Source organism: Camellia sinensis, chromosome 8 (assembly GCF_055761805.1).
Source record: "Camellia sinensis isolate YWXY chromosome 8, ASM5576180v1, whole genome shotgun sequence".
Classification (NCBI taxonomy): Eukaryota; Viridiplantae; Streptophyta; class Magnoliopsida; order Ericales; family Theaceae; genus Camellia; species Camellia sinensis.
Genome location: NC_138968.1, coordinates 12,187,191 through 12,331,369, shown reverse-complemented (window position 1 = coordinate 12,331,369; position 144,179 = coordinate 12,187,191). Strand labels below are relative to the sequence as shown.

General features: G+C 38.8%; 4 protein-coding genes, 4 long non-coding RNA genes and 2 pseudogenes across 12 annotated transcripts; 3 read left to right on the top strand and 7 right to left on the bottom strand.

Moving 5' to 3' along the window:
• Positions 1–29,160: 29,160 nt before the first annotated feature.
• On the bottom strand, positions 29,161–56,433 carry LOC114286268 (uncharacterized). 2 transcript variants are annotated; one of them, XR_003637456.2, is made up of 3 exons: positions 55,289–56,433; positions 42,996–43,098; positions 29,161–30,520 (listed from the first exon to the last, which is right to left on the bottom strand). It is a non-coding gene; the product is annotated as an uncharacterized LOC114286268 (long non-coding RNA). The 2 variants fall into 2 exon arrangements; XR_003637454.2 differs by lacking the exon at positions 55,289–56,433 and having other exon boundaries at positions 42,996–43,762.
• Positions 30,668–33,845, top strand: LOC145796820 (uncharacterized). The gene is made up of 3 exons (XR_014337371.1): positions 30,668–33,042; positions 33,123–33,208; positions 33,306–33,845. It is a non-coding gene; the product is annotated as an uncharacterized LOC145796820 (long non-coding RNA).
• A 1,132-nt stretch (positions 56,434–57,565) lies between the features above and the next one.
• LOC114286077 (protein SENSITIVE TO PROTON RHIZOTOXICITY 2-like) lies at positions 57,566–58,078 on the bottom strand. The gene has a single exon (XM_028229159.1). The coding sequence runs from the start codon at positions 58,076–58,078 to the stop codon at positions 57,566–57,568; it is 513 nt and encodes a 170-aa protein (XP_028084960.1).
• A 4,076-nt stretch (positions 58,079–62,154) lies between these two features.
• Positions 62,155–94,460, bottom strand: LOC114286275 (uncharacterized). Of its 2 annotated transcripts, XR_014337370.1 has the most exons (3): positions 92,795–94,454; positions 70,990–76,403; positions 62,155–62,580 (listed from the first exon to the last, which is right to left on the bottom strand). It is a non-coding gene; the product is annotated as an uncharacterized LOC114286275 (long non-coding RNA). The 2 variants fall into 2 exon arrangements; XR_014337369.1 differs by lacking the exon at positions 70,990–76,403 and having other exon boundaries at positions 92,795–94,460.
• On the top strand, positions 76,395–79,208 carry LOC114286269 (uncharacterized). The gene is made up of 3 exons (XM_082882077.1): positions 76,395–77,452; positions 77,550–78,359; positions 78,653–79,208. Exons 1-3 carry the CDS (start codon positions 76,999–77,001, stop codon positions 78,673–78,675), a joined length of 1,287 nt encoding a protein of 428 aa, XP_082738203.1. The 5' UTR covers positions 76,395–76,998; the 3' UTR covers positions 78,676–79,208.
• Positions 86,787–89,681, bottom strand: LOC145796819 (uncharacterized). 2 transcript variants are annotated; one of them, XR_014337368.1, is made up of 3 exons: positions 88,542–89,681; positions 87,636–88,444; positions 86,787–87,342 (listed from the first exon to the last, which is right to left on the bottom strand). XR_014337368.1 is itself a non-coding variant. In XM_082882076.1 (2 exons), the coding sequence occupies exons 1-2, from the start codon at positions 89,521–89,523 to the stop codon at positions 87,834–87,836; spliced, it is 1,593 nt and encodes a 530-aa protein (XP_082738202.1). In that variant the 5' UTR covers positions 89,524–89,681; the 3' UTR covers positions 86,787–87,833. The 2 variants fall into 2 exon arrangements, 1 of the variants encoding a protein (XP_082738202.1); XM_082882076.1 differs by having other exon boundaries at positions 86,787–88,444.
• A 411-nt stretch (positions 94,461–94,871) lies between the features above and the next one.
• On the bottom strand, positions 94,872–109,019 carry LOC114286084 (exocyst complex component EXO70C1 pseudogene; annotated as a pseudogene).
• Positions 109,020–109,097: 78 nt separating this feature from the next.
• Positions 109,098–110,960, bottom strand: LOC114286091 (uncharacterized; annotated as a pseudogene). The gene is made up of 6 exons (XR_014339104.1): positions 110,887–110,960; positions 110,701–110,755; positions 110,476–110,585; positions 110,276–110,367; positions 109,944–110,082; positions 109,098–109,514 (listed from the first exon to the last, which is right to left on the bottom strand). The product of XR_014339104.1 is annotated as an uncharacterized LOC114286091 (transcript).
• A 2,930-nt stretch (positions 110,961–113,890) lies between these two features.
• On the bottom strand, positions 113,891–115,748 carry LOC145788989 (uncharacterized). Its single transcript, XR_014337367.1, has 3 exons — positions 115,667–115,748; positions 114,940–115,213; positions 113,891–114,499 (listed from the first exon to the last, which is right to left on the bottom strand). It is a non-coding gene; the product is annotated as an uncharacterized LOC145788989 (long non-coding RNA).
• A 4,094-nt stretch (positions 115,749–119,842) lies between these two features.
• Positions 119,843–120,873, top strand: LOC145797554 (uncharacterized). Its single transcript, XM_082884936.1, has 2 exons — positions 119,843–120,367; positions 120,400–120,873. Exons 1-2 carry the CDS (start codon positions 119,843–119,845, stop codon positions 120,871–120,873), a joined length of 999 nt encoding a protein of 332 aa, XP_082741062.1.
• Positions 120,874–144,179: the final 23,306 nt, after the last annotated feature.

Genomic DNA, 144,179 nt, shown 5'->3' with positions numbered 1-144,179 from the left:
AAAGATAAGTGTTTGAATTGAAACAAATGATTTATCGAATGTGTGTGTGAATGCTTGTGTAGGTGGTATGGCAGAGGAGACACTATGAGATCAAACACACTGTGAATAATAATATTGTACTTATATGTTCTTTATTGTGTACCTCGAACCATGAATGGTGAATGGTGCCAACATTATGAATTGAATGAAATGAAGAGACTTCGCTATTATTAGACAACATGTGCAATATGGGCCCGAGGCCGCTTGTTATATGATTGGGCCCGAGGTAGCTTGTTATATGCTTGGGCCTAAGGCCACTCTGTTTATGTGATTATGGATATTGTGAGAACCTTATGATCATCTATTGACACTACTTTACTGTATTATTACTCATTAAGCTTTGCTCACTGTAGACACCCCATTTTTGACCGACCTTAAGACTCAGACGTCACTGATTGAGCGCTTGGTGATGTTGCATAATGTGCTCGTTCAGAAGTTTCAGAGTCGCGGCCGTGAGCCCTGCCTTCGGACTTCCGAACCCTCTTTTGTACCTTGCCTCGGTTTGCGAACCAGGCTCGATTTTCTCGGTTTCTTTTCCTGAGGGAAGAGAGAGGTCCCGTAGACCATCTCTCAATGTCCGTAGGCTACATTTTGTGGTCGTAGGCCATTTTGCCCATTTCGGAGTCCGATTTCCAGTTTTTCGGGATCGTTGGCCGTGTGCCTCGGTTCGGGACCGCCTAACCATCTCTGTTTGCTCTGATTTTTGGCATACTTCCTTTCTACTCCCTTTTGAGGGACACTGGGGTCTGAGAAACCCACTTCGAGGTCGAATACCATTTTCGGTGTTTAACGGGCAGTTTCTGGGGCCCCGAACTGCGTGTTTTGGCCCCCGAACATTCGTTTTGCATCGGTTTTCATTCGTTTTTGGCAGGTACCTCTGTTTCATCACTAGGAAGGTCATGGAAGGGTGGGAGGCCAGCAATTGTTTCAACAACCAGTTCTTTACTCCTCCGGCGCCCTCCGACACCCGTTTTTCGCACTTCCGGGCCAATGTTGAACACCTTGGAGCCATTTTCTTCAAACCCAAACCACATATTTGTGATGTACACACATGGGAGGACCCTAAAAGTTCATGGCCAGCCAGAAAATCCATTTGACCCTTTTGAACCCCTCCTTCCGAGCCAATGTTGAACACCCTTGGGCCACTTTCTTGAACTTTGAACCACATATTTGTGTTGTACACACATGGGAGGACCCTAAAAGTTTATGGCCGGCCATTAATTCCATTTGAACCTTTTGAACCCCTCCTCAAAATGGCTTATTCTCTCTCCTGTTTTAGAGTTTCCGAATTCGAACCACAGGGTTGTGAAGAGGAAACCTGAGAGGCCACCTTTTTGTGGTGGCCGGCCACTAATTGAAGTTGACCTTTTTGACCCCTAGCCGGCCGGCTAGGGGGGGTGGCCGGCCGGCCACCTGCAGCAAAAGTAAGGGGCCGGCCATGTTCCTCATGCTTGGTACTTTACAGCTAGGCAGCTGTCACGACCCGAACCCGCCCCCATGGGTTAAGGACGTAACCGGCCAGCAATCCTCAGATTACCTACGGCCTCAAACCAAAACAGACTTAACACATCAGAGTAAAGGGGGCCAAAAGGGAAGCGAAATTTAAAACTTTGTCCATAGAGCTGTGCTTACATGGCACATCAAAACAAACCATACATATGTACGTTAATAACTCACAACAGAAACATAGTGATATAGGTTCTGTACCGACAGGATCATCCAAAACTAAGTCAACCCATAAAACTATAAGCAGACATATACAAAACTTCGCCAACCTGACAAAATGCAAATACACAACAAAAAGGCGAAGGCGGGTCTCATGCGTGAGACACAAGGGCTGACTCTCTCAAAACCTTAGTGGTTCCATACAGACTTCTCTGAGGCTGGGTCTGGACTTCTCTTGGCTCACCTACAAACACATGAATGAGCGTGAGCGAAAGCCCAGTGAATAATATCAAATCAAATACAGAAGTTACATAACAATGTAGCACAACACGTTCCAAACGGCCTTAGGCCCAATTCCTATTTCTATTTAACAGATATATATAACTATACGAAATTCAAACCAAGTGACTGTAGTTCTAAACATTCTGGCCCTTGGCCCATTTAAATTTCCATTCATGTCAAAACAGCCTTCGGCCCATTCATTTATGTCAAAACGGCCTTCGGCCCGTTCATTTATGTCAAAATGGCCTTCGGCCCATTCGTTTACGTCAAAACGGCCTTCGGCCCATACGTTCGTGTCAAAACGGCCTTCGGCCCACTCATTCATTTCAAAACGACCTTAGGTCCATTTATTTCTATCAAAACGACCTTCGGTTCATTTATTCATATCAAAACGACCTTCGGTCCATTCGTTCACGTCGAAACGACCTTAGGTCCATTCATATATGTCAAACGACCTTCGGTCCACTCATTCATTTCAAAGCGGCCTTTGGCCCACTCATTCATTTCAAAACGGCCTTTGGCCCATTTATTCATTTCAAAACGGCCTTTGGCCCACTCATTCATTTCAAAACGGCCTTTGGCCCACTTATGCTTATCGAAACGACCTTGGGTCCATTTATGCGTTCATATCAGACTTACGTCCACAATCCCACAATCCCAATTAGCAATTCATAAAGCTTCAAAGGGAGTAAACAATTGGACATTTACAAGCATTCAAATATCAATATTACTCACAGTGATCGGCTTGTGGATTTGCCCTGGAGCTTGACCCTACACGTTTCATGAACACAAAAGGGTCATTAACAGTTCAATCTGTTCTTTAATTCACATATTCCTCTTTAGGCTTTATTATCATCTCATTAACTCATTTACAATGCTTAACATATGCCTAAGAGTGCTTGCAAGTGAAAGAGAACGGAAAACAGAACACAAAATACAAAAACAGGATTTCAGAAAATAGGGTCCCCGCTCGAGCATGGACTTCCCCGCTCGAGCGGACCCTTAGGTCTGCGAAAGTACTGGTTGCCTTCAATTCCAGCTCGAGCGTGAACTCGGCCGCTCGAGCGGACTGCCTGTCTACATAGCTCCCCGCTCGAGCGTAAACTTCCCCGCTCGAGCGGGAACCATGTCTGCAGAAAATGCTGGGAGCTCGATTTCTCCGCTCGAGCGTCACTTCACCCGCTCGAGCGGACGACGAAAATCTGGGAATCCCAGGTTGAGTTCTTGAACTCCATTCCGACTTTTAACCAAAAAATCATGCATGTTGTAGCTCAAATATCACATATAAGTATACTAACAAGGTATAAACACCAAAACACCTTATTATGGAGCTCAATTTCAAGGATTAAACACTTGCATGTCTCAAATTGACACCAAACTCAATTCTATCATACATATTCGTGCATTCAAAGCTCCCATCTTCAATTATTCAGACATGCATGCCCATTTGACTTCATATTCACTTCAAATAATGTAATTAGTGCTCATTCCCATAAAATTTAACAAAGACATGCTTGCATGTGGGATTACACTACCAATCTTTCACAATTTCACAAATTACATGCTAGATTTTGTGATTCCATAGGAGTTCTTTACATGCATGCACATATAGTCTTCAAATTCATTAAAACCAACTCCTTTCATGTTCTAGATCACAAATTAATCTTCAATTCCTGAAATCACAACTCAAATTCATGAGTTAGGGGTTGGTTACTCACCTAGGAGCTTTAATCTTCCAAATTCTAGTCAATTCTTGAGTTAAATCTTCAAATCCCCAAGCTAGAGCCAAAAATTGCTCAAGTCTCTTCCTTTCTCTCTCTATAGCCGGCCTCTCTCTCACTCTCAAGTGTCTAACTCAGATTTTGAGTTTTTGAGAGAGCTAAAGGAGAGTGCAATGCAAATGTACAACAAGCCCCACTAACAAATATTTTAATATAAAATAATGGGGCACTTAATTTATCAATTTAATCAGTTTAAATTGACCAGAATCAATTTTCAATTAAATTTCACCGTAGGCTCTAAAAATTATGCTAATCACAATGGCGTAATCAATTTCGGGTTCTATGGCCGATAAGGCCCTCAATTTAATTCCAAAGCGGATTATTCAAACAGATATTCCTACGGTGAACAGGTAGAATTCCAAAGTCGCATATATTCACATAATGGCACACAAAAATCATATCAAAACATATAGTCACATACGTATTAGGGACCAATTAGCATACTACGGAACAGGGGTATTACAGCAGCTGTTTCCCCCAGAAAATATCCCAATCCGGGGGATATTTTGTGGGGGAAAGCTTGCCTCCTTTTTTCCCCCACCTTTACACCCTCTTCTTGTCCATATAACCAGCTGGTGGCATCACATATAGGGGTTAGAAATTTTGTTCTTCAAGCCTCAAGATCCATATCTCCCTCCATCCTTCTCATTTTCCTAAAAATCCTTAAGTCCTACACCTTGTGTTCTTTATCACCACCAAGCTCTACCATCACCACTTCATTTCCAGCAACAAGGAGAGCTTCTCAAAGGCTAAAGGAGCTGCAAATTGGTCCAAGAAGCAACAAAGGCTTTGGTCTTCAAGGGTGAGTGACATTTCTCCTCTTTTGACCTTTTTCTTGATCCATTTGTAAGCCCTATATGCTTTTTGTTTCAAGCTCCGGCCCTAACTGAAAGTGGCCCTCTTTTGAGCTCATCTTCACTTTTCATTAAGGGCTCAACCCTGTTTGAGCCCTCCATGATGCACTTGCTTCATTGATCCTCTTATATGTCATAATCTTGCATGCTATTTTTGGCCCATGATTAATCTGTTTTTGAGCATGATGTAATCTGTGAATGTGCTTATTTTGGGCCCTTCTTCAACATTGTTGAAGGGCCCCTCACCATTTGATGCCTCCATGTGCCACTTGTAGTTATATCCCTTATTTGGCCCCATTTTTGCATAAATTGGCAGCCCCCTTTGCTTCTGTTTTTGGCTTTTCCACAGAACTGAAAGTGGCCTTATTTTGGCCTATAATTCATGTTTCATTAACATTTTTTTTCTGTTTGGTGATTATTTTGTATACTTCATGTTACAGCACCTTTTGAGCCTCAATCTTGTGCCTTTTTTTAACATGTTTGTATATTGATTTGAGGCTTTTCATATACTGTAAACATTCATATTTTTGGTCCCTCTTCAATGTTGTAGAAGGAAATTTTTCAGTTTGGATTTTTCTTATATCACTTGCTTCATTACCCCTCTCTTGGCCCCTATTCTTGCATGCCATTTTTGCCCTACCTATGCTTGCTGTTTGGCCATGTTTATAACTGTGAAAGTGCCTTTTTTGGGACTTCCTAGCTTCTGTCTTTGCATTACATGTCCATATTGTGCACGCATTGCATAGCTATAGGCCATTTCGGGTGCCTAAATTCGCATTTCGGGACTATTTCATGCATTTGGTGTCATTTTGCCTCATTTCGGGACTGTTTTCCCCCATATTTTGGTGCTGAAATTCCATTAGAATGATTGCTTTCCATTTCTATGTCATTGCATTGCATATGTCATTGCCTCGGTTTGCGTGCCCGTGTGCACGCATTTCGAGGTACTTCGTTTTCATCCATCGGCATCCTATGTGAGTGTGGCTGAGGCTCACTCATGTTGGTATAAGCCCATATCATGTTTTCATATCATTGCATCGCATTCTGTCATCGCCTCGATTTGCGTGCCCGTGTGCACGCATTTCGAGGTACTTCGTTTTCATCCATCGGCATCCTATGTGAGTGTGGCTGAGGCTCACTCTTGTTGGTATAAGCCCATATCATGTTTTCATATCATTGCATCGCATTCTATCATCGCCTCAGTTTGCGTGCCCGTGTGCACGCATTTCGAGACACTTCGTTTTCATCCATCGGCATCCTATGTGAGTGTGGCTGAGGCTCACTCATGTTGGTATAAGCCCATATCATGTTTTCATATCATTGCATCGCATTCTGTCATCGCCTCGGTTTGCGTGCCCGTGTGCACGCATTTCGAGGCACTTCGTTTTCATCCATCGGCATCCTATGTGAGTGTGGCTGAGGCTCACTCATGTTGGTATAAGCCCATATCATGTTTTCATATCATTGCATCGCATTCTGTCATCGCCTCGGTTTGCGTGCCCGTGTGCACGCATTTCGAGGCACTTCGTTTTCATCCATCGGCATCCTATGTGAGTGTGGCTGAGGCTCACTCATGTTGGTATAAGCCCATATCATGTTTTCATATCATTGCATCGCATTCTATCATCGCCTCGGTTTGCGTGCTCGTGTGCACGCATTTCGAGGCACTTCATTTTCATCCATCGGCATCCTATGTGAGTGTGGCTGAGGCTCACTCATGTTGGTATAAGCCCATATCATGTTTCCATGTCATTTGCATTGCGTATGCCATTGCCTCGATTTGCGTGCCCGTGTGCACGTATTTCGAGGCACTCCATTTTCATCCATCGGCCTCTTATGTGAGTGTGGTTGAGGCTCTCTCATGTTAGTATAAGTCCATGTTGCATTCTATATCACATTTCCATGCATTTGCATTGCATATACCATTGCCTCGGTTTGCGTGCCCGTGTGCACGCATTTCGAGGCACTCCATTTTCATCTATCGGCCTCTTATGTGAGTGTGGCTGAGGCTCTCTCATGTTAGTATAAGTCCATGTTGCATTCTATATGCCATTTCCATGTCATTTGTATTGCATTCTGTCATTTTCTCGGTTCGCGTGCCCGTGTGCACGCATTTCGAGGCATCTCATTTTTACAGCATAGTGCATACTAGGTTGTATCTTGGATTGCATTCTGTCATTTTCTCGGTTCGCGTGCCCGTGTGCACGCATTTCGAGGCATCTCATTTTTACAGCATAGTACATGTTAGGATTGTATCTTAGTCGCATTTCATGCATGTCATGCATATTGCATCGTGTTCGGAATAGGAGTTAGCCCGGGCACGGGAAACGAGGTGCATTTCGTACTCCGAGTGACGGAACGTATCTCAATTCCCTAGTCACCGACACTCCGGATTACCCATGATGGAGTTAGGTTCTTGTTGTGTTTTCATGTGCATTCATTCTATATTGAGTTGTGCAATTCGACTCCTCGGCCATCATGCCTCGGTATGCGTGATTGGTGGCACGAGGATCGAGGCATGCATATATTTGTGAAATACATTGCTATGCCCCTTTCCTGCTCTCTGTTGCAGCAAAATGAAGAATCAGTAACTTTTCGGGGCTTGGCACGCATTTCAAGAACAGATGTAAACAGAGGCTAATTGGGGCATCCCGGTGGATTTCCGCGCAAAGCAGTCGGACATGCATCATCTATCGGAAGCAAGGCAGTCCCGGGCTTGCACGCTAGTTTTATTTGCTTTCTTAGTTAATTCATTAATTAATTAGGAATTTGTATATTATTTGGACTGTAATATTTGGACTGTACTATTGTTTCATTTGGGACTATATTATTTATTCGGACCCTCTGCGAGAGGGCAAAACTGTAATAAGTGTGCGTGAGTGTGATGTATGTCTTCCAACCCCACGTCTTTCTCCCTTTTATTTACCTGCTTATGATGGTTAGATTAGGGCATATTTCAATTAGCATACAGTATGACAGCATGTTTGCATCATTCATCTGTTTTGCACGCACCGGGCTCGGCGCATCATACTAACTGCATTGTACTTTCAATTCCAAATTGAATACATGTTAGTTGTAGCATTCCATACGCCATGTTTAGAATAACCGAGCCTGCTATAGTTGCATTTTTGCATGTGTTGCATTAGGCATTTCTGTATACTTTGGATTCATGCATGATTTCTAATGTAATTTCTATTTTGGCTTGGAGTACCCGGTAAGTTTTATGCTTTAGCATCCTTGCATGCGTGTGAGTGACTGCCATGATAGCATGCTTACCATGAGGCTATGTGCTTACATGATATATCTGCCTGAATGCCTGTGGGTGAAGGTTGGGTTACTTAAATTGGAATAAATCATCAAATGTTTTAAGCCTACCTACGAGTAGCAAACCCTCTTTCAAAAACAAACATGAAATGTTTCGTTCCAATTCAGATGACCCGGTCTATACTTGTATGCTGTGCGCATCACATAGTAACCTAGGCTAATAACCGGATTAAGGACACACAAAGTTTTCAAAAATTGATATCATGGTTAGTAGAGGCCGGTCTATGACCGGGCGAGCGGGGGTGCTCACGAAGTGACCTTCCCCAATCGTACCCAAGTTCCCGAGCTGAGGCAACTTTGGTGATGACGGACACGTGGCCTTCTGGCACCGAGTCAGGGTTTCCTAAATTTCCCAAAATAAAATATTTAGGTGGCGACTCTGTATCTGGCAAAGCAGTCCATGTTTGGCACTTCTTTCAAGAAAATCTGTTTTCTCAAAAACGATTTGCCGGATTTGGACTCTTTGGTTCAGACTTAGAACCGTGACTACAAAATCGAGTCCGAGCTGTAGCGAGGTCCCCCCGCGGGCTCGTCTACACTCACACAATATTATGTATGCACATATAGGTGATCCGCAGTATAGAGCACACCCCTAGAGTCAACTTCAGGAGCCATTTCGTGACCCAATCGAGTCATGTCTACCAAACGGAGTTTTGTCTTTGACTCACACCATACCTTGACCTTATTTTGTTTTTGCTTTTATGGTCTTGGGTTTGTAAACAATATGTACAAATTTCCTTTGGCTCTTATATTTTTGTTGGGCATGTAAACATATTAATGTGTTACGTGGTTAACTCTCTAAATTTGCTTATTATTGGCATAGCTCAATGGACTTCTCATTATTATATGCTTCCGTTTATGGCCCCCATAGTTTAAATATTCTGTATGATTGTTTGAGGCATTCAGTAATCTACGGATTACTAGCCAGTTATGACCCAAACTTTTAGGGGCGGGTTCGGGTCATGACAATTAGTTACAATTGATTCTACTATCCACAAGAAGGAGAGAATAAGCTATCAATCTATGACAGATACTAAATCAACTTAAGCGCGAATTAGGCTAAAGAGTCTTATTCAACATAATGCTCTCATGAGCAACGTGTCAATTCTTAGAGTCATAACAACCTTGTCGGCCTTGACCTTTTCATTACTATGCTGCATCTTTTGCGCTTAGTGGTAAATGCCATTCAAAAACGTTAGCCTAGCTAAGGAATCATACAAAGAAACACATCCTCATGTCTCACACTTAAGTGTGGAAACAGTAAGTGTCTAGACTTAGACAAGTTGGTAGTGCTAATAGATTTTACAACTACTAGGCGCTAATTTTGTCATTTAGTGTTAATAGATTTTTGCAGCTTTTAAGTGCTAATCTTTTAACTTCAAGTGATACTTCAACGCACACTATCATAATGCGTGAAATTTTTGCTCCATCCATTCCCATCAGTTGGGTAAAAGCAAAACACTGCTCATACTAGCTACTCGTCTTACACTTAATGACTAACTCATTTAAGCTCACATTTCTTGAATGACGTGACTCTTGGATATTACTTCATCTAATGGTTTAACATTATTACAAGGCAAATTACAAAGTCAATCCGCACAACTCAATAGTCTTAATCATATCTAGATCTATTGAGGGCTTACTAATTTTACATCTCCAAACTCGCCAATCAAAACTACTTAGCATGTCGTTAATCATAGCGCACACATCAGTTTTTATTGCGCCAAACAAGGAAACAAAACCACGACGACGTTGAGACATGTTTCCTTAGTTTGGCTCAATTAAGGTCTGATCTAAAGTCTCCAAGACTTTCTGCTCATCTAAAGAATAGGATTACATTGTTCACATTTGAACATCTCTACTAAGTCTAGGTCAACCAAATTAACTTCCATATGCTAAGTCAATTTAGAGGAAAAAATGTGCATTGGGATTTATTTGATTAGCATATCATAATATAATTTTGCCGTAAAAATCTAAATTAAATAGTGACAATATTACAAAAGTCACAAGATCGAAAATTCGCTATGTTCATAATCATCTCTTGTGCCACAAATGACAATTATCTAAAATTTAATTTAATTCATGCACAAAATATTAGTTTTTAGGAGTAAATCTATAAAGATTTCTTTCAACCGAACAACCTCCCACTAACTATAGCATATCTAATGCATGATAAAATTTTTAACTCCACATGATAACATCTCAATATAATTCATAAAAGAAAATATGTTAGAATATTTAATCATGGAATTAAAATTTACCAATATAAATAAATCATGTTATTTAAAATAACAACATACTACAAGTTCTAATCATTAAAAAGAACTTAACATGCTATATACAGTATTTAAATAATGCCATTACATATTTCTATAATTTCTTCAATTTTCTGAAATTTTCTATAATTACAATTAATTAATAATTACACAGAAAATCAGAAATAAATTTTACAGAATCTAAAAGAATACAAAAATCATTCTAGTAAATAATATTACATAGCAGTAGTCTACTGTAAAAATTTCAAGTCCAGAATCCAAGTCATGCTCCCCCAAGAGCAATTTAACGTAAAAATATTGAATTCTTCATTAATGAAAAATATTTTATTTTTCATAAAATTATGAATTTTTAACAACTTGTAGAAAACTTAATTACAAGTCCAATAGTATAAGCCATGCTTCAATCAAAATTATAATAAATAATATAGAAGCAATTAACGTAATTTTGAATTAAAAAATAAACAAACAGTGCCTTAAGAGCTGCAGGCAGCCAGAGCCTTTTGCGGCTTGGCTCAGTGCATGGCACGCACAAGTGGCGCATGCGCGGCACGTGCTTGATGCATCCCAGCGCTTGGTGCAGCCAGAGCGCTTGCATCAGCAATTTTGTCTTTTTCTCCATTTGATTCAACTCTTACCAAAAATTAGGATTTGAGTTTTCTCCTCAACCGTAAGTCGAAATCAGGCCCATAATATACCATTTTAAAGGTCTCGAAACAAAGATTTCAAATAAATAATTTTCACAACATTAGAACAAGCATGCAATCAAAGTTATGAAAATTAAATATAAATCTCTATTTTTCTCAAAATTCGACCGTCCGATTTTTTGCACAACTTTGCAGATATGATCTAAATAATATAGATTACAACGTGTATGAAATTCAAGATGATCAGAGATGGTTCAAAAAACATCAATTTTATGCACAAATCATATCTATACATATATTCATGCACAAATAACACGAAAACACCCAACAATGGCTCTGATACTAATGTAGAAAAAATAAAAAATATTACACAGTGGAAATAAACGGATTCGGGCATACTTTTCACACTCAAATTGAATCCATGGATCATATGGGTGAATCATGTGCCTCTATTGATGTCTTCGAATAATTCCCAACAGTGGAAATAAACGGATTCAAGTATACTTTTCATGCTCAAACCGAATATATGGATCATGTTGGTGAATCACGTGCCTCTATTGATGCCTTCAAATAATTCCCAGCAGTGGGGTAGAACTACTAGAGAACTACCTACACTATTCACAATACAAAGGCAGAATGATTTATGGGAAGAGAAAACGTATATTTTTTTGTTGTGTGAAATACAGAACCTAAGTTCTATTTATATATGAGAGTTAAGAGTCCCATAAGATAATGCATTATCCCAGATAATGTCTATCTCATATCAATAATATCTAATTAATAAGTATCATCTAATATATTGACAATTATCCATATCAAGATTATCTCATATCAAGATTATCTCATATCTTCAAATATAATCTATTATTTTATTTAGATCACTTCTAATCGGGTCATGTCACCATGGGCGACCCAATTGAGTCCGGGTTCTAAACCCGACCCAATTTCCAACAGTTAATTTTCACGATGGTTTTGCATCTCCTATCATATTCACATTGAGCGGCCTCATTCGTTAGGTTCATATTAAATTTGCCGTTTACATTGCCTTGGGCAGCTTATTTCATGATCTATATGTGGTTGTCACCTTGGGGTAATGATGTGCAGATGTTTACTATCAATGACAAAATATATGTATTCCCGTTGCTCGCGTTCCTACAACATTCACACCCTATGAACATTTGTGACATTGCATAGGAAAATGTAACCTTTTAGGAATTGGGGTAATTTAATATGATCACTGTGTTTTTTTCTTACTCTTCTTTGATCTGGAATTTGGAATATACCTATGTAAACACCCCATTTTTTACTGCCCTTAAGACTTGGACGCCACCGATTCATCACCCAAAGATGAATGCATAAGCTTGTCCAAATGGTTGAATTCCTTAGCAGGAAACCTCAAGTTTGAGCATCAAAAAACCCACACCCTTTGCGCCTTGTTTTGAACCAAAATAGTAGTTTTTCAAACTTGACTATCTAGGTGCCTGCAGACCCACTACTGAATCCAGCCGCCCACTATTAGTGGTCGGCTACCCCCTTTTAGTGGCCTGCCGGCCACTTGTACATGCAAACCCACTTGTGGCTCCTGCCGCCCACTTCTAGTGGCCAGCCGCCCACTAATGCAAAAACCAAATATTTTCTGCCAGTTGTCTCTACAGATGCATACACCATTCCAGCTGTCTTTGTATAGATATTTCCAAGGGTCTCTCATATATTTCTATATATAGATTACCCTCTCTTACTTCTTAAGGGTTAGAAAAAAATTTGAGAAAAATTTCTGAGGCAAAGTGGAATTTTTTTTCTCTCTACAATTCTCTCTCTCTCTTGAACCTTACTTCCTCTTGACCTACACTCTCCAAGCCAAACCTAGAGGGTTCTTTGCTGAGGTGCTTGGCTTGCATTTTAGCTTTTGAGGGTGTTGGATTAGTGCTTTGTAACTCTAAAAGGTCATCTCTCTTCAAGAGGTATACTTCCTAGCTCCTTTGCACTATTTCTTTCCTCTCTTTTCTTGCTGTTTTTGAACTGTTTTTACACATTTTTATGGGCTGAAACTTGTGGTTTAAAGCTACCAAAGGTGGAGGTGTTAACAACGCTTCTTTGAACCTTGTTCTCTAAGCTTTTGCCCTTGTGTTTCCCATCACTTCCTCAACTTTTTTCAACTTTTTACCACTGATTTTTAGAGTTTTTCACAGGCTAAAAATGTTGTTTTGAGGTCCGAAAAATGGAGGGGTTAACCACCCCTCCTTATGCTTGTTTACTAGCTCAATTTCTCCATTGTTTTAGTTAATTTTTTCAAGCTTTTCCATGTTATTTCCAGCACTGTTTTTGCTTACTTTAGGACTGTTTTTATGTGTTTGCTTCATTTATGCTTTGTATAGTATGCTTGTAGTGTAATGGTTCTCATAGGTTTGGTGTTTTAGGCCTTAGACCCTAACCTATTTGAGTTAATAGCATTTATTTCAAACTTTCCATACTTGTGTTCACATGTAATCACCTTTATAATCTCCCTCCTTTCTTAGATTTTTCTCTTTGTTTTGAGAGTTGTTTCAAAGTGAGTGTTGTTTAAGCTTGAGAGGTGACCTTGTGCTTAATGGTTTAATCCTTTTAGGGGTTCATTACCAACGGCATGATCTCCCTCTCATGCCTAAGACAACCCTTGGTTTGACAGTTCCCTCCATTAGTGGACTTAATGCTCATTTTGGACTAAATGGATTACGGAATAGAAAGGTAATTAAAAGAGATAATGAAATTTGGAATAAAATGGAACAAGATAATAAAATGGTTTAGGTTCAATCGGACGTTAATTGAACCCATTGAGTCTTGAGTCGTTTCATACTTGTTAGTGATGAAAACGATTCAAGAGTCAATGTCAACCACTTCCCGTGATCCATATCATGATAGGGAAGAGGTTCATGAGTCTTTAATTGTGCATTTATTGAAGTTGTATCCTTTGTTTCATAAGCCATCATGCAATGAATTGGTCTGCGAATCAATCCTACCCCTCCTTTGACATGATTAATGATAAGGAGAGGCAAGGTGGACCAACATTCCCTGAAAATGCTCTGCTTGTACTTTGTTTTCTGTTGCAGCAGGAGAAACCCAACATTAGTGGCCAGCATGCAACCATTTCTGGACGGCAGGCCACTTTTAGTGGGCAGCCGGCCATCATTTCTAGCCTGCCGGCCATTTTTTTAGCCAGGCAATAGTACCACTATTTTCATAGAACAGAGCAGAGGCTGAGGTGAAAACGGTTCTTTTTTTCTGACTGTGCAACAGAAACATTCTAGCAGCCAAACAGGGGCATTTTCGGGTGGAAATCCTTTGAATTTGTAATAGCTAGTTACCTAGTTAATTAATGTTGTATTGTAGCCAATTAATTAGTTTAAATTCTAATTTTTAATAATTAGTTAGCATAGCTAGTTAATTTTGTATTGTAATTAATTAATTAGTTAATTTGTAATAATTAACTAGCATAGTTAATTTATTTCATTTGGTTTACAATAGTTAGTTAATTAGTTAATTAATTAGTTAGGACATTTATTCAAACCCTCCTGTGTGAGGGCAACAATTGTAATACTGTGTATGTCTTCCAACACCACGTTTTTCTCTCTTTGGTTTACCCGCTTATTATGGTAGCATAGAAGCATCATGTTTATCTAGCATTTTTTATGATTTGCATCCATTGTCTTGCACGCATAGAAGCTCGGTTCATCATTCTAACAAAGCATTGTTATTACTTAATTCTTTGAATATGTGTTTAGATCACAAGCATTCAAATTGATTCATATACCATGTTAGTAGCCGAAGCTATTAATTGCATATTGTATGTGTCGCATTAGTTAGGATCATACATTTTTTCTAACTCTTTTATTTCTTTTGGCTTGCCTTGGAGTACTAAGTGAGCATTTACTGCTTTAGCATGTCGCATAAGTGTGATTGTTGCCATATCAAACATAATACCATAAGGCTAAGTTCTTAAATGATATACCTGATTGAATGTCTGTGGATGAAGGCTAATTGCTTAAATTGGGCTGAATTGATTAATGTAAATGCAAACTCACATTTCCAAGTGAAGCATATTCAAAACTTGTTTTCAAACAAACATGAAATCAAACATTTCAATTTTTGCAAATTAGTCTATATTTGTGTGCAAATCACCTAGTAAAGTTAACTTAATAATCAGAACAAGAACATATAATGTAAATAAGAATCACATCATGATTAGTAGAGGCCAATTTTTGATCGAGCGAGAGGAATGCTCAATTCATGACATTCCTCTCCTGTACCTAAGTTTTCGAGCCGAGACACTTTAATAATGACAGACATGTGGCCTTTGGCACGAGTCTCGAGTTTCCTAAATTTTCTAAAATATTTAAGTGGCGACTCTGTATCTGGCAAAACAGTCTATTTTTGACATTTTGATTCACAATTGATTTTCCAAAAGATTTGCCGGATTTAGACTCATTTGTGTTTAGCTATTTTACATTGCACTTGTAGAATCAGATTCAGAACCATGGGAGTCCAAACTATAGGGCTAGTCATATCTGAAAGGAGCACGAAAAGTCAAGTTACAACCTGTTATTCAAATATGTGGGTTTTCAGAATCTGGTTCCTTCAAAAATAACTGTATCGAATTATGTGAGTTTTCAAAAAACAAAAAACCACTAATGAAGGTTACAATAACCCACAAAACACTAAGTTACCCACACACCCAAACACATCGTACACATTTTGAACAAGAAGAGCTCCACATGATCATCCGCATTACACACATATACCACACTTTGAAAACATGGCCGGAAAAACACATTTCAATGATGTCACCCACATTATACTGATTTTAACCACATCAAAATCAGCCCACATATTCTTAAACCCAACGAAATCACTGTAATCCTTCAACCAAATTTACATTAGCCTACTGTGGACCACAAAAAAATAGGAAGTTTGTTGATTCCTTGTATACATACACAAACAAAATTTCACCAACTCAGGAAATAACAATTGACATCACAAACGCAAATCTTCCACCACACCCCACACTCTGGTTCCTTATAATAACATTATTGAATAATAAGGGTTTCTGTGGGGATATATTTTTGAGTACCGACACGTGGCAAGGTGACGCCGACGTGTCAGCCGAGGTGCCACGTGTCAGGGTCATGACGCTGAGGTGATCTCGGTTAAGCCGGGGCTATCTTCGAAGATATCGGAGTCCGAGAAAAGCGGATAAGGGACAAGAGTCCTAGAATAAAGAGGAGACTTAGCCAAGATAAGGATAAAGCTCTTAGGGAGTTTATCTTTATCTCTGAAGGAGTCCAAAGTTCGTACTGAATAGGAATCCATAGAAGTCAGGCTTCTATTGAGATTAGGATTGAGGTAACTATAAAAGAGAGGCACCCCTGTGGGTCTAAGGTACGCAATTTATATTCTGTCTAGTGAGTTGAGCACTATTGATCTTTAAGAGATATACTGACTTGATTGTCGGAGTGCCCCCGAGTGGACGAACCACAGCCGAAATCTTCTCTTTCTGTTACAGGTTAGCCAGGTGTCATCTATTCTGCCAAGTGTTCTCCAGCTGAATACTGAGTCGGGCAGTGTGATCAGAAAATCACTCACATAATTTGGCGCCGTCTGTGGGAACGAAAGTAGAATAGATGGCCAGTAACGGACAGAAGGAAAAGATTGGAGACGACACTCCTATTGGGAGTGGGAGACCTATTGACCTTGATGGCGAAGGAGAAAGGTAGAACGCAGAAACTCATGAACAAACTCATGGAGTAAAAGACGTCAGCCAGACTGGCGACGCGCCAAAGAAACCTGATCAAAACAGGTATTACAACGAGGACGACCTCCAAATTTGAAAGGATAGGTGCCTACGGAGGGACGAAGAGGTAAAATAGATGGCAAACAAATTGGCAGACCTGCAGTCAGTCGTCAATTTCATGATGCAAAATAACGTCATGCAGCCACCATTCCTGCTGCAGGACACGCCGATTCCAGCGGCCAATACCCAGAAGGGAGGACAGAAAACAATCCCCGTAGCCCCTCAGCACAACAGAAATGAGAGATACTGTCACGGACCTTCTAGGGAGGACGGACGAAGAGAATCAAGAAGAGAAGGATCACGGAGGACGCATCGCACAAAGGAGGCAGACCCCAAAGGACATCGGCATGTTCAGGGGCAAACACTGTGCTAAGACACAACTCATGGAGAAGGATCGAAAAGGGCTCACCACGAGGCCGAGAGTAGTATACCGAAAAGACTGAAGTCGAAAGATAGCCGAGCTCCTGGGTGGAGCAAAGAAGACTTAAGAGATTACCTCAAGAGGAAGCAACAGAATGTCGAAGCCGAGGTAACCTCTCCAGATAAGCTGAGAACACCATTCTCAGTGGAATTAGACAGATTTGAGGCACCAAAGCGATTCAGTATGTCGAGGTTTCAAATATACGATGGTAAGTCAGACCCCAACTTCCACATTGGACTATATTTGAATTCAATGGCATTGTATAGTGGGAACGAGCCGTTGCTCTGCAAAGTGTTCCCCTCATCCTTCGGAGAGATTGCATCAGATTGGTTCCACAAACTACCGAAAGGAAGCGTGAAGACTTTGGAAGGCCTAGCCATGTTTGTGGCCAGGTTTGTGACAAACAAGCTGCAGCCATTAAGGGTGGACGCATTGATGGCTCTAAAGATTAGCAAGGATGAAGGCCTTAGGGTCTATGTAAAAAGATACTATGAGGTGTTCAATCGAATACCCGAATGTAATCAAGAAGTGGCAGCCGTATCTTTCAAGAACGGCTTGAAGGACAACTGTCCACTACGAAAGTCTTTGGCAAAGACATTGCCAAAAAGTATGGAGGAGCTCATGGGGAGAATCGAGACCTACGCCAGAGCCGGAGAAGACACGTCGGGAACCAGGGAGATAAAACAAGAGAAAGGAAACGGCTCGCCAAAGCGAGGCCGAGGTAACAATGGAACGAGCAGGCAAGAGGCAGAACTAAGAGCCACACAAGCAGTAACAACTGTGTTCCGAATACCAATTCCCAAAGTCCTGGATCAAATTCGGAACCAACCCTATTTCAGAATGCCAGAGAGGACTCCAGGAGAGTTCATGGGAAGAAACATTGGCAGACATTGCGCCTACCACAATGAAGATGGGCATACAACTCAGGGTTGTAGAGCCTTGAAAACATATTTGGAAGACCTGGTGAGACAAGGACATCTAAGAGACCTTGTCGATGAGACCAGGACAAGGGAAGAACGGGCAAGGTTGCCTCAGGCACTAGCAGCCCCACCTCCCCCAGCACAGCAGCCGCAGGCAGGAGGACCTCGGGTAATCAATGTAATCCACTCGAAGGTCAACGAAAATGAAATCCGAAGAGAGACCCAAAAAGTGAAGCACCTGCAACATGTCTACCAAGTCGGGGAGAAAAGATATCGGGCAGAAGAGTGTCAAGGACCAATAATAACCTTTACTGAAGCCGACCTAGAGATGATCTAGCATCCGCATAATGATGCCTTGGTAGTATCCCTCCAGGTTGGGGAGTGCCAAGTGAAACGCATCCTGATTGATCAAGGCAGCTCTTGAGACATCATGTACGTCCGATGTTACAAGGAGCTTGGCCTTCACCCAGATGATATGGAACAATCCAATGGCCCAATGGTTGGGTTCAATGGAACGCCGACATGGCCACTGGGAACAGTAAGCTTGGAAGTGCAGGCTGGCACCAGGAAGATCAAGACAGAATTCACTATCATCGACACACCCTCCCCTTACAACATCATCTTGGAAAGGCCATGGTTGCATGCAATAGGGGCAGTTCCCTCAACATTGCATCAACTATTGCGATTCCCAACAGAGCATAGGATAGAGGAAGTCAGAGGCGATTAGCTGCAGGCGAAGAATTGCTCCATGGCAGCAATGAAATCTACCTGCAGCGTATGAGAGCCAGAGAAGGCAGAAATTGAAGATGAGGATGTGGAAGTCCTAGAAGAAGTCGGCAAGAAGCCAGCCGAGAAGAACGATGAGGTACTAAAGAAAATCCTCATCCAGGATGGGGATGAAGAACGCTTCTTTCTTCTCGGCTCGGGCTTAGCCGAAGAAGAGGAAAAAGAGTTGGAAACTTTTTTGAGAGCAAATATTGAGGTGTTCGCTTGGACACCTTACGAAATGCCTGGCATTGACCCCGAGGTCACTTGCCACAAACTGAATATTGACAGGTCGGCCAAACCTGTAATTCAACAAGCCAGAAGACCGACGTTGATGCACGTCGAAGCAGTAGAGGAAGAAGTAGACAGACTTCTGGAGGCCAGGGCCATTAGAGAAGTACACTACCCAACATGGTTATCCAATACAATGGTGGTAAAGAAAAAGAACGGTAAATAGAGGGTCTGCGTGGACTTCACCAGCCTCAACAAAGCCTATCCCAAATACAGCTTTCCTCTATCCAAGATTGACCAGCTAGTAGATGCCACTTCAGGGCATGGAAGAATGAGCTTCCTAGATGCCGACAGGGGGTACCACCAGATAGCCATGTACCCCCCAAACGAAGAGAAGAACGCGTTCATCACCCTCAAAAGGCCTGTACTGTTACAAAGTAATGCCTTTCGAGTTAAAAACGCAGGAGCAACTTACCAAAGGCTGGTAACCAAAATGTTCAAACACCTGATTGGCCGAACAATAGAAGTCTACATCGATGACATGGTCGTTAAGACCAAGGAGCCCGAGGGTCATCTTGCCGATCTAAAAACAATCTTTGAAATCCTTAAAACATATCGGCTCCGACTCAATGCATCGAACTGTGCATTTAGAGTTGGATCTAGTAAGTTTTTAGGATACCTGGTGACTAGAAGGTGCATCAAGCCCAGCCCAGATCAAATCAAGGCCATCCTCGAGTTGAAGAGCCCAGTGTCGGCAAAATAGGTGTAGATGCTAACTGGAAGGGCCGTAGCCCTAAACAGATTCATCAGCAGAAGCTCAGATAAGTGCAGACCTTTCTTCAACTTGGTGAAGAAAGCCACAGACTTCCTGTGGACAGAAGAATGCAAAGCCGCTTTGGCTGACCTGAAGAAGTACTTGACCACAGCTCCAGTTCTTTCAAATCCAAAACTTGGGGAGGAGCTGTTTCTGTACTTAGCCATTTCAGAACATGCGATAAGTGCAGTACTAATCCGAGAAACAAAAGGAGGGCAAAGGGCTGTTTACTATGTAAGCAAAACCCTAGCCGATGTAGAAACGAAGTATCTACCCTTAGAGAAATTGGCACTAGCTTTAGTAATGGCTTCAAAGAAGTTGAACCATTACTTCCAGGCCCATAAAATTGTGGTCTAACAGAACACCCCTTGAAGTCCTTACTGCAACAAGGAGACCTGACAGGAAGAATAGCCAGATGGACAGTCACCCTAGGCTAGTATGACCTAGAGTACAGGCCAAGGACATCAATCAAAGGCCAGGTTCTGGCCGACTTTGTGGCTGAGTTCACACCAGAATCCATCGAACATCGGGCTTCGTTGAGCCAGGATAAGTGATGTCCAACCAAGCAAGGAGAAGCACAGCCAAAGGCAAAAGAACAAAGGAAAGAGAACAAACTCAGACCCTGCAGCATTTACATCGACGACTCCTTTCGACTGTTTGTTGATGGGAGTTCAAACCGACAAGGAGCGGGGCAGGAGTAGTATTAATATCCCCAGATGGGCAGGTACTAGAACAGTCAATTCGTTTGGGGTTCAAGGCCTCAAACAATGAAGCAGAGTATGAAGCACTCATTGCAGGACTGAAGTTGGCAGCAACAGTGCAAGCAGATGAGGTAATAATTTTTTGTGATTCACAACTGATAGTTAACCAGACAACAGGCCAGTTTACAGCCCAAGATGAACGAATGTCGGCCTACGCAAAGGAAGTCATCAGACTGTCAGCCTTGTTTCAGAACTGCCGACTACTTCAGGTAAGCCGAGATGATAACAGCCACGCCGATGCGTTGGCCAACCTAGCTAGCGCAGTACAACCTGGAAAAGCAAGGACAATAATGATTGACTACCTGTCGGGCCCGCGCATTGAACCAGCAACCACAGAGCATGAAGCAATGTGCGTAGACATGGGACCAAGCTGGATGGATGCAATTGTTGCGTTCCTAAAAGAAGGAAAGCTGCCAGACGATCGCAAGGAGGCACACAAGATCAGATTGAAATCGGCAAGATTCAGTCTGACAGCAGAGGGACATCTCTAAAGAAGATCCTTTACTGGACCCCTTTTAAGGTGCGTACACCCTTTGCAGGTTGAAGATTTTTTATACGAAATCCATGAAGGAATTTGTGGAAGCCACGCTGGGGGCAGATCACTAGCTCACAGGGCCATTACCCAAGGGTATTGGTGGCCTTACATGCAAAAAGATGCAGAAGCCTATGTGAAGAAGTGTGAACAATGCCAAAGGTTTACACCTTTGATACACCAGCCAGCTGCTGACCTGAACCCTATATCCAGTCCTTGGCCATTTGTCCAATGAGGCATGGATCTCATTGGGCAATTATCCCAAGCAACTGGACAAAGAAAGTACTTGCTGGTAGCAACAGATTACTTCACAAAATGGATAGAAGCAGAACCTCTTGCCAAGATCCGAGATGTGGATGTCAAGAACTTCATATGGAGAAACATCATCACCAGATTTGGGATTCTGAGAGCAATTGTTGCAGACAATGGAACTCAATTTGACAGCAAGTTAATCAAGAACTTCTGTGCAAAGTTCAAGATCAAGAACTACTTTTCAACCCCAAGCTTTCCACAAAGCAATGGACAAGCAGAAGCATCCAACAAAGTAATTCTGGATGGGATAAAGAAGAAGCTGCAGGCAGCAAAAGGAAAATGGGTAGATGAATTACCCAATGTACTCTGGGCATATCAAACTACGTCGAGAAGATCAACAGGAGAATCCCCCTTCGCCATGGCTTATGGCACAGAAGCAGTCATTCCGTTAGAGATCAGCATCCCAGGAATCAGAACTCAGGGAGTAGAAAATGGGACTAATGATGTACTCTTAGCCCGAGATCTGGATCTTTTAGAAGAAAGAAGAGAGAAAGCTGCAATCCAGCTTGCAGCATACCAGCAGCAACTTGCAAAAGCTTATAACAAGAAGGTCAATCCAAGAGAGTTTCAAGTCGGCGACCTAGTCCTGAGGAAAGTCGTCGGCAATAAGAAGGATCCCAGAGAGGGCAAGCTTGGCCCAAATTGGGAAGGACCCTACAGAATCATCTCGGTACTGGGTAATGGGGCATATCGGCTTGAAGATAATGAGGGCAAAGAGTTGCCAAGACCTTGGAACACTTGTAATTTGAAATTTTTCTATCATTAGAATTTCTTTTGCCATTTGCCGAAGTAAATAAATAAAGATTCAGATCTCTTTTCAAGATACTTGACATTGTCTTTAGAATACATGCATAATGAGAACCCAAGTGGAACTCAGGTTTACATTAGGGGGCAGAGAGAAGAAGAATATGTTTAACACTTGTTGAAATTTGTGAACAATTTACAAGTTAAGTTAAACCGAAAACATTGTTTAACACTTGTTGAAATTTGTGGACAATTTACAAGTTAAGTTAAACCGAAATCATTTGTTTAACACTTGTTAAAATTTGTGGACAATTTACGAGTTAAGTTAAACCGAAAACATTGTTTAACACTTGTTGAAATTTGTGGACAATTTGCAAGTTAAGTTAAACCAAAATCATTTGTTTAACACTTGTTGAAATTTGTGGACAATTTACAAGTTAAGTTAAACCGAAAACATTGTTTAACACTTGTTGAAATTTGTGGACAATTTACAAGTTAAGTTAAACCGAAAACATTGTTTAACACTTGTTGAAATTTTTGGGCAATTTACAAGTTAAGTTAAACCGAAATCATTTGTTTAACACTTGTTGAAATTTGTGGACAATTTACAAGTTAAGTTAAACCGAAATCATTGTTTAACACTTGTTGAAATTTGTGGACAATTTACAAGTTAAGTTAAACCGAAATCATTTGTTTAACACTTGTTGAAATTTGTGGACAATTTACAAGTTAAGTTAAACCGAGATCATTGTTGAAATTTGTGGACAATTTACAAGTTGAGTTAAACTAGTATGATGTTCAACACTTGTTAAAAGTTTACAAGTTAAGATTAAAACCAAGAAGTTTGTCTATCCGAGGTGTGTCACCTTGAGAAGATTGTACAAAGAAGGAAGAGTATGTGAAAAACATGCAGAATATTCTAAGTATAGAATCACGCCAGAGCAATCAAGAAAAGACAAAAGTGCAAGCAATCAGTAAAGGAAAGTTGTATTAGCATTCAACAAAAAGGAGGCACATCGGCCATATAGAGGGCTTACATTGTTTCAAAAAACAAAGTACAAAAGAAAAGACATGAAAACTAAGGTTCCTCAGCATCGACAGTAAGCTGGGTTGGGACCTCGAACGATTGTTGAGAAGCAACCTCGACCGCCTTCTCCGCCGTTAGCTCAGCATCAATTTCTTGCAAAGTTTCTTCAACGCTCTTGTCGGCAAAGGGGACGTCGGCTGATACCTTCTCATGGACAGCGTCTTTGGAAACCTCATCACCTTCCTCATCTTGAGTCAAGTCTAGGACTTGCTCCTTCTAAAGAGAGGACTTGGCCCCATCAGCATCCTTGGATTTTCTCACCAAGGCCTTATCCTCATCCTTATCACTATCCTCAGACTCAGATTCGCCGACGTCTTGACTTGGAGGTGGAGATGGAGGGAATGGAAAAGGAATGACGTCGGCTTTCTCAAGGGCGAGTCCTCAAGAACGTTGAGCTTTTTCAGAAGGGATATCCAACCAAGGGTGAAACCCTTGTTGCATGCCTCCTTCACTTGTTTTTCATAAGCCTCAGTGACATCGGCCATGCCCTGGGCGTACGCCTTTTCATCGGCGTCTTTGATTTCAGCCTCTTTGGTGGCCAAGGCTTCTTGAAGCTCTTTTTCGGCTTGGGCCATCTTCTCCTCAGCCTCTTTTCTTTGGGACTCAACAACCTTTCTGATGGCTTCGAAAGATTCAGCCTTCTCTTCGGCTTCAGTTTGGGCTTTGATTGTAGCCTCGGCTTGGTCCTCCAACTTTATCATCTTTGACTGCAAATTCTTGTTGGCTTTTTGAAGAGAAGAGAACTCCTTCTTCATGTCGGCCAGCTTCTGCCGATTTTCGAAAGATTGAACAGAAAAAGAGTGGGCATGCTGGATGGCCTGAAAAAAACACAAGGTAAAAGTTATTGCAAAATTTTCTAAGTACATAAAAGAAAGAAAAAAATTACCAAGTAGAAGATACTTACTTGGACGGAACGTTGAAGCATCAAAGCGTAGTTTTCGTACTCGCTCATCTCGGCGTTTCGATTAAGATCGCCGGGGAGGAGCAGAGTAGTACTAAGGGCTACGCCGATGTTGATGTCATCAGCACTGTCGTTAACCATGACTGGCTTATCTTCTAGAGTAATTTTTGGAGCCCAGGGGGCATCATTCTTTTTAGACCCCGAGGTGGTCGGCTTTTTGGGTTTTGGGGATTCTGATGGTTAGGCTTCAGAGCGCCCCTTCCCAACAGAGGGTTGAGGTTTGTCACTCTCAGCCAACTTTGAAATAGGCAAGGTATCTTCAGACTCAACGTGAGTTACCTTAGCCTTTGGTTGAGCCTTCTTTATTCTTTTCGGCTTCAGTGGAGGTTGGGTTTGTGCTGGTTGATCATCAACGGATGACGGAATACTGGCCAGAAGATCTTTTGCAACCGGTTTTGGGCGACCCATCTCGGCAGTAGAAATTGTTCGGCGTCGGTGGCGGCATTATGATATTGGAATCAAGTATGGAGCCGAGGTTGATGGCTGATCAGCTGGATCGGAAGTTGACCCTTGATCTGTCTGAGATGTGGACGCAGTCTGTGGAGTTGTAGCAAAAGGTGGAGAGAGGCTTTTCTTCTTCCTCTTAGGAACGTCAGGCAGAGCTGACTTATAGGTTAGGATAAAGTTGAGAAGCAAAGGCGCCTTTCGTTTATGGACTGGCAGGTTCAGTAGCCTCTTCAAATCCTTGCTAGGGAGGAAGGATTGATGAAAGTTCTTTGGAGGCTGAGGAAGAACTGCAAGGATAAAAATAGCACAGACATTAGAACAGAATATTGAAAAACTTTATGCAAAAAGATAAGAAAACTTATGAATGGTGGCCTTTACCAGCTTCTTCCCTCAAAACAGTTCGGCTTAAGGGATAAAGATGGAGGTCGTCGTTTGGCTGAAACTCCCAATTGCCCGAGACAATGAAGTAATCGTCTCCAACTCCCTTGTTGGAGTCTGGGAGGTCGGCTACAATTTTATATTCGGTGGATCTCGGCTTAAGGTAATAGACATAGTCCATGTCTTTTCTAAGGCGACACATGGTATAACAGTACTGGAAATCGGCAAGAGTAATCCTGGCATTCTCTTGTTTGACTAAGGCTATGGTACCAATAATAACTCGGTAAGAATTGATGGCGAGTTACATTGGGTTCAACTTATAGAGGTGAAGGATTTGACGGAAAAAAGGGTCAAGTGGAAACCGAAGTCCACACTCAATAAAGGCAACTACAGGGAAGGGCATGGAGTGATCAATAGGCATGATGGAGTCGTCATCCCCAGCCAACCTCAGATTGACATCGGCTGGGATTTCAAACTCTTGCCTAAAAAAGTCTAGCTTATAGGGGGTGTCTACCGATGTTTCCACATACCCATAATATCGGGATAACTAAAGGTATTGGATTTCAGAAGGAAGATGTTTTCCAAAAAGGTTATTGGGACCTCAGCAAAAACCTAGGTTTAAGTTGGTGCAGAAATTTGTAAGGGATGTTTCAGTTTTGCCCTAAATTGTGAGTTCTACAGACAAATCCCAAACCTAAGACTATGGAAACAAAGTTGAAGATACAAATCTGGAAAAGACACAAAAAATAGAAACAAGAACGAGTTTCAGAATCAAGAACAGAGATGATCTATCCAGAGCATAAAGAATACAAGAAGTATAGGGCCAAAAACAGTAGCAACAATACAGGGAAGTGGTGAAACAGTGCGTATGTTCAAGATATGGGCAAGGGCAAAATAGTGGGAAAAACACATTTAGGTGTATGATTCACAAATTAAAAAGTCTAAACAAATGCAATAGTGGTGGCAAGTAATGGAAAACATCAAGAAATTGAAAACGAAAAGAACAGTAAACTCACCGAAGAAAAGAGGCCGGTGTAAGAATCGCCGAAGTCAGTCAATGGTTACAAAAGTAGCAGAATGACAGAAAGCTTCACCAGAAGGAAGAATGAAGGCAGTTGCAGAGACTTGAGGTCCGGAACAATGGCGTATTCGAAGGCTAGAGAGAGAAAAGAGCAAAGGAATTGATGTAAAAGTGAAAAAGATGAAAAAGGGAAAACAAGTTTTTGTTAAAAAAAAATTGAAACGGCGGCAAAAGGAAATTAAATGCACCTGGAGCAACGAGTGCGTCAGACGGCGCATGCAGACAAGACGGTTTTCTGGCGCGTCGTAAACACGATCCAATAAGAATGAAACGCGTGAATGAAACGGTTGAAAAGTGATGTGTGACAGCCCATACGCATGAAGGCGCTCATTTGGACTTCTTGTTCTTTAACGAAGACATGTCGGCCAACATAATGATCTCGGCTTAAATACTGTGAACTAACGTATTGAAAGAAAGGAATAATATAGGTTCCATCACCTCAGAATGCCGAGATAATAGAACCTAAGAGGCAGTTGTGGGGATATATTTTTTAGTACCGACACGTGGCAAGGTGACGCCGACGTGTCAGCCGAGGTGCCACGTGTCAGGGTCATGACGCTGAGGTGATCTCGGTTAAGCCGGGGTTATCTCCAAAGATATCAGAGTCTGAAAAAAGCAGATAAGGGACAAGAGTCCTAAAATAAAGAGGAGACTTAGCCAAGATAAGGATAAACCTCTTAGGGAGTTTATCTTTATCTCTGAAGGAGTCCAAAGTAAGTACTGAACAGGAATCCATAGAAGTCAGGCTTCTATTGAGATTAGGATTGAGGTAACTATAAAAGAGAGGCACCCCTGTGGGTCTAAGGTACGCAATTTATATTCTATCTAGTGAGTTGAGCACTATTGATTATCTTTAAGAGATATACTGACTTGATCGTCGGAGTGCCCTCGGGTGGACGAACCACCGCTGGAATCTTCCCTTTCTGTTACAGGTTAGCCAAGTGTCATCTATTCTGCCAAGTGTTCTCTAGCTGAATACTGAGTCGGGCAGTGTGATCAGAAAATCACTCACACAGTTTCCAATCAAAAAACAACATTTTGAGTGCACCAAAAACTTAGAACAACGATTTACCCAGACACCCACATACTCCACACTCATGATTTATACTAATATATCTCTTTTTCTTTTTTTATTTGGCAATCAAAAAACAACCACTACACCTCACATTCCGTTAATTTGGATGAAAAATATAATGATGCACTTTGATTCATAAATCACATGGAGGTTATGTGGTTATTTCTAAATGATAAAAAGATCATCGGCACATAAGCCAAAATTGTAAGGGGAAAAAATGAAATTTGTCCCTTTTTTTTTTTATAAAAACCCAAAAAATATCTAAACATACTATTTACTTATTTTTAATCTCATATTCGGTGTAGTCTGGGTACACTTGAGGCTTTTGTAGCCATGCAAAATATATATATATATATATATATATATAGAGAGAGAGAGAGAGTAAATTACAAACACATTCCTTGAGATTTGTTTCAAATACAAATTCCCTCATGTGATTCTAAAAATTACATCTCGCCCTTTGAAGTTTTAAATTTTATAATAAATAGCTCCTTTTATTAACAAATTATCAAGTCAAAGGACAATTCGTATTTTAAATTATAAAGGACAATTCGTATTTTAAATAAATTTTAAGAAATATATTTATAATTTATCAAAATATGTATATATAATTGTTGCTTCTCAAAAGACTTTTGAACCATGAACCTTGTAAAAATATTTCCACAAAAGTTGGAAACTAAGGCGGTGTTTGGGAACTTGGTTTTGGATTTTTTTTTTTTTTTTTTGTTTTTTTTTCATTACAAAACAAATGTTTTACAAAACTAAAAAAAAAAAAAAAAAAAAACAAATCCAAACAAAATATCACATCAAACCCCATAATCATTTAACTTTTTCTTTCACAAACATCACATCCAACCACAAAAAAAATCCAACTATCTTCCCAAACACAAAAAAAATTCCTCCAATAATATCCTACAATTAAAAAAACCCACTTCCCAAACACCCACTGAATATGATTAAAATAAATAAAATTATTGAAAAATCTAATCTAACAAAGGTATAGGCATTAAGTTCTATAAGTATTTTTTCTTTGTGAGAAATACACTTTTTTAAAAATATTGAGATGAAAAGTAGAGTTTATTATTTGGAGAACATTTTGTTTCTAATTTTCCTCCTTAATCTATTTGTTGAATTTTTTTAATCCTATCTATTGAATTTTTTTAATCCTATCTGTCAATTTGTATCTATCTATTAAATTTTTTTAACTTATCTGTTCAAGTTTTTTTATTGGTACAAATTTTCTGTTCAAATTTTTATTTGTACAAATTTTATGCTTGAATTTTTTTTTTCTATTTGAATTTTTTTTCATCTGTTGAAAATATATGTTCAGTTTTTTGGGGATCCACTATCTGTTGGAATCATTTGCTCCCTAGATCCACTATATGTGCATCTACACTATTAGATGTTGTCTTTTAACATATACTAGCTTCATGTGCAAGTTAAATAAATAAAAATAAAATAAAATATAATATTTAATATATATTGATTATAATCTCAAATAATAAGAATCTTTCCTATCAAAGTTATGGTCTTGAGTTCATGTCTCAACCCATTCTCTTCTCTAATTTTCTTTTTTCTTTTTTCTTTTTTCTTTTTGGATGGATAACTTAACACTTTCAAGAAACCAATCAAATACTCACATATATAATCTTTTAACATATACTAATTGAACCTCCACGCGTCACATTATTGTTGTGAGAAATAATACGAGATGGCAAAATTGCAATTTTTTTCAAAAAAATCTGCAACACAAAATACACAATATTTATCCTTTTCTATTCACTAATCATAACTAGATCCTACATTTAACAAAATTGTGAACCAAAAAACAAGCCAGTTCCTTGATGTCTTTAAAAAAGAAAAAGACAAGCATACGTATGCCACACTTAAAAACAGGGGTTCAAATAACAAAGACTTCGAATCAAATTTGTAAACATTAAGGTGATGAAAAGAATATCTTATTTCACTATTAGAGAATGAGTTCCTTGCTGTCTTTAAAAAAGAAAAAGACAAACATATGTATGCCACACTTAAAAACAGGGGTTCAAGTAACAAAGACTTAGAATCAAATTTGTAAACATTAAGGTGACGAAAACAATATCTTATTTCACATATTAGAGAATGTAGAATTTTCTCATCTTTCTCTTTCGTCTTTTAGTTCTAAATAAAAGATCATATCGAACCAAAATTTGGTAAAGAATTACCAGTGTTGTTTAAGAATTAAAGACTTCCATGTGCTCTTGACCACAGATGAGATATACTTCAAAAGTATTCCAACACTTGCATTGAACATGGATGATCCACACATAAAAATTGAATGCACCACTATCAAAAACAAGTTCACAGAATCAGTATTGATCCATCCATTGATCAACATTTCTATAACAAGTGAAGCTTGTTCGCTAAACTTTCCTCTTCACCCTCACCCTCGACCGTGTACTTGATTTTTCAATCCTGGTCTCAGTTGAAGTGTCTCAGGATCAAGCACTATATACCTGCTGTCATTTATCACTACCAGAAAAAGATGGGAATGGTTATCTCAATTGCTTTTCGATGCGTTGGCGGGCTGCCTCCAGTGACGTGTTGGCCTGCCACTGCACATTGTCGTCATTATCATTGTCCGTCTCTTCTTTCTCATCAACCTGACTTATAGTTGGTGAACTTTGATCCTCATCAGAACCACTGGCTTTGTTTTTGTTGTAGTTGACTTTTGCAGGCCCATCCTTGGAATTGGAAGACCCCTTCTTCTTCACTTCCTTCTTCAGCTTCTTCTGATCTTCATCAGCAGCCTCACCTTCCTTCAGTCACTCCTTTTCAGCCCTCCGCATTGCCTTCTTGTCTTTGGAACATTTCTTTGGTTCGGGTGGGTTCTTCAAAATGAAGGCTGTGAGTTTGTCCCTCACATCCACATCCGAAACAAAACCACCCGTTGCACATCTCAGTTGAGCCATCTGACTTTTTATAATCAAGACCTCTGTTTTAGGATATGCAGTATTTCAGCATGTAGAAGTCTTCTAATGATTTTTCGGCATGAAAAGAGAGATCCTCCTCTGTAGTCAAGGAATGCTGCACCCAGCTGCAACCACAAAATTGTGGGTATTCTTGAAATGACCCGTGATGCATACAGTCAATTCTTTCTGGCAATGGTGAGTTTTTACTTGACATAGGACAACACTCTCCAAGCAAACCAAGCGATCCCAAATAGAAAATGGCTTGTTCGAACATAAAAGAAACTTCAATGTTGACTCAATGACACACTTCAAGGTGGCAATTTGAAGAGGGCAGATGAACCTGTGAGCTTCCTAAATAAACCAAGTTAATTAGTTAGGAATGGGCTAAAAAATAAATGGTCACATTGTAATACAATGTTATCAGAGAAACAATGTAATGTAGAAAGGGAAAAAAATTGAAATTAAACCCTTCCACACCCTAAAATTTAAAAACTATAACTGTAGGTGAGGGTTCAAGGAAAAGAGTTAGAAAATTCGAAGATCTTCGAAGATCCTTGAAGAACAACTTCGAATTCTCTAGAAGATGATGAGAGGCTTAGATTCTTCAATGGTCTTAACTCAAGAACACAAAAACAAAGGAGATGATGGAGATAAGAGATTGGGTGAAGAAGAAGGCAAAATGGCTAGAGAATAGAATAATGGCAAGGCTCTCCCATGGATCTCCCACTTTCACTCTCAAGGTTGATAATGGAGAGGGGAAATTAATTCTTTCCCAAGAGTTCAAAAATCTCCAAAATTCATCCCTTGTAAAGCTATGGGTGGGTGCTATTTATAGGCACCTCATGATGTAGGATGGAGCCCATGTGCAAGGCACATGGGGGATATTCTCTCTAACCACTTTGTCCGAGGAGGTGACCTCTCCGAGGAGGTGACTTCTCCGAGGATGAGAAAACCCCGAAGAGGAGATCACTCCCTCGGCGAACCCTTCTTCTTAGCCACACCTAACCAATGATCTCCAATCATCCCAAAGGGTCAGGGGTAGTCCCAGAGGACGTCCTGCCGCAAAATATTGCCGAGTCTCATGGACCCCCCGGGGTCGTGCCACCTCGACCCGGGTATATGCTAGTTTAACCGAAGAGTGAATTTATCTCCACTCACCGTCCTCGGGATCGGGTCCTTTGTTCGAACTCCATTACGCCCATGGTTCTGGTACGTAGATCCCGGAAAGCTCTGAGCCCGCAAGTGTTCTGGGACTCATTAACGGAGCGACTTCTAGATTGCGTCTGAATCCGTTCGAAGCCAAGTGTTTCGGACCTCTAGGTTCGTGGATCCGAACTCTTTCGAGTCTGAATGCCTCGGATCTCTAGGCTTGCCTAATACCCTTTCGAGTCCGGGCCCGAGTAAGTCTCTAGGTTCGTGGATCCGAACCCTTTCGAGTCCGGGCATGAGTAAGTCTCTAGGTTCGTGGATCCGAACCCTTTCGAGGCTTAGAGCCATTCAGCTCGTTTGACGGCGATAAATCCAAGCCCACCAATCTTGGACTTGCGATAAATTCGGGCCCACTAATCTTGGGCTATTAGGCCTAAATAATTTAGTGGGCTTAAATTAGCTCCTCTTACATTTGCCCCTTGCGTGTATGAGAAATTGTAATTTTCTCGGACATGCATAATTTCACCTTATCAGCCATGCTTCACATTATGTCTTCGAGAATATTTGGCCTTGATAAAATCTATGGATAAAAACTGAGGACTCACTGTAAATTACGGAAAAAATTGACAACTAATAAAAAATAAATAAATAACTCTTTTTTTTTTTTTTTTTTGGAGCTTTTTTTTTTTTTTTTTTTTACAACAATATAAAAACATATTGCTTTTTGGACACCAAATAAATATCTGTGCTACGCTTTTCTTCATAAACAAATCCTGATCCTTTAATTCTTTAAGAGCCTGAATAATTCCAAGTCTTCTAGAACATTTGAAGGTGCATTGTTTTACTCCAAGTCAAAGCAAATTAAAGAATCTATTTTTTTTTTTTTCATTCTCAACAAGATATGGCCACACTTTCTTTTACAATACAGCAGCCCATTTATTTTTGAATCTTGGAGAGATAAGGCCCACCACTTATATATATATATATATATAATCTTATTCTCTTTTTTTTTTTTTTCAAACCCTACTCCTCTCTCTACAGCTTGCTTTGCACTCTATTTGAAGACCACCGCCGCTGCTTCTCTAAATCAAGAAAGCAGAGCCACGAATTTTTTTTTTTATTTTATTTACAGCTACCAAACCAAATCGTGGCCAGCTGGTTCTCCCTCTACAAGACAAACCCAGCTCTCAACATTTTCAAAGAGGCTCTGTTTCTGCCATTTACTTTTCTTTTCTTTTTTTTTTTTTAAAGAAAATTAAGAAAATAATAATCTAAATTTCACTCCTCTTTTTGCAGCAGAGTTTCGTTTTGCCTCTACAACAACAACGGGCTATCCTTGCTTGCACACCATTTGCTGCCGCAACTCCGTCAGAACACCAATCTTTCTAGTGTTTTCCAATACACCGTCGCCCAAAACATTATCTGCAGATCTACCCATTCCATGCGAGAACCAGATGTGGATCTGTCTTGTGCGCGCGACCAGTCAACTCGTACGGCCTGTGTGCTTTTCATCCGTCACTTGCAGCCTCGCTACCGCTTCCAGTCGCTCCTGGCCAACGCCGACCACGCCGCCCACTCAACGCGGCGTTGGTTTGCCCAGCTGCTTCGCCAATTTGGAACCGCCGACTTCGACGTTTCCTCACTCCGGCGGCGCTTGTGACGTTCTGCTCTTCCTCAGCTTGTCTTCATTCGATTGGCTTCATCTTCTTGATTGTCCCAGATCTGTGAGTGAGCTCTTTATATATATATATATATATGGGTTTTGATTTTCACTCAACTAATTCCATTCCCTTCACTGTTTCAGATTTATTGATCTTTGGACTTCAAGATCTAGTTGAATCTTTGCTCAAAACCTTCTTCATTTTTCTTCTTGCATTTTTGGATCTGCGGGTATTCCTTCTTATTGTTTTGATGGACTTTTGTGCTCAAAATAAATATGCACTGATACATTTTCTAATTTGGGAATTCTGGTGATAATTTATTTCAGTCTTGAGGCTTGCAAACAATCTTGAACTAGTGAAGACAATACCTACGGCTGGCCTCTCTCTGCTGAAACTCTTCCTCCGGCTTCGACGGTCCAATGCAAACCACACACGTTCGCCCTCTCAACGCAACGTGTGTGGTTGCTGACTCTTCTGTGGTACCAGTGTTGCTTCCGGCTTCAACTTATCTGACGCCGACCACGCACGTTCGCCCACTCAACGCAACGTGTGTGGTCTTGCCAAGCCTAGCCCGGTCTTGTTGATTTTGATCGACGCCGGCTCCGCTACGTCTTCAACATTGCCTTCGTCCTCAACTGTCCAACGCCGACCACGCACGTTCGCCCACTCAACGCAACGTGCGTGGTCTTGCCCAGCCTAGCTCAGTCCTGTTGATTACAGTCTATAAAACCTTTCTGATTTCAACTTGAATTTCCAACATCGGCTTCGGACTTCACCCCTCTAACAGTCCCAAATTTATGAGTATGAAATTCGGCTCCCTCTTCCTCTCGTTGAATAATAAAGATGATATATTGTTGTTTGTTTAACTTGTGGATGCTTGGGAAAATACATAGCTGATGCCAAAATTTTGTGTGACTGTTGTAGTTTTACGTCGGCTTGAGAGAAACCAGCCCGGAGAGACAAAAACTTGATTGTTGCATTTTCATGAACTTGCTCAGAGTAATAAAATTGTTGTAGCTTAAATAGATAATTATTATTTGTTGATGTTGCCCCATTCTGATAATGCCTGAATCATGATCTGAAATTTATATTGTTTGTCTCAGTTGTCGGTTTTGCTATTTCAGGCAAATGAATTCTTGATTGAAATCCACGACCTCAGGGCCCTTGGAACCTGCACTAATGAGAGCAAGGGCTGTTCCTCGGAAGTCCGAACAGAAGCAAGACTGTCCCTCGGGAGTCCGAAGGTAGCACACACCCTACTTTGGCAAGAAAGATTCCTCTGAAAGATAACCGAGTCTACCAAGCTTCCACCAACAGAAATAAAGATTGTCTCCCAGAAGTCCGAGCAGAAGCAAGGCTGTCCCTCTGAAGTTCGAGCAGAAACAAGGCTCTCCCTCAGAAGTCCGAGCAGAAACAAGGCTGTCCCTCGGAAGTCCGAGTGGATGTGCACTTCTACTTTGGCAGCTAATGGAAGCAAAGGCTATCTCTCGGGAGTTCGAGTAAGAGTCCACTCTACTTTGAAAAGAAAGATCCTCGGAGCTCGTATTGATGAAATCAAGGGCTGTTCTTCAGACCCGCACTAATGAGAGCAAGAGTTGTCCCTCGGAAGGCTCTCCCTTAGAAGTCCGAGCAGGAACAAGGCTGTCTCTCGGAGGTCCGAGTGGATGCGCACTTCTACTTCGGCAGCTAATAGAAGCGAAGGCTATCCCTCGAAGCTCGCACTAATGGAAGCAAGATCTGTTCTTCGAAAGTCCGAGGCGGAGAACACACTCTACTTCAACAAGAAAGATCCTTAAAGCTTGAACTGACAGAAGTAAGGGCTATTCTTCGGAGGTCGAAATGGGAACACACACTCTACTTCAATAAGAAAGATCCTCGAAGCTCACGCTGATGGAAACAAGATCTGTTCTTCGAAAGTCTGAGTGGGAGCACACGCTCTACTTCAGCAAGAAAGATCCTTGAGACTCGCACTGATAGAAGCGAGGGCTGCTCTTCGGAAGTCCGAGTGGGAACACACACTCTGCTTCAATAAGAAAGACCCTCAAAGCTTACATTGATGGAAGCAATAGCTGCTCTTCGGAGGTCTGAGTAGGAGTATACTTCTACTACGTCAAGAAATGTCTCTTCAGGTTGGTAACCGAGTCTACTATTCCTCTTTCTTCTTCGAGGGGCAGTAAAAAAATTGAAAACTGTTTCAAGCAACATAACACAATGAAGATATACAATATAGAGAAAATAACTTCTAATGGAGATACATAATATGGAAGAAATAAATTTCTTCATAACATAAGAAAGATAGAACTTCTTGGACAATGTAGTAAATGCAAACTGTAAATGTCATAGATAGACTTCTTCCATGGAATGTTGAAATTTGCCCCTAGAGTTGCAAGATCATTTGGAAAGCTTTCACCAGCTGCTCGGGTTGTGGCCATCATGTACCATCAAAGCCATGTCTTTGGATCTTTCTGTACAGACTGATATCCACATCCCCGCAAGACTTTTCATGGATCTGTTGTAGTCGGAAACTTGCTTCTTGTTGGCCAACACACCAGGCTAGGAATCCGGTACCTTCTCGGAAATAAAGTTCACCTTGAATAATTATGAATTGGGCAAGCTTGGCCATAGTCAATTTTCCAACTTTGCTTCTAAGTTGTTCGAGGACTTCTCCTGTCCAGTCCTCCGGAAGGCCTTTGTCTTCAGGTATTATCGAAGGCTCTATTCTCTTCTTGATAATAATTGTCGCCTCCTCCTCTGGGATATCAACTCCTGCCCCTAATGTTGCGAGGGCATCTGAAAACTTGTTGTCGGAACGAGACATATGCTCTATTTCGACCTTCTGAAATTTGTCAAGAAGCCTTCGGACTGTTGTTCGATATGTGGCCAAGGCAGGCTCCTTTAAGACGAACTGTCCTGAAACTTGCTTCACTATCAACTTTGAGTCCCCCCGAATCCGAATCTTCTTGATACTGTGCTTCTCAGCTGCTATCAAGCCTAAAATAAAAGCCTCATACTCGGCTTCTTTATTCGAACAATGGAAATCCAGTTTATAAGATAAATAAAACTTTTCCCCACTTTTACTTGTAAGGACTATCCCGGTTCCTCTTTTACCTCCGGCTGTTGCTCCGTCAAAGCTCAATGTCCAAAAGCTTTCCTCGGAAGCCATAGCTGCATGCACCTCTCCTCTTAATTTTTCATTCACTGGTTCATAGTCACCACTTGGAAATTGAGCAAGGAGGTCAGCGAAGGCTTGGCTTTTGATCGCCTTGGGGGCTACACATGTGATCTCGAATTCACCTAGTGCTAGCAACCATCTTGCCACCTTCCCGGTTAGAGCAGGCTTGCTGAGGAGGTATCAGATTAGATCACTTCTAGTAACAATCTGAATTTGATGTGCTGAGAAGTAATGTCTGAGCTTTTGGGCAGTGAATACCAAAGCTAAACAATGTCTCTCTACCGGAGTATATCGGACTTCTGCTCCTCGAATCTTCCGGCTGATGTAATACACCGGGCGTTCTGCTCCATCTACATCTTGGACCAATAATGCCCCTATGGACTTGGGGGTTGAAATTAAGTACAACAGTAGAGGTATCCCGGGCTACAGGGCTATCATGGTCTGAGGCGAGGTCAAGGCCGCCTTGATTCTCTCAAAGGCCTTTTGGTGCTCCTGGTTCCACTCGAACTTGGCATCTCCTTTTAATAATGAACCGAAAGGGGCAGAGATCTCTGTAAGTGCTGGGATAAACCTCCGAATATAAGACACCTTCCCGAGGAACTTCTTTAACTCCTTCTGAGAATGCGGGGAAGGCATTGCTCTGATAGATTTGACCTTGTCTTCATCTGCCTCGATACCATGCCTATGTACAAGAAACCCGAGGAACTTCCCGGCCGTCACCCCGAAAGCACATTTGAGAGGATTCATCCTCATTTTGAATTTCTGGCACCTCTTGAATACCTTCTCAAGGTCTCGAAGATGGTCTTCTTCTTTCTTGGATTTCACCACTAGATCATCAACATAATCTTCCACCTCATGATGGATCATGTCATGAAAGATTGCAGTCATAGCCCTTTAGTAAGTTGCACCGGCATTCTTGAGTCCGAAAGGCATGACTGTATAGAAGAAGTTTCCGAGAGGTGTTCTAAAAGCAGTCTTTTCTGCGTCCTCTTCAGCCATCTTAATCTGATTGTATCCACTGAATCCATCCATGAATGAGAACATCTGGTGTCCCGAGGTAGTATCCACGAGGGTGTCGATGTGAGGAAGAGGGAATTCATCCTTCGGGCAAGATTTGTTCAAATCTCGAAAGTCTACACATACTCTGATTTGGCCATTCTTCTTCTTTACTGGCACGATGTTTGCTAACCACGCGGGGTACTGTATTGGCCGGATGAAACCAGCCTGTTGAAGTTTTTCAATCTCCTCCTTAATCTTCTCTTCGAGATCTGGATGATATTTTTGAGCAGCTTGCTTAATTGGCTTGGAGTTTGGAAACACATTAAGATAGTGGGAGACTAGGTCAGGATCTAGTCCGGGCATTTCCTTATATGACCAAGCAAACACATCTGAGTATCGGCTTATCAACTTTAACAACTGTTCCCGCTTCTCTGGGCTAAGGCTCGAACTTACGAATACCGGCCTCGGTGCATCTTGTGGTGCATCTTGTCCATCACTCAGATCTATTTCAATAAGTTGTTCGGGCTGAGGCTTCGGTCCATCTTGCATGCATTCTGGAGCCACTTCAGGCTTTATTACTATATCATTGTCAGGAGGCTCTTCTTTTGACTCGGAGTCGGTGACTGAAGAAACCGACTCCCCGCACCTTCATAAATAGTACACCATCTTGCCTCCTTCTCGAACTTTCATCACCTTCCGAGGAATAGGCGGACTTTCTGTTCTAGACATTGCCCGCTTACTTGACTCTGCCATCGGCTCCTTGTCATCTTTGATATCCTCCCAACGAGGAATTTTGACCCCTCGAGGCTTAGAGGTGGTGGGAACTTCTTCGACAGCCAGTTCGGTAAAGTAGATGGCATCAGAATAATGAGCTTCATGGATCTCGAAAGGCCTTTCTGTAGCCTGAATTGTCACCGTCTTCTTTCCCCATTTAGCCTTAACACACTGATGATAACTTGATGGTACAGCCCCATATCTATGCATCCAGGTCCTTCCTAAAATGATGTGATAATTTGCCTCAGAATCGATAATATGGAACTTGGTGGCCGAGCGAATCTCTCCGACGGCTAAATCAACTGTTACACATCCGATAGTAACTCCCCTTTCTCCACCGAAGCCAGTGATGACTATCGGCTGTTTCACAATGCGTTCTTCAGAGATTCCGGCCTTTTCTAGAGTAGCGCGAGTCATAATGTTGATAGAGGCCCCACTATCTAGAAAGGCCCTTTTGAACTCAACCCCGTTAATAAAAGCAGTCACATAAAGCGGGCGATTGTGAGAAAAAGGATACTTTCGATCAGCCTCGGAGAAAGTAATGGCACTAGATTGCTCTTTTGCCTTCCTCGGGATAGACCCCTCAATCGACATGCATTCCTCATGGTGTGCCTCGGCTATATTAATGATAGACTTGGTGATTTCCGTTCTTGCCTCCCTGGAAAGTCCAAGCTGGTCAAAGAACTGCTTGAACTTTACACAGTCTTGCAAGGTTTTGGCATAGTGATCCGGATCTTTTTCCACTCTTGGAGGCTCGTAGTTAACCATCTCCTCGGTCTCTTCAAAATAAGATGCCACATAAACATGGTGTTCTCCTCTTCTGTAGTACTCTGCTCCTCTTTCTGGATCAAAGGGATCTTCGCTATGAGTCATAAACATTCTGCCCTCTGGATCGAGAGCACTTCCATAGTAAACTTGCTCACCCTCTGGCTCGAGGATGTCGTCTAGCTAACAATCATCGTCATCAAGATTGGCGATAGCCTCGATCATCGGGCCTTCATAAGCTATCATAGCAACATTCTTGCCCTTGTCTCGGTGTTGAGGATATGGTTGTTCTCGGATGTCTTGAGTCCCTTGCTTTTTGAACCTCAACTCGTCTGCCTCGACTTTATCTCTGAAGATTTTCCTGAGAGTCCAACACTTCTCTGTCGGATGTTTCAATGTACAATGGTAGACACAGAATTCAGGGCTCTCACGGTCCTTTTTTGATGGCATTTCTTCAACATAAGGCAATTTTAGCTCTCCGTCAGCCACCCATTCCTTAACTAGAGCTTTCACTTCCTCGATTCCACATGGATAAGAAACATTCCCCTTTTCACCATTATATTGCTTTCTCTTCTGGCCTCTATGACCTCCTCCTTGTGAATTTCGGGTATCTGGGGCAGAGGCAGCAGCAACAATAGGTCCACGAGACGATTTGAAACTAGTCTTGTAACTGGCCTTAAATCCGGACTCCTGAGCCTGAGGAATGCTAATGTTCCGAGCTGCTTCCATTAATGCCGAGAAGGTGGGTAGCTTGTGATTAACTAGAAACATTTTGTACCTGCTCAATGCCCCTTCTAGACAGATTTGAACCAGATAACTCTCCTCAACTGCTTCATAACAATCTACGGCCTTGTCCTGAAACCTTTTGACGTAGTCAAGGATGTCTTCACTTTCTTGTTGCTTCTCTTTACACAATGTAAGTGTGGTCACCTTCTCCGCCACTTGAAAGAACTTGGAGTGGAATTTGTTAACCATTTCCTCCCAACTTCGGACAGAGTTTGGGGCCAAATTAACATACCAACTATATGCTCGGTCGGTGAGGGACTTAGAGAATTCTCTCAGTCGGAGGACGTGGTTTGAACCGTGAATACCCAGAGTCTCGATGAATCGCACAACATGTTCTCGGGCATTTCCTTGTTTGCCGTCGAACTTGATGAACTTTGGCACTGTATACCCCTCAGGGTATGGATAGCTCAGCATCTCAATGGGGTAAGGCGGCTTGACGTCTGGATCAGGCAAAGAGGGTAAGGTCCTCTTGCCCCGTTCGAGATCGAACATGGCCTGCACATCGGCGAGAGTGAGAAACTGCTGAGGGAGAGAGTTTGATGGTGGTATTCCCGGGACTTGGCTTATGGACCCGAAGACTGAACTAGGGGCGACTTGGCCATTCTGGTGCTGCGAATTCATCATTGGTGAGGACATTTGACGATATTGGCCATCAGCGCCCATAGACAAGCCAGTTGGTGATGGGACATTGAATTGAGGCCCATAAAGTCCACCGTACGGCGCCGCTATACCGGGTTGTGCTTGCAGATTTGTTGTCGGCACCAAAGGAGGCCCGCTTGGTGCTTGGGTAACATTTACTGATGGCGTAACAAGATTAGGTACGGGCATAGCTCCCTTTTGCGCCATCATGCTCCTTATGTTTTCCTGGACACCAGCAGTCGTTGGAGCGCCATTCATTACACCAGAAACTCCCCTAGTCACCATTGGATCTTGGCTTGGCACGCCATGGAGCCCGGGCATGGGCAAACTGCTGCCGCCTACTGTGGTTTGCGCATGTGTTACTGTGGCCGTATTGCCATGAGCCATAGGCTGATTGGGGCCTACTTCTCCTTGGATTTGATTTTGCGCTCCGGCGGGAATAACTCCACCACCAGTTTGATTTCCGTTTGGGGCCGGTGCAAAGTTAGAACTCATCACCAACATGGTGTGAGTGAGATTCTGAAGAGTGGTAAGAATCTCTTGCTGAGTATTCTGAAGTCCTTGAATGGCTTCAAGCAAAAGTGGTTGATCTGGAGCAATGGTTCTGTCATCACCACCATTAGAGGATCCTTGTTGGTGAACTTCATCTTCTCCCGCCATCCTTGTTGGAGTTGTGTGGATTCCAGATCTCGTTGAGACCATTAACCAATCCGCCTCCCCAGCAGAGTCGCCAAAATGTAGGTGAGGGTTCAAGGAAAAGAGTTAGAAAATTCGAAGATCTTCGAAGATCCTTGAAGAACAACTTCGAATTCTCTAGAAGATGATGAGAGGCTTAGATTCTTCAATGGTCTTAACTCAAGAACACAAAAACAAAGGAGATGATGGAGATAAGAGATTGGGTGAAGAAGAAGGCAAAATGGCTAGAGAATAGAATAATGGCAAGGCTCTCCCATGGATCTCCCACTTTCACTCTCAAGGTTGATAATGGAGAGGGGAAATTAATTCTTTCCCAAGAGTTCAAAAATCTCCAAAATTCATCCCTTGTAAAGCTATGGGTGGGTGCTATTTATAGGCACCTCATGATGTAGGATGGAGCCCATGTGCAAGGCACATGGGGGATATTCTCTCTAACCACTTTGTCCGAGGAGGTGACCTCTCCGAGGAGGTGACTTCTCCGAGGATGAGAAAACCCCGAAGAGGAGATCACTCCCTCGGCGAACCCTTCTTCTTAGCCACACCTAACCAATGATCTCCAATCATCCCAAAGGGTCAGGGGTAGTCCCAGAGGACGTCCTGCCGCAAAATATTGCCGAGTCTCATGGACCCCCCGGGGTCGTGCCACCTCGACCCGGGTATATGCTAGTTTAACCGAAGAGTGAATTTATCTCCACTCACCGTCCTCGGGATCGGGTCCTTTGTTCGAACTCCATTACGCCCATGGTTCTGGTACGTAGATCCCGGAAAGCTCCGAGCCCGCAAGTGTTCTGGGACTCATTAACGGAGCGACTTCTAGATTGCGTCTGAATCCGTTCGAAGCCAAGTGTTTCGGACCTCTAGGTTCGTGGATCCGAACTCTTTCGAGTCTGAATGCCTCGGATCTCTAGGCTTGCCTAATACCCTTTCGAGTCCGGGCCCGAGTAAGTCTCTAGGTTCGTGGATCCGAACCCTTTCGAGTCCGGGCATGAGTAAGTCTCTAGGTTCGTGGATCCGAACCCTTTCGAGGCTTAGAGCCATTCAGCTCGTTTGACGGCGATAAATCCAAGCCCACCAATCTTGGACTTGCGATAAATTCGGGCCCACTAATCTTGGGCTATTAGGCCTAAATAATTTAGTGGGCTTAAATTAGCTCCTCTTACAATAACAAACTTAGGAAGTAATTCAAACTCATGAAACCAAAGGCCACCAGAAAACATTGTCAACTATACATTACAAACCTCCTACTACTACTTGTTCACCCAATAACAATGTGAGTCATGTGACTATTCAACAGCATTTTGTTTGATCTCACAATGAGAGAGCCAATTATTGTAAGACTACGTAGAAATGTCAAGAATGAAAAAGATGCGACTCCACACAAGTTACTACATTTCAATAGTTAAATGAACTTCAAATTTTCAAAACTGATTACAGACAAGGCAAAAGTAAAAAATCTTCTTACACAAAAGGGGAGGCTACGAATAAAAGCAGAAGAATGATTCAATCAAATCAATATCTTGCCATTTTCAGAAGAAACAAGAACAGTTAACATATGTGGGGAAGACATCGCAAGAGAAGAAAATGACCTTCATGCTGCATCATGATCAAAAGAAATGAAAGAAGATGTATGCACAAGTAAACTACGTTAATAATACATTAATTCCATTTACTTGAAAGCTTCAATTTGAATCTACAAATATTGCAAACTTCAAATATTAGATAATTGGGATGGAATGACTAACCATAAAATATTGCTTAAACTTGTCAACCTATCCCAAATTTGTTTATTTGAATCTTTTTCTTTTTTTATTTAAAGCAAAACCATAAAATATATTCCATTGGCACTTTTTTATTTTGCCCTTTTCTTGCGACTCAATTGGCACTTCTTTTCTTTTTATTTTAATTTAATTTTTTTTCTTGCTTAATCTACTGTATTTATTTATCTATGCATCTAAAGTTGTCAAGTAATTTCAAAAGTCATTAATTATTCAAGTGCAAATTAAACAAATTGTGTTCCTTAGTCCTACCTAGGATGTCTTAGGTTGAAGCATAATCAACATATATTCAAATGATCAAAGGTATAATCCAAGTTAGTTTACATTATGCAATACGATCAAAAATTAATTAGACATTTGATTTCATTTGCACAATTTATACTCAAATTTATATAGTGAGAGACAAACACCTGATCGAAATTTTCTGGTTGTGAATCTTCAATTGAGTTCACTGATTGAAGATTATCAGATGTATTGAGTAGTGAACCCTATTTTGTGATCATCTTTGATTACCTACAATCCGCGGGAGGATTAGATGTGTTGACTTCAAATGGCTCGTGAAGAGTTGCACTTCCAAGAAGACTATTAACATTTTATCAACAACTAAAGAGAACACAAAAAGGATTTGACTACCAAGTCCAGTGGCGGTGCCAGAATTTTGGCTCAAAGGGAGCACCATTGAGTTGAAATCTTAACAAAAATCACAATTAAAGTACCTAATTTTTATTTGATGGTAGGAATAAAAAGAACTGTAATGCAAATGTTATATTTAAATATAAGCTCGAGCTAACCAATCTTAATCATTTTTTGTTTTTCAAAAATAACTATATTTCTAATATCGGTAAATGAACAAGATAATAACAAGGGTAACCATATTTGGAATACATCAATAGTTCAAAATTGTAAATCCCAACAGGAAAGACAAAGAAGCTTTGCAGACCTATCAAATTTTCTAAGTTTGAAATCCAAATCCAAGCAATAGAAATGTATGATATATTACTTAAAAATATAAAACAAATAAATAAAGAAAATGAAAATCCAAAAACCCCAGGTCATTTCCAAAACCAAAAATCAAAAACATGTGAAGCTTCTAAAAGGAAATTTTCTTTCCTACCAATAATGAAACTAAGGAATCTGTCTAGCTATTTGGCAAGGAAATAATTCAGCAGGAAAAATTGTAACGCCCTCAAAATTGTAACAATAAACCCATCAGATAAAACATGCATTTACATATAAACTAACCACATTCCTTTATTACATTGAGTTTCATTACATAAGTATTACATGTTAACATCAAAACAAAATGCCCTACGGGCTTACAGCTTTCCAAGTTAACACTTGGTTTCAACAAAAGAGTACTAACTCGTTTACACATTAAGCCCTTGGCTTGAAATTACATGTAATACATCAAAAGTTAAACAACTACACTATGTCCGCCTCTAACCTCCCAAGCTATGTCCTTGGAGGTGGCATGCTTCCTGTACCTGAAAATGATATTCCCATATAGGGTGAGCCACAGCCCAGTAGAAATACATTAAACCAACCATGGACAATGACTAAAACATTAGCAATTGATAGTTGGTCAACACTGATACAATCACATAAATTACATATTTATGTCAACGACTTACAAGTCCCAATTACTTTTCATTTTCCCTTTTTCAACAGATAAGCATGCTAGCTCTATCATCATTTCCACAGATATGTATAAAAACTATATCTCACATTCAGATAAGCATAAAAGCTATACCCACATTCTCAACAGATATGTATAACTACAATATCCACAGATAAGCATACAAGCTATATCCACATTCTACAACAGATATGTATATCAACAATATCCACAGATAAGCATACAAGCTGTATCCACACTTCACAAAGATAAGCATATAAGCTCTATCTTCACTTCTCTAGACAAGCATATGAGCTCTGTCTACGGAGTTCATCCCCTATCTCCTCCCAATACCTATCCGGTTTAGAGGTACATCCCCTATCTTCCCCTAAACCGCGGAGTACATCCCCTATCTCCTCCTCTACACATAACGTATATAAACACATTGATTCTATATACAATCACCAATACATACAATTAATGTATTCTATCAACCGTCAAGTTCCATGACACATTCCATTGATTAGTTTCAATTTGCCTAATCATCATGCATTGTCTACAACAATCTCGACTATCCTCCACCGATAGCCCAAGCAGTTATTTCTAAACAGAAAATAAATGCACAATGGATATTCGATCAACATTACGTTTCTTCATTCTTCTCAATTAATTATCCCAATTAATTAAACAATGTAATTAGGTCAATTCCCATAATTAACATTTCAACCTTTAGGTCCCATTTTCATCAATGATTCAACAATCATTCCATTTCTCTATGCCAAACATGCATCTAGGTTTATTATGAATAAAACCCCAACTTTTGTAAAATTGCACAAAAGCCCCAAACTTTCACAAAATTACCAAACCAAGCCCAACATCTCAAAATACCAAAATTTAAAGACAAAACCCATAGAGTGGAGTAGGATATCCCTACCTTGAAGTTTAAGCCAAAAAGGAGATGAAGACTCCAAGATCAACTTGCTCCAAATCCAAACTTTTTCAGATTAAATCGAAGCTCTCAACGCCCTCTATCTTTTTAACAAAGGCCCTAGGCTAGATTCACACCTTAGGGAGATCAAATTTTAGAGAGAGTGCAAGTTTAGAGAGAGAGAGTGTCGAATTTAGGTTTTGCTCAAAGAAAGGGACTGAAAAAGTGATGTTTAAGACGCTGCTGTCCGCTGATATAAAACACCCTCGCTCGAGCGAAGGATTGGTCGCTCGAGCGACCAGACACAAAAAACGCTCGCTCGAGCCAAGAAGTTCTCGATCGAGCGAAGAAAAACCCAGACCGCTCGAGCCACGAAAAGCTCGCTCGAGCCAAGAAAGACAGCTCTCAGGTCCAGAACCAGGTGCAACTGCTCGCTCGAGCGAGCCACTCTGGCTCGACCCACCAGCACGAACCCACTCTCGCTCGAGCGATCAACTCCTCGCTCGAGCGAAGGTCCAAAATTCTGGGCAACAACACTAGGCTCCCAAACACAACCAACCTGAAACAAACCTGCCCAACGCATCTTATAACTCAGTATACAAAGTAAAGAGGATGCAAACTAGAAAATAAACAACTACCAACATCCACGGACACATGTCCGGATCACTGTACAACAAGGGTAAACCCGGGATCGCTATAACCTCCCCCCCTTAAAGAATTTCGCCCCCGAAATTAAGCACAAGTTTTCAAAACAAGTTTTTCTTCATTTTAAACAATGTTACACTTGAACATTCAACACTTCGACCCATTACCGGTCATCCCATCCCTTTAACAAGAGACATATCACAATATGTAAACAACATATGTAGTATTAACATGCACCAACATTATGCACTAACTTTCCAATGTCAACAATATATTCAACATATATAGTGTTACATCCAACTACCATAGAAGGCAAGTTCCAAAACATACTTCCAATAACCAAAACATTTTCAATGTTTCACAACTTAAGACATATATAAAAGCTCTTAAGTTCAACAAAATGTAAAATTTAAATACAAGATTACATATCAACAAACAAGTCCGGATATTTCTCTCGGACTTCCAACTCACGTTCCCAAGTGGCTTCCTCCACTCCGTGATGTTTCCACAAGACTTTCACCAAAGGAATGGTCTTGCCACGCAGGACCTGATCCCGCCTATCCAAGACCCGAACTGGTCTCTCCTCATACGAGGCATCCTCATCTACCTCTAAATCAGTCCAATCCAATACATGTAATGGATCTGGCTCATACTTCCGAAGCATACTCACATGAAACACGTCATGCACTCCGGACAACTGCGGCGGTAAGGCTAACCGATAAGCAACCTCACCTATCCTCTCAAGGATCTCAAAAGGACCAATAAACCGAGGGGATAACTTCCCACTCTTCCCAAACCTCATCAGACCTCGCCTAGGTGATATCTTCAGAAAGACATGATCACCTACCTCAAACGCCAAAGGCCTCCTCCTACGGTCAGCATAAGATTTCTGCCGACTCTGGGCTGTAACAAGCCTCCTACGGATAAGCTCAACTTTCTCCGTCGTCTCCTTAACCAACTCCGGACCCAACAAAGGTGCATCACCCACCTCGGCCCAACAAACTGGAGACCTACACGGTCGGCCATACAAGGCCTCAAACGGTGCCATACCGATGCTAGACTGAAAACTGTTGTTGTAGGCAAACTCTACCAATGGCAAGTGCCTCTCCCACGTCCCACTGAAATCCAGGACACAACCCCGAAGCATATCCTCGAGGATCTGAATAGTACGCTCGGACTGCCCGTCAGTCTGAGGATGATAAGCCGTACTAAAGGTCAACTTAGTGCCCAAGGCACTCTGCAAACTCTGCCACAACCTGGCAGTAAAACGAGGATCTCTATCTGAGACGATCGTCACTGGGACCCCGTGCAATCTCACTACATCCCGAATATACAAATCGGCAAGATGATCTACCGAATCTCTCACGCGCATAGGAATAAAGTGCGCCGACTTAGTCAACCGGTCTACAACCACCCAAATAGCATCACTACCCCGCTGAGTCTTCGGAAGACCTACAACGAAGTCCATAGTGACATGCTCCCACTTCCACTCGGCAATAGGCAAGGGTTGCAACAAACCCGCTGGCCTCTGATGCTCGGCCTTCACTTGCTGGCAAGTAAGGCACTTCGATACGAAAACAGCCACATCTCTCTTCATACCCCGCCACCAAAACTGGCGACCCAAATCCTGATACATCTTAGTACCTCCCGGATGCACCGCAAGGCGCGAATGGTAAAACTCTCGGAGTACCTCCTCTCGGCAAGACTCCGGTACAAACACACGGTCTCGGTATCTCACACTCAAGTCGGGATACACCGTCAAACCCTTCTCAGTCTTCCCACTGGAGATCTTCTCTCGGAGGGATTCTACCTCAAGGTCACCTCTCTGTGCCTCTAACACTCTAGTCACAAGTGTAGGCTGCGCAACAACAGAAAACAAGGCCGCAGCCTCAACAGATTCGCCCAGTAGCAAATCAAACTCGCCCAGTGCTCCCAACATCTCCCATTCCCGGATGGCTATACAAGCTACATCACTAATGGTTTTCCTACTAAGGGCATCGGCCACAACATTGGCCTTTCCCGGATGATAATGTAACTCAAAATCATAATCCTCGATGAACTCCATCCATCTCCTCTGCCTCAAATTCAAGTCTCTCTGTGTAAACAGATACTTCAAACTCTTATGATCCGAGAATACCTCGAACCTCTCACCATAAAGGTAGTGCCTCCAGACTTTCAAGGCAAAGATCACAGCTGCTAACTCTAAGTCGTGTGTGGGGTAATTCTTCTCGTGTATTTTCAACTGACGTGAGCCATAAGCTACCACTTTCCCCTCTTGCATTAACACACAACCCAAACCCTCTCGTGAGGCATCACAATAAACCGCATATCCCAACCCTCTCTCTGGAATAATCAATACCGGAGCGGTGGTCAATCTAACTTTCAGCTCTTGGAACGACTTTTCACAAGTCTCACTCCACACAAACTTGACTCCCTTCCGAGTCAGTCTAGTCAACGGTGACGCTAACCTGGAGAAATCTTTCACAAACCGACGGTAATACCCAGCCAATCCCAGAAAACTGCGGATCTCAAACACACTCTTAGGCTGTGCCCAATCTTGCACTGCCTCAACCTTGGATGTATCAACAGACACCCCTTCCCCGGATACCACGTGGCCTAAGAATTTGACTTCCCCCAGCCAGAACTCACACTTCCCAAACTTGGCATACAGCCTATGGGCTCTAAGTAACTCAAGCACCACTCTCAAGTGTGCCTTGTGCTCCTCCTCAGAAGACGAATAGATAAGGATGTCGTCCACGAAAACAACCACAAATCGGTCTAAGAACTCCCGGAAAATTCGGTTCATCAAGTCCATAAAGACTGCCGGTGCATTGGTAAGCCCAAATGGCATCACCAAAAACTCGTAATGGCCATACCGCGTACGGAATGCTGTCTTAGGAATGTCTTCCTCCCTGACCCTCAACTGATGGTAACCCGATCTCAAGTCTATCTTAGAGAAACAACGGGAACCCTTCAACTGGTCAAACAAATCATCTATACGGGGCATAGGATACTTATTTTTAACCGTAGCCCGATTCAACTTCCGGTAGTCTATACACAATCTCAAGGCACCATCTTTCTTTTTAACAAAGAGGGCCGGTGCTCCCCACGGCGAAACACTAGGGCGAACAAAGCCCTTATCGAGCAATTCCTGGAGCTGAACTTTCAACTCAACCAATTCTGCTGGAGCAAAACGGTAAGGTGCCATAGAAATCGGCGCCATACCAGGCACTAAATCAATAGAGAACTCTATCTCTCAGTGAGGAGGCAAACTAACAAGATCTTCGGGAAAAACATCCGAATACTCACAAACCACCCTCGGCAACACAAGCTGGGTCTCACCACTCTCACCACTCTCAAAGCTAGCAAGTAGACTACTAAGCTCACTTCGCCCTCGCGAATCATACCCCGGTGGCAAAACACTACCAACCCGGTCTCCCAAGAAATGGAACCACTCCCCGCTCAAGGTACATAACGTGACCCTCTGGCGGTAGCAATCAATAACAGCCCGGTATGATGATAACCAGTCCATACCCAAAATAACATCAAAACCCTTCATGGGCATGACAACAAACGGAAAAGGAAGCCTATAGTCGGCGACCTCTATATCACATCCTCTAACACCCTGTTTCAGAATCAACTCACCACCCAAAGGCGATACCACACAAATAGGAGATGCTAACTGTGCTAACTCCAATTCCAAAACAGATGCAAATGCAGCAGATACAAAAGAATGAGATGCACCCGTGTCTATCAACACATTAGCAACTGAGTTGCAAAACAGAAAAGTACCTCTCACTACTGATGGAGCCGGTACTAAATCCTGCGCGGTAACCGCATACACGCGCCCCGTAGGCCCCTGGTCTACCTGCTCACCTCTCGGAGCAAAAGACTGCTGCACAGACTGGGATGACGAAGCTCCCGGATTGGCCCTCGAGGCCTGCACAGACTGAGCTGGCTGAAAACCCTACGTCTGCCTAGAACCAGACGCTCCCGAAGTGGCACTCAACTGTGGGCAAAACCTCTTCATGTGCCCAGGTTGTCCACACTGATAACAAGTCAAGAGCTGCCCCCTGCCCAAACTCTGACTCTGCGGTCTAGCTGAAGAAGAAGCGGCTTTCTGACCCCCACCCTTCTGCGGGCAAACCGAAACCTTGTGACCCAACTGGCCACACTTGTAACAGGTGAAATCCCCCTGACCACCTCTCCCGGAGCCTGCACTCGGCACTGGGAAGGTCGATCTAGCAACACCACCCTGCGACTGCTGAGGGTTATAACCCTTCTGTCTCCTGCCATCACCCTGACTATCCTGGCTCCTCTTGGAGCCTCTCTGGCCCTCATCCTCCTCCTGCATCATAAGCTCCATATGAGCTGCAGCGTCCACTAGGTGTCTATACTCTCGAATATAAGACCCACCAATTCTCAACTTGAGGCCCCGCCTCAACTTCCGCTCAAACTCATAGCAACGGCGTTCCTCAGACGCCACCAGTTCAGGTGCAAACCTAGACAGACTGGTAAAAGTAGCCTCAAACTCGGCCACTGACAAGCCCTGCTGATTAAGCCGGCTAAACTGATCCCTCAGCTTCTCCCTAGCTGCTGCTGATAAAAACCTCTCCTGAAAAGCATTCACAAACGCCTCCCAAGTACCACCAACACGAGCTTTCTCGTACTTCCACCATTGACCCGCATCTCCCTTCAGTTGGAAGGATGCCAAGGTCACTTTCAGTGCTCCGTCCTCGATGCCAAACATCTCAAACGTCTTCGTTGTCTGTTCGAGCCATTCATCTGCCTTAAGCGGCTCTTTAGGATCCCCGATAAACTCGTCCGGATTACACCGGAAGAACTCCCTTTTCAAGAAGGAAGGCCCTGTCTCAGCTGCCTGATTCCCAGCTCTAAGAATACCCAAAGCTCCTGCTATCTCTCTGGCCAAGGCACCCATAGCCTGCTGACCCACTGGCTCGGCCACATTGGCCTGCCCAACTCCCTCCTGTACTGCCGGAATCTCACCCGGTAACGGTACTTCCTGCCTTGCAGGTCTACCACGCCTAGCTCCTCTTCCTCGTCCTGACATCCTAATAAAGGCAACACAGAACGTTAGCACATTCATAAGTGTGCCGAAACTAGACACTCACGTCCTAATGCATGGACAACTGTAATTCACTCCACATAAGCACATAAACACATAAGCACTTACGAATTTCATTTCCGGATAATAATAGTCCCGAGACGTTACTAGAGTTCCGGTTAGAAATAGCATTGATCAAGTGCTTTTCCAACAAGACTCCCAGAAACTCAAGGATCCAATCAACATCCTAGAAATTAAATCCCATACCCACATAGTCACATAAGCATGTTAGCATTTAAGCACATAGCATATGATACTACATCTAAGTCTCTATCAAGCGAGACAAACCCATTGTGATCCTAATCACTTCCCACGTACCCAAAGTATTCGAACCCGGTACGCTCTGATACCAAGTTGTAACGCCCTCAAAATTGTAACAATAAACCCATCAGATAAAACATGCATTTACATATAAACTAACCACATTCCTTTATTACATTGAGTTTCATTACATAAGTATTACATGTTAACATCAAAACAAAATGCCCTACGGGCTTACAGCTTTCCAAGTTAACACTTGGTTTCAACAAAAGAGTACTAACTCGTTTACACATTAAGCCCTTGGCTTGAAATTACATGTAATACATCAAAAGTTAAACAACTACACTATGTCCGCCTCTAACCTCCCAAGCTATGTCCTTGGAGGTGGCATGCTTCCTGTACCTGAAAATGATATTCCCATATAGGGTGAGCCACAGCCCAGTAGAAATACACTAAACCAACCATGGACAATGACTAAAACATTAGCAATTGATAGTTGGTCAACACTGATACAATCACATAAATTACATATTTATGTCAACGACTTACAAGTCCCAATTACTTTTCATTTTCCCTTTTTCAACAGATAAGCATGCTAGCTCTATCATCATTTCCATAGATATGTATAAAAACTATATCTCACATTCAGATAAGCATAAAAGCTATATCCACATTCTCAACAGATATGTATAACTACAATATCCACAGATAAGCATACAAGCTATATCCACATTCTACAACAGATATGTATATCAACAATATCCACAGATAAGCATACAAGCTGTATCCACACTTCACAAAGATAAGCATATAAGCTCTATCTTCACTTCTCTAGACAAGCATATGAGCTCTGTCTACGGAGTTCATCCCCTATCTCCTCCCAATACCTATCCGGTTTAGAGGTACATCCCCTATCTTCCCCTAAACTGCGGCGTACATCCCCTATCTCCTCCTCTACACATAACGTATATAAACACATTGATTCTATATACAATCACCAATACATACAATTAATGTATTCTATCAACCGTCAAGTTCCATGACACATTCCATTGATTAGTTTCAATTTGCCTAATCATCATGCATTGTCTACAACAATCTCGACTATCCTCCACCGATAGCCCAAGCAGTTATTTCTAAACAGAAAATAAATGCACAATGGATATTCGATCAACATTACGTTTCTTCATTCTTCTCAATTAATTATCCCAATTAATTAAACAATGTAATTAGGTCAATTCCCATAATTAACATTTCAACCTTTAGGTCCCATTTTCATCAATGATTCAACAATCATTCCATTTCTCTATGCCAAACATGCATCTAGGTTTATTATGAATAAAACCCCAACTTTTGTAAAATTGCACAAAAGCCCCAAACTTTCACAAAATTACCAAACCAAGCCCAACATCTCAAAATACCAAAATTTAAAGACAAAACCCATAGAGTGGAGTAGGATATCCCTACCTTGAAGTTTAAGCCAAAAAGGAGATGAAGACTCCAAGATCAACTTGCTCCAAATCCAAACTTTTTCAGATTAAATCGAAGCTCTCAACGCCCTCTATCTTTTTAACAAAGGCCCTAGGCTAGATTCACACCTTAGGGAGATCAAATTTTAGAGAGAGTGCAAGTTTAGAGAGAGAGAGAGTGTCGAATTTAGGTTTTGCTCAAAGAAAGGGACTGAAAAAGTGATGTTTAAGACGCTGCTGTCCGCTGATATAAAACACCCTCGCTCGAGCGAAGGATTGGTCGCTCGAGCGACCAGACACAAAAAACGCTCGCTCGAGCCAAGAAGTTCTCGATCGAGCGAAGAAAAACCCAGACCGCTCGAGCCACGAAAAGCTCGCTCGAGCCAAGAAAGACAGCTCTCAGGTCCAGAACCAGGTGCAACTGCTCGCTCGAGCGAGCCACTCTGGCTCGACCCACCAGCACGAACCCACTCTCGCTCGAGCGATCAACTCCTCGCTCGAGCGAAGGTCCAAAATTCTGGGCAGCAACACTAGGCTCCCAAACACAACCAACCTAAAACAAACCTGCCCAACGCATCTTATAACTCAGTATACAAAGTAAAGAGGATGCAAACTAGAAAATAAACAACTACCAACATCCACGGACACATGTCCGGATCACTGTACAACAAGGGTAAACCCGGGATCGCTATAAAAATTCCTCCTCTTGTGCTATCAGAATGTTGTTACTTCATCTACATACTTGACTTGATACTCATAATTTAAATTTCTCAAAAGCACTCTCTCTCTCTCTCTCTCTCTCTCTCTCTCTCTCTCTCTCTCTCTCATACACACACATTCACAAAAACCCATTTCTTAGCAGACTATGTAAGCAGTTCTTGTTGTCTGTATATGTATGTCTTGGTGTTTCCTGAACTTGGTTGATGGCATTTTTGGAAATATCAACTCTTTTGACACTGTTTGATTTTAAAAGGCCTAACAAGCCAAGTTACGATGAAAATGAAAACCAGTACCAAAAAAGAAACATTCCTGCCTTGAGTCAGAGATTTATAACAAAAACATCTAAGAAAAAACTAAAAAAATTGTTACATGTATAAGGGGGAAATACTATTGGGATCCGAGAAATTTTCCACATTGAATAAACAAAATAGTTCCAAATAACAAGTCATTGATGTTAATCACCTATGTCCCAAATCATAAGTTTCAGTCTTTTTCCAGCAACTGTTAACAGCTTCATCTTGAAATCCACACGTGGAAATGGTCATAGTAAGGACTTTAAGCTCAATATTTAATGAATTCAAATAAAAAATGAGTAAAGCCCATCAAAAGAAAAATAAAGTGCATATTAATTTTCCAATTTATATCATTTCCATTCTTTACATGAGAACTATATTAGCTAATCAAGCAAAAAGAAACTACATTTCTAAGTCAAATCGCCGTGTGGAAGTTCAAAAAACGCAAGTGGATAAAAAATTGTAAGGCATAGAGGATGTTCACTGCTTAGACTACTGATCCAATAAAAGGTAACATCTAGAGAATGCCAAGTACATCATGGATGTATTGCATATTCTATATTAGTAAAGTGAATATGTATCATTTTCAGCCAAAAAAAAAAAACTTATCTCTAAAAGCGTTTTCCTTCTAGTATTTCAATTGAAATAAAACAACAAACAAACAAAATCAAGAAAGTATGAATTATCCCACTATGAGAACACCCTTACAGAAACTTTTGATTCCCAAATGGACAATTCAAAGAGCACAAGTTTGAAATCATAAAGAAGCAAGCGATGATCCTCAGCACCATCATGAAAAAATGCCTATGACACATTACCCTGGCATGAGTTGTACTTCCATTATTAGCCAACCCAAAAACAGAGCAATCAAATTTGATTCCCTTGTTTATGTCAGTTCAATTCACCTTAAAACTACCAACATAGAAATTTGCAACTAAACCCACAAACCTTCAATTAAATTTTCCAAATGTTCTACTCAAAATTGTTATAAACCCAAAATTTAAACCACGTTTATTGAAGAACCAACTACAAACATTCATAAACCAAGAAGAATCAAGTCCCACACACACACCCATGTGTTTGTTTGTATATATGTGTGTATGGAGAGAGAAAGAGTGGGAAAGAGGTGTACAAATGGAGGGAGAGAGATCTCCAAAATCAATAGAATAGATTATGCTAAAAGAGGTAGTTTCAGAAGATTAGATTTTAGCTAAACAAAGAAAAAAATATCAACCAAAAAAGCCAAATAAAAGTGGTCAAAAGATTCATTTCCTTCTCTCTATCTTATATGACCAATCATATATATATATATATATATTGATTTGGTGACTGAAAGGTAAGGTTTGTTCACGTCGAAAGCATCTTGCTCTTGTGAATTCAGTAGGAATTGATGGTTTTCATCTTGGTATTGTATTGGGATATGTTTCTTTATTACTAATCTTTATTTGAGAATCTTTCATCTTTCATTTGTGAATTCTGAATTTTTGTTGATTCACTTTCATAGAGAAGTAAGCATGCAGTTTCTCTTATAAACATATTCACAAACACCTCGTAGGTGTATTCAATGGCTACAAACCTATAATCAATAGATAAATCACAAAGCAAACACTACAAAGAAAACAGAAGAGGGGACCATGAAAGCCAAACCTCAGGTGAACATAATTGAGAATAAACCTTCGTTTATTTCTCTTCTCTGGTTTTCTGTAGATAGGCCTCAATTAAGGTAACTTTTGTGAAAAAAAACAGATTTGTGCGACCTGAATGAGATGCAAATGCAAACTCAAAATGCAGACATCTGGGTATTATTCTATAAGAAGTGCAAGCTTCCAATTATTTGTCTCTACAAGCGGTACACCAAACAAAGAAGGTTCTTGGAGAGACCCCAAAAATATCCATCAGCCGGAAGCAAGACTTGGATCATCTGGGTTGGTTGTCCATTCGGTAACCCACCGAAACACTCCTCCTCACCCACATGGAAGAAACAACGTGAGGCACGTCATCTCCAGAAAACATACAATACAGAAAGTTGAGAAAAATTTTTGGTTTGCTGCAGATGACACCTAACTGTAGAATGAAGAGCTGTATATATATAATTTTCTACATCTGAGCATCCGATACAAAACACATGGACACACCGCTTGTCCAATCTGGAGGACCAACCAATTCCCACAATCTAGAATCTATATTATATCTACAGATTTTGGGGCAAAACCATAGCCACATCTTAGAGATCAATTTTACCTCTTCTCTTACAATCACGTGGAATACATAAACATATCTGTGCAATTTCTTTCAGACAAGGTAGAAGGCAGAGAAGAGGCAACAGCCACATGTTGAAGCTAGAGTCTCCACCGCTTTCATTTGTAGCACATTCAGAATTCTTGGAGAAACCATTAAGCCAGCAAACAGAGGTCAAGCAGTTTAATTTGTTTGTTGCAAAGCGTTAGAAAGGAAGCAAGCAACAGTGTTACACCACTGCAAGCAGCAGCGTTATACCACTGTTACATGCTTTTTATATAGGTTATAGATGGAGAATGAGCAACAAAGCCATTGATCTTCTCAGTTGAAGAATAGTAGTAGTTGTATCTCTCATCTTCTCAATCTCAACTTTGTTACTTTATTCCATTGCTTTTTCTCTCTGAAATTCTCAAGGTATGTCTCGCTGTGACGATAAAGAGTTCGAGCGCTGAAATCGACATGTCAGCGTCTTTCGAGTCCGTGAAGGAAGCGGTGAATTGATTTGGTGGAATCGATTTCTAGAAACCCCATTCCCACAAGCCCTCTGAATCTTCTGAAGTCCTCTCTCTCTCTCACTCTCTCTCTCTCTCTCAAACACAAACAAATCTGACTCACCGGACGTGAAGAGACTCAAATCTGCACACGACGAGTCCAGATCTGGACTCTTTCATGAAGAGCTTTGAGGTAAAGATCTTACGCAAATATACAACTTGTATCACCATTAAACTTCCATTCTACTTAAAAACATAAAAATGAACATAATAATTTAAAATGATATATAAAATAGATCCAATGAACAATAAATTAGACCATCTCCAACGGTTCATCAAACCTGATATCAAATTCAAAATTTGATGAAAAAGCTACTTTTTTGAGCTCCAACGGTTTCACCAAATCGATATCAAATCCAGAATTCAACAAATCTGGTACCAAAATGAGAACAGGCGAAGCATTTTACCAAATCACTGTTCCTAACCGTTGAGAGAGACCAACCGGTCAACCAGCCGGTTGCCCGGCCGGTTGACCAATCGGTCGACCGCCTAAAGGTTCAAACGGTTCGAAGAAAAAGGTTCAACAGTAAAAAAAAAAAAAAAGAAAAATTTTGCCTAACCGGTCGACCAGCCGGTTGACCAGCCGGTCGACCACTAAAAGGTTCAAAAAGTTCAAAAAAATAAAATAAAATTTTTTTGCTTAACCGGTCGACCGGCCGATCGACCAACCAGTTGTCCCTGGCACAAATTTGATGAAAGTGCACCGTTGGAGCGAGTGGTATCAAATTGATAAAATGGGTCATTTTTAACTCAAATTTGGTGAAAAATCTGATTCACCGTTGGAGATGCTCTTAAGGATATAAAATATGCATTATAATACATTAAATTCTCCCAAACCTCAACCCTGCTAGTCATCAGGAAAAAATAAATAAATAAATAAATAAAATAAAATCCATTTTCACCGGTCTCTCGGTTATATTTATCATATGCAACAAATTTTTAAGAATAATGTTATATGAATCAATTGATATTAATAGATGATATATTAGAGAAAATTAGTCTAAGGTCTTTTTTCCATTTTTAGTAATGAAAAATATCCACAATGTTATTTTTTGATATCTAAGGTCCCTCAACCCACACCCATATATCATATCAAAGAAATTTGACTCTCCCTTTGTTTCCAATCTTCATTCTATCAAACCTCATTTCCGCAAGAGCACTTCCACTTAGACTCCCCACAATTCTTCAAGTGGCTTTTCAAATCAACCAACACTGAGAAACTCTTCTTGTTGCAGCAATTGCAAGAGTACATCTTCGGACAATGACTTCTCTTGAAGTGATTTTTCACGCAAATCACTGATTTCAATAGCCTGAACTTTTTATGCGATTTGTTTCGATTACACCCTACGAAAGGACAAAAAAATCGAGTCTTCCTCCGACTAAACTCCGACGAACACCTCTCCGGTTTCGCCACAGCCTCCCGCGTCTTGAACCGATTCCCGTGGGCTCGCATGTGCATCCACAGACTCGCAACGCGCTTGAATCCTTTCCTGCAAATATCGTAGGAATGAATGTGCTCTGCGAGAAGCTTCACCACATCAAGCTCTATAATCTCCCAATCATCGCTCCCAATCTCATCCTTCATCTTTTCGTCCTCCACCTTCAAAGTCATCACACTTTTTTCCTCGCTTATAATCATTGCATCCATGGAAGTTTTCACATCAAAACTGCTTAAATTCTCTAAAATTTTCAGATCTAGTCCTGCGTTGATTATCGAGGTCAGATTTTCTGATTTGAGAGGGTTTGGAGAGGTAGAAGGGTGCTGATTTAGGGCATTGGTAGTGTGAAATGTATGAATTTGAGCAATTTATTTGTAATAACTTTTCAAATCAATAGAAGACCTATTTTCTTTGGGTTTCAGTCTCTGGTCCAGAATTTTCTTTGGTGAGCACTTTACTTTGGTTGTGTACTATTAGTATATATATTACACTTCTCATTCTTTCTCTTCTATTCAACTGATAAAGGATTTGATTGGTAAAGGATCTGGAATTTTTTTTGATTTCAATTTTCTCTGGTACAAGATTTTGAATTTTCTTTGGTAAAAGATTTGCATTTTCTCTGGTTTCACAAAGAAAGGATTCTACAGAAGCAAACAATTTTGTTCAGAAAAATTTCAATTTTCTCTGGAGAGGAGGGAAGGCTAGAGAAATTCTCCGGAGAGTGGGTTAGAGAAATTTGAAAGTCTAGAGAAATTTTGTTTCTTGGTTGTACTCAGTGCAATAATTTTGTGCATGATCTGTCTGGTGTACACATTTCTCTTTGCATCAGTGCTAGTAGTGGTGTTGTTGTTTTGCCCCTCTTTTTCTTTTTCTTTTTCTTTTTTTTTTCTTTTTTTGAGTTAAAAACCATAGCTGTTAATTCTTTACATAATCTGGAAATTTCTCTGGAGAGAAACAGATAATTTCTCTGGTTCAAAATTTCTGGATAGAATCTCTTTGGGAAATCTAGAGAAATACTCTGGGTGAAATTTCTCTGGATCAAATTGACGAACTTTAGACATTATGAAAATATTAGATGTCCTTTATGCTATAAAATCCTAATATCAGGGACCCTAAAAAAAAAAAAAAAAAAAAAAAACCTATAATATAATTGAATAATACTAGGAGTCATGAAAAAAAATAATAAGTGAGATCAATAATAATGTCATAATACATATTGGTATATTAATTAGAATATTAATTAGTATATATAGCACTACCAAATCTTTAAGAATAGTGCTATACGCACCAATTAGTGTACTAACTAATGTACCAATTTAAAAATATAATCTCGTGAGTGTTTGCAATAAATATAATCACACAATTTAAAAGTTATCGTCAATAATACTTTAATTCATTCTCATGAAGACATGTCAAGTGCAAAGTCATACATCCTATCATCTTAACAAAAAAAATCAAGGGTAAATTATAATTTAACCCCCTCTAGTTTGCCTAAAAAACACGGAGCCCCCCTATAGTTTCATTTGTAACACTTAAACCCCTATACTTCATACCAGAGTGTAATTTCTGACTGACGTAACAGAAATTTTAAAAAGTCATAAATGCCCCTAGATATTTTATAAGAATATGTCCACAGAAAAAATAAAAATACAGAAATTGACGCTTTGAAATCACAATTGCAGACAGCAATAGATAATCTAATTTTTGTTTTACATCAAAATATCTGGTTTACTGTGATTCTCTCTTGAGATCAAAACAAAATCAACTAAAACACAATATGATCCGAGTGTCATCCGCTAAACTAAAAATTGCCTAACACAAAGCCCATGTTGCTTGGCTATAACACATCCTCGTGATAGAGATGAAGTCCTGGACCAAAACGAGCACAAGCTCGACGAAATGCCATTGATTCTGCCTTCTGCACTGGATCTCCATAGCCTGTATCGCTTACAGGAGCAGTACCTGTTGACTCCTTATATATCTTATCAAAAACAAAACAAAAAAAAAAAGTGAAGAGCAACCGAGGTAAGTTCCCTCACACACACACACACACACACACACACACACACACATATATATATATATATATATATTCCTATTGAGATCCATAAAAATTAAAAAAAATAAAAAAAGAAAAGAAACAGGAAGGAGTAAGAGAGAGAGAATTCGATGTAGAGCGTTGGCAAGAAGGGGTGGTCCAGCATCTTTAGAATCTTCTTCTCCATCTCCGCCCTCTAAATCTTCTTCTTCACAGCCAAAACCTCTCTGTTCATCACTTTCAGGGTGTAGAAGTTGCCACCGCCCCTGCGGAGGTAGCAAAGGAAGACCCTCCCGATGTCGCCGCTCCCAATTTGGCGTACGAGGCCAAAGTCCCTGAAACCAAGCCCCACTTTCCACCTAAACGTCAACGATCGTATGGCTTGCCACGAGGAGTCCGACGATCAGTGTGGCTTTAGCGACAGAGTCTCCGGCGACTTCGATCTCAGTTCTAGATTTTCAAAGGACAATCGGCTGAAACTAACGCAACTGTCACTACTACTCATCGAGCTCTGGCTTGAATTTAGGGTTTGAACAAGTTCTCAAAAATGTCAAGAATGGTTGGAAACAGTTGGATTTGAACTTTTTTTCAACAAATTTTTTGAATCAAATACGAAGAAAATGCTAGGGATTGCGACAATAGAGAACGAGTGAACAGTAACTCAATGGACAGAGAGAGAGAGAGAGAGAGAGAGCTTTTTGGCTAATTGACTAAAAAAGTAAGTCCCCAAACGGGGCCTAAGTACCCCATCTTGTGGATTCATATTTTTTTTGTTCTTTGTTTAAGATCTGTATATATATATATAGGATATTTTGGTCATTTGCCATATATTTTTAGGCGGAAAAAATTGCTCCACTCACCATTCATAGTCGTGTAATACACGTTCTGTTTAAACAAACAGTTCCGTCATAAATTACACTTTGATATAAAGTATGGGGTTTAAGTGTCACAAATGAAACTAGGGGGGGCTCCGTGTTTTTTGGGCAAACTACAAGGAGTTAAATTATAATTTATCCAAAAATCAATTAAAATTTTAAACGCTAGCAACAAGTAAAGATATATCATAATATTCAAGATTTTCTTTTGTTATACTCAAAGCATTTCTTTCATTCACAAGAAGCCACTTCAAGAGCAAAATCACGAATCTCATCACCTTAACAACAACAACCAAAAAAAAAAGAAAAAAAAAAAGGTTAAGAGTACTAACAACGAGTAAAAATATCTCATAATATTCAAAATTTGGAACATGTCAATAAGTTTAACTGACACAAACACAATTTCAATCTCAAAGTAGAATCTAACTCAAATTCTTCAAGAAGTATGCTTTAACTCAAATTTTATTGAATATTGTACTCAACAAACAAATCACTCCCAAATAAGATACAAAATTACTCTCAATATATATGCAAGTGGAATAATGTAAGTCAAAATTAAAATATCTCGCATACTACATTTTTGAAAAACATTAATAAAAAAGAATAAATAGTCTTATGAAAGGAATGTCAAATATTAAAAATTTAAAATTATCACATTATGAACTTGTCAATCATGTCCACATACAAAGCATATCACTCTAAAGATCAAATAGAACTTTTATGCTGTGTTTGGTTAGGAGATTTGAGGAGGGATTTGGAAAGGGAAATGGAAATGATAAGTGAAATGTGAATAAAACATACCTATATTTCACCTAGTTTCACACACCTTTTCCCTTTCCCTTTCCAAATCCCTCCCCAAATCTTCCAACCAAACACAGCGTTATTCGGTTGTAATGTAGGGGTGAAGGAAGGATTAAAAAAAAGGTAAAGGTGGTAATAAAATTGAATATCTAAGATAACTGGAATAAGAATAAATATAATAGGGCCATGCATTTAATTCACTTCTTTTCTTTCATAACTTCACCATATTTTTTAAAATGATTTCTCTTCTTTTTTCTTTTTTTTTAACTTATTCATCCTTTTTCTTTTAAAAAATGAATCCCAACAAACCTCAATATACATCGGGTATTGTGTTCAATCAAGAAATGTTAAATAAAGGCTCAAAATGGTGTCTAGTGGTTAATGAAATAAAGAAAATATAAAAGATTCGAAAAATCAAAGGTGGCATAGAGTCATCTCTCAAGAATTGGTATGATTCTTCCATACAAGTGAAGCGATATTAAATAGTATATAGTTGGTCATCAGTGTGGATCTCCAACGGACTCGGGGAGGTTAATTAAAAAAATATAACAAATATCTACACAACACAAGAAGTAAGAATATAATATTATGATACAAACAAATTCACAAAATCAGAAACACAAGGATCTTAATGTTGTGTTTGGTTGGGGGATTTGAGGAGGGATTTGGAAAGGGAAAGGGAAAAGGTGTGTGAAACTAGGTGAAATATAGATATATTTTATTCACATTTCACCTACCTTTTCTATTTCTCTTTCCAAATCCTTCTCCAAATCCTCCAACCAAACACAGCATAAATCTCAAGACTGCAAAGTAAATATGCATAGGTAAGTCATCTCAGCAATAGTTTACCAGCACAAGATCAAGTTTCAACAAGTTTCTCAAGTAATTTTTAAAATTACAACTAACAAGCGCGTCTTTTAATTCATAATACAATCAGCTAAGCTCCACATCTTTCCATTGTGCCTTGCAACAAATCATCTTCAAATCCATTACTCAACTGCAGAGAACAACGAAAAAAAAAAATAAGAAATAAGAAAAGAAGTTTAGCATCATAAAATATCTTCCTTTTAATCATCCTATCATTTAAAAAAATATATTATTTTCAGCTTGGCATCAAATTCAGATAGCACTTTTAATTAAAAGGTGACACATGCACCCAATAAGACTTTAACCCACAATTGAACCTTCCATACCAAATTCAAGTGGGATGAGAAGTGTCAAGGTTTGTTTCTGGTGGGAGGAAGAATTGCCACTTTGAGCAAGAGCTCATTGGCATAAACTTTAAGATGATCTAATCAAGGTTACATGTGTATAACATCTGAAAATTTATTTTGAGCATAACAGGACATTGGGCGGGGGGGGGGGGGGGGGGGCGCGGGAATCTACAACAATAACAAATTAAATATAATCATTTGGCAAGGACCTCCTGTTCAAATGCCATTATTAAGTCTATCCCTCTACAATAATAATGCACATTCTCAGCAATGTCAATTTCTCATTGAACAAAAATTTAACAATGAAAATTTAATTTTCGCAAACCAACTTTTTTGCCTTTCAAAACATATCTTGTCAAAGCAACAAGCAAAACAACATGTATTGGCAACCTTGAATAATCCTAGGAGGAATAAATCGAAAAAATGGGCAGCTCCAACTCCTACACTTTTTTCTGGTTTTATCAAACAGCATAAATCATTTATAGAAGTCTAAAAACCACGAGTAGTTTAAAATAAACTGCACAAATTTGGAGGTGAACTTGTACAAAGAAAGAAAAGAGCTGAATACAGTTATTTTGGAGAAAAAAAAGGGAGGGGAACAGGTGGGAACAAAACAGGTCTTGCTATTAAATAAAATTAAACACCACCGCCATCAGCAATGAAACACAAGAACACAAAATGAGACTTCACTCCTAATTCTAAAATATATCACTCGGTTGAGAACCCAATTGAGCAAGAATTGTCAATTTTCTTTTCCAAATTCTACACGAGAAGTAAATTTTAAAAGAAAGTGAAATTTGAGGTACAGTGGACACCATTACTCATTCTTTAAACCTAATATCTTAAAGAAGGGAATGTCACATCCCCAACACTAACTTGAGAACAGGAGACATGACCTGCTGATAATCCTGGTTACCAAGGTCTCAAGATAACACCAAGTTGGGTGATGACTAATCAATCTTAGCAGAAGCATGCATTATTTTACCATAACTAAAGATAAAATTCCACGTGTCCAAAACATTCCCACCATCGGAGCAAGTATCTATATAAACCATTGGAGCAAGTGTCTATATAAACAAAGTTCAAGGCACCATATTTACATATACAAAACTTAAACCTCCACTGGCCAATACTCATAATGGCCTTTACAAAAACAAGAAACCCATGACAAATCTAATTGGCTCCACCACACAACAAAAATATGTCCAACTAGAAGGGTCTCCAACAATGGGGTGAGCTAAAAGCCTAATGAATAGCATTATACTAAGGCACAAGAGTTTGATATAAGTACCGTGGATATACAAGGTTATCAAGACACAGTTTCAAAACAATTCTCATTTGAATTCTTCGCAAGATTAACAAGAACTTTTGGGTTTTGATCTCAACTCCCTCAACCCTCAACCACAATTAAAGAGTTTGGAAGAAGCTTTAACTGACCTTCTCTCACGAGTTAGCTCTTCTTGCAAATTATATTTCTGAGGCTTCAGGCCTTGGGTAGTGTTTAGTCCACTTCAAACTTGTCTCCAAGCTCCACTTTCACAGCCATATATGGTATAAACCATGAGCTACTCGCTTTTTTTCAAACTCTACCAGAAACCGTTTGTTTAGTCCTTCAAACTTGTCTCACTTATATCTATTTTAAAATATTCAAAACAGTAAAACCAATGCTTCTATCAGCCTTTTAAGAGTGTGAGACCACCTTTGCATTCTCTCTCTCCCTTGAGCACTCTCCCAAGTGTTTCCCCTTATACTATGGCAAGGCAAGATGCGTCCCAAAGAACCCAAGGTTATTTCTCCAGTAGGAACCCAACAGCCTTCCAAAGGCATTTGGCAGGCCTTTCAGGATTCTAGGACACCATCAGAAGGTCCAACAACGTCCAGATACTCATCTCCAGAAGCATCAACTGGTTATGTGGTGACCAATATACCAAATTTGTCATATTGTACCATCTCAGCAACCTCCAGCAGTAGGCCCCACGAGCCCAGCACCAGCAGCCCTTTAGAACTAGACCAGATAATTTCAAGCCTACTTGGACCCTATTTGCACAGCTTTATCAGCCCATGCCCACACCAAGAATGAAATAATATTCATAATCAACATTTTTACATTGTCATGCACATTCAAACAGAACAAGGAGTTGTGTTCACCCAGTCTTCCAACAAGAGCCATCAAGTAGCAATAAGAGCCTCAAAGGCACAAGGGCCATGAAACATTGAAGATACGAGAGACGTCTAGAGATAAACAAGAGGGATCCAAAGGAATCCCACAAGCCATAAAAGCCTGCCAAGAGTCCCTAACCTATGAAGCATGGGTACTTCGAACAACATGCTATACCCATACCGGATACTTACCGGCGTATGGTACTTCTACATACGTAGCGGCTACACGAAACAAGTACCCAAATTTTTTCTTCTTAATTTTTGGCGTACTTAGACATACCTAGTATATACCCAAGTCATACTGTACCTCAGTCGAAACAATATTTTCTTCTACTATAGAGATAAAATCCCTTACACTAGACTTCTTTTATTTTTATGCTTAGCATGATTTTAAAATTAAGCTATGGTTTGTAGGCTACTTAAAATAATGACATTTAATATTAGTTTATACATTTACTTTTAGCATTAAATGTTAATTGTAGGTTGGATATTAACAAATTAAACCATTTAATCAATTTTTACATTACTCTAAATTAAAAATAAATATTCTTTTACAAACGTACCAAGCCGTATGCGTACCCTACTTGTTTTGAATTTTACCGTATCGATGTACCTCGATGAAGCACGGATACTCCAAAAATAGTGCCGTACGAGTACCGGGCACTTACCGGGTGCGGGTACGCATACCGGTACTGCAGTACGCGTACCGGGTACGGAAAAAGAAGGTCCAGTACGTTTGGTTCATTCGGGTACGGCGTGGGTATGCCATTGGTACGTTTCGGGTATGCCAGGGCCATTTTTTTTTTTTTTTGTCCTTGCAGATCAACAATTATTACTATTTTTTTTTTTTTGTGCCCTTGTAGATCAATAATTTTGATGTTTCTCTGCAGTCCTGTCTGTCTATATGAATTGTATAAGCATATCGCAAATAATTTTGATGTTTTTAAAAAGCAATTGAACAAAAAAAAATAACAAGACCTATAAAGGGTAGTTCTGTACATGACTATGCATTATACTTTTGCTTCAGATCCTCCTAGAATTTCTTTATAAAATCTTTAATCATAACAAACTTTTAAAGTTTATGCACAAAACATTAAAAATTGATACTGTATTAGTTGATTAGTAGTGGTTGGGAATGATGCAATTTTATGTATTATGCAAATTGCAATTGACAACCTGTCCCAATTGAGAATTTTTTTTCCTTTACTGTTGGCAATTAACTTTAAATCTTTCTTTGGTCTCCTGTTATTTCTTTGGTCTCACCCTATAAAAATAACAAATTGATGAGCAAAAAGAAAGATTTTAAAAATAAATTATGATCACAAATTCACAGTGCATAACATGTCATAGTGAGAGATTTCACAAATATTATTTTTAACGCTTAATGGTTTTAAATTATAGAAAAATGAGTAGTTCTCTTTTTAATTTTAATATTTAATTTTAATTTGTAGGTTGGATCCTTTAACCATAATTATTTTAAAAAAAAATATCGGCGTACCGCAGCTGTACCCGTATCATATTTTTTTTGAGTTTTGCCAAATCGGCGTACCCGTACTCATACTCGTACCCGTACCCGTACCCGCACCCGCACCCGCACCCGCACCCGCACCCGTGCTTCCTTGATGTACCCATATCGTACCTGTATCAGTACTTGTAAGAAAAACTGATGTATTATTGATTGATATAATGCTATATTTATTACAATGATTCATGATTCCTATATATAGAAGAGGGTGAGTGTGTAGTAGGTAAGAAGTAGGTGAAGTGGAGGTGGTAGTGGTGTAGTGGGTTAGGTTTAGTGGAGTAGGTGAGGTGGTAGTGGTGTAGTGGGTTAGGTTTAGTGGAGTAGGTTTAAGTGGGTGAAGTAGGTGATAGGTTTTAACAGCCCCCCGCAAACTCAAGGGGGATAGGAACTAGCCAACTTGAGTTTGGAGAGAGTAACAAAACAAGAAAATAGACGAATACATAAAAGAAAAGGGGATAGGAGACACTGTATGGTCGTGTCAGACCGATGGTGAAGACACTGTATGGTGGTGTCATAACGTTGTAGAGGACACTGGATGGGTGTGTCAGACCGATGTAGAAGACAGTTTATGGGGTCATGTCGAACCGTTGTAGCAGACAATGTTGTGATAGTTGTTGTGACAGTTTACGGAGTCTTACTGGACCCTTGTAGAAACTAACCGAAATCAATGTCGGGACAGTTTACAGAGTCCTGTCGGACCCTTGAAGGAGCTAACCGGAATCAATGTCGGGACAGTTTACAGAGTCTTGTCGGACCCTTGAAGGAGCTAACCGGAATCAATGTCAGGACAGTTTACAAAGTCTTGTCGGACCCTTGTAGAAACTAACCGGAATCAATGTCGGGACAGTTTACAGAGTCTTGTCGGACCCATGAAGGAGCTAACCGGAATCAATGTCGGGACAGTTTACTGAGTCTTGTCGGACCCCTAAAAAGTCGCACCCTCAAAAGGTGTGCCCAATCTTTCAAAAGGCGTGCCATCAAAAGGCGTGTCCAATCCATAAAAAGGCGTGCCATCAAAAGGCGTGCCATCAAAAGGTGTGTCCAGGTTGGCGTCGAGCGCCGAGCGGCGCATGATGCGCGTGGCTGCCTTGGCTATTTAACCAAGGTTGATGCTGAGGCTGAGGCAGACAAAAAACTTCTGAAAATCCTCTGAAAAAACTCTTCCTTTGCTGAGAGAGAAACTCTGTAATACTCTGTAACCAACCCGTCTCTGAAACACTCAGCAACATGGCCTCTTCTTCCCGTCCAGCTACCCAGAACATGGCCTCCTCTTCCCGTGGTCTGCTCACGCTCTTTCCAGAACTGAACGAGTCCACAAGAGAAATAACTGGTGCGGTGGCCAGTGAACCTCAACCAAACACCTATGGTTTTGCTCCGTTGAACTTTTCGATGCGGTCGGTGGAGCAAAAAATGGCGGTGCAAACTGATATTGAGGCCAATCAGTATACTCTGAAGTCATGTGTGGAAACCATGACTGCGGTCACAAACTTGTCGCACCGGCTGCAGAGCAGGACAAATGAGGTGCAACAGTTAAACTCCCAGCTGGCTCTGCTCCAACGCATGTATAAGGATGCGCGAGCAGAGATAAGTGTGCTAAAGGCAGAAAACAAGGAGCTGAAGCGGAAGGCCACCGTGATGTTCCGATTTGGAGGTCCACCATATGCTGTAGTGGAGGAGCAGGGAGGAGGCAACGTGCTTGGTGATCTAGGAAACACGGAGGCAGCACCGTCAAGGGCCGCTCAGGACGGAGGCAAGAAGAAGAGACCGGCGGCAGAGTAGAGAAGAAAAAGCCCGCCTGTGGATGTGGATGTGGTTGTTTGTTTTTTTTTTTTTTTTTTTTTTTTTTTGTAAAATTGTGATCGGGGTTGATCCCTGAAATGAATAAAGCAAGTGTGTTTGGCAAACTCGAATGGTAGGTGTGGTAATGCAGAAAAATCAACTGGAATGAATTTTTTTTTTGTTTGTTTATTTTTTTTTATTTTTTTATTTTTTTTTTGAAAATAATAATAATAATAATAATAATAATAATAATATGGGTATCATGGAGTGGGCGGTGGTACAAAAATATTGTGTAGAAAAAGAGGGAGATGGTGGAAAAAGGAGGCCACTCATGTTATTAAAATAAATTAAGGAATTAAAAAAAAAAAGTGGTATTGGTTGGCGAAATAAATATATATATGAAAAAAGGAAAAGGATGAGAGCATTGGCGGAGGGACAGGCCCATGTGGCTGGCATGAAGTTGGGTCCATTGTGTTTTCGTCATAAGAAGTGAGTGGGTGATAAAATAAAAGAAAAGAAAATAAAATAAAAAGAAAGTTGGGTGGTGGAAAATTAGTGTTTAGACAGAGAGAAGGCATGTGAGGTGTAAAGTGGAGGACAAAATAAAAGAAAAAAAAAAGGTGAGAAATGTGATGATTTCTGTCCCTTCGCACAAAAGCAGTACCACTACCACTCTCTCTCTCTGATTGCCTCGAACTCAAGCTTTGCTTCGATCAATACCAGTTCAAAGGGTTTCAACAGTTTGTTAAAGATCACTTTGAAGGTACAGGCTCCCTTTCTCTACCAGCCCTCGAACCCCTGACCTGAGGCTTCAGCAATTCATGATTTAGCCAAACAGATTCAAGGAGGGCCAGGTTGATACCAGTGTTTGGTTGATGAAGCCACTGGCTCGGTGACTGGAAAGCCAGGGCAGGCTGTCACAACTGGTCTTCCGCCTATCAGTGCAGTTAGGTTGGAACAGATGAGTAAAGCGGTCCGGTGGCTGGTGATTGAACTTCAGCCGGGTTCTGGAACTGCTAGAGGTTCATCGCATCCCCATCCTTCTGCACCTTTTGATGCTAGATTTTCTGAGGATGCAGCTCAATAGATATCTGTTTCCAGGGCAAGAGGATGCTGGCCATAGGAAGTCCATTGATACATTTGGACAGAGGACTTCACAGTATAGAGGTGTCACAAGGCATAGATGGACTGGTAGATATGAAGCCCATCTATGGGACAACAGTTGTAAGAAAGTTGGAAGATGCAGGAAAGTGAAGGTATGTATACAAAATTCCAGCGGTCAGCGAAGGCAAGGTTGCCGGCCGGCTGCCCGCCGGTGAGAAAACAAAATACGGGCCTAAATCTTATGGCTCTGAAACCATGTAAGAAAAACTGATGTATTATTGATTGATATAATGTAATATTTATTACAATGATTCATGATTCCTATATATAGAAGAGGGTGAGTGTGTAGTAGGTAAGGAGTAGGTGAAGTGGAGGTGGTAGTGGTGTAGTGGGTTAGGTTTAGTGGAGTAGGTGAGGTGGTAGTGGTGTAGTGGGTTAGGTTTAGTGGAGTAGGTTTAAGTGGGTATACTTGTACCTGTGCTTCATAGCCAGGATAATCCGAGGATGACAAACAAGATTTTTATCAATGTAATCGAATATACAAGTAAATATCCATGGGTTTCTAGTTCATGAAACAAGTTCAAGTATATGTTCCAATTCATAGTTTTGAAATGACAATACATCAAGTAAACTTGGATTTCAAGGACTCAATCCATGGTTTGCACAAAGTATAAGACTACTCACCTTGAGTCCCCAAATTAAGTCTACGAATTCTCTTTTAAGGATCCTACATCATAGAAGTATTTATCTAATCAAAACTAAGTGAATGCAAATGGTGATCCTAGGATTCCTAAATAATGTGCCCTTAACTTGGTTGTGATTCACTGAAGGTCTTACATATCATGCTAGAGGTCAAAATAGCCTAAAGTAAGCAAAATGGGTCAAAACAAGGCAAAAAGTCAAGACGGTTAGATGACGGCTTTATAGCCTGCTCAAGTGACCAAAAGACGGCTCAAGCAGTCAAATGTTGTTCGCAGCTTCTACTGTAGAATTGAGATCCAGTAAAGTGGTTTTCATCACTCACAGACAGCTCAAAGATCTTATGAGTAGTTTTTACCGCTCGACGACAGCTCAATTGATCAAACATTCATCACAGCTTCTGCTACAGAATTGAAATCCAGCGAAGTGGTTTTTGCCGCTTTTTTACTGCTCAATGGCAACTCAAGCTATCTAGTCAGACTCTAAGATCTTATGAGTTGTTTTTCACCACTCGATGACAGCTTGAGCGGTACGTATGCTCACAGAGGCGAATTTTGGGGTTTTCAAACCTGGAATTTCAACTCCAACGCAACCCCAACTCCTAAATTAATCACAAGAAGTCACAAAATCTATAAATTTGAGCACAAAACCCTTTATAAACACCAACTAAACCTCCTTCCACTAACAAGATTAAACAACAACATGAGAGTGATACACACGTATAAAGCCAACAACTCTAAAACTCCATTGATCATTAATTTGAGTTCAATTCTAAACATGAATGTGGGCCTCTAACGTGATGAATGGTCAAGATCATGACTCCAAAACACACATGCAAGAGTTCTAAATTCTAGGGCCAATTTCTACATGATGATACAAAACCAATTATCTCGAAAGTTACATTTGAAGGTAAGATGAAAGTTACCTAGAATGAGCTTCGAGAATTTGTAGATTTTTTTTGGATATGCTTGATTTTTCTCTTCCTTCTTCAAATGTAGGATGAAAAGGCCCAAAAGAGAGTCTCTCTCTCTCTCTCTCTCTCTCTCTAATACAATCAGCACACCAGATTTTGTGTCAAAAGGACACTTGTCCCCGTCTATTAAAATGCAAGCATGAGGTATAACGTCCTAATAAGCTGCATGGCCCTCTAGGTTCAACAACTAAAACATGTTTAAATCACCAAATTAAGCTTAGTGTAACTCATTAACTCAGTTTTTCCTAATTAATCCAAAACTAGGGAATTAATGAGGCGTAAAATTCACACACAATAATTAACAAATTAATCCCTTATCAAATTAAATTCAAAATAATTACTCTATACAAAAATTATAAAATAATGACATATATTTGAGGAAAAGTAATACCCGAGTTATTACAAGGGAGCTACGCATGTGGTCAGATTCAAAATCCTTTTTTATTTTATTTTATTTTACTTTTTTGATTAGACAGAACTTACCCCTTTTTAAGAAAAACAACTTCCATAAAAGATGGAAAGCACAAAAGCTATCCATCATAACAAAGAATGTTGTAGAACATAGCAGATGCTCATTCCTTCAATATGAGAAAAATTATTACTCACTGAAAACAGCAGAACAAAAGTTTATCACATTCCAAAATTTAACCATCCCAACATTTCCAACATACACAGTTACTTCCTAAATGGGATGCATCTCATCAAACATGGACTATACAATACTTTGGCTCACAAAATTTCATCATAATGATTACAAAAATGGATGCAATCCTACAGAATTTCCGTTTCTTACCCTGAAGAGCTTTTATCTACTTAAATAAAATGTACTTAATCTATAAATATGCTCCGTCAAGAAATAATAACATAATAAAAAAATTAATGCGAAGGCACCGTAATGTAGTCACAGGGAAATTTACAAAAGCAAGATTTCTTAAAGAAATCATTTTCTTCGAGTTACAAATTTTTAGCCAAGTGAGAAACTTTTATGGTAATCCATCTTTATTCTGCTCCCCCTATGAGACCCAAGACACTAATTTGAAGATCAAGACCTTTGGAACCATTTAAGGCTTATATTGAAGTGTATAACCAGTTGGGGCTAAAGGATGGAAAGAAGAATACTTATAAATTTGCAAACAAAAGGGACATGTAAATGAGAGACCGTATCAAATGCATTAAGAGATGAAGATCAAATGGTGTTAGTAGAGGAAGAGAAGATTAAACCAATCTTTTGGTAAAACTTTTTAATTTAATCCATACAAGAAATTGGAGCAGACTGATGAATACAATTGGGATAGAAAGTACAGGTCTGTTCGAATAATTAGGATGACAAGGTAAAGGATGCATTGGGAAAAGGGGAAAAGCCATGGGGATCAAGGAAATCCTTCAAGTATGATGTATGTATAAGGTGATTGACAAACCTTTTCAATAATACCTAATGAGTGGAGGGACAACACTTCAATACCTATATACAGGAACAAAGGAGATATTCAAAATTGTACAATTTTTTTCTTGAATTAAGATTACAACTCCTCCCATATGAAACTTTGGGAAAGAATTATTGACATAGGGTAAGACACGAAACAAAAATGTAGGACAATGAATTTATTTTCATGCCACAATGGCCACCAGTACCATATTAGGCTCAAAAAAGGGAAAAATAAAAAGGAAACAATTTCAACAAAGCAAATCATCACTGCCAAACTTACAGCTGTGAAAAGTATGTAAATTTCATTATATAAATACCGAGAAATTTTGAATTTTGGGGCCTCTTGCAACAGCAAACCCACAATCAAGCAAATATGACTACCATTTAACAAATTTCATTTTCAGTAAATGGTTTAAGGTCAAGGAGTTTTGGGGGTTGTCAACAATAAAACGTAATTATATCCGCTTCACGTCAATGATAACCAGCAATATTTGCACTTTAATCACGGCGTTTGCTCTCAAGATAAAAAAGTCAATTTATCAGTTACAGTCTCCTTATGACAACAATCACAACATACCATCCAGAAAATTTTACCTTGAGCATTGCACAATTTAGCTAATCAACGACAAGACCAAGAATCACAAGAAAAATAATCTATTATCTGCGGCCACAAACACGCAAAAAAAATTCTTAAAAAATCCTACTTCATCCTCCCTCTCCCTCCAAAAAACAAGAGAAGAAAATGTCCTCAACACATAAAAAACGATGCCCAAAAAAAAAAAAATTTTTTTTTGTGCAAGCCTTTAAATTATAGAAATGCATCCACAAAATTTCACCATGCCTAAATTCTGTCATAAGAATAAAAAAAGCATATATAATATAAAGAAAAGAAAAGCGCAAACATATTAGCATGGTTTCCAAACCCTGAAGCAACTCCCCTAAACTACCATCCCAAAAATTCACTCATTAATTAGCACAACCATAAAAAGCAAACTTAAGTTTGTAGATACAAGGGAAGAGAGCCCCCATAAGTTTGAAGCCTGAGCAGCACATATAGATTAAGGATATGCATAGCGGGGATACAACAAAAATTTGCTATGTATATGAATTTTTATATCCACAAAATACTAAAATAATGAAAAAATAATACTACTCCAACATAAACTACTTCAACATGAAAAACCATTTTATAATTTGAACTCTATTTAACATAGTATCAATCATAAACCATTACATCCAGAGTTGTTAGGCTTCACAGTGATGATTAACATACACATCATGTTTATATAATGGTGATTACAAATTTATGATCACTTTTTTTACAGCCCGTGGCAAGATAATCATATTTTGGGGTGCTTTCAAAAGTAAGACACAAGCTTGCGAGGTGTTCCCAACATGTCTGAGCAATGAAAAAATAATTAAAAAAAGGGTCACGCCATATGGATTGTCCAATACATATCCCAGCGTGTCCAATGAGTGTTGGTGTCCGATAGGGAATCTATCAACTTCAGGTGTGCCAATGTTGGTTTTCATCTATGAAACACAATACTTCAACTTAGTAGAAGTACTTGTGTCCCCTTGGTTGTAGAGATTTTGTGTCGGTGGCTGAATTATTGCATTTTGGTTGTTTTAGGTTTCAACTTGGTCATTTGTTAGAAGACCTTAGTTATGTTTAGAATCAATTTCTCTCAGTTTTGTTTACTGTTAGGTTTCATCAATTTTATTTCACCCCAGTTTTCGTCTTGCAGTTTCAATTTGATATAACCATTTAAATGGAAACAAATCCTGTTTTATAAATACTAAAATTTTGTCCTTAGGACAAAGCTAAGAAACATGTACATGGAGACAAACAAGATTTGACATGCTAACATCGAAATTTTCAATAAAGTGTAGGACGTGAGTTGTGGAGGACACGCCAAATATATAAATTATATTTTTATTATATGCCATACATAATTATAATATGCCGTGTATATAAATATTTTAAATAAAATAATGACAAAATGTAACGTAATACTATCTTTTAAAATCCATAGTAGATAGATATAAATTTACATTATTTTTCTATTATCATTGTATTTTAATGCTAGCTTTATATGTGGTTTCCTGAAGGTCATTTATGCTATTTCCAACTCTCTTCTAGTTAAGTATTGGTATGCAATGTGGGATCTATTTATCGCTATGGATGATTTACTCTATGAATGAATTGAGGAAAAACAAAAATTTTGAGAAAATATTTTAAATAAGCTTGGGTAAAATCTCAAGGTTGGATCTCAGAGGGGTAAAACACAATTTGTTTTAGAATAGGCTAGGCATACCTTTTGTTTGTGAACCTACCTGAAATTTCACAGCATTTCCATATATTAAGATTTGTACACATGAATTTGTAAGTCATTACATGTTTGATTGTAAATTTTTTTTTTAGCTCAGGTAGGCTTAAAAATCCTTTAGCCTTTTTATAATCTATATGGTTTGATAATAATTTCAATATTCTTGTAGGTTGTTATATTGAGTTATTAATTTTGTTTTATTTCTATGTTGTTGTTTCTAATTTGTTTTGCACTTATATTGTGGTTTTTCTTTTTCTTTTTTTAGTGCTGTCATTACTCAACTCATTTTGTCTGACCTTTTCTCTCTTCTCAAAAGATGGCTTCAAAATTGCTACTCACTATCACTTGTATGTTGTCTAGCGGAGGAGGGGCTTGAAGCTAAGTGGTGAATCGACAGTTGAAAAATTAACTTTAGATGGTGTGCGACGTCTGCGTGTGATGTTGAGTGCTATTGCTCATGATGTATTGTACTACATGAGCCCCATCTATTGCCAAGATATTATCAATTTGGGTATTATATACTGTCTTAATAAGCTTTCAATTTTTTTCTTTCCTTTTTGTTTTTCATTCCCATCCCTGTTCAACATATCCCGTCTGTGTTTTCTAAAATGTTATGAAGATAGCATTTGAATCAGTGTTTTGAAAAGCGCGCTTAGGCGCGCGCCTAAGCCCAAGGCGAGATGAAGCGCAGCATTGCGCCTCAAGCATGGCGAGGCAAGGGGACATGGGCAAGGCGCAGATGAGGCGACGAAGCGCGCGCTTTATTATAAAGCTTGAGGCGTGCGCTTCATGCGCTTCAAATGTATTTCACTCCAACAGCCCCCATTTGTTTACTGTGCGGATACCCACATGGGATTACATCTCATTTACATTATAAAATGATACAAACGATACAAACGTGGGTCAACAACAGTGCAAAAACATTTTAAAAAGCCCTAGTGGAGAAGAAGAAGAAGAAGCGACGTGAAGAAGAGTATAAGACACGCCAAATACACAGGTTCTCTTCTCCTCTCTCTCTTCTCCTCTTCTCTCTTCTCTGGTTCTCTTCTCTTCTGGTTCGACTATTCTTCTCTTCTCCTCTTCTTCTCTTCTCTGGTCCTCTCTGCCTCTGTTATACCCTGTTTTTTTTTTTTTTCTTTCTTTCTTCTGGTTCAATTCTTCTCCTCTGGTTTGATTCTTCTCCTCTTCTCCTCTTCTTATCTTCTTCTCTTCCCTGCCTCTGTTATACCCTTTTTTCTTTTTCTTTTTTTTTTCTTCTGGTTCAATTCTTCTCCTCTGGTTTGATTCTTCTCCTCTTCTCCTCTTCTTCGCTTCTTCTCTTCTCTGCCTCTGTTATACCCTTTTTTTTTTTTTTTCTCTTCTGGTTTGATTCTTCTTTGACTGTTCTGGTTCGATTCTTCTCCTCTTCTTCTGCTTTGACTGTTCTGCTTCTCTTCTTCTCTTCTCTGGTTCTTTTCTCTGCCTCTGTTCTACTCTCTCTCTTTTTTTTTTTTTTTGCTTTAATGTGTTGGTCTTCTTCCCTTCTCGTCTTCTTCTCCTCTTCTCTAATTTGTTCTTCTTCTCTTGCTCTGTTTTTTTTTTCCTCCTCTGTTCTACTCTGTTTCTTTTCCCTGTCAAGATAATAATAATAAAATGAACACTGAATCAGTGCATATAGTCTCAATAGGTACATACATAATAAATGACAACACCCGAGAGTGGAAAAAAAGATCCGGCATGGAAGTATGCAACAATGGTAAATCCTGAAAATCTAAGCAAGTTCAAGTGTAATTTTTGTGGAAAAGAGATGAATGGGGGTGTTTTCCGAGTTAAGCAACATCTTGTTGGAGGGTATAGGAATGTAATTAAATGTCCTAGATGCCCAACTGAGGTTAGTAATGAGGTGGCTGATTATATGGCAAAAAAAAAAGCAACTGAAGGATCAATTAAACTTGATGCCTGACTTTGATGAAATGGTCAACGAAGAAGATGAGGATGAGGATGATGTTGTAGAAATCTCTCCACATGGTAAACAGCCTGTTCCTATTCAAGGTTCTACTCGAAAAACTACCTCTGCATCCATTCAATTGAAACCTAAAAAGCCTAGGAAGATAGGGCCCATGGATTGTTTCTTCACACCTGAGCCAGAGTTTGTGGTGCAAAAAAAAAAAAGGCAAGGGAAAGCAAATTAAAATTGATGAAAATGATCCTTATAGAAAAGAGTTAATGGAGAGGGCCTATGTCAGAATTGCAAGATGGATATATGATACTGGAATTCCGTTTAATGTAGTCAATAATGAAAGTTTTGCACCAATGATGGAAGCCATAGGACAATTTGGTCCAGGTTTGAAACCACCAAGTTACCACATGATACAGATTCTTTATCTCAAGAAAGAAGTGAATCATGTCCATAAGTTGATGAAGGAGCACAAAGAGGATTGGGCAAAGTATGGATGTTCTATAATGTGTGATGGGTGGACGGATAGGAAGCATAGAACTTTGATTAATTTCTTGGTGAATTGTCCTAAAGGAACCATGTTTCTTGAGTCTATTGATGCATCTAGTTACTCAAAGGATGCAAACAAGATTTTTAGCTTGCTTGACAAGTTTGTTGACAAAATTGGAGAAGCTAATGTGGTCCAAATTGTCACCAACAGTGCTGCAGCAAATGTATTGGCAGGTAAAATCCTCTAGCTCTATTGCAAATAGTGTGCTTTTGTTTTGGTTCTATTTGTTTAAACTAGTATGTTATAAACTTGCAACTTGTAATCTTATAGGGAAGTTTTTGGAGGCAAAGAGACCCCACTTGTATTGGACACCTTGTGCAGCCCATTGCATGGATTTAATGTTGGAAGACATTTTCAAATTACCCAATTTTAAGAAGACATTTGAAAGGGCAATTGGGGCACACGGTTATATTTATAATCGTCCATCTTTGTTGAATATGATGAGGAGTTTCACTCAATTGAAGGAGTTAGTGAAGCCTGCTAAAAGCCGATTTGCACCAGCTTTCTTAACTTTGCAAAGACTTTATCAACAAAGGAACAACTTGAGGAAGATGTTTACTTCGGAGGAGTGGACCAAAAGCAAATGGGCGAAGGAGCCGCAGGGTAAGAAGACAGCTCAAATAATGCTAATGCCTTCATTTTGGAATCATGTTCACCTTGCCCTTCAGTTTTCATGTCCTCTTATTCATGTGCTAAAAATGGTTGATGGTGAAGAAAAGCCTCCAATGGGATATATTTACGAGGCTATGGATAGGGCTAAAGAAGCTATTGCAAATGCATTCGATGGAAAGGAAGAGAAGTATAAAGAGATCTTTGAAATCATTGATCAAAGGTGGGACATTCAATTGCATCGCCCTTTGCATGCTGCTGGGTTTTATTTAAATCCTAGTTTGTTTTACAAAGATCCAAATGCTGCAAAGGACAAAGAAATCATGACAGGCCTATATCAATGTATATCAAGGTTGATCCCAACATTAGAGGTCCAAGACAAAGTTTGTGCAGAATTAACTAAGTATGAGAAGGCTGAAGGACTTTTTCAAATTCCTATGGCAATTAGACAAAGAAGTACAAGGGTACCAGGTAATCATTTACAATGTTCTATTCTAGTAGTCAATACCTTTTACTTCAAAATGTTTGCTAAGTGCTAACTAATTGTCATGATCAGCTGATTGGTGGAGTTCTTTTGGTCATGAAACTCCTAATTTGCAAAAATTTGCCATCAAAGTACTTGGTCTTACTTGTAGTTCATCTGGCTGTGAGAGAAATTGGAGTGTGTTTGAACATATGAGTACCCGTTGTCAAATCTAGTAGTGAATTCCAAAAACAAATTCAGTTATATACAAATTTAAATGCTTTTTTATTTATTGTTGCAGCTTCACAGCAAAAAAAGAAATAAGCTTGCTCAAAAACGTCTCAATGATTTGGTGTTTGTGAAGTATAATAGAGCATTGAAGCGTCGATACATGAAACGTGCCAATATCGATCCCATCTCTTTGAAAGATATTGATGAGAGCAATGAATGGTTGATTGGGAGGATGGAAAATGAGCTTGTGTTTGATGATGATTCTTCGGGGTGGGATGATGTTGTTGTAGCTGCTGGAGTTGAGGAGAGTAACCAAAGAACTAGATCAAGCACAACTAGGACAACACACCAACATCTTGTAGATGAATGGGAAGATGAAGATGAGGCTGAAGAGGAGGATGTGGATGGATACAAATCCAATGATGATGATGATGGAGGAGATGAAGTTCTTCATGTTGATGATGATGTCTATTAAGTTTTGAGTACAATTATGCAACTATAGGACTTATATATTTTAATTTCCTTTTTGAACCACAAGTTAGAAGCTTAGTTGCATTGAATTATGTGGATGATGATTTTAGTACACAAGGTTTTTGGTGGATGTGAATGTCATACTTTATACCTTTTGTTGGATTTTGTACTTTTTAATATACTACATATATTTGTTATGTTAAAAATTTTGCCTATTCTATAATTTTGCATTGCTTTTATTATGTGCGCCTCTCTTTGGTAAGGCGCGCGCCTCGCCTCGCGCTTCGCGCTTAGGCTACAGGACACCTTATCGCTTCGGTGCGCCTGGAGCCTTTTAAAACACTGATTTGAATTGTAGATAGCTTGTTGTTTTGTAGCTCAATTGAGATTCTAGACTCTTCTATTGATTTTAGGGACTTAATTTTCACTAATTGCTTGATATGGATTCAAAATAGTGCAAGCTTGCTGGCCATTGTTTGATGTGGTTGATTTGGTTGGAGCGGAATAGGCATATTTTTTTGAGTGAGACGCTCTCGGTTCCTTGGATGGAACGTCGTTTGCTTACTATGCTGCATAGTTGGATTACAATTTCGGTAGATCCGGATGTGCTGACTTTTGTAGATTTTGTAGAGGATTTGTTTAGTTAATTGTTTGTTCTGTTTTGCTTTGGTCTTGTTTGTTAGCTTAATAGCTAGAATCTGTATTCGTTGCATCATCTTGATGCATTTCAATAAAGTTGGCTTATTTATCAACCAAAAATAAAATAACTAGCGAAGCTCAATTGACTCTCATATAGATTATGTAAATCAATGTGAATATCACTGGTTAAGTAGGCGCTTTGTCAATAAATTTACGTAAAAAAAGTTGATTTTTCATGTATGAGTAAGAACAAGAAAAGATGATGGAGCAAAAAGAAAGAGAAGACAAAACGGAAGAAAGAGATGCCAGAAAAGAATGAGAGTTAAGGTTCCCTCCCTTGAAACTCTAATTTGTACTTGTTTCAATAATATTACAAAAATGCCCTCCACACAAAAAACATATATCCCAACACTCCGCAAGATGGTGCGAAGATGTCACACATGCCCAATTTGGTTAGGATATTATGAAACACGTTACTTAAAATTGCCTTTGTTAGGATGTCAACAAATTAATCTCTAGTCTTCACATAAGGAGTACAAATATGTTGAACATTTAACTTATCTTTGATAAAAGTGCCTATCAATGTCAATATGTTTAGTTTGATCATGTTGAATGGGATTATGAGCAATATCAATACTTGCCTCGGTGTCACAATACAACCTCATTGACTCTTTTATTAGTGAAGCCAAGATCTTTAAGAACCATCTCGAGCCAAATAGGTTCATAAATTCTGTCAGGAGCTCATACCACGCCAAAATGGAATGAGACCAGCCAGTAGTCATAGACTGCCAAAGGCCTAACTGAACAAAATCTGAAGAACTCTTGTTTGTTTGCAGTATAACCAGTCTGAATAGCGGGAAAAAAATTCGATCATGTGTGTCTAAACAATTGACACATTTGCTTACTAATTGTCTAAAGCGTATATGAATCTAGAAAAATTTAGGAATAGTACGACATGTCTCCGTCAGGTGTCAAGAAGTGTCACATGAGTGTTGTGTTGGTGTCTGACACAATATGCAGCCTTCTTAGGGACAAAGTTCACATTATTTTAATGATTTAAGTAATAATAAGAAAAACTGAGAAAAAAGGTAATCAGGACATATTCCGGAGGTACTTAAGCTTGGGATAAGGTTGTAAATAAGCTCTACGGAATCCATATCAGTTTGGCATGATTATTGGCCACCCATTATATGGCTAGTAACCCTATCTCCTTTTGTGGACCCCTTGGAGAGCTCTCTTCCAATTGATTCTTGCGTTCAGGACCTGATTGAACTTAATCAAAATTCTTGGGATCATTCAATCCTAGTTACCAATTTTCCTAGGCAAATTGTCCAACTCATTCAAACTATTCCTCTTTCATCATTTGGTTTTCCAGATAAGACAGATTTGGGCTCCTACTTCCTCAGGCGATTTTTCTGTTCAATCTGCCTATAAGTGCTTGATGCTTGCTCGAACATCTAGCAGCCCTTTTTTGGCCCATCATGAGCTTCAATAATCCATCCAGCTTGGCCTAAATTTACTCGAACCCCATTTGATGGGACTTAGGCTTGGTTTGGTTTGGTTTGGTAAGTGAATCAATTATAATTTATTTTTCACAATAGCTATGATATTATATTGCCTGAGCAATTTCATAAGATTTTTATAGTTGACATAAATTATAAATCATAGTCATAGAGATTAACAAAAAACACAACTATTGAGATAAATTTTGAACATTTTCGATTGCTAACATTATTAATTTATTCACACTTTTTCCCCACGTAGTAGATTGAATTGCAAATTTTAATCTATTTGAACTTTTTAAAAAAATTATTTCTCCATAAACAAATGTAACTGGTATAGTCAAATAATATACTGTAAATAATTCATATATTTGGCAAACCACCATCAATTACTTTTAAATAATTCACCAATTCAATTATTATTTTTTTTTTAATTTTTCTTTGTAAAACTTCATTTTTAAACTATTAATACTATAATGTAGCGTTTGGTTCACTCAAATAAAATTAAATGGAACGTAATGACTATTTCTTCATTTCTTTATTCTGTCACAACGGTTAACAATGATTTTGTTTTTAATATTTTTAGTAAACCAAAACTGAGGATGGACATTATGATGAAAAGTGAGCAAGGGGAGCCGCATCGACGCCTGAGTGTGGTAAAAAATGGCCAAAGGTTCCCGCGTTTTTCTAGACGAGCGCGGGTAAAGAAGCTAGTCCAAGACTATAGGTTTAGGGTAGCCACTTGGAACATAGAAACTTTAACTGGTAAGACGATGGAATTGGTAGATGTTATGATTAGGAGGAGAGTTAGTATAACATGCATACAAGAAACAAAGTGGACGAGTGAGAAAGCTAGGGAAATTGAGGATACCAGTTTTAAACTGTATTATAGTGGCAAGAATAGACGCAGGAATGGGATAGAAATCATAGTTGCCAAGGGTCTTGTAGAAAATATAGTGGCGGTCATTAGGAAAGATGATAGGATTATGTTAGCTAAACTAGTTATTAAAGAGAATATAGTGAACGTTATTAGTGCATGCGCCCTCAAGTAGGATTAGATGATCAGACTAGAGAGATTTTTGCGAGCAAATGGATGAGATCTTACAAGAGATACCAGTAGGAGAGAACCTAGTTATAAGTAGAGATTTCAATGGCCATGTAAGAATAGATCAACTAGGCTATGAAAGGGTGCATGGTGGATACGGTTTTGGTGATAGAAATGAGGCTGGAGAGAGTGTCTTAGATTTTGCGTTGGCTTCTGACCTGGTGGTGGCTAATACTATGTATAAGAAGAGGGATGAGCATGTGATAACCTTTAAGAGTAGATCAATTAAGAGCCAAATAGATTACTTTTTAGTGAGAAAAGTGGACCGCCTAAAATGCAGTGATTGTAAAGTGATTCCTGGAGAGAGCCTGGCGTCTCAACATAGGATTTTGGTACTAGATTTATGATTTAAAGGGCAATACCAAGCTAGGAAGGTTGGTGGGCATCGTAGGACGAGATGGTGGGACCTAAAAGGAGATAAACTAGAAATATTTAAGAATATAATGGACAAGGAAGGTACTTGAGACTTGGAAGATGATACTAACACTATGTGGAACTCAATGGCCAATTGTATGAGGAGAATCTCAAGGGAAGTGCTTGTAGAGTCGAAAGGAAAGAGACCGAGCTCTAGGAAAACTTGGTAGTGAAGGGAAGAGGTTCAATCGGTAGTTAAGGCGAAAAAGAGAATGCTTTAAAAAGTGGCAGAATGATAGAACTGAGGAAAATCTTAAGAGCTATAGATTGGCTAATAAGGAGGTTAAGAAAGTAGTGAGAGAGGCTAAATTGAAAGCTTATGATGACCTATACACTAGATTAGATAGTAAGGAGGTGAGAAGAGGGTATACAAACTTGCTAAGAAACGGGAAAGGAAAACAAGAGATTTTAATCAAGTTAAGCGCATCAAGAGTGAGGATTCTAAGGTATTGGTGAAGGATGAAGAGATTAAGGAGAAATGGAAGAACCATTTTGAGAAACTATTAAATAAGGAACACGGAACTATTTTAATAGGGGAAGAAATAGCTAGTAATACGGTAAACCAAAACTATTAAATAAGGAACTTTGAAGTGGAGATTGCACTTAAGAAGATGAAATCAAATAAGGCTTTAGGACCCGATGATATCCCTATGGAAGCTTGGAAGTGTTTGGGTAAGAAAGGGGTTGCTTGGTTGACTAGGTTGTTTAGCAAGATTTTGTTGACTAGGAATATGCCAGATGAGTGGAGGAAGAGTATTTTAGTATCAATCTATAAAAATAAAGGAGATGTCTAGAATTGCAACTATAGAGGAATCAAGTTAATGTATCATATAATGAAAGTGTGGGAGAGGGTGATGGAATGCCGACTGCGAGATATAACAGAGGTGTCAGAAAATCAATTTAGGTTTATACTTGGCAAGTCAACAATGGAAGCGATCTATCTTTTGAGGAGCGTAATAAAGAAGTATAGTGAAAAGAAAAGAGGCATTCGTATGGTATTTATCAACCTTGAGAAAGCATATGATAGAGTGTCTTTGGATATAATCTAGTAGGTGTTACAGAAGAAAGGGGTGACAAAAAGTTACATTGATGTGATTAGAGACATGTATGAGGGAGTGGTAACCACTATTAGATCGCCTGCTAGAGAGACAAATAAATTTCCTATCACTGTAGGGTTACACTAAGGATCTACCTTAAATCCTTATCTTTTTGCTTTAGTTATGGATAAGTTGATAAGAAATACCCAGGATGATGTGCCATGGTGTATGCTCTTTGCAGATGATATCGTGTTAGTGGATGAGACTAAAGAAGGAGTTAACACAAAGTTGGAGATTTGGAGAGAGGCACTTGAATATAAAGGATTCCGGGTAAGCAGAACTAAGACAGAGTACATAGGGTGTAAATTTAGTAATAGTAATAGTAACAATGAAAGCAAAGGAGAAATAAAGATTGAGAACCAAGAACAACCTAAGAGTGAATATTTTCATTATTTAAGGTCGATTATCACAATGGCGGGAGAGATTGATGCAGATGTGGTCTATAGGATTAAGGCGGGGTGACTTAAGTGGAGAAGTACGCCTGGGATACTGTGCAATAAACAAGTACCCACTAGACTAAAAGGAAAGTTCTACAGAATGACAATTAGACCAGCTATGGGACAGTGTTGGGCAACCAAGAAACATATAGATAAGATGATTGTTGCTGATATGAGGATGCTAAGGTTGATGTGTCGCAAGACTAGAAAAGACAGAATTAGGAATGAGTATATTCAGGAATGGGTAGGAGTAACACTGATGGAAGATAAATTGAGAGAGAATCAATTGAAATGGTTTGGTCATATTCAACGGAGACTAACAGAGACAGTCATGAAGAGATGCGATGCAGTAACAGTAGATGGAAGTGTTAGGGGACGAGGTAGGCTTAGATTGACGATGGCTAGCGTCGGTGTTATTAAAGGCGCGCCCAGGTGTGCGCCTAAGCCCAAGTTCTATTCAGGCCCAAGGTTTGCGCCTTGTAGTGTTCCAGGCCAGGCGACTTTGATAAAGCACGCCCAGGCGTGCGCCTCATCCAGGCCCAAGGTTTGTGCCTTGTAGTGTTCCAGGTCAAATGACTTCGATAAGGCGCCTGATTGGTCCAAGGCACAATAAGGCCCAAGGCTTGTGTCTTGAGGGCTTTTTTTTATTGTTGCTTTTATTGATTTTGTTTAAAATCCGACTATTGATTTAATATGGTGAAACTACAGAAGATCTCTACCCTTATTACAGATGCCAATACATTGGGCATTCAATCCCAAATCAACGATAGAAAAAAAAAATTTAGCCCTCATTCCTAATCTCCGAAGAACACTAAATGTTTAACATTTCATTTTGTTTATGTTGAACCCTAAATTATTTAATTATATTAAATTATATTTTTTTTTGTACAAGGTGTGCCTCATTTCGGTAAAGCCTGCGCTTTGCCTTGCACCTTGAGCCTAGGCCCTAGGAGACCTTGGCGCCTTAGTGCGCCTATCGCCTTTAATAACACTGGCTAGCGTTGTAAATAGAGATATGAATCTATTTAATTTGACTAACGGAATGGCCTTTGATAGAGAAGCATGGAGAAGAAAGATTCATATAGGCGACCCCATTTGATGGGACTTAAGGCTTGGTTTGGTTTAGTTTGGTTTGGTTTGGTTTGATTTAAACTAAACATAACTTAAGACCGAAATAATTAACCAAACATAACTTAAGATCAAAATTATTTCAGGACCCTATATTTTAGACAGAATTTGGGGGCCTGCGGTGGCGGCCTTGCCCGCCTTGGCCGGCCCTGTAATATGGTGCAACCAGTGTGGTTTGTTTCAAACTTCAGATTACACCTGAGATCAATCTCCATTCCTTCTCTCTCTTATTGGTTTTCATCTAGTCATCAAGGTGTTCTCATCCAGATTGTCTCCATCTTGTGGGCTATTTGGAAAATGCGCAACCAATTGGTGTTTCAATCAACCTACACTTCTCCTACTCAAATTCATCTTCTATCCAGTGAATTGTTTGCTTCATGTTCAGCAGCTGCAAAATTGTTTCCCACAGGTGGATATTCCAATTGTTTGATCAGTTCTTTGTTAACACTGTCAAGACCTCACTCTAGCTCTTGCTCTAATTCCTCCCATTCACCCTTTCATCTACCCTTTAAGTCCAAACTGTTTTGCAAACAATAGAGGTGTCATAGACTTACTTTGTGGTTTTGTTGCACAGCCCTCATTTTCAGTGCTGGGTATTGGGATGGTAGCACTCATGAACTCATTCAGGGTGGGGTCACTATTTAGAACCATTTATGGTCCAAAGAAACTTAGTCTTCTTGCTGCAGTTTTGGCAGCCATAAAATAGGCTAATAATAATAATGTTGCACGTGTTAATATTATTATTATTAACTTATTGTCTTTGTTTACACAACTAAAGGGTTCTAGAGATATTGCAGCCAGCTTAGATCCTTGGATTTTTTATGTTTGTTTTATGGCTCTATCGCTTCATTCTTGCAAAATCACTCTTTGTAGCAAAACCTTCTCCTCCCAGCTTTTGACCTATCCAGATTTGCTGCTATTTCTAAGAGTGCCTCTGATGGTGATTTGTCATTTCCTTTTGATAATAGTTGATTTTGGTCATTTGTCCCAGAACCTAGTAGGTTGTTGTTATTGTGTAGATTTAAGTACGTATGTTACTGGTTTCCTTTTTGTATCAAAGCTCGGATCATGATGTATGATGTACAACTCTATAACGATGTACTCTTTAGGGGGGGAAATGACGTATTCTGATGGGGAAAAGAAAAGGAAATGCTAACATACCACCAGCAGTTGTCGGACATCAGAATATCCTAAATGACCATCCCATTAGCATGACAACCATAGTGTTTTAAAAGGCTCCAGGCGCACCGAAGCGATAAGGTGTCCTGTAGCCTAAGCGCGAGGCGCGAGGCGAGGCGCGCGCCTCACCAAAGAGAGGCGCACATAATAAAAGCAATGCAAAATTATAGAATAGGCAAAATTTTTAACATAACAAATATATGTAGTATATTAAAAAGTACAAAATCCAACAAAAGGTATAAAGTATGACATTCACATCCACCAAAAACCTTGTGTACTAAAATCATCATCCACATAATTCAATGCAACTAAGCTTCTAACTTGTGGTTCAAAAAGGAAATTAAAATATATAAGTCCTATAGTTGCATAATTGTACTCAAAACTTAATAGACATCATCATCAACATGAAGAACTTCATCTCCTCCATCATCATCATCATTGGATTTGTATCCATCCACATCCTCCTCTTCAGCCTCATCTTCATCTTCCCATTCATCTACAAGATGTTGGTGTGTTGTCCTAGTTGTGCTTGATCTAGTTCTTTGGTTACTCTCCTCAACTCCAGCAGCTACAACAACATCATCCCACCCCGAAGAATCATCATCAAACACAAGCTCATTTTCCATCCTCCCAATCAACCATTCATTGCTCTCATCAATATCTTTCAAAGAGATGGGATCGATATTGGCACGTTTCATGTATCGACGCTTCAATGCTCTATTATACTTCACAAACACCAAATCATTGAGACGTTTTTGAGCAAGCTTATTTCTTTTTTTGCTGTGAAGCTGCAACAATAAATAAAAAAGCATTTAAATTTGTATATAACTGAATTTGTTTTTGGAATTCACTACTAGATTTGACAACGGGTACTCATATGTTCAAACACACTCCAATTTCTCTCACAGCCAGATGAACTACAAGTAAGACCAAGTACTTTGATGGCAAATTTTTGCAAATTAGGAGTTTCATGACCAAAAGAACTCCACCAATCAGCTGATCATGACAATTAGTTAGCACTTAGCAAACATTTTGAAGTAAAAGGTATTGACTACTAGAATAGAACATTGTAAATGATTACCTGGTACCCTTGTACTTCTTTGTCTAATTGCCATAGGAATCTGAAAAAGTCCTTCAGCCTTCTCATACTTAGTTAATTCTGCACAAACTTTGTCTTGGACCTCTAATGTTGGGATCAACCTTGATATACATTGATATAGGCCTGTCATGATTTCTTTGTCCTTTGCAGCATTTGGATCTTTGTAAAACAAACTAGGATTTAAATAAAACCTAGCAACATGCAAAGGGCGATGCAATTGAATGTCCCACCTTTGATCAATGATTTCAAAGATCTCTTTATACTTCTCTTCCTTTCCATCGAATGCATTTGCAATAGTTCTTTAGCCCTATCCATAGCCTCGTAAATATATCCCATTGGAGGCTTTTCTTCACCATCAACCATTCTTAGCACATGAATAAGAGGACATGAAAACTGAAGGGCAAGGTGAACATGATTCCAAAATGAAGGCATTAGCATTATTTGAGCTGTCTTCTTACCCTGCGGCTCCTTCGCCCATTTGCTTTTGGTCCACTCCTCCGAAGTAAACATCTTCCTCAAGTTGTTCCTTTGTTGATAAAGTCTTTGCAAAGTTAAGAAAGCTGGTGCAAATCGGCTTTTAGCAGGCTTCACTAACTCCTTCAATTGAGTGAAACTCCTCATCATATTCAACAAAGATGGACGATTATAAATATAACCGTGTGCCCCAATTGCCCTTTCAAATGTCTTCTTAAAATTGGGTAATTTGAAAATGTCTTCCAACATTAAATCCATGCAATGGGCTGCACAAGGTGTCCAATACAAGTGGGGTCTCTTTGCCTCCAAAAACTTCCCTATAAGATTACAAATTGCAAGTTTATAACATACTAGTTTAAACAAATAAAACCAAAACAAAAGCACACTATTTGCAATAGAGCTAGAGGATTTTACCTGCCAATACATTTGTTGCAGCACTGTCGGTGACAATTTGGACCACATTAGCTTCTCCAATTTTGTCAACAAACTTGTCAAGCAAGCTAAAAATCTTGTTTGCATCCTTTGAGTAACTAGATGCATCAATGGACTCAAGGAACATGGTTCCTCTAGGACAATTCACCAAGAAATTAATCAAAGTTCTATGCTTCCTATCCGTCCACCCATCACACATTATAGAACATCCATACTTTGCCCAATCCTCTTTGTGCTCCTTCATCAACTTATGGACATGATTCACTTCTTTCTTGAGATAAAGAATCCGTATCATGTGGTAACTTGGTGGTTTCAAACCTGGACCAAATTGTCCTATGGCTTCAATCATTGGTGCAAAACTTTCATTATTGACTACATTAAACGGAATTCCAGTATCATATATCCATCTTGCAATTCTGACATAGGCCCTCTCCATTAACTCTTTTCTGTAAGGATCATTTTCATCAATTTTAATTTGCTTTCCCTTGCCTTTTTTTTTTTTTTGCACCACAAACTCTAGCTCAGGTGTGAAAAAACAATCCATGGGCCCTATCTTCCTAGGCTTTTTAGGTTTCAATTGAATGGATGTAGAGGTAGTTTTTCGAGTAGAACCTTGAATAGGAACAGGCTGTTTACCATGTGGAGAGATTTCTACAACATCATCCTCATCTTCAAAATCTTCTTCGTTGACCATTTCATCAAAGTCAGGCATCAAGTTTAATTGATCCTTCAGTTGCTTTTTTTTTGCCATATAATCAGCCACCTCATTACTAACCTCAGTTGGGCATCTAGGACATTTAATTACATTCCTATACCCTCCAACAAGATGTTGCTTAACTCGGAAAACACCCCCATTCATCTCTTTTCCACAAAAATTACACTTGAACTTGCTTAGATTTTCAGGATTTACCATTGTTGCATACTTCCATGCCGGATCTTTTTTTCCACTCTCGGGTGTTGTCATTTATTATGTATGTACCTATTGAGACTATATGCACTGATTCAGTGTTCATTTTATTATTATTATCTTGACAGGGAAAAGAAACAGAGTAGAACAGAGGAGGAAAAAAAAAACAGAGCAAGAGAAGAAGAACAAATTAGAGAAGAGGAGAAGAAGACGAGAAGGGAAGAAGACCAACACAGTAAAGCAAAAAAAAAAAAGAGAGATTAGAACAGAGGCAGAGAAAAGAACCAGAGAAGAGAGAGAAGAGAAGAAGAGAAGCAGAACAGTCAAAGCAGAAGAAGAGGAGAAGAATCGAACCAGAACAGTCAAAGAAGAATCAAACCAGAAGAGAAAAAAAAAAAATAGGGTATAACAGAAGCAGAGAAGAGAAGAAGAGAAGAAGAGGAGAAGAATCAAACCAGAGGAGAAGAATCGAACCAGAAGAAAAAAAAAAAAAAAAAAAGAAAAAAGGGTATAATAGAGGCAGGAAAGAGAAGAAGATAAGAAGAGGAGAAGAATCAAACCAGGGGAGAAGAATTGAACCAGAAGAAAGAAAGAAAAAAAAAAAAAAAAAAACAGGGTATAACAGAGGCAGAGAAGAGAGAGAAGAGAAGAAGAGGAGAATAGTCGAACCAGAAGGGAAGAGAACCAGAGAAGAGAGAGAGGAGAAGAGAACCTGTGTATTTGGCGTGTCTCATACTCTTCTTCACGTCGCTTCTTCTTCTTCTTCTCCACTAGGGCTTTTTAAAATGTTTTTGCACTGTTGTTGACCCATGTTTGTATCGTTTGTATCGTTTTATAATGTAAATGAGATGTAATCCCATGTGGGTATCCACACAGTAAACAAATGGGGGCTGTTGGAGTGAAATACATTTGAAGCGCATGAAGCGCACGCCTCAAGCTTTATAATAAAGCACGCGCTTCGTCGCCTCATTTGCGCCTTGCCCATGTCGCCTCACCTCGCCATGCTTGAGGAGCAATGCTGCGCTTCATCTCGCCTTGGGCTTAGGCGCGCGCCTAAGCGCGCTTTTCAAAACACTGCATAAAAATCAAACATAAGCGAAAAAATGGATGGGAGACGAGCCCCACGGCATGCAAGAAATGTAATTCTAAGGATGAAAACCAGCCCTGGGCACACCCAAGACTAATATGTCCCCAACTATATGACTCTTATATAGGCCATGGATGATGGCAGATCATAGTCTGTTGAAATTTGGTGTATTGTTAGGGTTGCAAACGAACCGAGCTGAGCCGAGCTTTGCTGACCTCGAGCTCGGCTTGTTTACTCATTGACCTCGATTATTGACCTCGAGCTCGACTCGATAAGGAACTGGGCTTGAGCTCACTTCAATGAAGCCTTCCCATTGCCTCGTGCACAGGAGGCCTTCCTGCCTCAGCTTGCTTTATTTTATTTTTTTTGAGCAACAACAAAATTTTATTAAAACAGAAAAGAGAAAGAGGACAAGAAGTCCTCATACAAAGAAAGAAGAAGAGAAGAAGAAAAAGCAAAACAAAATTGCAAAACTCGTAACCCTAAGGATGGCAAACAGTAACCCAATCCCTAGAGATCAAAAACAAAGGGATTCCTTTAAAAGGAGGAGATACAAATGCCCAAAATGAGGCCAAATATTCCGCCCTATCCCACAAAGCCTCTACACTTACTTCCTTGCCTTCAAAGACTCGAGCATTTCTCTCCAACCATATAACTCAAAAAATAGCAAAAACAATATTTATTCACATTGTTTTGGCTTTCTTGGTACTCTTAAACCCGTCAAACCTAATAAGAAGCATATGCATACACTCCCGTGGAGCAACCCACTGCACATCACATAAACTGAAAAGACGCTGCCATAATACAGAAGCCACCGGGCAATAAAGAAATAGGTGATCTGCTACCTCCAAATTTCTCTTGCACATCACACACCATTGAGGGCATAAAGAGTGATTAGGCCTTCTCCTCTAGAAAATATCATTAGTTGTAACACCCTTTTGAGCCAAATACCACAGGAAAAACTTCACTTTATGAGAGACACCCACTTTTCAAATTTTCTTATAAAAAGGGAACAAGGGAACCGAGGGATTATCAATAATCTTATCAAAAAAGGATTTACATGAAAAGACCCCTGAAGAAACAAGATTCCACGCCCTACTATCACAAGACGAAGAAAGAAAAACCCCCTCAAGCACTACTAACAAAGATGCCAACTCTCCCGCCACCCTATCATTCAAGTTTCTAACGAGATCAAAGTTCTAAGAGATGGGTGCCATAGAAGAGTAAGTCACCGACACTATTGACACATTTGGAGAACGAGCCAACTTGTAAAGAAGGGAAAAAGATCTAGCAAACGAAATATCTCCTAACCAAACATCCTTCCAAAACCAGACATTCTCTCCATTCCCCACTCTGAATGAAAAAAAATTAGACACATGAGGATACAAATGAGAAATAAATTTCCACGGTGAACAACAATTGCCTCTATTAACCATATTAGAATCTCTACCATTGGATTGAACTCCATACTTGCTTTTAATAACTGAACACCATAACGATTCACTTTCAAGAGGAAATCTCCACAACCACTTGCCCAAGAAAGCAATATTCCTAGCAACGATGTTTCCAATAGCCAAGCCACCTTTTGCCCTAGAAAGAGAAAGAGTCTCCCACCTAACCAAATGAACCCCTTTACCCTCATCACACCCTTCCCAGAGAAAATCCCTCATCAGTTTCACAATCTTTATTGCAATGCTAACCGAAATTTTGAAAAGGGACAGGAAATAAATAGGAACAAATCCTAATATGATTGTACCAACGTATACTCCCTCCCTTAAACAACAAAGCTCGCTTCCATCCCTCCAATCTTTTCCCAATTTTGACAAGAACAAGTTCCCAAAAAGACGCCAATCTAGGATCTCTTCCCAACGGAAGCCCCAGATGTTTGAGAGGAAAGGAATCAATTGAACATCCCAACATAGCCCCAGCTTGCTTTATCACCTTCAAAAACACTGAATTTTGGAGCAAGTGGAAGTCCATACTAATGTTACAGAAAGGACATGTTGAAAAATAAAGGTGGGTAGCATTTGGTATTGACTTACTTCACTTTTATTTTAGCTTGACAATAAATCATTGTTCTCTAGATTTTTTTTATCTAAAAAATTAATAAGTTGTTTAAGCTCGGCAAAAATGGCAGTGATGTATATAATAATTATAGCACAAACCCAGCTAAGACAAATTACAGCAATAAAAAGAACAATTGAAAATGAAGAGGTACATGGAAATTAAGAAGATACTTACTTGCACCACCAGGCCACCGCAGAAAGACTTTAACCCAGAAGCTAAGTAAGATTGGCATGACAAGGCAAAGACCATCAATGGAATAGTTGAACTCAATCGGCAACCCAATTGAGCATTAACTTGAAGCTTCATACAGTGAAGGCGAGAAATACAGTCAGCTTTGGACTTTGGAAAATCTGGATTATCCCTATATCTGACCGGCAATACAGAAACCCACATCAAGCAAAACTTGCGGCCACCTAAATGAGCCAAGCGAGGAGAAGTGTCATAATCTTGCACTCCAAATTGCTCTCCATGGTCATGGATAGGTAAATCTCCCGAGAACCTTAACTGTCTTTAAATCATATGCAAGTAGGAGCCGATCTTCAACCGAATACCAATACAACTTACTGTCAACAGCCAAAGCTGGCCCTGTTAGCACATTTCAACCAAACATGGTTGGGTGACATAAAAAGTCTCGTCTTTCACACCACCCGGTGTTTTCATGGTAGATATGAAGGAAACCATCCACAGCCGAACCCACCACAAGACATGGATCGGGGAAATGTCCAGCAGCTGAGACTATACTGTCAACCTTACAGTGACGTTCAGGGATAGACAGATAATCCATGTCCCATTCCAATTTATTTGGTCCCGGGTTGAACACGTGGAACCATAGTCGATGCCTCCCCGAGTCCGATATTGGAGGGGACATTGGCTCGGGGACCTTTATAGCTGCTGAGAATATTTTTTCAAGGTCAAGGCATGGGGGGCAGGGTTTCTGAGTTCCACTCTTTTACGCTCAGGTCGTAAGCCATGGCTACCGGTGACGGTGACTGTGACTGCCTCACCGACTCATCATATTCAGAGTGATCCAGCAAATACAACTTGCCGTGAAAGCTGAGAACGCTGAAAAAGATGGGAAGAGTTTTTTCTGATAACTGGATATCTGACTCATTGAACCCCGTCGTGGGGAACAGGGGCTCCCATTTTTCCATGGGATTACTAAGGTCAATACGATCCACCACATTCGAAGGTCCCCTCGAATCATCCCTGGAGCCATTAAGAATATATAATGTCTTGGAGTCCAAAATCGTGGAGTCCAATATCGTCCAGTCAAGTATCCGCTCCACTTCTACAGTCGCTTTGGGTTTGAGATTTGCTTCTCCGCAATCATCGTCTTCGTGAAAACGAGTAAGGTAGTTAAAATATTTCAAAGGAGGAGCAGCTTGGTTGTGATCGATGCCATTGGAGACGTCAAACAAGAACCACTCATACTTATGATCGTCGTGAACACATATATAGGCCAATTTCTCAGGCGGAGGAGCATCAGAAGATTGTGAGACTGTTGAGGTTGAGGTTGAGGTTGATGTTGATGTTGATGTTGATGTTGATGAACTTTCTATGCTTCGCAAAAGAATTGGAGACCGACGCGCCCCTGTCCAGAGAAAATCGTGCCGCCTTTCATCAAACTCCGATTGCAGATCTAAAATTCGGTGAATTCTATTTCTCATCTAATTATGTACACAAACCCTAAGCTAGAGCAGAGGAAGCCCCATTTGTAAACCTACCCCGGATATCGCCGGCCTTATTCGGTCGTTGGTGTGATCCAATGAAAACTAGACGCAGAAGAACCACCCTTTTTTTTTTTTAATTAGTTTCACCGAAACAGAGTGGTATCTTATTTAGGGTTTTTTTTTTAAGATCCCTGGTATTATCATTTTATAGCATAAAGGACATTAAATATTTTTATAATGTCTAAGGTCCCTCAACAATATTTTCATAATATCTAAGGTCCCTCAACCTTGATCGAGAGAAATTTCAGTCCAGAGAAATTTCAGTCCAGAGAAATTTGGTCCAGAGAAATTTCAGTGCAGAGAAAATTGGTCAGAGAAATTCTGGCCCAGAGAAATTTCTCTGGACCAGATTTCTCTGGATGAGTTTCTCTACTTTTCTTCTCATTCACATCCAAATCATTGTGATTCATTAGGTAAGCAACATTGTTCAACTGAATTCAACTGGAACAAGAGAAAATTGGTCCAGAGAAATTTGGTCCAGATAAATTTCTCTGGACCAAATTTCTCTGGATGAGTTTCTCTACTTTTCTTCTCATTCACATCCAAATCATTGTGATTCATTAGGTAAGCAACATTGTTCAACTGAATTCAACTGGAAAAATTCTACATTGTAATATGTAAGCAACATTAGAATGGGATAACAATGGCAACTTACCAGAACCAGAGAAAATTTGGAAAAATCTGGGTTTGATCCTTCATCATTGTTGCTACTGTTGTTACCATCTCCACTGCCACTCGACTCCGGAGACCCAAATGCCCCAACTGTGGCACAAGTCTTTAAGTAGGAATGCTTCCCTATATTAAAACTATGAAGCTTTTTATCAGATTCCAAATCAAATTTCCAGAGAAAATTCTATCCATAAAATTTCTGTGGACATCACAGAGAAAATTTCAAATTTCTCTGAACAAATCACATAAAAAATTTCAGAAAAAATTTCAAAATTCTATCCACTATAGAACCAATCGATTTTGCAGTGACTTGGATATATATTCACAGAGAAAATCCCATCACCAGAGAATTTCTCTGGATTTAAAACCAGAGAAATTTTCTGCATCACCAAAAAAAAAAAAAAAAAAAAACAACAACAACAACAACCCAGAGAAATTATGTTTTTGGTCTTTGAAATTTCTCTGGACACTTCAATCCAGAGAAATTCAATTGGGTTGATCCAGAGAAATTATCTGGTTTGTCTTGATAATTTCTTATTCTTATTTGCTAGTGTCCTAATTTTTGCAGAGATAGTCAAGGAAATACTAAAAGAACGCCTATCAAACTTGAAAAAGAATGCAATCATTTTTATTATCATCAAACAATTTTCAATAACATACACTGCAAATAACTGAAACAGCAAGTAATAGACATTCGAAAGCAAAAGAATATGTTTAACTGGGGAGACATTAACAATTGATTCTATAAAACACACAAAATTATGAAGAAATCTACTCACTTCAGCATGGGAGATAAAAGAAAAATATCAACACAATCTCTTAAAAACACCCAATTGCACACTATCTGCAATATCAAGAGATGAGGGTAAAAAAAAAAAATTAACAAAAATAATAAAGCTGAATTCTTATGAATCTCATCTACTAATCACTGAACGGTGATGATGATGAGTTTTCACCCGTCTGATTGTGGCTTGGGCTTTCTCTCTCATGTTTGATTGATGGAACGAGTGCCTTGTTCTTCTGGAAGATTTGTTCTAGTGTGACTTTGTACTCACACGCGTATTTTAGATAGTTCATGACGTAGCGGGTGAGGGGGTGAACTGCGCCACCGGCTACCGGAGTTTTCGCGGCGTCTCCTTTAATGGAGTTTTCGAGATCGCAGAAGATGTGGACGGCGGCTTCTCCGATCCGATCGCCGGAGGTGGAGATTTCGGCTGCGAGTTCGTCGGAGCACGATTTGTTGATGTCTGGAATCACATCTCGGAGAGCTTCGTACATGTCTAGGTATTTGAAAAGCTTCTCCGCCGATCGATTGGTTTGAACCACCGCGTCGACGAAGTTGAGGAGTTGGATGACGACGGCGCGTGCGAGGTTGCTGAAGAGGTAGACGGCGATGGATGCATTCTCGGAGAAGACGGAATCGCAGAGCTTGCGTTCGCCGGGGAAGAGCACGGAGGCGCAGTGCTTCACGACTTTGATCAACGTCGTGATCTCTCCTTCCAGCGTTTCCCATTGCATTTTCTTCACATCTTCGACGCTTTTGATCTCGAATTCGAGGCTTTTGATGGCTTCGTTGAAGACATTGGCAAAGCGATAATCAAAAACTTCGATCGAGAATTTCACAATCGATCGATCTTCGAGTTGTTGAAAATAATCGAGAAAAAATCGTCCAACAGGGAGAGAGAGAGGGGTGTCAATGGGTTTGACTGAAATTTGTCTGATATATGTTTAGGACCTTAGACATCAAAAAATAATTTTGTGGACCTCTTCCATTACGAAAAGTGGAAGAGGGACCCTAGACCGATTTTCCCATCTTATTTTTTGTTTCTTTTCTGGCGACTTTTCTCATATTAAGCCCTTTTCATCTTATTTCTCAAATTAGACTTAGTTTAGATAAATTAGGCTGAATTGTTATTACAAATCGCGTTTTCACTGTTGAAACTCAAAATTTGATGAATAATGAAAACGCTATTGCAAAACGCGCTTTTAATTAAGAAATCACTGTTTCAAATCGCGCTTTTAATATAAATTTTTTTTGTGAAGAAAACGCTATTTGAAATCGCGCTTTCACTATGCGTATAAAAAAAATTTTAGAAAACGTTATTACAAATAGCGTTTCTACTGTTGAAACACAAACCAAAACCAACCCACACTCTGACACACACACACAACACTGAAGCATTGAAATAATATAATTTTTGTAAATATAAATCATTTTTAGGTTATGGATGGTTTGATTTATAATATGTATGTAAGGGTAAAAGTTTTTATAATCAAAAATAATTTTTGTAATTTTTATAATCAAAAATAATTTATAAATTATCAACAATAACTTATAATACGTATTTATTATAAATTTTTTTATAATAATTTATAATACATATGTATTTACTTTAAATAAATTATATATAATACGTATGTATTATATATATAATTTTTATATATTTACTTTAAATAAATTATTTTTGATACGTATGTATTATATATATTATTTTTATATATTTATATATTGAGCCTGTGTTTGGCAAGTGGGTTTGCAGGCCTTTTTAGCTATTTTAGCCACAAAAAACAAAATAGGCTATTTTAGACATAACAAACAAAACATCACATCCAACCCATAATCATTACATTCTTCTCTCACAAAAAAACTCAAAAAAAGCCAAAAAGTCCTTCCCAAACCAAGCTTTTAAGCCCAGGCTAAAATAGCCAAAAAAGCCAAAAAGCCAACCCACTTCCCAAACGGAGGCTTACTTTAAATAAATTATTAATAAATATATAATAATTATTTTATAAAATAAATTATTAATAAAAATTATTGATTGTAAAATAAATTGATTACTTTATAAAATAAATTGATTATAATTTTTATTAATAATTATTTATTATATATTTTTAAATAATTTTTAAATAATTTATTAAGATTATAATCAATTTATAAATAATTTTTACAATTTTTATAATCAATTTTTACATACATATGGCAATAATTTTTATAAATTATTTAAACCATACGTATGTAAGGGTAAAAAAATTTTAGGTTATGGATGGTTTGATTTATCATTTATCAAAAAATTTACCCTTAAACCATACGTATGTAAATGTGAAGATGGGTTTACTGTAAATGTAAATGTGAAGATACGTATTAAATTATTTACATACGTATTAATTATAGATTTTTATAAATTATTTTTGAATAATACATACGTATTATAAAATGTGAAGATGGGTTTACTGTAAAAAATTTTAAATCAAAAATGTAAAGATTTAAATAATACATACGTATTATAAATTATTATAAAAAATTTTATAATACATACGTATTATAAAATTTTATTAATAATTTATTTTATAAAATAATTATTATATATTTATTAATAGTTTATTTAAAATAAATATATAAATATATAAAAATTATACATATAATACATACGTATCAAAAATAATTTATTTAAAGTAAATATATAAAAATTATATATATAATACATACGTATTATATATAATTTATTTAAAGTAAATACATACGTATTATAAATTATTATAAAAAAATTTATAATACATACGTATTATAAATTATTTTTGATTATAAAAATTTTTACCCTTACATACGTATTATAAATCAAACCATCTATAACCTAAAAATGATTTATATTTACGAAAATTATAAAAATTATATAATTGATTATTATAAATTATTATTATATATAAAAATTATATTATTTCAATGCTCCAGTGTTGTGGGTGTGTGTGTGTGTCAAAGCGTGGGTTGGTTTTGGTTTGTGTTTCAACAGTAGAAACGCTATTTGCAATAACGTTTTCTAAAAAAAATATATATATATATGCACAGTGAAAGCGCGATTTCAAATAGCGTTTTCTTCACAAAAAAATTTTATGTTAAAAGCACGATTTAAAACAGCGATTTCTTAATTAAAAGCGCGTTTTACAATAGTTCTTTCACTATTCATCAAATTTTGGGCTCCAAACAGTGAAAGCGCGATTTGTAATAGCGCTTTAACTTAGTTTGAGAAATCCGTCCAAACTAGGCATAGTTTGGGAAATAAGATGCAAAAGAGGCTTAATATGGGAAAAGCTCTCTTTTCTATCGTTCTCTCGCGTTGTTTTCCTGTGTCTTCCTTGTTCTGTTTTTTTTCTCCTTCCTCTTTTCTCATCTCTCCTTTTTTTTCAAAAAAAAAGTGTAATTAAATTTAAAAAAATTCAAATTGTTTATAAGATTTAAGATAAATTACAAATACATATTTAATATTTGTTTAAAATATGAGTTATATTTTGTAGTTCTGAAAATAACAATATGTCTCCTAAAATTTTTAATTTCATAATAAATGATATCTTTTATCAGTAAATCATTAATTCAATCAGCAATTTTTAATGATATCATAAATATATTTCAATTAATAATTCAAATAATTTTGTTATTGTATAAAAAAATAGTTAAGAATCTTATTTTTTAATTAATTCTATTAAATAAAAAAAATTGTAAAAAAATATTTATAATTTTTTAAATCACAATAGATAATATATATAAACTACGAGAAGTAAATTCATACGATTTATTGACTATTGTCACCCAGCCACTAATCCCTCACAATTTCATCCTTTAGATCATTTCAAATAGGTTCTGACATAGACAGGCCCACAAGGGCCATGAACCACTATAAACAACCAGAGCCCATCATTCGGGGCCCAATGCATAACCCTGCCGATGGAGTCCGGAACAGCTGGAATCCAATATGGCACCAAGAACCAACAGCATTCAGACACGCGGCGGGTGGAGGACGAGCCACATCAGCAGACAAAGATCTGCAAAGTTATTGCCACTACACATCACCATTAATGCAGTCCATCACAACATTTATTACGACAATACCTCTCCGTCGGAACAGGACCCCCTTACCCTGAGCAAGGTAAGCTACAGCATAGGCTTTCGGCAAGGAGAGCAGGTCGGAAGGGACAACGAAATGATGACAAAAGGATATAAGCAAATGTTGTAGACAAGAAAAAAGGTTAAGTTCTCTATCTCAAATCCTCTCCCATATACTCTACTTCTCTTCCTAACTTGTTCATCGGAGAGTTCGCTGGGGGACTACTCCGTTCCTCGTTGAACTTACTTGCAGGTTACCTGGTGGGCTTGATCATCTGGACACGGGCTGGAGGAGCTTAGACCTGTCTGATCCATTCACTGGGACGAACAACATTAACAGGTTCTATGCATTCGTTTGAGATATGAGTTGACTTTTTAACTATTTTAGTGTGGAGCTAAAAAGTCTCATTTGAGATAGATTTTTTTGACTTTTGTGAGAGAAAAAATAAAATGATGATTAGATGTGACATTTTGTCCTATTTAACTAAAATAACATATTTTATCCTATATGACTATTTTAGTTCAAAGTGGTATCCCAAACATTAGTCCAGATCCTCTCTAACCCTCTTCTCTAGCCTTCTCTCCAGTCAACGGCCAAGATTTGGCCACGTCACCCCTAACAAAAACTATGGCTCAGATTAGCTAACAAAAAAAAAAAAAAAAAAGAAAAGAAAAGAAATATTGAATTGAATTCACCACAGCAAAACAGAGGTTTCCCTCATGACATTGACGGCAACGAACATCGACGGCTCCTCAGTCTCTCTCTCTCTTCCTCTGTCTGTCTCCTTCTCCCTCAACATATCTTTCTTACTCCGAAGATTTCAACCGCGAACCAGAGCCTTGTTTTGTCATTTTTTGTGCTGCAATTATTGTTATTTGTTGTTGCTGAAATTACCACTAGTCGTCGGACAACCCTCCATCTCCTTCTCTCTTTTTTTGTTTGTTGAATCTTTCACGTGGGAATCTCTGTTTTGCTATGCTGAATTCAATTCAATTTTTTTATTTTTTATTTTTTTTATGTTAGCTAATTTGAGTCGTAGCTTTTGTTAGGGGTGACGTAGCTAAATCCTGGCCGTTGACCAAAGGGAGGGCTAAAGAGGATTTGGACTCCCCAAACATAGCCTATATTGTCACTTTTTTTTTCATAATTTAAGAAGTGAAATATCAAGGAATTCTTTTCAACAGTTTTGCTACTCAACTCTATATTTAAGGGAATGAACTTTTAACCCCTTAAATAGTGGAGGAGAGAGGAGAGAGTTTAGAAATATATTTTTAATAAAAAACGATAAAGAAAAAAAATAATATATATATATATATATATAAAGAGTATTGTTGAAGATGATAATTAAAAAAAATAGTTCCCTAAAATAAGAAATACACTTTTTAATAAAAATTTAAGAAATGACTAGGAAAATTTCAAATTTCACACAACTTTTAAGAAAAAAATAAATTTTTTTTTTCCAAAATTTGATTATTGTAATAAAATAGATCATGAATTTTTAACTTTATCAATTTAAATCATAAACTTTTGATTTGTTTTCAATTTAAATAATTTGTCTATTTTTGTTAAGTAAAACTGAAGAAAAAAGTAATATTTTAATTATTAAACTCAATAAAAATATATATTTTAGACTCATACACCTACCTTGAGTATAATGACTACCATATCCATTTTCTCTTTAGTTTTACATAATGAAAATAGACAAATGATTTACATTGAAAACAGGGCAAATTACACTAATAGTTCATATAGTTTGGAACTTGTGTCATTTTAGTCCATGATTTTTCAAGTGTAGCATATTTGACCATGAATTTTGAATGTTGTTCCAAATAAGGACAATTGAACATAGGGGTTTTTTTTTTTAGGGTCCCTGATATTAAAATTTTATAGTATAAAAGACATTTAATATTTTCATAATGTCTAAGGTCCCTCAACATTGATCCAGAGAAATTTCAGTTCAGAGAAATTCCAGTCCAGAGAAATTTCAGCCCAGAGAAATTCCAGTCCAGAGAAATTTCAGCCCAGAGAAATTTTTCCCAGAGAAATTCTATTCAGAGAAATTCTGGACTGCACAGAGAAAATCTCACATTTCTCTGGACTTTCCAGAGAAATTCACTTCGACCCAGAGAAATTTCCCTCTCTAACTCAGAGAAATTCACTGAAAACCAGAGAAATTCTCATCTCCAATCCAGAGAAATTTCAATTTTTGTGATTGGGATGCCAAAGATGGAGGCAAATTTCTCTGCTTTAATATCATAGGCAACTTTGTATACATCAAGAAGATAAATACAGAGGGGGGAAAATGCAATGAAGCCTATTATGTTACATATATACATTACATATATATATATATATATATATATATATATATATATATCATTTGTACTTTGGTGGCGGTACCATCATCTAATTTTCCTGCTTGTGACATTGACAGTGCAAGCATTAATGAAGCTATTTTTTGGCTTACTAATGTAGTAATAAGTTCTTGGGAATTAAGGAACCAAGCGCATCCCTTGTGATGTGTTTTGACGGATTTTAAAGATCTTAACCTTGTGGTAGTTTTGATTGTTGATTTTGTCCACGTTCACTCTGTTCCCACATTTATTGATACTGATTCTATGCATGTTTTGGTTGTGGAATATCCTTTTGATTGTCCCTTCATATAAAATGAGATTCTATTGTTTTCTTCAAGCTGGTGAATTTTTCTACTCAGCCCAAAATAGTGCTATATATATATATATATATTTGTTTTTAGTATTGAGTGAAAAATTTGTTTTCCTTAGAGAAAATATGTCTTCATGGTGTGTTATTTGGTGTAGGAAATGACAGCTGATTCATCCAAGCAAGTCAAACATAAACAATACCTGAGAAAGGGACAAATTGAGAGTGTGAATCTGAGAAGCTCTTACTTTAAAAACCCTGAAAGCTCTGAAAGTTGAAATCTGGGCAAAAGCTTCCTTCTTTCGTCATCAATGAATGTCTCGTGTGGTCTGTGAATTGCAGAGAAATGGTGATGATGGTGGAGGAAAGGCGCTGATCTAAAGGGAGAGGCGATCTGCGAAGTTGATCTGAAGGAGAGGTGCTGGCAGCAACAGTGGAGGAGGTGATAACTACGACGGAGGCGAAGCGATGAGATCGGGGAGAGAGAGATAGTGGTGGGAGGGGGTGTGGAGGACCTTAAACATAATAAAATAAGATTGTGGATCTATTACATTATCAAATATGGAAGAGGGACCTTAGACTAATTTTCCCTTGAACATACTATTGCTTAATTTCAAGGACAAAATTGTCAATTTGATAAAATATAAACTAATTTGACAAAAATAAATGTCAAAAAAATATTTAAATTTTTTTTAAAAATGATTTCTACCCACCAAAAATAAAATTATGTAAAATTGATAAAAATTAATAAAAATTACACGATTAATTTTTTAAAATTAATTTTACATGATTATCATCCAAATCCATAAAAAAAATTAATTTGGTAAAAAAATGTCTAAAAGATTTATCAATTTTATATAATTTTATCTTTAGTAGCTAGAAATAATTTTTAAAAATTCAAAAATAATTTTTTGACATTTATTTTTGTCAAATTAATTTATATTTTATCAAATTGACAATTTTGTCCTTGAAAAATCCAATAGTATCTACAATTGTCCTTATTTGGAACAAGATTCAAAATTTAATGTCAAATATATCACAATTGAAAAGTCAGGAACCAACATGACATAAGTCTCAAACTATAAGGACTACTAGTGTAATTCACCCTTGAAAGCAAATAAAAGATCAGATTTTAAATCAAAAAAATTAAAAATTAAAAATTTATTTTGTTACAAGACTCAAACATTGGAGTTGTTTTTATTATTTTTCCCAACTTTTATTATAAAAATTTATTTTTGATAAAAATGGTATTGGATGGAAAGCTGTTGCTGCAGTGCTGTGGGACTCGAATGGAAAGCTGTTGGATGGCCTCAAAGAAAATTTGCATCTCATCCCCCCTCCAAGGTAAGGCCTTGTCTTGTCCGTGGGCTTGTCTTCTAGCTCAAGCTTGCAATCTGTCGATGTGGTGATTGAAGGGGATAACAAGTCCGTGATTCAGCTAAGTATCTCTGAAACTGCTCCCCCATGGGAATGTGGAGCAATTATCTATGATATCAAGCGAATGGCAGCCTACGGGAGGTTCTCTCTTCGGTAGAGTCCCAGATCTTCGAACCAGTTGGCTCATTGGGTAGCTCAGGCCTGCCTTCATGATCAGCTTCCTATAGATTGGGTGTTAAATCCTCCTCCTGCTCTGTTTTGTTTGTTTGGAGCTGCATAGTGTTTTGTTTGCTTTGGTCCTAATTTTCTCTGTTCAAAAACAAAACCAAAAAAAAATGAAATTTGTTTTTTGTTAACTCAAAAATTTCACTAAGCACTGACTTAAATTCTCACTATTACAAATCCAGATCCAAAGTAGGTTGTCAACACGCAAAGAATAATGTTTTAGAGCACTAAATTGGAAGCTCTAGAGCATCACTAATGATGTGGCACAGTAACCCCACCAAAGTGATGTGATGTTTTGGCTTGAGTTTTTTTTTTTTTTTTTTTAAGCTCATTAGAGCTATTAGTGGTCCAAAAATTAGTGGGATGAATCACCACGCAAATCCAGCACTTACTCTCAACCCCACCTCCTATTTGTTGAATTCACCCCATGTGAAGGGAAATTGTCTTGTGAACACACCTTGGTCAACAATGGAAGGTAACCAACCAAGTCAAGCTTGGCAGCCACCAACCATGTCAAGGGTCAAGCATGGAGGCTACCCAAAGGCACTCCCACCTACTCCAATGTGTATAAATGGAGGGTGAGAGGAGAGGCCAAAGTGTGAGTAAGTGAGTGAGGAAGAAAACCGTGAACCAAAGAGTGCGAGAGATGTGAGGCGGAGAGACCGTCTCCCTCGGTGTGAGCGAGGGAGACGGGTGAGTGGCTGAGTGAGGAGAGTGTGAGCTCCTCCTCTATTGTAATCTTTCTGTAATCTCCTCATTGGTATAGTGATAACCGGTTACTCTCCCGTGGACGTAGGCATTGGGCCGAACCACGTAAAATATTATGTCTCCTTGTGTGTGGGTGTGTTTTTCTGCTTGTTTTGATTTCTATAAGGTCTTGGGCGGGATCCCAGATCCCAACAAGTGGTATCAGAGCCTCGTCGGTGGCGTTTCGGAACAAAAACAGCGTGTTGTCCGAAACTGCCCAGAAATCAAGTTGCTCGAAATTAGGTTTTGAGCATACCAGGAGCAAGGGCTCGAGAAGAGGAGTCCAACCATATAAAGCAGACACCCAGAGGAGTCGGCACGCGCCCTCACGCGCCGCCTGAAGAAGGCGCGTGAGGCCCAGTCTCGGCACGCGCCTCCACGCGCCGTGAAGGCAGCTGGCGCGTCGGCCCAGTCTCAGGCACGCGCCCCACGCGCGGATGAAGGAAGAAGACGAGTGGGGGAGGCGCGTGTATGGCACGCGCGTGCCACGTCAGCAGCCACGTCATCTGCCACGTCATCCGCAGGAGGAAGAATCCTGTGTTTCACGGCGAAGGTACAGCCGCAGATCTGAGGCGTACAAAATGTTTTGGCTAGATCGAAGCCATTTGGAGTCCGTTTTTGGTGATCCAATAGTGGTTTCCGACTATTTGGAGTATTGCGGACACATCCGTACGGTCAGATTTTGGAAATGTAGTTTCTGTAAAAAGAAGGCAGATTAAAGTGGCAGACGGCGTCAGGGGCAGTGGACGGAATATTCTGTTGGTACACGGAATATTCCCTGAACTTCTGAAAATTGCAATTTGGCCCAGAATTTTTAGAAAATTATGGTGTGGCCCAGCTTTCGGGATAGTTTTCAGTGAGGTCCCTGGAAATGCAGCGAAGGTTGGTTCTAGTTAAACGGACCGCTCCGGACGCAACCGCGAGGACAGAATAGTGAAATTCTGAACGGTTTGGAAAGATTGTCAAAACATGGGTGTTTGTTATCTTCAATACTCGAAGGAAGGTTGCCGGATATTGTGGAACGCTGCGGATTCACTGACGAGGTTAGAATGGGCAGATTCTGACCAGATTGGACAACCAGATACAGATTGAGATAGATCATTGAAGACCAGAGGAGATCAGGCTTGATCAAATGGCAGATCGAGGGAGATCAGGATTGGTCAGGGGCGATCAGAGGATTGCAGACATGATTATCTCAAGATCAAAGGTCTAGGAAAGTTCTGTCAAAAAGACACTGTCTAAGGAGACTGGTTCTTAAGTGGGACCGGTTGTGACCCCACCAGTCTTTCCTGGGAACTTTCCTGGTTGTTGAGGTGATCGGAGGATCTGGTTCAATCAAAAGAGAAGACCATTCATCGACGGATAGATGATTTGGCAACCAGTACAGGCTCAGGGAAATACTGTGGCTGTTGGAGCTACTGTAAACGAGAAGGTACTAATGGTATGTGGACATGTAGAACAATAGTTGCAGAGGAGCATACTAAGCGCAGAAGTACAATTGCAGACGTGCAACAGTGCAAGGGTACGCTAGAGTGTCGTACAGAGGCGCGAGAAGAGTGTGCAGCAGCGGGTTGTTGACAGTTCACAGGAACTTCCAGACAGAGAAATTGAGACAGGTAAAATGCAAGAGTGCGTGCCAAGGAGTGACAAGTCTTATTTCTCTATGGTGGTTTCTTTAGTTCCATGGCAGCGGATGATAGAGTTGATGTAGATCTCTCAAGTAAGCTTGACGCAGGGAGACCAGAAGCCATGGGTGCGAGCACTATGCACGGAGTTGCATAGTGGAAACTTGTACAGACCGGTGGAAGTTGTCTTGACAGAAGGGCTAACTGTCAAACATCAGTACGGACAAGTGAGACAGAACCGAACATCAGGGATTGCAGCACAGACAAACAAGCGTATGTGGAAACGCCAGGAGGTTGTTCAGAAGTGCAGAAGGGCAAAGGCTGGTTGTTCAGAAATAAGCTCCGAGCAAGGAAACTTGAGGATGTTGATGTGTCAAACTCTGAAGTTTTCTAGTTGCTCCAGTGTTCATCATGCAAGGAGTTGCATGATAGTCAAGGGCATCCAAGCAGGGGGTGCAGGACATCCAATCAGGGGGTGTCGGATATCTTGGTTGCGCAAGTTCAAGCATAGCAGGTATAGACATCCGAGACAGGAAGCATGGAAGAGATCTGTGGGAGATAGGAGCAGTGGCTCTCTCCAAATCAGAGAGTGGTGTGAGTTGAGTTGAGGATGTCGGATTCCCTCCTCCTCTTGTATCTCTGGTGTGTTATCTCTAGCTTCAGGGGATGCAGCGTCTCAGTGAAGAGATGCAGACTATGTTGAATTTGGGCGTGACAAGATTAGCAGCAGTGTATGCAGTGGATCACCTCACATGGGTTGAGGGGGTGATTTGTTGAATTCACCCCATGTGAAGGGAAATTGTCTTGTGAACACACCTTGGTCAACAATGGAAGGTAACCAACCAAGTCAAGCTTGGCAGCCACCAACCATGTCAAGGGTCAAGCATGGAGGCTACCCAAAGGCACTCCCACCTACTCCAATGTGTATAAATGGAGGGTGAGAGGAGAGGCCAAAGTGTGAGTAAGTGAGTGAGGAAGAAAACCGTGAACCAAAGAGTGCGAGAGATGTGAGGCGGAGAGACCGTCTCCCTCGGTGTGAGCGAGGGAGACGGGTGAGTGGCTGAGTGAGGAGAGTGTGAGCTCCTCCTCTATTGTAATCTTTCTGTAATCTCCTCATTGGTATAGTGATAACCGGTTACTCTCCCGTGGACGTAGGCATTGGGCCGAACCACGTAAAATATTATGTCTCCTTGTGTGTGGGTGTGTTTTTCTGCTTGTTTTGATTTCTATAAGGTCTTGGGCGGGATCCCAGATCTCAACACTATTATCATCATCATGTGTACAAAAGTCTATACACAAAAACATCAAGTTTGATACCAATGAAGTTGAACAAAAACATTAAAAATTTGTTGACATAAATACATACAAATATAGAGAGATAGAAAGGAGAAAAAAAAAAAAAGACTTGAGAGAATGAAAAAGATGCACTTGCAACTGTACTAGAATTTGAAGTTCTTGGTATTGAATATAATGCCATCGACAAAAGATTTAGATCTGGACCGTGGTTACAAATAGTGACGACAACCTAATATTGAACCATATGCTTGTATTTGGTTCTAAGCATAGACAACCTTCTTTGCATAGGAAATTTATCATCTCTCATTCCCATTTTGTCTTAGGTAGAATACAATTTTGTTCATGGTTTGTATAACCTCCTTACTCTCATAACCAAACGCTTTCTCTTGAATTGCGAGAACCCTCTTCAGAAGCTCCAATAACTCCATATTATCCTTCCCTAGTTTGGTCTGAATAGAAACCAAACAGTCGAGAGCTTCACCTGAGACACCAAAACATAGAAAAATACATAAATATAATAGAAATCAAAATAAAAAAGAGATTGTGGGTAATATTACGGAAAAGATAGATGTCAATCTGATAAGCATGCTGTGGAGCCACTATTATATTATATTAAATAATCACGGTTAGAACTAGCATTAGATTTGGGCAGGGTAACGAATTTGTTCGTATAAAAATACAACTACTATGAAACAGAACCTAGATTGTTAATTCAACCTTTTATGCACCAGGCAACACAAGCTATCGTGCCTCCGTGCAATTGTCACTAGTTTTTTATATCATCTATGCAACTTTTGTCTCTATATTTTAATTTCTCGGCACATAATATATACCCACAAGCAAGCATGTGAGCATGGCTAAAATACTATGGTCTTACTTTATCAACATATAAACAATCACGAGGACAAAAGATGTGCATTGTATAGGCACTGAGGTTTTCCACACATATTTACATGAATTCCACAGAATTTAATTTTTTATATTCACGTATACATGTAATGTAAAGCATTATTTAGTAAACGCCTGTCAAAAGTTCTAATACTAAACAATAAAGAAATAAAATATAAATCTCAATAACTCTTTAATGTTTCTTATATATTTTTCATCACCCAATCATTTTCAAAATATATGTATATATCATCCAGTTTATCAGCTTCGATCGTATGATCCAACTGTTGAACATGTCGGTCATTTGATTCATCTCATCTCACCAGGTTAACATCAAGGTTAGGTTTGACAACTGCGCAAGTTATAAATTGCAGTAGTGGCTTTCAACAATCATATCAAATGGCAAGGATCATAAAGACAGCCACCAAAACAGTTTCACCATAAAGCGAAAGGCAACACATGCTTACTAACTGGAAGAGATTCTTTTCCAAATGCCTTCTCACTGATGCACAAAACTTCCAGGGCTACCTGCTCAGCTTCTGCAAACTGGTTTAAGTCGTGGAGAGTAATTGCAAGATGTAACATTGGAAAGGTGATGGACTGATCATCGGGTCCCACAGTCTTCAACATGATCTGCAAACTCCTCCGCAACAAGCGCTTAGCCTCCACAAAGCTCTTAAGAGTATGAATAAGAGGTTGCAAGATTTACAAGATGGGTAACTAGGCTAGGTGTTCTTTTCCAATATACTTTTCATTCATGAACAAGCATTCCTCTAGTAGCTCACAACCTTCTTTTCCTCTGAAAGCAACCAATACATGATTAAGAAGACAATTGATGATTCAAAATCAACTACAACCATTTATTTATTTATTTTTAAAGAAATTAACTTGGTTCAATCTATCAACCATTTCCCAGAATTCACATACTGCATGGATTTTAAATTTATATATTTGGATTGGCAAGCATGGATTGCAAATTTCAATCAATCATCTCATTAGGCCATTAACAAATTCATGACCTAATAGCATGTTTAAGATTATCATACCTTCAAGTATACAAACTACTCTGACAGCAAAGCAACCAATCCATGATTAAGAAGACGATGCCTTAAAATCAATACAGCCAATAAAAAAAATATAGAATTAGCTCCATTCAATCTATCAATGAGGTTTGAGCACAATGAGGTTTCTTAATTAGAAAAGTGGCAGAACTGAAACAAAGGCATACCTTCCCACTAAATGCAACAACAATTCTGCTAAATCTATCCTCATCTTTTCCATCACATTGTCATCCAAAGGCATACATTTTGAATCCTTGAGGACCTGAAGAGCATTTCTATATAATTGAATGGCTTCATAAGCATTCCCTGCATGAAAATGGCACATGATCCCATACTTAAAAACTTGAAATAGATATCCATTTATGAATGAACTTCTAAATTTTAAGTTCACCACAATCCACTCAGAAACTTTTTGACCCCACACAATTACTGGTGTTAACATGACCCTACTAATTTAAATGCAATCAAGAAGAAAAACAATGAAGAATACGTAGCTCACCTTTTGCACATTTCACATGGGCCAAAGAACACATTGCCATTCCAACTCTTCCATCATTCTCCCCACATAACTTTGTATATACGTTGAGAATTCTAAGATTCATCACAGAATGAAAAACAAAACAAAAAGGAAGTTAATAAACAACAGACATAAAAATATTGAACTCTACCACCCAAAGCAATATACAGAAAGCAAATTACCCAATAAAAGGATTTTCAGTATCCTTAGCTTTTCCTTTCTTCATTAAAAGATTGTCGAGGCCAAGTAAAGGCACCACCAAATCCTCACTATCTGCACCTTTGCTCAATCCCTAGTAACGGTGTGATAAGAAAAGTACTATTTTTCCCTACAAAGAGAAGCTTTTTACTTAATCATTGGATTGCTGTCTTCAGCATATAGTACTGAACATTAAAGAAAATGTTTACAATGGCTCTAACAAGAACCACAACAGTTTGTACTGTGTCAACCATGAAAACGGTCCTGCAGAGGACAAAATGGACTCAATTAAAATCTAGGAAAAATAATCACTAACAACTAGTGTAAGATAAATAGATAGAGAGAGAATAAATTGTATGTATATATTGATATATGTTGTATTGAATATTTCTTACAAGGGGAATGCATTCTCTTTTATAGAGAGAATTTGAGCATTGGATGCCCACCGAAAGTGTGATGCATTGTACATTATAAAATATAAAGCTAAAGCTATACACTAACAGACATAATCATACACTAGCTATATACTAACAGACATAATCATGCTAAAGCTAATTATACACTAACAGCCCCCCTCAAACTCAAGGAGGATAGGTACTAGCCAACTTGAGTTTGGAGACAGTAACAAAACAGGAAAGTAAACTGATAAATAAAATAAAATAGGATAGGAGACACGGTATGGTTGTGTCAAATCGTTGTTGAAGACACGGTATGGTCGTGTCGGACCGTTGTAGCAGGACAGTTTACGAGGTCATGCCAGACCGATGTAGCAGACACTGTGTGGTCGTGTCAGACCGTTGTTGTAGAAGCGAACCGGAATAAATGTCGGGACAGTTTACGGGGTCATGTCGGACCGATGTAAAAGCTGACCGGAATCAATGTCGGGACAGTTTACGGGGTCATGCCGGACCGATGTAGAAGCTGACCGGAATCAATGTCGGGACAGTTTACGGGGTCATGCCGGACCGTTGTAAAAGCTTGTGGTGGTGCACTAAGGAGGCGACTTAGGGAGTGCACCATGGGGTGGCTTGAGTGGTTCCCATGGTGTATAACCATGCTCATCAGCTTGAGTGGTTCGCATGGTGTGTAACCATGCTCATAATGATATATGTATAACCCCCCCTCAAACTCAAATAGGTGTGAAGATAGAAACCTATTTGAGGTTGAAACAAAGGGATTGAGAAAGTGGAGCAAAATATTTTTGTATTTTTGTATTTGTTTTTTTTTTTTTTTTTTTTTTTTTTTTTTTTGGTGGAAAAAATAATAATAATAAGAAAATAAAGGAAAAAGGGATGATGCTCACCAACTGAGATGGATAATAATGAAATATTGATGAAAAAAAAAAAATAGAAAAAAAAAAATAAAATAAAAGAAGGTAGTGGGAATAGGAATCTGGAAAAGCTCACCAATGGAGTGGTAAAATAAGGAAATCTCGAGAGAGAAAAGAGATGAGTGTTTTTTTTTTTTTTGTTGTTTTAAATGAAAAAAAAAAAGAAGATAAAATAAAAGAAAATAAAGTGATAATGAGGCCACGGGTTTCGGTAAAACCAGCACATGGTTTGTTGGTGCAAAAATATTGTTTAAACAAAAAAGTAGCCACTGCCTCAAAAAAGAGGAAATGGAAGAAGGTAAAATAGGTTCATACTCAGATGATCAAGAAAAGTTCCTTAATCACCCACCAAGACCAAGAAAGGGAGGTCTCAGAACCATACCCTTCATCCTAGTGAATGAATCATTTGAGAAAGTGGCAAGCTTTGGTCTAATGCCAAACATGATATTCTACTTGATGGAAAGCTACTCCATGGAAGCAGCCACTGCCTCAATCCTCCTCTCTCTGTGGTCAGCCATGTCCAACACTTTGGCCATTTTCGGAGCTTTTCTCTCTGATTCTTACTTGGGTCGGTTTCCGGTCATCGTTCTCGGCTCCATCTCTAGTCTTCTGGGAATGACTCTCCTCTGGCTAACAGCAATGCTTCCACAATTGAAACCACCCTCTGGTGACGGCGACGTGGGACTGGGCGGCGAGGGTATAGACCTCGTCGGGGAGGATGGTGTCGAGCCAGCGGCGGAGAGAGGAGGCGTCGGAGAGGTCGGCGTACTGGAGCTTCATGAGGGCCTTGTGGGAGTTGTGTGGGTCGATGTAGATGTGGTTGATTCGCTGGGTGTTGAAGTTCGACGACCTTCGGATCAGGCCGTGGATCTCGTACCCTTTCTTCAGCAGGAATTCGGTCAGGTACGACCCGTCTTGCCCCGTGATGTTGAAAGTCGCAATTTGCTTGCAGATAGTGTGCTTTTTTTTTTTTTTTTGTTTTTTTTTTTTTTTTTTGGATAAATGCTGGAATTCCTCTCATTTGACTCACGCCAGTGCTCCAAAATCCATTGCCCAGAGACTCTCTCTCCCAACTTTGCTCTGAAATTTCTTTCTCCAATAACATGTATGGAGGTCGCAACATTTCCAGTGATCGCCAGGTAATCACCTTTAAGATTCAGAGGGATTTTGGATTTGCTCCGGCGAGGTGGTGAAGAAGAGTGGAGTGGAGGTGACCAAGATGGAATTTGTTAGAAACTACTGCAGCAGTAGCAACAAGAAGAAGATCAAGATCAAGAAGAATAATTTGTGGCAGCGGAGTGAAGGTATGTGTAGAGGTCCGGCGGGCGGCCAAGGCGAGGCTGCCGCCCGCCGGTGAAGCACAATGATTAGGTTGTTAACTTAGCTCTGATACCATGTAAGATAAATAGATAGAGAGAGAATAAATTGTATGTATATATTGATATATGTTGTATTGAATATTTCTTACAAGGGGAATGCATTCTCTTTTATAGAGAGAATTTGAGCATTGGATGCCCACCGAAAGTGTGATGCATTGTACATTATAAAATATAAAGCTAAAGCTATACACTAACAGACATAATCATACACTAGCTATATACTAACAGACATAATCATGCTAAAGCTAATTATACACTAACAACTAGAATTTGCAAAGATCAAGGCAGTAACTAAAGTAATCATTTTTATTAGTAACTGATTATGCATTGAACAATTACATTTCATTCTCTTTTATTTATCAAAAAAAAATTACATTTCATTCTCTTTAATATTGCTCAAGTAAATACAGTAAGAACTCAAAAATCATTCTACATTCTTCATAAACATCTAAAAATTCAAAAAGAATTTTTGGATTGCATTAATTTTTTACTGTTCAAACAGCTTATTTACTTTATCCATGGAGGCTTTTTCTGTTCAGCCAAAATGGTACTCTTAGAGGGACAAGATGATGGTGGTGCAAGAGAAGCAGCAAGAAGAAGAAAAAGAATAAAGCCATAAAGAACAATGTCAACAAAATGAACCAAAAAAATAAATAAATAAATAAAATCTTGAGACAGAAAATTGTGGTAAAATATTTGTATAATCACAAATAAAAAGTAATTTGGACTTGGATTTTTTCAGCTTGCAGTAGATGCAAACTTTATTGATTTTTCATGAACATCATTTTCCTTACCCGGGAATAGAAAAGTCCTATCTCAATATCACCTTATGACTTTGTGCTGACTAAGTCTGAGTATTGAGGTAGAACATGTATCAAAGAGAAAAATCTAGTAATGAAACCAAGGAAGTTCATGGGTAGTCATTGGTGCGTAGGGCATTAGAGGTGGAAGAGGTGAGAAATAAGGTGGTCTTAACTGGAGCAAATAAGCCAGCAAATCTTCCATGATGCATTTGGGACTAAATTTGCATGGATGAATTTTTTGGGATTACGTTGTTATAGGGCAAAAGTGCCTTGTCTAACCATGCTAACTGGCACCAGCCAAGTCAAGCCACACAATGTTTTTCAACACACATATCACAAGCTAGGAATTACATAACATTTGAAATTCCAAAGATTGGACTTACCATATTCTCTCTCTAGAATTTCAAGAGACCACCTGTATGCAAGCATGGAATCCTCAAGTTTTCCCATAATCAAGGAGTTCGTCATCCTTTAAACCATCAACGACCTCATCTAACTATCCTCCCATGAACATGCATCCAAAGGAAAAAACAAAAAGAAAAAAAAGGTATCAGAACTCTCTCTCTCTCTACCCAATGAAATACAATATAATCACATTAATTCCTTTCTCCTTTTGACCCTTGTATAGATTAGCTGCACTAGACCCTGACAGTCAATTTGGTAACAGAGTTATACAGCCATTTGTTAGATTAATTGTCACTCCATCAATGAGCAATAATAGCAGAGTTACAAAGTTAATGATTCTGTTACATTAAGACAGCCTAGACGCAATACACACATACACAGATGCGGTGCGTAGACACACATGTCAATCGAAGTATCAAATGCTCTCACAAAAAGAGAAATTACAATGTAGACTGACTCAAGTATCCTGTTTCCTTTAGTAGCATGATTAACACGCATTTTCGTAGAATATTTATTGCAAAATGAAATTACCATGTCCAACAGGGAGCCAACCATCTTCAAATCCCTGATAGCAATGTACCCCAAGGCTATGACGTCTAGTGTGGCAGCTTGTCCTATTCCTCTAGCACCAGAGTCCATCTGTTCTTCAACAGCTTCATAATTTGGTTGAAGGAGGTCTATGGCATCATTTTCATTCCCCATCGTAATCATTGTTTTCACTTCATCACATAACTCCTGCAACTGTCCTTCAAAATCTGTGGTACGCACCAAGGGATTCCCTGAGCTATCAAGCAACTTTTTCGACCTGCTATCAATATATAATCTTGTGGTTAGTTTTCAAGTGTGAAACCTATACACATTTATGCGTATGAACAATTTGAAAATATGACTCAATGCTGACACTATCCTTGAAGTACATTATACATTAAAGGAGAGAATTGTAGGACATGACAGAGTAGGGGAGACACTGTTCATGAAGATAGTTATAGTACTGAAACATTTAGGTAATTGTGTATTATCATCATTTGGCATGTAAATCAAAAAGTTCTAAACTGATGAACATATTCACACAACAATAGAATGGCAGATGATCAATTTCTTAGGCCAGATTTTTCCTAGAGAAGTGAAAATCTTAGAAGGGAAAAGGTAAATATTAGTTGACTGCATTCATGTGCATCCACATATGTATACTGTGGGATCAACAAACGCAAGCCAAAGCTAAATGGTAGCACGTCCAATCAGTTAAATATATTCTTACCCTTGAGGATAGTTGTGCCATCTAATTCTAATTAGCCAGCTGATGCAGAAATTCTCAAGACACGGCGATAGAAAATGGCTCCACTAGGTATCTGTTAGCTATATATTTTGTAAAAGCCAGTTACAATCCGACACGTGGCAGAATAAGGGTATTATTGGAAAATAATTTAAGTCTTCAATCCTGATCGTACACGTGGTGATGATAATTGGTTCTCACATGGTCTGAGCAACATTAGATCAGTAAAGAAATGCAAGGTGACGTGGCTTCAACGGTTATTCATATTCAAATTCAAAAACAGGGGGGAAGCCTAACCACAAATGGTGGCATAATGGAGCTACTTCTAAGGCAGCATGATCAGCGATCATGGAGGAGCAGTTCGACGGTTCGAAGAGCAGTCCGAAGGTCATCTTTGACAAGTATAAATAGCAGAGAGACCCCCAGGAAAAAGGACCAGACTCAGATCATACAAATCAGTCATTTACTTCATATATTTTCTTTTCCAGTCTTTTACATTCCCAGTCTTTAAATACCTGTTCTTTAAATACCTGCACTTTAAATACCTGCACTGCACTTCGATTCATAGGAGTAGCTTCAAGTAGATTCAAGTAGATTGCTGTTGTAAACCTCTTCGAGGCTGAGTTTGGACCATTGTAAGTGATCATTTTTATGAAATACTTCAATTGTTCTTCATATTACTGTTATTTCTCTTAATTTCTCCTAAGTCAAGCCACCAGTAAAAGTCCTCTTCATTGAGGCTGAAAAGAACTAAAACACAATCGTCTGATAATTGGTTGGCAATTATAATTTCTGTAAGGACTGATTAATCCTTCCTGGCACGCTCACATTTACAAAAATACCCTTCGAAAAGCCAAAAAAGCCAACAGTATCATGTATAACTTACTGTCATATCCTTTATTTTGGATTTGCACAGACAACCACATGATGCTGTTTTGTAACTGGTCTGGATGCATGTGTAGACACAGTTGACCCATCCTGAAAAGAGCATCCAAATGAACCCAATAGCTGTGCAGTAATCTTCAGATACGATATGAATTCTTACAACACAAGCTATTCCTAGTGAACCATCTTAAGGACAAAAATATAATATAGACATCCACACAGACATTACAATTAACAGCAAACAAAAGAACAAATGTGGATGATGGTAAGAAAGTAAAGTAGTGAACAATCTTTAGTCCAAAAGTATTCATAAATATATGTGAGATTAAAGTTTGAAACTTTACCTTACCATCCACACTCTAACAGGCTAGGTTCAAACTAACAAAACTACCCAATTATTCTTAAATATCAAAATTGACCAGAAACTTTTGACCAAAAAAACAAAATCCCAAATACTACCTCAGGTTCTAATATTTTCCACTTGCACAGTATACAAGCATTGAAATCATTTCAGAATTTCTCTTGAAATCCCCACGATCCTAATGTTCTATTTGAGTCTTGGATTTGTGGAAGGAAAGGGGAAAGTTTAAAATAAAAAAATAAAAAAGAAAGAAGAAGCTTCTACTTCCTTCAATATTCCCTTCACATTTCCTTTTCCTGCACAAATCAAAGTTTCAAGCACAGCCTTTGACACACTTCGACTTGAAACTTACTTACATACCAAGCTTGTAAATTGTCCCCCACTCTATCATAGGTTACATGCCAAGCTTGTAAATTGTCCCCCACTCTATCATAGGTTGAGTTGGAGATCAACAGTCATAATATATCTAAATAAAAAAGAAAAAAAAAAAAAAAAAAAGACTAGCGACAAATTTATGAGCCGTTGTAATTGAAGACTGGCCAAACTAAAGAGTGGACAAAGAAGAGAGTAATTATTTTAGAGAGTGTAGTGGTCAGCAGTAGTTGAATTTTTTTAATGTTTTACTCGGACAATAAGATTTTATAGTCCAAATTGATAACGTTACTATGTTAGTATTTTAATAAAATTTTTCTTTAATTATGGTAAGTGTGGTGGATGCTGGTGGTGACCTTTTTAAATGTGTTATAGGTGGTGTTTGGGAAGTCCTCAAGTAGGCTATTATAGCCTCAGGATGAAAAAAAGTCATATAGCCGACCACTGTAGTTAAATCATTGATATAACTGAAAAAAAAAAAATATATATATATATATATAGCTCTGCAGCTTATAGAAAATAGGTCTGCAGCCCGCCTCGTCACTTGATGGCTGTCCCACTGGTACAAAATGACACTTTTGCTCCTTTACACTAATTTTGAAAAAAATGAGATTAGAAACAAATTTGTCATTTCAACTTCAAATATCATTTCAACACATTTTTCAATACAACTCAAATAAAAATCAATCTCATCTTCCCAAATACAAAAATTAATCACAAAAACTAAAATAACCTACTAAAATAATTAAAAAATCAAAAAGTCTCTAAAAAAACCACTTCCCAAATGAGACGATAATAAATTTATACATATAATATATTTATTATATACTCTAACTAAATTTCACATCCCATCCTATTTTCTTTTTATGTCCAATAAATAAATAGGGCCTTTATTTTATTTTATTTTATTTTTTTTGATGCATCGTAAAATGAAACTGACAAGGAAAGCAAAAAGAAGAAAGATAGAAGATCAAAGAAACCCAAACAGTTGGTGAACACAGATCAGGGCCTGAGGTAGCCCTGCCCAACCATGTCTGCAACCACTAGCCCTTTGTTTCTTCAGGAGCATCGTCCATGATGCGCACTTCTATTACCTTCAGGCAAAACATGCTGAATGATATAACCACACATTTGCATAAGGAATTTAGAATCTTCCACCAAGCTTCGTACCGAAGAAGACACCACAGGGCCTTTATGATTGTGAGGGCGGTGGATAGTGATGTTGCCTTTTTAAATGTTAAATTTAACGGTGGTACAAGACTCATTAATTAGTATATTAACTAGTGTATTAACACTAATTATGACATTATTATTAATTCTACTCATTATACAAATTATAAATATTAAAAATCTCTTAAATTATATCACATCATCAATTGATATATATCTTAGACAGTCAAATTTTCTTGTCACGTTTTTATTGGACAATAAAAATTTATTTTGTTATTTGTGTATATAATTAATATGAAAAAATTAAATTTATTTGATAATCACAATTTATTTAATTTATCAAATTTGTTATCAAAAAATAGACGATAATTATATTTTATCCATAAAGAATCTGTCTCCAAATAATAATAAGGGGTTTGAGATGTTCTAAATACTATTCACTCTGTTTGTTTTCAGTTTTTAAAATTTAATTTTTAGAAAATTCTACTTCTTCGTTTTTTGTATTTTTTTGTTTTCACTATATGTTTTTAATATTTTAAGCAATTTTTAAAATTTTTAGACACACCTAACATAAACACAATTAGAAAGTATAAAATTTGTGAAAAAAATCTTTAAAAAATTCACTAAATACCAAAAATATAAAATACAAAAAATACAAAAATTCAGTACATTTTTTATATTTTGTGTATTTATTAATTTTTTAAAATATTTTTTCACAAATAATTTACTATTTAGATACATCTAAGTAAAGTACATCTAAAAAAGTAAAAAAATTACTTAAAATTTAAATAATATTCACTACAAATAAAAAAACAAGAAAAATAAAAAAAAATCAATTTTCATAAAATTGAAACGAAACACACTGATTGTTGTGCCCGACTAATGATATGTTCTTATTTAGAATAATTTTAGGGAAGAACTGTATGCATGTGAGAGAAGAGGAAAAAAAATTACCAACATATAAGGAGTGCAAGTGACACTTGCACCACCACAGTTTTTCACTTGCATCTCACCACCACTGACACACTTGCACCCCTCATGTATTGTTATTTTTTTTTCTCTTTCTCCTACCTGCATGTAGTTCCCCTAATCTTAGGTACTCACTTTTATCTATTCCAAATTTATTTCAAATGAGATTGTGTGATTATAATTAAATTTATGTAATGTAAAATTTATGTATAAAATAAATTTGAACCACAAAATAATAATTGTAAATAAATTTAGAATGGATAAGGATGAATTTGTTGTATTACTCTCATTAGATTAGTCCATGCTATTTGACAAACACAGCCAAGATAAAATTCTTGCAACTCGCGGTAGGGTTTTAGGGTTTTTCGTTTTTGCCAAACAAGAGTGGCTGAAGAGAGGAGAGAATGCCCTCACATTCTACTGATCTGCGAGCTCCACTGAACCAGGGAAAATCTTCCGAAGAAGAAGATCATCTGGTGAGAAGCACCAAGAAAATCAAAAATCCAGATTTATCGGAGGAAACTGATATGGAATTTACAGCTGATATGGATACGGAGATATCACGAGCAGATATTGGGGACCAACAATTTCCAGTGTTGGATCTTCCTCCTACCAAAACTTTCAAAGAAGCTCTGGCCATTACTAGAAATGGGACTTATGCTTTTGATAGTAGAGTTGAAATCCTCTCGTCAGATGAGGAAGATGATAATGTTCAAGAGGGTCACTCCACAATTCAAGCCATTTACCCAGAACTCAGAGGCCTTCCTACAATTTCTCTACCTAAGAAGCTTCTAGCTAAGATCAGGAAACCATGGGAAAATGCACTAATTGTCGACTGCTGGGGAAAAACATTGGATACAACATGCTCTGCTCCAGAGTCAAAGCTATCTGGAGTCTTCAGGGAGAATTTAATGCGATTGACCTGGGGAGTAACTATTTCCTTTTTAAATTCTCTGAACAGGAAGATTGTACTAAGGTCTTCACGGGGGAACCATGGGTCATAATGGACCACTATTTAACTGTGAGAAGGTGGGAACCTAACTTTAAACCGTCGGAAGCTTTTGAAACCACAACCGCTGTGTGGGTTTGGTTTCCCGAGCTTCCGATTGAATATTACCAAGAAAAAGTTCTATTTGCGATTGCCAAAACTATTGGTAAACCACTCAAAATTGATTGGACCACGGCTATGGCTACAAGGGGTAAGTTTGCTCGCGTCTGTGTTGAACTGGACCTTAGCCAACCTCTAAAACCAAAGTTCATATTGGAAGGCAAGCTGTACAGTATTGAATATGAGTCCCTTCACGCCTTCTGCTTCCTCTGTGGCCGCGTTGACCATAGAAAGGAAGCTTGTCGCTTCAAGCCACTGGGGGCCTTACCGGCGGAGACGAATCTAGCCGTTTCCGACAACGGAACTTCTGACATCCAATCAGTGTAGGATAACGGTCACTTGCAACAAGACAGGGGTGAAGAGGAAGCTTTTGGCCCATGGATGCTTGTGACTAAACGCTATAGGAAACCAACCCAGCCCAAGAGGACTCAAGATCCACATGGCCTAGTTACCAACCCCAATTCTTTCAGATATTTAGAAGGGAGCCATAACAACCAAACTACTAATAGCAGGGGAAAGAAGCCCAACAAACCTGGTAAGGATAAGGACCATGGTGAGCCTAGTGTTTCATTAGGCCTATCTCAAGCCAATGATTCGAAAGGTAAAACTAAATTAGGAATACAACACACCAGACCAAAGGATTCAGACACACCTGTGAAAAATCAGTCTATCTGGAAGCCAATGGGGGAGAGCTCAACAGTGCACGCCAAAGATTTCCCACTAGAGAATCCCATCTGTGACCAAGCTAAAGTGAACAACCTACCCAGCGAAAATCTAATGCACCAGACTACTTCTGACATGATCTATACATTGGAGAACACCCCAAGTTTAAACGACTCAACCATGGTTGAAGCTAACTCGACATCTGTAGCTGCTACCATACCAGACACTTTGGCAATCCTCAAGACAACAACGCCACTGGATCAAGACAAAGAACCACCAGACCCAGAAGAAACCAACAATGGACGGGGAAGACAACAAGAACACAGAAGCACCACTGCGAGAGGTGACAGTTCATCAGAACCAGACCCACAATGTGAGCCTATTGTTAGAACCAGAGAACGAAGCCATTCACCTAGTCGCTTTCGCTTGGTGGATCGAACAACTACGACTGATAGCCGAGCCAAACTGGGAGGAACCCCACCTGAAGCCTTTTCATTCGTTCCAGCTAGCCTCCATGAGATCAGAGGAGGCAGATCGGAGGAGGATACGAAACATCGTGAAGGACCTGGTAACTGACTCACCCCTCCACTACCCTTCTATGGATTTATTACACCTACTTTTCTGGAATTGCCGCGGAGCCGGTAATAATAATTTTAAAAGGAACTTTGTGGAAATCATTCGTGCCCATGAACCTGAGATTATTGTTCTTATGGAGACTAAAGTGCCCTATAGTAAAATGGGTAATTTCTTCAATGGACTAGGCTTTACAGCCTCTTCCACTGTTGATCCCATCGGAAAAGTCGGAGGAATATGGATTATCTGGGACCCAACCCAAGTGAACATCAGGGCCTCATCAGTTAGTTCCCAGGTTATTCATGCAACTATACACAAGGAAGATTTCGAAGAATGGGTCCTTACTGCTGTATATGCAAGCCCAAACCCAGTTATGAGGGAACACTTGTGGGCTGAATTGGAGGACATGGCGGGTAACATCCATAAGCCTTGGCTAGTCGCAGGAGACTTTAACGACTATGCCAATCAGGGAGAAAGAAGGAGCTTCACCTCATCTCAGAATTCTCTCAGATCTCAGAAATTCCTAGATAGGATCAACAATTGTAATTTGATCGATTTGGGAAGTTCTGGTCCCAAGATGACCTGGACAAATAATAGGCAAGGTTTGGCTAATACCATGGAGCGACTTGACAGAGCTCTCAGTAATCCAGAATGGAGAACAATGTTTCCAGAAGCCACTGTCAGAGTTCTCCCCCGCACCTACTCAGATCACTCACCTCTTGTCATCTACACCCAAGGTATGCATACTCTAAATCCCTCTAATAGGCCCTTTCGTTTTGAAGCGGCTTGGATGTCCCACCCGGACCTCATAAACATTGTGAATTCCACCTGGTCTGATATGAATAATAACTTCCTTGACTCTACTATTGAATTCACCAAGAGAGTCAAAGAGTGGAACAAAGAAGTTTTTGGAAATATTTTCAAAAGAAAAAGGCACCTTCTTGCTAGGATTGAGGGCATCCAAAAAGTTTTAGCTACTTATTTTTCCCACAATCTTTATGCTCTTGAAAGAGAACTCATTAATCAATACAATTCTACCCTGTTCCAAGAAGAAATCTTATGGTTTCAGAAGTCTCGGGCCAAACATATTACTCTTGGTGATCGGAACACCAAGTACTTTCATATCACCACTATTGCTAAGAGAAGGAAAACCAAAATCAATGCCCTTAAAAATAATGATGGTTCTTGGATTACTGAGACAAATGAACTTAAGACTCTTATTCTTGACTATTTTCAAAATTTATTTAATGATGAAGGTACCACCCGTCTGGATAATTGGTCTAACCTAATTCAAAATCACTTTACCCATGATGATAATATTGGGTTTCTCAAACCCATATCAAATTCTGATATTCTCAGAGCTGTCCAAAACATTGGTTCATTCAAAGCTCCTGGCAAGGATGGCATTCAGGCCATATTCTATAAGCAGTATTGGAACACTGTTGGTCAATCTGTGTGTGAGTTTGTCAAAAATTGTTTCCGCAATAAAACTGTGCCTCCTAAGATTAATGAAACCCTTGTTGTGTTGATTCCCAAAGTTGATAACCCTGAAACTATGAAACAATTTAGACCCATAAGTCTCTGTAATGTTGCCTATAAGATTATCACCAAGATCATTGTGGGAAGAATAAGACCTCTTTTAGACAATATTGTTTCTCCCAACCAGAGCAGCTTTATTCCTGGGAGAAATACTACTGATAACGTCATCATCACCCAAGAGATTCTGCATACTTTGAGATATAAGAAAGGCAAGTGTGGGGGCATGATTTTTAAAATTGACTTAGAGAAAGCATACGATAGGTTGTCTTGGGATTTTATCAAAGACACCCTACTTGAGTTCAACCTCAATCCTGATTGGGTGGAGTTGATCATGAGCTGTGTCACTAACCAGTGCTCATCCATCCTGTGGAATGGGGAAATCATTGATGGGATTCATAATAAGAGAGGCCTTAGGCAAGGTGATCCTCTTTCTCCCTACCTATTTGTCGTACGCATGGAACGATTGTCCAATATGATACACTCCAAAGTCAAAAAGGGTTCTTGGAAGGGTATCAAGGCCTCTAGAAATAGTCCCTCCCTATCCCATTTGTTCTTTGCGGATGACTTGATCTTGTTTGCCCAAGCTACCCATTCTAATTGTGAAACCATTTTGGATACCCTTTCCGAATTTTGTGCAGTGTCAGGCCAGAAGGTGAATCTCCTGAAGTCTAAACTCTTTGTCTCTTCTAATGTCCCTAGACATGTTGCCCAAGCCCTCAGTTACCATAGTGGTATTTCCCTAACTGGTAACCTTGGCAAATACCTTGGCTTTCCTCTTCTTCATCAGAGAATGACTAAGAATCTGTTCACTGAAATCCTTGTTAAGATGAAAGCTCGACTCTCTGGTTGGAAAGCTAGAACTCTCAATTTAGCTGGTAGAGCTACCCTCATTCAAGCCGTCACTGCGACCATTCCTCTTTATACCATGCAAACTGTAGAACTCCCTAGACAGCTTTGTGATGACATTGATAGAATTAATAGGCATTTTCTATGGGGTGATTCTGAAACTCAGAAAAAAGTCCATTTGGTTAACTGGGACAGCGTTTGCAAAAGTAAAGCCGAGGGTGGCCTGGGTCTAAGGAAGGCTAGGGACCAAAATACAATGCTTCTCATTAAACTTGGATGGAAAATGCTGAATCAAAACGATAAACTTTGGTGTAAAGTGCTGCACTGTAAGTATTTGAAACACCACAATATATACACTTGGCCCATGACGAAAAATTCTTCACATTGTTGGAAAAGCATCTGCAAATACAGAGATATCCTTAGAAAGGGTGTCAAATGGATTGTTGGCAATGGGAAAGACATATCCTTTTGGACAGATTGGTGGTGTGGCAAACAGCCCTTATCTCAATACAACAATATTTATCCAGCTGACAACACTGTTATTGTCAGCTCTGTCCTTGATGAAGAGGGAAATTGGGATACTCATGCTCTATCCAATCTTGTTAGTCAACAAGAACTCAATGAAATTATCACCATTTACAGGCCAAGATTTGTTACTTTCCCTGATGCTCCTACCTAGGCTCCTTCTCTAACTGGTAACTTTTCTGTAGCCTCGGCCTATAGTTTCATCACTGAATCTGATCTGACTAACAGAGCCTGGACGTGGATCTGGAAAATCAAGATCCCTCAGAAACTTAGATGTTTCCTTTGGTTGATCTTAAAGGGTAGGTTGTTGACTAACCAACTTCGGTTTGTTAGACATCTTGCCCCAACTGATATCTGCCCCAGGTGTGGCCAACATAGTGAAGACATGAAACATTTGCTTCGAGAATGTCCTATCTCCAAAGATATTTGGACTCACATTTAAAATCTCACCTGGTGGGAAGAAGGGAATCAACATCCTCTGAATGATTGGATTATTTTGAACATAAAGAACAAAGATAATTTTCATGGAAAAAAATGGTATCTTATTTTCATTGTTACACTGTGGCAAATCTGGAAAACTCGTAATCAACTGATTTTTGCTAATCTGTCCAATCCTATTCAGATCAATCTCAAGAACATTTTTACTTATGTTCATGAAATTGATGAGGCTTTTCTTTCCCCTCTTTGCCCCCATTCGACAGAACCCAAACTAATTCATTGGTGTTGCCCACTTGCAGGCAAACTTAAACTCAATGCTGATGGCTGTTCAAAGGGAGATCCAGGCCAAACAGGTTATGGAGGAGTGCTACGTGATGAAACCGGCACTTGGATTTGGGGTTATTACGGAAAGTTAGGCCACTGTTCCAGCTTAGAAGCAGAAATATGGGCCATATATAGAGGGCTCACCATCCTCTTCCAGAAAAATACCAGAGATGTTCACATGGAATCAGACTCTGAGCAGGCCATTAACCAAATTCTCCATGGCCCAAACCACAACTCACCATTTAAGGCCCTCATTGAAGATACTAAATTCCTGCTGCAAAGGACTAACAGTTCACTTGGCCACATCCTCCGTGAGGGTAACAGAGTTGCTGATTGTTTAGCCAATATGGGAGTGTCTCAACAGGAACATGTTGTCGTCCTTGATAACCCTCCAGCTGAAGTTGCTGCCTTACTTATACAAGACATGACTGGAGTTAGTTTAATGAGGGACTAGCCCCCTGCCTTGTTGTTGCTTTTCCTTTTGAACTCTTGCTCTCTTGTTTATCTTATTTCATATGAATCTAAAAAAAGAAGAGAGGAGAGAGAGTGGTCAGAGGCAGATCTGTATCCGCTGGTGATGTGATGGTGGTGAATGGCGTTGTAGATCTATTTGATATGTTTTTAATTCTTCACTCTAAAAAGCCCTCCCAAATTGCATCAAACTCACTCTAATACTGGATTCAAACCTTGAATTATGGTAAGAATTCTCAGTTTCACCCATTAATATCTCTGATTTTCTATTTTTTTTTGTGATTTTTTTTTTAGTTTCTATTTATTTATGTTTTTACAGGAATTTCGCGAATGGCTGCATCATCCGAGTCGAACATTTAACGGAACATGGGAGGTTAATCCAGAGAACAAGAAGATTATAGGGCTGGGTAGAGGATTTCTTCAACTAATTCATGGAGTAATTATCTACTTGATTGCACTTCACGAACGGAACGATTTCAACAGGAATCTATTGGAGAATATGAGGATTAGTGGAAAAAATGTTGTGTCAAGTTCATATTGAAATTTAGAATTCAAGATCAACAGCTTAAAGGGAATTGTAGCTAATGTTCACCATTTGACATCCATGGTACATTTACTGCTTTGTGCCTCTTTCTTAACCAATTTTATGGTTTTGAGTAGTGCCATTTTTCTAACGATCTTTCTTCTCCTTCTTAAAAGGAGGATTGAAGCAAGCCCTGATCAGATCAAGGCCATCATTGATATAAAGAGCCCAACAACAGCAAAAGAGCCTAACAATGATGTCCTTGATCTGATCAGGGCTTGCTTCAACCCCCCTTTTAGTTACTAGATATCCCAAAAACTTATCGGATCCTACCCCGAAAGCACACTTGGAGGCATTCAACCGAAGTTGATATGACTTCAAGATGTTAAACTCCTTCTTGAGGTCGGATGTTAAGAAAATCGCATATTTCAATTATTCTCACCCACTTTTTTTCAACGATGTGAACATAGCGCACTTTATTTATAAAGTCTATGAAGTGCGAAAGAGGAATGTACGTGAGTTCAACTGTCTTGATTCGTTTCTTTAGATAAGAGCATCCCTATTGCGAACTTGACTGATTTGGTTGGATGCAATTCCAGTTAAACCTAATATGTCGCCTTGTTATGACAAGCAATCACTATTTTGTATTATCAACAGGGTCGACATCTATATGCTTTTCAGAATTATTTTAATTGTCCCATTGAGGTTGTACCATACTTGAGGACAGTTTGCGAACATGGAAGGGATGTCAATCCAAAAGAATCGCCTGGAAGAATTCTCAAGGAACTGCACCAAGTTCTCCCCGACGCCTTGTCCAAGATTCATTTTCTCTTACACGTTAAATTCGATGATTACATTTGCAGAAAACATTTCAACGTTAACAACATCGTGGAACTAATGACAAATGATCATTTTGGCTACAAGGGAAGTTTTGAGTCAATTGTGCAAATCACAAGGTAAGTTTATTTATCGCTTTTCTAATGATACTGTAACTGAAATTTTTTATGGTACTTGCCAATAATAAGTAAAATGTGGTCCCAAACCTTAAAATTATTAGTATTGATAAAACATTACATTTTTGGGGTTTTGATAATAATGTAGTTTGTCTATGATTTCATATAGTTTGTCTGTAATAAACCCGTGGCTTTTTTATTTTTTTGTTGTATGGCCTCTATTTACTTATTTTAGACCATTCATGTTTTGCTTAAAAGGTTTGTTATTATGAGTTTTTTCAATGAGACAAATATTCCTAACATATTTTTTATTTATCATTGAGTGTATTGAATCAGTATTGAGACTATACGGCATTGCATCTTAATAGTCATTTTCTTTTTTGTAAAATTTAAGATACCAGTTTAAAATTACCTTTTTAAGTTTTGTTTTAGTGGTCTTTAGGTTTTGGGTTTTGCCTTACAACATTCTTGTGCCTCTTAGGGGTGTGTGTTGAGCCTTGTATATTTTCTTTCTAGGTAATGTAATCCCACTTGCAAAAACAGATCTTTTATTTATTTATTTATTTTGATTGGGAGAAAGAGATTTACATCAAATGAATAGATTCAGAAAGAATACAAGCATCGACTTCCATAGGAACTTGTTTAATCCAAATTCTCATCCCTTCTTTACTCTGTGCCAACCGAGCAAGTAGGTGAGCACCGTTATTACCTTGTCACTTGACATGAGATACCTAAAAATCTCTTGAAAACATCTTAGTAGGCTTTGAAATCACCACGCTCAGTGCATTAATCACCACGCTCATTAAACATGCACGGAGCGTGGTGATTTCAAAACCTACTAAGATGTTTTCAAGAGATTTTTTGGTATCTCATGTCAAGTGACAAGGTAATAACAGTGCTCACCTACTTGCTTGGTTGGCACAGAGTGAAGAAGGGATGAGAATTTGGATTAAAGAAGTTTCTATGGAAGTCGATGCTTGTGTTCTTTTGAATCTATTCATTTGATGTAATTCTCTTTCTCCTAATCAAAATAAATAAATAAATAAAATATCGGTTTTTACAAGTGAGATTTCATTACCTAGAAAGAAAATATACAAGGCTCAACACACCCCTAAAAGACACAAGAATGTCGTAAGGCAAAACCCATAACCTAAAGACCACTAAAACAAAACTTAAAAAGTAAGTTTAAACTGGTTTCTTAAATTTTATAAAAAGAAAATGACTATTAAGATGCAGCGCCGTATAGTCTCAATACTGATTCAATACACTCAATGATAAATTAAAAATATGTTTGGAATATTTGTCTCACTAAAAAAACTCATAACAGACCTCTTAAGCAAAACATGAATGGTCTAAAATAAGTAATAGAGGCCCTACAACAAAAAAATAAATAATAAAAAACAAAAAAACTACGGGTTTATTACAGACAAACTATATGAAATCATAACGAAGTAAGACAATCTACATTATTTATCAAAACCTCAAAAATGTAATTTTTATCAACACTGATAATTTTAAGTTCTGGGACCACATTTTACTTGTTACAAAACTTCCCTTGTAGCCAAAATGATTGTTCGTCATTAGTTCCACGATATTGTTAGCGTTGAAATGTTTTCTACAAATGTAATCATCTAACTTAAATGTGTAAGAGAAAATAAATCTTGGACAAGGCATCAGGAGAACTTGGTGCAATTCCTTGAGAATTCTTCCAGACGATTCTTTTGGATTGACATCTCTTCTATGTTCGCAAACTGTCCTCAAGTATGGTACGACCTCAGTGGAACAATTAAAATAATTCCGAAAAGCATATGGATGTCGATCCTGGCAATAATACAAAACTTGCAACATTGGTGACTGCTTGTCATGACAAGGCGACATATTAGGTTTAACTTGAATTGCATCCAGCCAATCAGTCATGTTCACAATAGGGATGCTATTACTTAAACAAACAAGATGGTTGAATTCACGTACATTCCTCTTTCGCACTTCATAGACTCTATAAATAAAGTGCGCCATATTCACATCGTTGAAAAAAAGTGGATGAGAATAATTGAAATATGCTATTTTCTTCACATAAGAAAAAGAAATGGTGCTCCTCAAAACCATAAAATTGGTTAAGAAATAGGCACAAAGCAGGACAACCGTTTAAAGAAAAGGCAGCTAAATGTACCATGGATCTCAAATGTTGAACATCAGCTACAATTCCCTTTATTAAGTTGAGGTTCGAAGGACGGTTGACCTTGAATTCTAAATCCCAATATGAACTTGACACAACATTTTTTCCACTAATCCTCATGTCATTAGCATCACGGTCTAATAATTTCTCACCATTTACTCCAATGAATATGTGGCACCTGGATTTTGGGGGTTGACCCTCCGCATATAGGGTTTTTTATTTTTTCGTGGCACTAAATTATTATCACTATTACACTAAATTTTTACTCTAAATGAAGAGCTTCTTCCAATATGTATGGGTAATTCTATCTGCACACCTCACAAATTCTCAGTACAACGGTGTTCGCATATATATTTTCGAACAAAAATCAAATGTTCAGATATAAATTTATGAATATAAAGCAGTTGTTCAGATATAAATAATTGAACGAAATGTATATTTGAACAATTTATTTTTGTTCATAACTTTAAATCCAAACATTTGATATTTGTTCAGAAATTTATATCCAAACATATTTGTGGTATGTACTGAGAGTATTGTTTTGCCTCACTGAAACAGCTTATGCAAAATATGAATGGTCTAAAATAATTATAAAAAATAAAAAAGCCTTGGGTTTATTATAGAAACAAGCAAATCAAATAAAATCATAATAGATTAACAAGGGCTATACTATTTGTCAAAACCCAAGAAATGTAAATTATATTTTATTAATACTAAAAAAATTTAACTGTTAAGATGGCATCCAATTTTTATATTTATCTAGTTGATCTCGTCACTCAAAAAACTTGAGTTAAAAGTATCACTAGAGAAGTGATAACTTGAATCCCCTTGTAGCCAAAAGGACCATGCCTTGCTAGTTTAACAATGTTATCAGCAAACAAAAACTTTTGGCAAATGTCACTGACATCAAACTTAGCACACAAGAGGAAATGTATCTTAGGCAAGGCGGTAGGGAAAACTCGATGCAACTCATTGAGAATTTTTCCAAACCAAGCATTATGAATGACATCCATGGCATGTTTGCAAATGGTCCTCAAATATTACCCTATATGATTAAAAAAAAAAAAAAAACTTAAATTTAGAGCCAAAAACCATGTACGTTAGAGGTGTGGTGTGGTCGAAATAAATATAACTATTGAAAATATATGGATTCCTCTTTTGTATTTCATAAACTTTATAAATAAAGTGTGTCATCATCATTTTATTGAAAAAAAGTGGATGTGAATAGTTATAAAATGCAATTTTCTTGACATAAACTAGAGTATTGTAGTACCCATATTGTGGGTTAAAATTAGATACTTTCATTATCGATTTGAATGAACGGTTGATCATCCGCTATTATGCTATGTATCGGGTCAATGAAGTTTAGAGGAGGCTTGATAACAAATTCTACCTTCCAAGTTAACCTTAACCCAACGACTATACACCTAATCCTTAAATTCTACAACAGATTACTATTAAAACTATTTCGTTCATGAATATCATTCAGATAGCCTCTCTTATTTCAGGTAAAACCCTAGACCCTAATAGGACTCTCAAAGCTTTCATTCTCTCTCTATAATCCATTCTCGATGCCATACCTTTCACCTGTTTGGATTTTTTTTTACAGCATGAAGTCGGTGACGTTAGCCTATTTGGAAGAGAGGAAGAATTCAATCACATTTGATGAATTCAAGAGAAAGAAAAAGCTCTTAGAGAATGATTTGCCTTCTATTTCTCTTGGATGGATTGGCCAAATGAGACATCCCGTTTATATAGGCAACCTAGTCTCCTTAAAACAATCTAGAATGTACAATCAATGTTGTGTATGGAATCCTCTTAGGGCCTTCCACAACCTAGAACTATCTAGAACCTATTATAGAATATTCTATACAATGTGTAGAATTATGTACAATATTCCCATAAGTTCTTAAGTCTTCCGGAAGGTTTCGAAATCCTCCATTGGGTGAGGTATAGCTCCGTTGGGAAAGTATGAGAACTTAAATGTTTGATAAGTTGATATGCATGGTTTTGAAAATTGGACCGGACCAGACCGGCCAGTTCGACCGGTTGAACCGTCGACCGGTCGGAGTTCTAGTCCGGATATACCCTATAAACCATTCGAAGCTAAAAATCGCCCTATTTAGAGAGAACCGAAAAAACTAGCGGTTGAACCGGCAAGATGGTTCACCGTGTCGTTAAAATTGAAATTTTTGATTTTTTTTTTTTGATTTCTTCTGACTTTTTTTTTTTATTCTTATATAACAATGGAAGTCTTGGTTTGAATTCCAGGGCTCATAATGTATATGTGTCAACATGCGGATCATTAGATTGATTCAATCCAATGGCTAAAAATGTCTTACTCTCATTTGTTCTATTTGGACATTTCAATGGTTGAGATCAATCACCATCAAGATCTAATGGTCCAAAATGTAAGTTCCAAAACATCTCTCTCACACCTACTCCTCTCATCTCAAAATCTCTCTCTCTTCCAAATTTAAAAATTTGAACACAGACCCTCTCTCTCTCTCTCTCTCTTTCTCTCGTGGAGCCCATTCTTGTGCTCTTCTTCAATTCCCCGTCGGAGACCCAACCCTTGCCGGAGACCCAATCCCGAACCCCTATTACTCTCTTCACCTTCTCTCTCTCTCTCTCCGCCATCCCTATCTTCATCAACAGTGGCAGCCCCAAACCCCCTTGAATATTGACGACGACCAAATGGAGCCACTGCAAAATGAAGAATCTAAAGGAAGAATCTGATATATTTAACCCATCATGGTATATTTCTAGCAAGTGAGCAAACCAAAAGAATCAGGTCTACTGTTCAGGTCAGCAATCTTTTTCTATCTTTAACCTATCTGATATGCATACCGATACAACAGGGCTCAACTCGAAAAGCTGAAAAGACAGTAATTTTATGAACAATTACAGCAATTTCTAAAGTAAATATAAATAGATATGTAAATGGCATTTATAATTTGTTTGGTTGCTGAGAAAGTGCAGGAAAACTAACAGAAACTAAAATTCAAAAAACTTTTCAAATTTTCCACGAACACTACTTCGGTTAGTGAATCTAAAACGACAGACATTAAGCTCGAAGATTTTTCCTTTTTCTTTTTTCTTTTCTCGGCAACCAAACACAGACCAAAGTTGAATTCCCCGAGGAGAAATGTTAACCTGAACAGCTCCAAGATCGATGTGAGTAGCCTCATTCAATTTTGATTCTCGGTAAAATCGAAGTTCCGCAACCTCAGAATCAAAGCTGAATCGAGCAACAACTGGCGAAGCAGAATCCACTGAAGAAGAAGACGAAGAGAGCGGAGGGACAGAGGCTATAGCGAACTCAAGCTGTTTGTGCTTTTACTCCACTGCATCCTCCATTGCTACGTTCTTCAAGCTTAGGCCCGAAACTGCTATATGCATATATATAAAGAGAGGCGGAGTGAGGAGAGAGAGTAAATTAGGGTTTCTAGAGAGAGAAGAAAAATGACGAGTTTTGGAGAGTTTATAGCCGCCGATTAGGGATGGCAATTTCAACCCGGCCCGATGGGGACCCGATCCCCCGACCCCGATAAGAACGGGTTTTCCCTGAAAATTATCCCTATTGGGCCGGGGATGGTATTAAAAATTAAATCCCCGATGCTTTTCGGGCCTATCCCCACCCCGACCCCGATAATCCCCAACTAATTCCCCAATTATTCCCCGTATATATATATATATATATATGTTTAGGGTTGAGTTAAGTCAAGTCTGCCTCTCTCTCCCACTTATTCACTCAGTCTCACTTCTCTTTTCTCCTCTCAGCCTCTCTTCCTCTCCGTCTCTCTCTTTCTTTGCTACAGGTGTTTCTCACGGCATCGACGGCGGTAGCGACGAGGGCTCTTCCGCTGTCCTCTCCCTCTTTCGATCTCGCCGACCTCGCCAATCTCTCTCCTCAAGAACATCACGGCGACACCTTTTCCTCCACTGCCGGACTCCGATGCTTTTTCCTTTCGTCAACGTCGACACCTTTCTCTTCACGGCAACACCATCTCTACCGTTACCTTTCTTTCGCTGCCAACACCATCTTTCTGATTTATCTTTTTGAGTTGTTCTTCTCAGATCTATTGTGTAAATATAGATCATCTATTGTTGATGTAAGATATTGTTGATCAGTTGAGTTGAACTATTGTTTGATGATGTTAATGATCTGCTCCTGTAATAGGGTTTTTTTTTTTTTTTTTGGTGGATAGGGTAACTTCGGGGTCGGGAAAACCCGATCCCTGTTAGGGGACGGGGACGGGGACGGGGACGAGGATAGGTTCCCCGTCAGGGATCGGGACCGGGACCGGGGACGGGGAAAATTTCATCATCGGGGATCGGGGACGGGGAGTGGGATCCCCTGCCCCGCCCCGCCCCGTTGCCATTCCTACCTCCGATTGAATGACGATGTGAAAAAAACAGCTGCTTTGCTTTGCTTTCGTCTTCTGTTTTTGGTTCGAAGTGTACACGGGATTTATTTATCTTATTAAATTGTATAAGTTTTTATAAATATATATAAGTTGTTTCATAAAAATTTAAAAAATAATATTCAGTATATTTTTTTTAAGTATTTCTATTTTTAAATCAAGTATATTTTTCTAAATTTCTTCTGAATTTGATAGTATTTTTTTGAGGTGTCTAATTCTTTTTCTTGAATATTAATTTTTTTGGGTCAAGGAAATATATTTTCAGTAGATTTGTTACTCTAATTCTTTTTCCATCAAGTTTGTTAAAAGAATACAAAAGACACAAGCCCCAAAAAGGGAAAACAACTAGCCAATTACATCATCAAGGAAGTCTAAAAAAGTAAACAAATCAAGATCCACACGCCTGACACCCAACCACACAAGGCTTGCAAAAACCTATCTTCTAACCAAGATGCAAAACGAGCAACACCCTGAAAAACACACTGATTCTACTTCAACCAAAGCAACCACATTAAGCACAAAAGGGCCAAAGCCCAAGGCTTACAACGCCGCTTTCTAACCTGCCCCCATTCCAACTCCAAAGAACCTTCATCACCCGTTTTTGTTGCATCCACACAACTCCAAAAGTAGAAAAAAAAAACCAGCATCCACAAACAATAAGCTACCGGATACTGAATCAACAAATGATTCACAGATTTCGCATCACCGCAACAAATGCAACACTAATTAATCAAAATATGCCCACGCCTAGTCAAGTTATCAATTTTAAGGATCCTACCAAGCCGTTGACCACACAAAGAAAGCCACCTTTGAAAGAACACCTGTAATCCAAATTCACCGCCAAAGGACTCCCTACCCCACCTTTACATAACATTTGATGAAAAAAGGACACGAAGAAAACACCTTTTGAACCCATACCCCTCAAACCAGAACATCCTCCCCCCTCCCCTCTATACGCAACCTATGAAGAAAACTCATAATATCCAATAGCTGACCAAGCTCCTAATCCTAGACCTGCCAACTCATAATATACAAGTCAATGGGGTGTGGAAGGCAATATGTAATTATTGTAATGAGCATCTTGGAGGTGATTCAAAAAATGGAACTAGGCATTTGCATGATCACTATAAGAGTTGTACTAGGAAAAAAGTAATGGACATAAGACAAAAAGTTTTAACTAACAACTTTAATAGAGAGAGTCCGAAAATGAGTTCTTATATTTTTTATCAAGATTTTGCTAGGAAAGAGTTGTCACATGCCATAATATTTGCATGAATATCCCCTCTCTATCATAGATCATGTTGGTTTTAAACGATATTCAGTGGCACTCCAACCATTGTTTAAAGCACCTTCTCGAAATACGATAAAGAGTGATATTTTAAAGATTTATTGTGACAACCGTCACCACTGTTTACTGATAATAACACTGATTAGTGCTAATCTATGATTAAGCATGTTAATTGACTGACTGATTGAAATTCTGAATCGATTGATTGATTGTGCTAGTTTGAATGCAATTCTATCTGTTGACTGTTAAATTACCTGTTCATATTTTATGTTTTAAACTGCGAATTGAAGGCCTTATCGGCAGCCGAATCTGAAATTGATTGATGTTTTGTGCTAATTAAGATTTATATGATTTTATGGCATATTTAATTGAAATGTGATTTGGTATGATTAAATTAGATTAAATATTGATAAATTACAAGAGTTGGCCTTATTTACAACCTTGCCACTTAGTGGCCCACTCCATACCATATTTTGAGACTTAAAATCAACACTTCTTCAGCCTTTTGCTTGCACTAAACCGATTGAGAGAGAGAGGGGTACATGAACTTGGCTTCATCTAGAGAATTGTTTAGAGAATTGGAAGATTTGAAGGAGAATTGCATATTGAGCTTCCATATCGTGCATTCAAGACCTAAGGTAGGACATTTACCTTCTTGTTTGTGAATTCAAGTTAATTGTTGCATGGTTCATGGTAAATAGGAGCTTAAGATCATAAATTGGTTGTAGATTATTGAATTGGAGCTTAATCCATGCATGCATGTGCATAGTCTTGCATTTTGAGGTTGTTCTTCATGAAATCCCACATGCATGTTCATATCTTGAGCTCAGTCCATGAATTCATCTTGTTTTTGATAGAATTGGCTCATTTGTTCTTGAATTAGAAGCTTTGAAGTTGATCAAAATCATGCATATTACATTTGAAGTATGTTCTTGAAGTTTGGTTTGAAATTGTATTTAATTGAACTACCTTTGGGCTTTGATTTCTCAAATTGAGCTTTGAATCATGTTATATTATGAGTTTTAAAGTGTTTTCTAGAAAATTAGCCCAAAAGGATCGAATTTGGTATATTGAAACTTGCTTGAGGTTCAAATCTGGAAATTCCAGATTTTGGACTCCCGCTCGAGCGGGGTAATTGGCGTTCGAGCGGGAAATTCGTGTATCCAGCACTTTTGTTGTGTTTACAGTCTGGTCGAGCTGGGTTTTGCGCACTCGAGCGAGTACTTGTGTCACACGCTCGAGCGGGTGTCGAGCACCCATCGAGCGTGATTTTCACACATCCAGTACTTTTTCAGTCCGCTCGAGCGGGAAAGTTTATGCTCAAGCGGAGGCTTTTGTTTGCATGTCCGCTCGAGCAGGGTAAGTGACGCTCGGGCGGGACCTCTGTTTTCTGAAAATTTTGAAAATGTTTTTAAAGTGCATCTTTGCATCCTCATTCCATCCTAGGCATTCCTAGGCCTAATTTAAGGCATCTTAATGAGGATATTGATGTAGAACCACACCGAGTCAAGATAGGGATTAAGTTATTATAGCGATCCCGGGTTTTACCCCTTGTTGTACAGTGATTCGGACTTGATTCCGTGGATGTTAGTAGTTGTATAAATCTTGTTTACGTCCTTTCATACTTCGTATTTGAGTTATGGGATGTGATAGGCAGGTTTGTTACAGGTTGGTTGTGTTTGGGAGCAAATGGTTGCTGCCCAAAATTTTGGTCCTTCGCTCGAGCCAGGGTTTCTTCGCTCGAGCGAGAGTTGAGTTTTGTGTCTGGTGGCTCGAACCAGAGTTCCTTCGCTCGAGCGAGCGTCTGCGTCTAGTTCTGGACCTGAGAGCTGTGTTTCTTGGCTCGAGCGAGCTTTTCTTCACTCGAGCGAGCGAGGTGTATGTTTTCGAGTTCTTCGCTCGAGCGAGCATTCTGTCGCTCGAGCGAGCTTCTGGGTTGCAGACCTGAAGCTTCGAGTTTTTGGCTCGAGCGATACTTTCTCCGCTCGAGCGAGGGTTTTTTGTGTCTAGTCGCTCGAGCGACCAAGTCTTTGCTCGAGCGAGCCTGTGTTATATCAGTAGACAGCAGCAGTTTTACTTAGCATTTTTTCATCCTCTTCTTTTTCAAAACCCTAGAGCCGACTCTCTCTCTCTCTAAACTTGCCTTCTCTCTAAGGTTTCATCTAGCTAGAGTGTGAATCTACCCTAGGTCTTTTGTTAAAAAGATAGAGTGGGTCGAGGGCTTCGTTTTAATCTGAAAAACTTGGGATTTAGAGCACGTTGGATTTTGGTCTTCATCTCCATTTGAGCTTAAACTTCGAGGTAGGGATATCCTACTCCCCCTTATGAGCTTTGTCTTTGAATTTTAGCATTTTGATATGTTGGGGGTTGTTGGGTAATTTTGAGAAAGTTTGGGCCTTTGTGCAATTTTACAAAAGATGGGGTTTTATTTATAATAAACCTATAGGCATGTTTAGCATGGAGAAATGAGATAAATGATGGGTTATTGATAGAAATGGAACCTTAGGATTGTTTGTTAATTATGGGAAATGCCCTAATTACACTGATAAATTAATTTGTGAAATTAATTTTGAGAAATGAGAAGTTGAATTGAGAATGTTGAAATTGGGAACGTATGGGATTAAAGGGTGTAGTTAGATCATTTATCACTCACCTAGTTGAAATGTTGATAATATATCCATTTGGTGCATTTATTTTCTGTTTAGAAATAACTGCTTTGGGCTTCGGTGGAGGATAGTCTTGATTGTTGTAGACAATGCATGATGATTAAGCAAACTAAAACTAATCAATTGAGTATGTTATCGAATATAGCGGTTGGATTGATACATTAATTTTATGTATTGATTGGTTGTGTATATGATCTGTATTTATATACATTGTGTTGTGTGAGAGGAGATAGGGGATGTACTCCACGGTTTAGGGGAAGATAGGGGATGGACCTCTAAACTGGATTTTGTGTGACATTGATACAACACTACAATGTGTATCAAGTGTTGATTATGGAAATGTTTGAATTGATTTGATATAGCACTAAAATGTATATCGTTATCAATTGTAAAGTATAGAAGCGTTTCTATGTTATATTGATACAGCATCAAAATGTGTATCCATCATGAATTTCGAAAGTGTTTTAAAGATGAGTCTCAATCTCATTAAGCTGTTTGGCCAGGTTCTGAGCCTGTTTTCAAACTCAAAGTTGAAAAAGAAATGGGAAATGAAATGTAACATGGACTTGAATGTCATGAAACTGTAATGTGATAAGTGGGAATATAAGTGTGGACCATCTATCAAATGCTGTTATTTTAATCATTGTTTATAGTTGGTTTAGTATATTTCTACTGGGCTGTGGCTCACCCTATATGGGACATCATTTTCAGGTACATGTAGCATGCCACCTCCAAGGACATAGCTTGGGAGGCTAGAGGCAGATAGACTTTTGTCGTTTTGTTATCTTTTAGATGTATTACATGTAAATTCAAGCCAAGGGCTTAATGTGTATTTGAGTTAGTACTCTCCTTTTTGTAACCAAGTGTTAACTTGGAAAGCTGTAAGCCCGTAAGGCATTTGCTTTTGTTGTTAACATGTAATACTTTTTGTAATGAATTACTCTGATGAATAGAATGACGGTTATCTTTTATATTAATGCATGTCTAGATTGATGGGCTTAATGTTATTATTTTGAGGGCGTTACAGTTATTATTTTCCCAACTGTGTAGCTTAGTGTGTGTTCACTCTATAGCTGTGTAGGGTTGGCATCCGAGGACGCGTACTAGCTTATCTGTAACCCAGAACTCTGTGAGTAACAATGTTGTAAAGATATGTTCAATAATGATTATCTTTTGAACAATTGAACTGTACTGTTTTCTGAAATGATACTGTTACTGAATGAATGATGTCCTATTTGTGAACTGTATTCGTGGTATCCATAGCAACCTACTGTTACTGTACTGTACTGCTACTGTCACAGAGATCTCTGTCGGTTCCCATGTTGGAACCACTACTGTTTACTGATATGATGGCCATCAACTGACTGTTCGGTCTGATAAGACCTACTGTACTGTTTTGCTATTGGATGTATCACTTATGACTATTATAGTTTCTGAATTACTGTATGGCATGAATTATGAGCCACAAACTGAATGACTGATATACTGATAAATGACTATTTTCAATACTGAAAGGACATTCATTCTTAACCTCTTTACGCATATGTTATTCACTGGGCTCTAGCTCACTGCTCATACATATATGTAGGTGTACAGGCACCGGACCGTTGCTAGAAGCGTCAGGGTAAACTCCTGTTTTGTCAAGCCAACCTTTGTGCCTCACTTTGAGGTTCCAGAACTGTTCAAGCTGAGGCTGCTTGTGGTGTTTTAGTTTTCCCCCTTTGTATCTATTTTGTCATTACTGTATAGACTGAATGATATCGTACTGTACTGTTATGGTAGGGATTCGGTCCCTAACCTGAATATCTGTATATGATGTATGTATGTACTCTTTTGTTCTGATTGTATATATATATATATGAAAAATCTTTTTGCATACAGACTGTCATAGCTCATTGGACATCTTTTAATTACTGTTTTGGCTTCCGCCAGCCCCTGTACTCTGTATTACTACATTACTGTTAAGCAGGCCTTCGATAATCTCGGATTACTGGCCGGTTGCGGTGCTAAACCCATAGGGGCGGGTTTGGGTCGTGACATTTATAATGTTGAGAGAGTGAAGACATTGAGTTTGGAGGAGAATAATAAAAGTAGGGTCGCAATCACAACTAATATGTGGACTGCTAGTAATCAAATGAAAGGATTTATGGCTGTCACAGCACACTATTGATGATTCATGGACATTGCAAAGTTGCAGTTTGAGGTATATATTTGTAAATTTGCAAATCATTTAAAAGTTCTATCTTATTCAGTTCAATTTGCATGTTATTAATAATTGTTCTTGAATATTATATTTTAGGTTTATTTATGTTCTATGTCCACACACAAAAGAAGTTATTTGTGACACTTTGTTTGAGTGTATGATGGACTGGAATATTGACTGAAAAATCTCTATTGTTACAGTTGATAATTGCTCCACAAATTATGCCATGATTACCATGTTAATGGATAAGTTGAGTACTACATCGCTTTTGTTGGGTGGTACTTTGTTTTATGTGCATTGTTGTGCACATATTTTGAATTTGATTGTCAAAGATGGACTGGATGTCATACAAGTGGGTGTAGAGAAAATTTTGGAGAGTGTAGCTTATTGGATAGCAAGACCTAAAAGACAAGAAAAATTTGAAGAAACAGTCAATCAATTGCGTAATCCACATATTAAGAAATTAGGACTTGATTGTGGAACTAGGTGGAATTCAACATACTTGATACTTCAAACTGCCTTATTGTATAAGAATGCCTTTTCTTGGTTGAAAAATAGACAGCCCCAATATAAGACCGTGCCAAGTGAGGAAGAATGAGAGTTTGCTAGAGATGTCAGTGGGAGGTTTAAGATATTTTTTTTATCACAGAGTTATTTTCTGGTATTAAGTATCCCATAACCAATGTTTGTTTCCCAACTTTATGTGAGATTAGGATAACACTGTTTCAATGGCTCTCTTGTGAAATTGAAGTAGTTAAAACAACGACATCAAAAATGGTGGAAAAATTTGATAAATATTGGTTAGTGATGCATGGTGTTATTGGAGTTGCTGTTGTACTTGATCCTAGGTACAAGATGCGTGTATTGGAGTTTTATTTTGAAACAATTTATGAAGACAAAGCTGAAGAGGAAATTGATAGGGTTCGTTAGATTTGTTATGGTTTGTTGCAAGAGTATCAAAACCAAGTTAGTATGGAGACCGATGTTGTTGGTGAATCTTCTATCCATCCAAAAATTGTTATATAGACCCTTTCAAAGTATGATTTGTTTATTAGTAGAAAGAGGAGAAAAAAAAATAAAGAATGTAATATCAGAGTTGGACCATTATCTAGAAGATGATGTTTTGCCAAGAACTTTAGGTTTTGATGTTTTAAATTGGTGGAAAGCCAATGGATCAAAGTTCTGACCTTACAAGTAATAGCTAGGGATATTTTAGTTCTTCTTGTATCCACTGTTGCTTCTGAGTCAACATTTAACACTAGTGGAAGATTGGTGAGTCCACATCGTAGTAGACTTCATCCAAACACATTAGAAACATTAATGTGTGCACAAAGTTGGTTGTGGGTTGTAGAGATGAAAGGTACTCAAGTAAATTTACATATTATTATTTCAAATTTATATTACCATGGAATAATTTCAATACTTAATTTATATTCTTTCATTAGAATCGGTGGGCTATGCAACTATATATGATGATGATGAGATCGACTTGGATGAGTCGTGTGGAACTTGTGTTAGTTGCCATCTTTTTTGTTTAAATTATTAACATTTTTTACATCTTATTAGTAGTATTGATTTTTTTTTTCCTTTTGCTATTTAATAGGAATTCAAGTTGAAGGAGACGATGAAAGTTGTGGTTATATCAGATTTTTGGGGAAACAATGTTGTTTTATTGTTGTGATATTGATGTTATACGTTTTATTTGAACAACTATTGTTCCATGTTATAATAGACTAATGGTACTATTTATTTATTTATTAATATTATTTTTTTTTGGTTGGACATTTGAGATATTATGTTGCATGGATTATTTTGAGGGGATGGACCCATGGAATATCTTTGAGAGATGCCTGTTGATTTTAGAAGTTAACTTAGCTAATAATGTTGATTGTGCATGCTACTTTGCAAAATTCACAAGTGGTGTTTTTTTTTTTTAAAGCAAAAAACATGTTGTTTGGATTTTTTGTTGTTGTAGTTGTGGTGGTGGTGTAGGTATTGTTTTGTATCTTGTTTATCATGTTGTTGTTGTTTGGATGTTTATGTTTGGGCATTGCTGGATTATGCTTTTATATGTATTATTTTTATTTGCCTAAAAAAAAAAGAAACAAAATGGGATATGCAAAATTTGAAAAAAAGAAAGAAAGGGGGTCGGGGATTTTTCGGGGTCAGGGAAACCCGATCCCTGTTAGGGGGCGGGGGCAGGGGCAGGGACGGGGGGTGATGGGTTCCTCACCGAGGATCGAGGGCAGGGGCGAGGGCGAGGGCGAGGGCGAGGACCAGGACGGGGACGGGGACGGAGAAGTTTATACCTTCGGGGATCGAGGACGGGAAGTGTAATCTCCAGCCTTGCCCCGGTCCGTTGCCATTCCTATACAAGAGTACATCATTTATTTTGTTCTCCACTTCTTTTCTTGCTCTTTGATATTCCTTTTTTGTCCGTTTACAGCTAAGGCCGATTTGGTGGTTCAACTTTGAGTAGTGTTCTACTCGCAGATTGCCATATATTATTTGTTACGAGTTGATTTTCAAAGGTATTTGTTGCACCTTTAACTACTATTTTTGTGCTATATTTTTTCCCAAAATTGTAACCTTGTTGGTTTTGGGTCTGTTTGATTGAGTGTGTTGGGGAATCTATTTTTGGTCTCTGTTTAGTATAGTGTGTATAATCTGGCTTTATATGAAAATTTGTTATCTAAATTGGCCATTTAGATAGTTTTAGAAGACCAAAATCACAAACCCTAACCAAGATTTTGTGTTATGTTGCACTGGTTTTCATCATTCTTAGTATTTTTTTAAAAAAAATATTTCTGAGTGCTTTTCCATTACAGTGTTTATTCGATGTATTACCAGAGGACGGCAGACTTGATTTCTCTTCATTCTGGTTTGTATTTCTTCTTTATTAAAAAGACTGCTAAAATTCAATTAAATCATATGACCTTTTTCGTTGCTTTGAATATCTACAAAAAATAAAGGTAAAACCTTGGGTTTATATACATAAATTTGTTCTGCTTCTTGACAGCTTTTAGGAAACAATTGCAGCAATGGTAGAAAATTCAGTTGAAGGGGGTAATCATGTTCTCTCAGTTTGATCTCAAAACGGGTTACCATCAGATAGGTGTGTCAGAGGAAAGTATACCGCTTCTTTTCGGACTCAGTATGGGTTGTATGAATTCCCTGTAATGCCTTTTGGTTTGACCAATGCTCCTGCGTATTTCATGAACTTGATAAACATAATTTTTCAACCATATCTAGATAAGTTTGTGATTATCTTCATAGATGATATCCTGGTGTATTCTAATAATGAGGAGGAACACAGAGAACACTTGAAAATTGTATTGCAGACTTTGAGGGAGCAACAGTTATACGCTAAGTTCAGTAAGTGTCATTTTTTGGAGAAAGAAGTTCAATTTTTGGGGCATGTTGTGTCCAATCAAGGGATAGCGGTAGATCCTGAGAAAGTTATTGCGGTCAAAGAATGGAAGCAGCCTACGAACCCTACAGAGGTGAGAAGTTTTTTAGGACTAGCCAGTTATTACAGGAGATTTATAGAGAAGTTTTCCACTATTGCAGTACCCATGACCAAGTTGACCCGCAAGAATGTGAAGTTTGTATGGACAAATGATTGTGAGAAAGCTTTCCAGGAGTTAAAGCAGTGGTTGACTACAGCACCGTTGTTAATTATACCAGTACAAGGGGAAAAGTTAGTAGTGTTTACTAATGCAAGTGGAACTGGGTTGGGATGTGTGTTGATGCAGCATCAAAAGGTTGTATCTTATGGTTCTCGACAATTGAAACCTCATGACAGACGATACCCTACTCATGACTTAGAGTTGGCAGCAGTTGTTTTTGCGTTGAAAGTGTGGCGACACTACTTGTTTGGGGAGCACTTTGAGTTGTACACAGATCACAAGAGTCTCAAATATCTCTTTTCTCAAAAAGAGTTGAACATGAGGCAACAGAGGTGGGTTGAATTCTTCAGTAGTTATGATTTCGAGATCCTTTACCACCCAGGGAAAGG

Bases quoted from the DNA above. Each gene is read 5' to 3' on its own strand.
- LOC114286077 (XM_028229159.1), bottom strand. From the start codon at position 58,078: ATGGATGCAATGATTATAAGCGAGGAAAAAAGTGTGATGACTTTGAAG.
- LOC114286269 (XM_082882077.1), top strand. From the start codon at position 76,999: ATGGAGAGGGCCTATGTCAGAATTGCAAGATGGATATATGATACTGGA. The intron at 77,453-77,549 runs GTAAAATCCTCT...GTAATCTTATAG, and splicing joins TGCAGCAAATGTATTGGCAG to GGAAGTTTTTGGAGGCAAAG. The intron at 78,360-78,652 runs GTAATCATTTAC...TTATTGTTGCAG, and splicing joins AAGAAGTACAAGGGTACCAG to CTTCACAGCAAAAAAAGAAA.
- LOC145796819 (XM_082882076.1), bottom strand. From the start codon at position 89,523: ATGACAACACCCGAGAGTGGAAAAAAAGATCCGGCATGGAAGTATGCA. The intron at 88,445-88,541 runs GTAAAATCCTCT...GTAATCTTATAG, and splicing joins TGCAACAAATGTATTGGCAG to GGAAGTTTTTGGAGGCAAAG.
- LOC145797554 (XM_082884936.1), top strand. From the start codon at position 119,843: ATGCCCTCACATTCTACTGATCTGCGAGCTCCACTGAACCAGGGAAAA. The intron at 120,368-120,399 runs GTAACTATTTCC...TTCTCTGAACAG, and splicing joins TAATGCGATTGACCTGGGGA to GAAGATTGTACTAAGGTCTT.